Source organism: Centropristis striata, chromosome 24, assembly GCF_030273125.1.
Source record: "Centropristis striata isolate RG_2023a ecotype Rhode Island chromosome 24, C.striata_1.0, whole genome shotgun sequence".
NCBI lineage: Eukaryota > Metazoa > Chordata > Actinopteri > Perciformes > Serranidae > Centropristis > Centropristis striata.
The window spans coordinates 6189361-6333539 of NC_081540.1; the positions used below are offsets into that span (position 1 = coordinate 6189361).

The window sequence follows — 144179 nt, forward strand, 5'->3', positions numbered from 1 at the left end:
AAGTCGTGTCTCAAAGGGTTTACTCAGCCTGTTTGCTTGGAAAAAACATTACGGAGGCTCAGGAAAATATGTTTTTATTAAGTTGTCACAGTGAAGCTGAATACTGGAGATGGAAACCCGTAGATGGAGATCAGATTCCCACTGGGCTCTGGCCTTTCATTACACAACAGAAGTGCCTTTCAGACCAGCGTGGAGGGTCATGAGAAAAGGGTTTTCATGTTAATTCCTCAGAAACTTACACACACGCAGCTTTAACTTTTAACACCTCTGAGATTGTTGTTCACTTAGCACAAGTGTGAAAATGACCCAGTGAGCTTTCTGTAATATGGATTAAAGGTCTCAGTGGTAAATACCAACATGAATGCACTGAAAAATAATCAGTTTGGTAATGCACCTTTAGTGAAAAATGTACATAAATTGCAATATAATAAATATAATAATAATAATATCAACAATAGTAATAATAATATTTATTATTATTATTATTATTATTATTATTATTATTATTATTATTATTATTATCTAATTTCTTCACTATAAAAATATGTTTAAAAAATTCCTGATATTCTTTTGTACCTATTAGAGCAGCAGCAACACATTGTTCACACAAATATAGGCTAATTATTATAATCAGTAATTCTTCAAGGCTGTCATGTCTCATGTTTAAGCAGATAGTTATTTTTAGACGATACAACAGTGACCTCTTGTGGTAGATGACAGAAACTACAACTCCCAAGTCAAAATCATACGATTCCAAGTCAAATTAAATGTTTTTAATATACTTATATACTTATATCTAGTAAGTTAAAATTATGACATTTTGAGCTTGTAAATGAGACATTTTTTTAGATTATAGAAATAAAAATTTAGACTTATTATCTCATAATGTTTACTTATGTGTATTTTTATCGTTTAGTCATACATTTTTTTAAATTTAAATCGAGGAAAAGAAAGCTTTAAAGTAAAATAACACCCTAAAATATCTGCATAACTCCTGGGGAAAAAAAGAAAAAGAAAAGCCATCCCCTCGTTTTTAGATTAAAAAAAAATCACTGATACAAAACAGTTTTCCTCATCAAAAAATAAAATAAAATCAATCTATAGGCAGCTGGTTGAGTTTGCTGTGTCGCAGTTTATGAATGGGCCAAAAATAAACCTTTATTAGACGCCTTTCCGTTTCCGGTTTCAGCGTCAAGTTAGCCAACAATACGCAGAGTTATACTTTATTTAAAAAATAAAAGCATAACGAAAACACTTGTGCCGTTTCACAGAAGTAAAGGGGACAAACGAGGTAAAAAATGAACAACAAGAAAATAAAAAATAATAAAAACATATAACGGAATTTTTTAACGCGTTTTGTGCCCGTTATTTTTTGTTAAGCTTATACGAGACATTTTACTTTTTAACTTCCGGTCTAGTTCTTGCTACGCTAACCATAGTTAACTTCACGGAGCTCAGCCAAGAGACCGAACAATCTCCTTCCTTTGGGTTCCTGCTCACATAGGAGTAGATGGAAATGAGAATGAAGATATCTTGGCGAAACAATCACTAAAACAACAGATAATTGACATGAAAATACCGCTAAGTAGTAGAATATTTATCCAGAAATAACAAATGTCACCATACTTTGAGATGTTTTCTCTGCTCCACTCAGCTCTGACAGACAGTAGCTGTGTCCCAATGTCAAGGATCCTTCCTTGGTAGGATCCTTCCTTCAGAGTCGGGTCCTCCGAAGGCAAGGCAAGAGTCCTTCCTTTGACTGGTGTAATGCACAAATGGGACAGCCTTCAGAGTGTGCAGCTGTGCGTCATTGCGTAATTGGACGTCCTGCTTAACTTCAGCGCAGCTCTCTGCCCTTTGGCTAAGATCAAGTGTAGTATCTGTTCTTATCAGTTTAATAAAAAATAAATAAATAAATTCAGCGCCGCAATTTCAAAATCAGTTCACGACATGAATGTGTCTCTGGCATCAGCACTCTGACACATATTTGTGAAAATGGAAGAAGGTGCTTTAAGGTTGAATCTCCACGATTTATCAAGTAAAAACCATAAAGTGGATTAAACCTGAATATTTAACTGATCCTGGCTGAATTCGGCCGCTACTTAGTGCCATGAGTGCAGCGGCGCATAATTCATCATGGAAATATGTTCTGTGATTTTTTATTTTTTATTTTACAGTAGCCTACAGTACAATAACAGTTATTTATAAATAACAATAACGGATAATAGCGGACTTTCGGTCCCTGTAAACACAATAAAGAAATGTATAACTTTCTGAATGGCACAGTTGCACATAGTACATCATCATCGGACACATATAAATTAATAAACAATAACTTTAGCGACTGAGACGGCATTAATTAACTTAACCGGCAATATATCAAGATGACGTTTATTAGGCTATCTTTAGACAAATATTCTGGCATTTGTTTATGTTTATGTTTTTGCTTGACTTTGAACACATGTTTTGTAAGTTATGTGACAACATTCAGTGTAAACTGTAAATACTTATTTAAATGCATATTGCGCCGCTAGCGTCGCTGTTTCTACGCTCGCCATTTTTAAATCTCCCGGTAGACCGGTGTGCGCAATGCTTTATGGGTAATGGGAGCGCATGGAGGATACACACATGCATCCTTGGAATTTGGGCAGAAGAAGGACTCTGTCCTCCGGAGCATCCTGGACATTGGGACAGTCCTTCGGCGGATGTCGATGACGTGGCATCCTTCAAATCCAGCCGTTTGAGCATCCTTCCTTGACATTGGGACACAGCCAGTCTGACTCTCTGAGCTGCAGAGTTCCAGTCAGCTGCTGCTGATCAGCTGTTTCCGGTCTCTGCAGCACTACTGACCTTCTTCACTGATCATCAGAGGCTCTGTGTGTCCATCACACACTGGAAACACGCTGCACAACAACAACATCAACAACCTGTCTCCTCTGCTTCTTCTTCAGGTGTGTTGGAGGTTGGCAGGTGTCTCTGTGGTAAGGACTCAGCCTCAGTCACTTTTCTTCTTTAATATTATTGTGGTTTGTTCGGGTCTCTCCGAGCCTCTGAACTGATCCTGAACTGTTTGTTTAATTAACTAGAAAACTTGTAATTTGAAAAAGTCATACTTATAGCATGTCATCATTTTTCCTCAAAAAGTCATAACATTTTCAAACAACCCGAAACTCTCGAAATGTTCTTATTATAGTCTGTTGCTATGTGTAGTAGGGTGGCTTTTCCAGAAATAACTACAATAAACACCATATTTTGAGGTTGACACCATTTATTAAATGAACATCCTGCTTTAAATTAAAGAAGCCTGAAACTATTGATTGGGACCATAAACTCATGATGAGAATGTTTATTTGTATTAAATTAGCTTTGTCTCCCTCTGCTGGCCACGAGAGAGACTACACTTAAAGCACATTGGCTTCATTTATAAAGTGTTAGATGTTTGTTACAAATGTGAATGTGACAGTTAACCATTCTTTACACACACCAGTGAACACACCATGTTGGAGCAGTGGGGGGTCACTTCTCTCCTTCACCTGTCAGTCCTGAGACTCGAACCATCAACCCTCCAGTTATAAGCCCGGTTCTCTAACCTCTAGGCCACGGAAATAAACCTGTATTTCCCCTAAAAGCCACAAGAGGTCGCCACTACCACTGCTGCATGTCTCCAAACTAAACAGAGGTGCAGGTCGCTTTTTGTAAAAGTCTTCCTGCACTTGTGTGATACTCACAAAATATGTGTTTTTGTTGAGCGGTTACTGCCTTTTATTTCCCCAGATATATTAATAATAAAAAATAATTACATTACACTGTGATCTGCTGCAAGATGCTGGTTTATTTGATCCCAAAAGAGGAAGTCTTTCATTTATTCTGCTGGAGTTTTAGTGTCTCAGGTTCCCAAAGTTCAACACCACAAACACTGAACGGAAGCCAAAAACTTGAAATCCTACAAAAATATGGGACATATCTAAACAGAAACAGCCCGTATTTAAAAGGTTTAAGGCATCTTGGTCATTAGGCCACAGCATCAACACACACACACACACACACACATATATTTATATATATATATGGACAAATGAGTGAATCATGAAGACACCTACACATATAAACCGACACAAATGTTTTCTGCCTGTTAAAAGTCATTTTGTTCGAGATCTTGTCAAAAAAAGACAAAGAATCTGGACTGAAATCAATCAGTTCCAAGTAGTATTGTCCCTTTTGCAGTCAAATAATACCTGCATTGCATCATTTTTCTACCCAGATCTACATAAAAAATGACTATTTGTATATTTATTCTATTTCAATTTAATGTGCAAATGTTTGACCCACTGCAGCAGCGAAGTGAAGTCAAGTATAGTGTATTTAATGGACTTGGCAGTTGAAATACTCTACTGGTATTGGCAAAAGGCCTGTCATGATAATTACTATATCAACTTGTCGTTTGATATATAATATGGACTAGTAGTCTTTTTCTGGACTCAATACATTGACATTTTGTGCTTTTTTCTGTTGTCTTTAAAGTAATGCTGCAAATGTTTGAGAGGCGGCACAAATTGCTGGAAAAAAAACTATACTTCCCAAGCAAAATTCCAGCTGTTTATATGTTATTTTAATAATTAAATAATCTAAAACATAATGAATATCTCATTGTAATGTTTTGTTAACAGAGCCTGAAAGTCTATTTTATTTGTTTTGGTTGTAGTTTATTTATTCAAGTTTTATTTATCTAGGATATTTTAATATTTCTTTTCCACATTTCAATTCCAGTGTTTAGTATTCTCGAGATTTAAAAATTCATTGATGTGGAAAAGGATGAACTTATTGCTCTAATATTGTTATAAAAGTACAACAACATTGATACTACGTTACTATTGTTTATCTTTTTTAAGATTATTTTTTTTTGCCATTTTTGCTTTATTGTTTTTAAGTGATAGATAGAAAGGGGGAGACAGAGGGGAGGACATGCGGCAAAGGGACCTCAGGTGGGATTCGAACCCGGGTCCACCGCAGGAAGGACTCAGCCTTAATGGTACGCACTCTACCAGTGTGAGCTACCGGAACACCCCATATATCCCCGTTTATCTTGATACTTTCTGGGAAAATATATTGTGAAAATGTGTTATTGTGACAGGCCTAATTGGTAATTGTATTGCTATTGGCCCTAATTTTAAGCCATTTAAGTTTTTAAATACCTCAACACCTTAGGTCTTTTGTAATCAGTGAAATATTTGAAAAGAAAAGAAGAAAACCCAGACCTGCCAGGAGAAAAACATAATGCAAAACACCAGAAAATAGCTTAAAGAATTGGCACTGATATCACCAAAATCCTGCAATTTGCATCCAGTTTTCAGCTCATTATTAGACAATAATTATCATTATTTTCTGCAGCCATTCAAGTCAGGGACTGAGTGATGAACACAGTGTCTCTGGAAGCAGAAATCAACTTCAGACCAGGTGGGAACACATCAGTTAAAAACACAAAAAGTTGTCCTGCTGATGTAGAAATCTCTCCAACAATGTCTCACCGAACCAGACTTTGCTTCTCTAAAATGTGAAGTTGAAATGTTTGTTAATTCCTCTCTCTGACCCGACAGAAACAGGGTCAATTTGGGTGAAAATATGCTGCTTAAAAACAGAAAAAAATCAGCTCATGGTGGCTCCTGAAGGTGGACGAGGAGCTTCAGAGTTCATCGTCGTCGCTGCTGTCCCACGGCTCGATGCTGGCAGATCTCCGGGAGAGGAGCTTCTGCTTCTGTCAGGACTCCTCGCCCACCTCCTGGTTGATCACATGGTGGTAACCGCGGTTTCTGTTTGGCTCCTGCCGCCAGCAAATGACGCCGAGGAGGAGGAGGATGAGGAAGAGGAGCAGGCAGCCTGACACGGCCAGACTGATGATCACTTCTGCAGGAGAGCAGAGGAAATGCATCAACGGTTGCACAGTCTGGGTTTATTTAACCCTCAGGGCAGGCTCACATTTTATGCACACTTTACTGCTTAGCGCTCTTTAAAAGCAAGCTAGAAAAAAATATTATACATTATGATATTCTACTTTCATTGTACTAATTTTTTTCCCCTACATCTGCCCTCATTATTGATAAACACTAATTTAAAAAAAAAATATATATATTTTAACCCTTTAAATGCCATGTATTTGTCATAATACCACCATGTTTTTAGATGAAAAAAAAAATGAAAATAAGAATTATTTTCAATATAGTACATGCAAAATAAAAAAATAAATGTTAAATTATTTCAGCCTGGAACTTATTGCTATAACTTGTTGCTGATTAGCAGCAACACTGATTTTGTTGCATTATTATTTTTTGTGCAGTTTCAAATACTCCTATTTCTACTGCTTAGCAAATAAAATGCACTCTATAAAAGCAAGCTATAAAAATATTGCTTGTGTGTATGGATTGTGTGTATAAATTGCATGTTTTTTCTCTTTATGCTGAATATGGTGAATATGATGCAATCTGGTGAAAAGTAGTAAAAACGATTAATTCCAAGGCCAAAGCCCAGATTGACAAATGCATTCATTCATTCATTCATTGAGCAAATAAAAATACACAATCTGGCCAAAATTCATGCCAAATGCATGAACACAGCCAAAACTATTAACACATGAAGAATGAAAAGTGTGTAAAATGCGCTCAACCTGCCCTGAGGGGTTAAGCAGTTTGTACCGTGTGTGTGTGTGTGTGTGTGTGTGTTTGTTTACCTGTGTCTCTCCCCTCTGAAGGCACCTCACACTCTTTGTCCCGGTCCTCTGAAATGGAGAGCTTTGTAATTCTCACAAACTCCTCCAGGGGGCAGTCCAGAGAGCAGCCGGGCAGCAGCAGGGGGTACGCCTCCACGGTGCTGTCGTTACGGAAGAACAGCGACACCGAGAAATTGCTGCATGGACACAAAAAAAAAAAACAGAGGGCATTAAACATCTGTAAATGTGATATGAGATCATAAAACTCTAACAGCTGTTGGGACATTAAGAGGAAAGTTACTGGATTATTAGTATAAGAAAAGCAGTTTTAGTGCATGCATCCTCTAGTTCAGCTATTCTCAACCTTTTTGAGTCGCTACCCCCAATTTAACATGCATGTTGTTCGCGACTCACTGAACAGAATCTCACACGCACAGTTCAGATCACCCAAAAAAGAAACAAAATGACCAAAAAAGTCAACAAAATGACCAAAAAAAGACACAAATTGACCAAAAAAAGAAACAAAATAACCCAAAAAAGAAAAAAAATACCAAAAAAAGACACAAAATGACCAAAAAAGGAAAGAAAATGACCAAAAAAGACACAAATTGACCACAGAATGACCAGAAAATACACAAAACGACTAAAAAAAGATACAAAATGACCAAAAAAAGACATTAAGTGACCAAAAAGACTAAAACACATTAACACATGAATACTTTAACACAGTGGAGACAGAGCTGATTTCCAAGAAATCATCTCGCGACCCCAATTGGGGTCCTGACCCCAAGGTTGAGAACTGCTGCTCTAGTTCATGGGTCTCAAACTTGCGGCCCGCGGGCCAATTGCGGCCCTCGTGACGATATTTTGTGGCCCACAAAATGGTTATGAAAGTTTAAAGTGAGTTTTATATGAATGGCACTTTACCGTGTTGTGTGTGGAAGGTCCCTTTTATTACTTTTTTTTGTAATTTTGTGTCTTTTTTTGTAATTTTGTGGGTTTTTTTGGTCATTTTGTGTCTTTTTCTAATAATTTTGTGTCTTTTTTTGGTCATTTTGATTCTGCCTCCAGCAGCCCCCAGGTTATTTGAGTTTGAGACCCCTGCTCTAGTTTTTGAATCACATTTTTACTTTCTTCCCGCTGTCAGCTCCTCAGAGTCTTTGTGTGTCAGTGTTATGTTGGAGTAAGTGTCCACATGATACTTCTGTCTGTTTGTTCTACCTGTTCTCGTCCTCGTACAGCTCAATAATCTGGCAGGAGGCGTACGGCGGCTGTCTGCCGTTGAACACGTTCAGGCTGCTCTGCAGGGCGGCCACAGTGGTGTCATGCTGTGGAAAACACATGAAAAGGAACATTTTTAGGGAATATTTAGGAAAAAAATCACCACCAAGTAACTCAAGAAGTCATTCTTACCGCTGACAGCATCATCAGTTTCAGCCTCTCCTTCACTTTCGGGTCTGGGACGGACATCTTGGACAGATTCTTCACGATTTCACCCAGTAAGACACCTAAAAAACAGACTTTTTTATTCCTGTTTCCTTATATTCTATGATTATTAATATAAGCTCTATTGTTGTGCAGACGTGCTCATTCATCAACCTAAACACACACACACACGTCGTTTATTCTGTGACTTAATCCCACACACCCTCCTGCTGACAGAGGCACAAAATGTGGATTAATCCTCCGATGAAAATAGATCCCAACAAATAATAATAATAATTTATTTCATTTATGGGCGCCTTTGTGAACACTCAAGGTCACCTTACAAAATCAACAATAAAACACGCCAAACAAGCAGTTATAAAAGCAGGCTAAACTACATACAAATACTAGTAAAACCACATAATACTGACTGAAATGCACTGGTCACTCTTGTTTTGTGCAGTTTTCTAAAAGGAAATTATTCAAATTAAACTATACTTTTCTGAGCTGTTATAACAGATTAATGCTCTCTGCAGCACCAGATGTGGATTAATCTGCTGCTGAAAATAGTCCCAAGTGGAGCAGTTTTTATTTCTGTTTTAGTGTCTGTTTTAACACACACATACCTCCCTGCAGCCGGTTCTTTTCTTGTGGTTTGTAGACCCCGAATGCAATCTTTAAAAAAAACAAAACAGGAAATGAAACAAAATCACTACACACGACTTTCAACTACCAAAACAACATCACAGAGCATCATGAGACACTAAAACTTCCAAAATAATTGACTTCCTTTTATTCTAACATGATAAAAACTAACAATAATTATAGTAATAATAATACTACTACTACTACTACTACTAATAATAATAATAATAATAATGATTATTATAAATTATAGTAATAAAAAACAATTACAATAAAATAATAGAATAAAAATATTATAATAATTTGCAGCAATTGAGCAAAATGCCAATGAACAAAATAATATACTAAATATTTCATGCCAGAAAAGGAAGTGGAGACTTATTAGCAAGTCCAAACCGTTCTATTTTTCCTTTTTTCTAATATATATTATATATCAGAACACAATAAATCATAAACATCCTTCACATTTGTCTCAATATGTCATATTTTACATTTATTTAAATTAGTTAATTGTTTTAAATTATTTCAGTTCCATAACGTAACTCCTCTTTGTTTCTTTAATATACTTGTAGCTCTCACATTGTATTTACTTTTCCATATTTATAACATTTTTGATGTTTCGATTTTTTGCTTGGTTTATGATCTGAAGCGTTTGTGGTGTTAACCAGGTCTTTACATTTTAGCGCTTCTAACTTAACAACAAGTGGGTTTGTTGGTTCTCTAATATTGTCTAAATAAAAGCACAAATATTGCTTTAACTTTTACCCGAAATGCAAAATCCTTCAGCAGACGCAGCCTCTCAAAGACCTCCGGAGTCACCCAGTCAGGAGCAGTCTTGTTGTGACGGGACTGAAATTACACACACACAAACACACAGAATTATGAGCACCATGAAGAGAATATTTAACTAGAAGAAGGCTGTAAAACTTTAACCAATCTAGCTTTTAAAGCAGTGACTCGGCTGCCCCTGATTCCAGACTTGGTTCATGTTTAAGATCTTGCACTAGTCTGTGTATTTGACTCATAATAATGTGGATTTTATGCATAAAATGTAAACTTTAAATACAGATGTTAGTGTGTTGATTAGTAGCAGGTTATAATAGTTTGGGATTTTTCATTAGTTTTAGTTTTAATTTCGTTTTGAATTTATATTTTCAAATTCAGTTAGTTTTAATTTTTTTTCTTTCTATAGTGATTTTGCTAGTTTTAATTCGTTTTTATTTTTTTGAAAATGCTTGGTTTTCATTAGTTTTAGTTTTTTTGTAATGGGGTATTTGTTGGGTGCCAGATTAAAAAAAGTCACAATAAATGTTTCCTTTATTTCCTTTGTCTGATCCATCTCAGCCCCAATTAGTTTATTAAGTCATAAAACCAGATAGATGAAATACATTTCACATCAACCAAAAGATTTACGTATGAAAAAAGTTGACAAAGACGAAACTAAGGACATTTTCACTAAAATTTTAGTTAGTTTTGTAACCACAAAATACAGTTTCAGCTAGTTATCTCATATTTTTAAACTCTCGTTTTCATTTTTATTTCAGTTAACGAAAATGTTTTTGAATTCTAGTTTTCGTGATTTCGTCAGTTTTCTTTAACTATAGTAACCTTGACTCACGCTATAAATCTTGCACTATTCTGTGAGTATTTGACTCATAAAACTGTAAATACAGATGTCAGTATGTTGATTGGTAGCAGGTCATAATGCAAACTGTGAACTTTGGATAAAAAACAAACGAGGGAAGAGAAAACAGACGTGAAACTGTAACTATTTGCACAGTTCAGTTCCTCTCGCAGCTCGTTAGCCAAAATGTCCATGTGTTCCTGAAAACCACACGAGGTCAGCTCAGTCACAAGACTCACACAGACACATGTGAAACCTGGTCAGTTACAGTTAAAGTTACACAAGAACTGAGAGAAACTATCTGCTGAAATTCAAACAACTTTTAAAGACCAACAACTAAATCAAAAAGGTCTTTTCAAACTGCTCCTGCAGAGAAAAACCTGTTTTTTTGGACTCGTGCCTCAAGGAAAAGAGACAAATACTTATTAAATATACAGCTTGTAGCAGGTAAAAAGGTCCTGCTACTGCAGGAGAGCCTGACCTTAAATACCTGGATGGATATTAATAAAATGGAGAAGATCATAGCATAAATACATTATAAATAAAATTAAATTATAATTATACAGGTACATCTCAATTAGTTAGAATATGGTGGAAAAGTCCATTTCCATTAGTTCAAGTCAAACAGCCCAAACCAAGTATTGAGTCATATAGATGGACAGACTTTACAGAGGCCAACATTTCCATATTAAACATACTTTTTAAAATTGGCCTTTTGTAAAATTCAAACTTTGAGATAAAAGTCATAATTATGAGATAAAAAAGTCAAAATGATGAGAAAAAAAGATCATAATTTTGAGATAAAAGTTTAAAATGAATTATAAGATAAAAAGTCATAATCTTGAGATAAAAGTTGAAATTATGAGATAAAAAGTCATTATAAGATCAACATACTTTTCAGAGGCCAAGATTTCCATATTAAACATACTTTTTAAAATTGGTCGTTTGTAATATTAAAACATTTCTGAGACACTGAATTTTAGATCTTCATTAAATGTAAGCCATAATCCTTATAATTAGAATAAATTAAATACATTACGACATGAAATGTTTCATTCTGTGTGTAATGGATCTATATAATGTGTTATTTCCACTTTTTGAATTGAATTACTGACAAATAAACTTTTCTATGATATTATAATTTATTGAGATGCACCTGTATATGTGTGGAATGTGAACTTTAGACATAAAAAGACACAGATTAATGCAAGATTGTGTCTGATGTTAAACCGCAATAAACAGTAGATTTAAACAGCTTGTGTCAAGAAAAACACGATGCTCTTATTTTGAAATGAATGTGAACATAATAAACCAGTTAGTGATGATGTCGCCGGTTTTATTTTTTGGCTTGAGTTCCTCAAAAGAAAGCAGCTTAAGAAACTTATCAAAATCTATAAAAAAAAATACAGATTCATGTGCTTCCTCTCATACAAAATAACTGATTGAATGCAAGAGTCAAGACACAAATATGTTGTTCTGTATTTCAGTTTCTGGACTACAAAAATTGGAATAAATAGAATCTATATATACTTAGATATTTTTCCAAGTGTCTACAAATGCTACTATACATATTGAACTATATATATTTTTTAAAATCTATTTCTATATAGAATTAACAGCTTCCCAGTTGTGCTGAAGAGTGCAGAATTTAATGTTTTTTATAGGTTTTGGTTCATGCAAATGGTTTATTTTTGGCACAATTTTAATTGAGACGTGTGGGATAAAGTTATTTTGATGAAATACGACAGTTTTAAGCTTTAATTTGGATATTTTCCCTGATTTTTCTGAGCGTTTTTCACACATGATAAGCTCAAGAACAGCCAGAAATACCAAAAAAGTCAACAGAAATACACATGCATAATATTATTTGCAATTCCTCTCTAAACTTCTTGCGTTTGCTGTGTTCTTACCTCACAGAAGAGTGTGTCGTAAACACTCCAGACGGTTTCCACATTTGTGTTATTCAGGCCTGTTTTATTCCTCACCAGCTCTATAACGTCCTGAAGAGAGGAGGACAGTGTCTCACTACATTTATTATCATGTTTAAAAATATTTTAGTATGCGTTAATCAGATTAAACTTGTACGTTTATTACCTTGAATTCATTGGTGACGTTTAGAAACTCCGCCGTGTGTTCAGTTTCATTCATCAGCTGTTTGTAGCGGGGACAGTCGAAACGAGGATACGAGAGCAGCTAAAAAAAGAGACAGAGAGTTCAGACAGAGTGCACTGAATCACTCACACACTGTTATTTACTGTTATTTACATTATAAACTGACCTTTTCTTCGCTCTGTGGCACCGTGTGCACAGGGATGGGCTGCCACTGCAGAGTGGGACTGAAGACCTGCTGACCTCTGGGGGGGTAGAGACCTGAAGACAGCAGGAAAGGGTTAATGTGAGGAGGAAGAGGAGTAGAGGAGGAGGTGTTGGAGGAGGAAGAGGAGCGAGCAGACCTGCCAGGTTGGCCTCAGCGCTCATCAGGGTGCGATCGTAGTCTGTGCTGCGGACGGAGATCTGAGGAGAAAACAGAAAAATGATTCAGAATTTCTCCTAAATTGACTAAAAGTGATGATTTTATTGGAGCGTGTAGTCTGCACAATATCATGTGTTAAACATGTTCTATCTGAATTAGATTCAATATTTTGCCTTCAAATAGTAATTTCCATTTAGAATGTATAAAAACCTTTAAAGGCCGTTTTCTCAAAATGAGTTTTTTTCTCATAAATCTCAACTTCAGCTCCACTTTCTGTGCGTTCAGTGGTGGTTTGTGTCTGTTTCTGCTGCAGTGGAGAGGAACTTCTGCAGAGAAACCTTTTGTGTTATGATCCAGGTAACACTTTAATACATTAATATTCACGATTAGTTTAAACTGAGACCGTTTTTTTTTCATGCACTTTTTTCCCCACGTCTTCTTTCAGAATCGTGGAAAGAAAATATCCAAAACAAACATTTATGTGTATATTTGACTATACTTAGTAGATTTCTCCTGCACAATATTATGTGTTTAACATATATTATATATAACACATACTCTCTCATGTTGTTCTCTAATATTCATTGGCAAATCAATATATTTTTTGCAGTTTTTGCAGGCTTTCCCAAATAATAAACAAGTCTAGGTAGAAAACAAAAAATTGTGTTTTTAAGGCGAGACTACAGGCAAAAACATTGTTTTTTTCATGCATCAATTTTGAATTTTTGGGCAAATTTTCTCCCATAATGTTTCATCTTTCAGAATCGTGGAAAACATCCAAAACAAATGTTTCTGTATATGTTTGACTATATTTAGTAGATTGCTCCTCCCACTCTCCTGCACAATATTATGTGTTTTACATGTTCTATATTAATTACATTCAATATTTTGCCATTTCCATTAAGAATGTATAAAAGCCTTTAAAGGCCGTTTTCTCAAAATTAGTTTTTTCTCATAATCTGAATCAAAATAGATTAATAACACCTAAAGTGACTTTTCTAAGGCACGTAAACTTACAGAAATAATATGAAAACATCAGTGTTAGCCTTGAGATTTTCTGGCTTTATAGATAATTCATGTCATGTCTGATTTTTATGGCTTTTGACAGTACTTTCTATTTTATGAAATGATAAGAGATTTCCTTCTGTAAAAAACTTTGAATCTAATATAGCAACAACATAAAATAATAACTTTGAAATTTGCTTCATGCAATGTTTTCATGCAATTTATGTCATGCAAATACATGCAAATTAGTGCATATTTACACCCAATTTGCATATCATAACATTTCAGAAAACTTATAATGCAAAAAAATCTTGTCTTAATGTAAATAACAAACTGGGGAAGTTTCCTGGTGATATCTATACGTTTAAAAATGACCCCATTCACCTATAGAGCCTCTGTGTTAATCTAAGTGTGATAATAAACAACAAATAGACAGGGGGGGGCTCTTCTTGAAAAACTCTTCCATCACGCTTCAGGAATTCGAGCACCAGTGGGAACCCTTTCACACCAACATGTGGAGGGGCTCCTGCTGCAGAATATTACTATGAATCATCTTCCTGTCTGTCTGCTGACGTGTCATGTGGCGTTACCTCGTGTCTCTCATAGGTTTCGTTCAGGAATCCTTTGTAGCGAGTCCTGAGAAACTGGCCCAGGTTCAGGTGCTGCCTCATCCCTTCCTGGAAACACACAAAACCTTTCTATTTTTCTGTCCATATAACATGCATATAACAGAACAAACGTGTAAATCTTATCCCGCTGATACCTGTGAGAGCTGTCCGAAGCCCTGAGGCCAGGCGCTCTCCTGGTACGGGTCGGTGGGATAAGCTTTGACTGGAGACCTGTCGCCATGTCGAAACAGCTGAAAGAGACAGAGAAGAGACGTCAGGAAACACCAGACCAACAAAACACTGATTAGAGTGAAACTACAGCAACAAAAATAAAGTTCCTGTATTGCATAAGACTGCAATACAGGAACTTTCTGCATACTGTCTGCAGAATATGTGTAAATTCTGTTGACTGCTGTTTAGAAATTCCGACATTGCTGCACAACCACAACAGAAGGAACATGCTGCATAGATAAGATTTTTTAATGTAAAATTAAAAGTATAAGTACAGGTGCATCTGAATAAATTAGAATATGATGAAACGTCCATTTCCAGTAGTTCAAGTCAAATAGCTCCAACCAAGTATTGAGTCGTATAGATGGACATACTTTTCAGATGCCTACATTTCCATATTAAACTTTTTTTTTTTTTTATAAATTGGTCTTTTGTAATATTCTATTTTTTTGAGACAGTGAATTTTACTCTTATCAGCTGTTTTTGTTGTTATCTTTACAGTCTGAACATATAATATAATATAATATAATATAATATAATATAACCCATTACAGCAGGTTTTCCCACATCTGTTTTTTCTCTGTAATTCCTTCTGTAGCTGTTACATGTATACTCACTAAAAATGCATAAATACATAAAAAATAATAATAAAATAAACTGCTTCTCTGTGGTGCAACATAAAAACACAGAACATTAAATAAGAATTACAGAATAAATATATCTTAAAATAAAGTGCTTGGATCATAAAATACACTGCAGGTTTATGGTAGAATGAGAGCACTACTGACTGTTTATTTCTCATATTTTATACTCTTTTGGGAAAAAAAGCTTGTTATTCCGACTTACGTAACATTTGTGAACACCACACAGCTCCTCTGAAACAGAACCGAGCCAAAAGCTTCATCCTTCATAGTTTTATCTGTGCCTGTTATAAAATCATGTCAGCTGATTGTTCCGGTGCTGCCAAGTGTTTATCAGAAGCCATTATGTCATCCGAAGTGACGACAAACAGCTAAAATGTCAACTGAGGACTCCAAACATCACTGGACTAAAAAGGTCAATAATAAAAGGATGTGGAAGTCATTAAATAAGCGAGTAAAGAGGCCTACAGTACGTCGTTCATAATAAATACAGAGTTTATATTAACCCCAAAGCTGCTGCAGGCTCAAAGGTATATCCAGTCAATAAGGTCAATTTCAAACAGTTTTATCAGTTGTTTCTGCAGAGCGTGCATGACTGATGTGTCCAAAATAGCTAGAAAAGTGTGTAAACTCTATCTGGAGGTTGGATAATCCCTTTAGAGAACCTAATCTTATCTGCTCTGTGATCCATTAATGGCTATCTCGCAGACAACTGGGTGACCGTTTCTAAGAATGAGCGCAATAATAAGAACATGTAGCAGTCAACAGACAACAGACAACAAAACAGCATCCACAGCAGAAATATGAAATATGTCGACCCTCTGACCCGACCTTGCTCTGAGGGTCCGATGTCAACACTGAGACATGCAAAAAAGCTCGATGTAATGGCTTTAACACGGGAAAACACGAGTGTGTCAAATGCTGTTTCAATTCTCACAACTGTGACAGATTCCATGTCTGTAACGCTAAAAAAGGGGGAAACGAGGTGGGAAACAGAACTTACAAAGCCACATTTTAGATTTAGATAAATTAGAGATTATGGTTTAAAAGCAACTCATCTTTTCCTTTAGATTCAAAATGTACAAGATGCTTTTAAAAGCTTTGTCATTGTAAGATTTTCATCCTGAAACAGTCTCAAGGTTTGTGTTGAGGCAAGGACTTCACTGCAAACAGATAAAGTCACTGTCCCTCATTTAAAATTTACATAAATGCAATAAAAAGGAGGACATCCAAAGCTCCCACTGAATAGTTTTAGCACTTAAACAAAAACAAAGAAGTTACACTCCAAAGAGTTCAATAAATTCTTAGAGAAAACAAGCTGTGACACAAGAATTCAGAGCCTTGAAAGTCACATTTCACATAAATTAACTGCAGCATGATGTTTTTTTCTTCTCACTTCACATTCAGTTTTACTTGCACGCATCCTTACTGCATCATCTTTGGTTTGACGTCAGTTTGCAGTCCACTGTTGCTTTGCAGGAACAATAGCTTCTGTATCCTTGACTACACTGCAAATCATTGGATTGTGTCAAACTGGCTGTGAACAGGTTCAGGGCAGGGCAGCTGCAGATACTTTAACAAGTACTTCCTGAATATGTGCCTCTAGAAATTAGGCTTCAACAAATCATTAAGAATCTGATATGTGATTCTGGAGAAAGATCGACCTTGGAATGAACCCTCCAATCAACTATCTATCTCCAGAATAATGCACATTACTATTACCACAAAATGTCATGTAAAAACTAGTCACCTGACAGAATGAGTTCCTGACTACACATTTGAATCATGACTCATGTCATTCCTCTTCTCACATATTTTAATAAAAGGCAATAATAAAACAGGATCAAACAGGTTTGTAATACAGGGTAAGCAGAAATAACCTTAACATTTTCACACACAACAGCTCAGTAAATGTAAAAGTAAAAGCTTGTTTGACACTTGCTACAAGACTTCCTGTTGTCTTGTGTGTGAGACTGTCTTTGCGGTTTTTAGGCGTCTGAAGATGAATTCGGTTCAAATAATTTACTGTCAACTTCGACAAACAGTTGGCCTTTTCTAAAGCAATAGATTATTAGCAAGTGTTGTGAATCAAACACAAAATTAGCTTCTTCTTAAAAGAAAAAGTGTTGCTAGATAAATTATAATTATGCCGAATTCACTTAAAGATCGAATTTATTTCGAACAGACTTAATTCATGTTCATGAATTAAACACGTTTACAGAATTAGCAATGAAAACATAAAACCTCCTATATTTTGTTTTGCTGTGAACTAAACACACACAAGTAGATTCTTCTTGTTTTTCAATGTGCTGCTAGTTTAATTATTTATTTGCCGAACTCACTTAAAGACCCAATTCATTTCGAAAATATTTAATTCTTGTTTAGGGGGTTATACATGTTTACAGAATAGCAATGAAAACACAAAATTTGCTATATTTTCAATGTAGTTCAGCAAGTGTTGTGAACTAAACACACACAAGTGACTTCTTCTTGTTTTTTAAAGTGCTGCTAGATTAATTATTAACATGCCGAATTCACTAACATACCCAATTTATTTCGAAAAGATTGAATGTGTGTTCAGGGAGTAACACATGTTTACAGAATAACAATGAAAACACAAAACCTGCTATATTTTGAATGCAGTTCCGTGCGCGTCTATCTACGCCGAAGAAAGACACGGACAAGCGGTGCAGGTTTCAACACAGCTTCCATGACGTTATATTCAATATTGTTGTCATACTCACCACAGTCACATAAACTAGTTTTCTTTCAGCTGCAGCATTCCCACAAAGAGAACCGACCGCTAAAAGAAGGAGCACTGTAGCGGACACCATGTTTCCGTCCGTTCAACCGGAGCGCTAACCTACATATGCTAACCCCAGCTAGCTGTTCGGTCCGTTTGGTCTCTTCTTCTTCTACTGCTTCTTCTTCTTCTTCTTCTTCTTCTTCTTCTTTGAGTTTCATTGGCGATTGGCAGACCAACGTACAGGCGCATTACCGCCACCTACTGGACTTAAGTGGTGGAGCAGTAGATTGACAGGAAATTAAGGAGAGAAAATAATTATTACTGATAAATAAATAAATAAATAAATAAATAAATAAATAAATAAATAAATAAATAAATAAATAAATAATTTAGTAGATTGACAGGAAAATAAGGAGAGAAAATAATAATACTGATAAAAATTGCATACCAAGAACCTTCTGAACCATATACTGGAAAGTTCCCACTAGACCACAGAGGAACTCTGGACACCTTTTTCTCTTTTTGACACAGAATCATGCAGTTAGAAATATTAAACATTTGGTTGTTTGATTGAAAATGTTCATAAGTTTGTGTCACAAATAGTTTTCCTCCAGTTTATTTCCATCACAGAGATGATAGAAACTGATATTTATCAAAGATCAATGCTGGATTCAAACCTGTGACCTTTAGGTCCAGGACCCTCGACTCTTCCTCTCCACCAGAGGAGGCGGAGCTTGGAGTCAGAAAAGTTTGACTTCAGACTTTGACCCAGAAACTCTCAAAATGGTTTTATTATAGTCTGTTGATACATATTAGAGCATAATGTGGCCAGAAATAACAAAAAAACACCATATTCTGAGATGTCCAAAATTTGAAGAAAAAAAAAAAGTCATATTATAGCATGTTGTATTTTGTCAAAAATGGTCAAATTCTTAAATTGCTAAAAATGCCTAAAATGGTCTTATTATAGTCTGTTGATACATACTAGAGCATAATGTGGCCAGAAATAACAAAAAAAACACCATATTTTGAGATGTCCAAAATTTGAAGAAAAGAAAAAAAAGTCATACTATAGCATGTCGTATTTTTTCGTGAAAAAGTCATAAAAATTTTAAATGCCCCGAAACTTTCAAAATGTTCTTATTATAGTCTGTTGATACATGTAGTAGGGTGGCTTTTACAGAAATAACAAAAAACCATCATATTGTGAGATGTCCAAAATTTGAAAAAAGTCATACTATAGCATGTCGAAATTTTCAAATATGGCAAAATTTTAAATATGCTTAAAATGGTTTTATTATAGTCTGTTGATACATATTAGAGCATTTTGTGGCCAGAAATCACAAAAAAACACCATATTTTGAGGTGTCCAAAATTTGAAATGTGAAATATGTCGAAATTTTTTGTGAAAAAGTCATAAAAATGTAAATGCCCCTAACTTTCAAAATGGTCTTATTATAGTCTGTTGATACATGTAGTAGGGTGGCTTTTCCCAGAAATAACATAAAACACCATATTTTGAGACTTTGAGATGTGCAAAATTTGGGAAAAAAAGTCATAGCCTACTATAGCATGTCGATTTTTTGTCAAAAATGGGAAATTTTAAAATTGCTAAAAATGCACAAAAAATGTCCAATTATAGCCTCTTGATACATGTTAGAGCATAATTTGGCCAGAAATAAGAAAACATACCATATTTTGAGATGTCCAAAATTTGAAATTTGAAACAGATTCAGCATTTTAAATCTCATAAATCTACGCATTTTTTTCTCGTAGATTTGCCACTTTAATCTCGTAAACTTTGTTCTCAAAATGTTATTTTCGTATATTTTTTTTTTTTTTTTTTTTACACATTCTGGCTGTATGTAATATCCTCCAATATTCTCTAGGGTTGAAATTTGGAATTTGCAAGTATTTCAATGAGTGTCCTATTAAGGGTTAAAGTGGTGAATCTGGGAGAAAAAAAGTTGCTTTTTCCCCAATTTTTTTCTCGTAAATCTGCAACTTTTTTCGCACAGATTTGCAGCTTTAAATCTCTTAAATCTGCAACTTTTTTTCTCGTGGATTTGCCACTTCAATCTAGTAAATTTGCAACTTTTTTCTCGAAATATTACCTGAAGTTACCAAATATAGTTCTTTGCCTGATAAAGGGTTAAGGGTCGGGCCTCTGCAGAAATGATATGAAAATCAATGTGCAATATTAAATCAAGACAAACGACCAGCTGGAAGTCTTCTTGCTACATCGAGAGGCTTTGCATTGCATTCATCACTTCCATCATTCTGACCATTAGAAACAATACGGCACATAGAAAAATAACGGCAAATTAAACTTTTTATTTTATTTTATAAAAATAGGTCGAAGCGTAGATCTGAGGGTTAGCTTACAAACAGCTGGTTGCTGTAATTTCTGGATACCACTACGTGCAACAACAGACTATAATAACACCATTTTGAGAGTATCGGGCGGTTTTCTATGACATATTATATTTCATTCCTGTACCATCTTTCTCTCACCTTTCTAAAAGAGTCCCAGAGCACAAAGGAGACACAGGACTGCACGCCTTTTCATCTTTGTGTCACAGTGAACCAGAAAATAACAGGCAACATTAAAGATGTATTATTCTGAAATTGTCTATTCTGCAAAACGAGTACTTTTATTTTGTAGGATTTTGAATGCAGGATGTTCACTTGTAACCTATTTATTTATTTAATCACTTCACTACTTTTATTCATAACAGATCTGAGTTCTTCTTCCACCACCACATATGCTTAGTTATAGCCCACATTAAAAGGAGTCAGTTATTCATTCATTTATTTATTTTAAAAGGCAAGAAACATATTGCACACAAGTGAAAACACTTATCATATGTTTATGGGAATCAGAGAATAAATTATTGAAATTTACTTAAAGAGTAGATCATTGGAAATTATGTTGGAGTTGGAGTCTGCATTAATGCAGAACAGTATAACTAACCTACACACAGCAGGCACTTTAACACAACACAAGCACACAGTGCATCAGGTAGATGTCCATTGAACAATAAATAACATTAGTACACAAACATTGAACATTAAAGTGCAAAATTACAATCACTTATATATTATGTCTATAATGAAAATTAAATATTGCAGTAACATAAAGCCAGATGTGCTAATTCTGGTTTAAAAAAACAACTTATTTCTCTCACATCTCAATTTAATAGAACAGATAAATTAATAAACAGTGGTAATTTCCTGTGCAAATAATAGAATAAATTCCTGGTACTCATGTGATCTTCCACAAAAGCACATTAGAGGGCGCCATAGCTCCACCAGCATTTCTTATTTTCATCAAAACAGAAAGCAAGCCTGTACTATTGCACTGTGCTGAAATAACTCTAACTCTGCTCAATGTTTTACATATCAGATAAGCTCAGATGCGGACCAGTATAACCCACATGCTTGTCACTGTACACAGAAACTCTGGTAATACTCCTATGAAAAGTTGCGTCTTTACATTCTACAAAGCCTGACAAGTGCTTTGCGTTTAGCTCCATAAATAAAGTTAAAGTGCTGAGGATTGAAATTCACCAGTGGAAAATTTAGGTAGCAGCTTTTAGCTTAACTCGCTGTTATTTTAAAGTTGGAATGAAAAAGAAAACACAGATATTTATAATGCTTGCTTGTTGCCTGTGTGAAAGAGTCCAAAGCATTTTCATCAACGGCTCAGATTCAGACGCTTTTTCTCCTCCCTCTGCGTATCATATTGACCAACAAGGCACCAATTTTCTGCGGTTTTTGAGGTCAAGGGACGGTGTGTCAATTTCCGCTGGTTACATGCACAAAGGCTTTTCAAAATAAACTTCCGCTTTTACAGGAAACGCTTGACTAACATGAGGGTCAAAGATTAGGGTTGGGTTAATAAACATGAAGCTTGACTCCACATAACAAACATTGGGTCAAAGTCCAGAGTTTGTTTGTCTTTGTATTATTTCCGTTTACTCTAAGCGTCCAAGTTGCTAATCCTTTTTGACATACACTGCTTAACAAATTTATTCGACCACCGGTTTGTGCCACAGCCATCCTAAATTAATAGCATTAGTAAATACCAAAATAATTGTTTATGTAGAAGCTGCTTAACCAAAATTATATTTTTAATGCTAAAATAGAATTATTATTATTATCCTATATAAGAATTTTCAAATGTACTTTTTTTTTTTTTTACTAAAAAAGTGTGAAAATAGTAAAGCACATTATTATTTCTTGATTAAGATGTCAAATTATAGTTATTTACTTGCTTTTCTTAACAGAAAAGTTAGTTTTAGTGGTTGAATAATTAATTTCTGACTCCTCCGAGTCAACTGTTATGTTATTATATTATCAATAATGTTTTTTTGTTTTAAACAAGCTTTTGAAAGATTTTTGTTTTCTCGTTTTTATGACAAGTGGTCTAATAAATTTGTTAAGAATTGTATATTTCAATGAAAATACAAAGAAAATATATTTCACTATGTGTTATTATTTTTGCTCTTCTACATATGCACTCTTAATTCTTAATTTTATGCTTCCTGTTTTATTTACAGTGACCCAACTTTTTTGGAATGGGGGTTATAGTTTTGTCACCAGGTTTAAAGTAAATGTAAAGCGTGGTACGTTTCATACAGTAAAGCTGCCGTGTCGGTATCTGCTGAGTGAGACCATCAAACGGGCTCATCATTTCCCATGCAACTCTTTACCCTGCAAAGAAGACAGAAACATTTTTTTACCAATAAGAACAATTATGCATTTAAAAGCACATTGAAATATGTCTAACTGTGAAGTATCTCACCTTCTTCGCTTCGTTGCAGCAGCAATAACGATGAAGCAAACAAACACTACAGTGGTGATAACCAGTGCAATCCCTGAAGTAGACAGTTCTTCCCCTGGAGACAGACAGCACAGCAATGAAGTCAATTATATCATCATATAATCATCTTGTTCCCAGAAGAGGAAGAGGGATTTTTTGCAGGGTGATATTTCTACTTTTAAATGCTGAGAACTTCCCTGATCCATCAAGATGATCTCTCCCCAGACAGGGAATGACACAATTCATTGTACTGTTACAGGTTTTTCTTGAATATGAAAGTTAGTTGGAAGAGAAACTAAAACTACTGTAAATAAATGAGTCACTGCTGGCACTGAATCACACAGTGCAGCGTCACTAACTGGATTTTAAGAGTCCTTACTGTAATCCTGGCTCAGCTGACGGTGTGACAGGAAGTGAAACTATCTAAGACACAATAAATCATCTCATTATGATGATGTCATTGCTCAGAGTCACCGATTGACTATGTAAAGAACATAATATCATTTCCTCCTTTTGTACAACAGTGACGGTTGAGTTGATCGCCAGTACACAAGCCTGATTTACAGCTCATGATGCTACACACCCATTGAACAGCATTCAATTGAAACCAAACTAATCAGAAAAACTAATTGAACCCAAACTAATCAGAAAAAACCCAAATGAAAATATACAGTCATGGAAAAAAATATTAGACCACCCTTGTTTTCTTCAATGTCTTGTTCATTTTAATGTCTGGTACAACTAATATGAAGGTACATTTGTTTGGATAAATATAATAATAACACCAAAAATAGCTCATAATGGTTTAATTTAAGAGCTGATATCTAGCCATTTTCCATAGTTTTCTTGATCATGATTTTGGTTATTATTAAGAAAACCATGGAAAATGTCTAGATATCAGCTATTAAATTAAACTTTTATGAGCTTTTTCTGTTGTTATTATTATATTTATCCAAACAAATGTACCCTTACTTGTACCAGGCATTAAAATGAACAAGAAATAGAAGACAAAGGGTGGTCTAATAATTACTTCCATGGCTGTATATCAGCGTGAAGACAACCTAAAATGACAGAATCAAAAAATATTTGACGTGTATTTGATTTTTTAGCATGTCCCATCTACGATCATGGAGGTTACTGCAGCCAGCCACTAGGGGGCGATCAACATATTTGGCTGCACTACAATTCTCATTCAATCCATGTAATTGTGAGCCAAGAAGCAGCAGGATTTTATGCAATAAGATGCTTTTTTGGTATTAGGTAAGAGAAGAAAAAAGCGTTGTGGAAACAATATGAAAATGCTTTTTGAAAGTAATGGGAACAATTGGGTGGGAGATGTCTGCAGTGTCCCCAGTGTAAGTGGCACTTATGACACCACAAAGTACAAAATGCAATGTAATAAAATGACTAATGGGTACTTAGTGGGCAGATCTCTTCCAGTCAGTCAGGATGATTAAGCAAATTAGTGGGAATTTTTCCAAGAACCTGATCTTCCAGCACGCTAGAACAACATTTATTCTACTGGCAGGTGACTTTGAATGTTGACACACTAAAGCAACATTACTACAACTCGTTACAAGATGATTGACATGCTTACCCTTTTCCTTTTCCTTTTCCTTGTTCCTTTCAGGTAAAGAATAAAAGATCCTCTCCCGCCTTTGACCTGTCACTCCCTCGTTCAGCAGGCAGTCCACATGTCCCGTCCACTCTGCAGGTAGTTTCAGAGTGATGTTTCTGCTGCTGGTAAACGTGGGGTCACCATTTGTTACTGTAGTAGTCTGTGTTTGGTGCACCTGAGTGGCAGCAGGTGAGTAGTCCCACCGAATGGTTGGAGCTGGTTTACCTGTAGCAGAGCAGCTGAACACCACCTCCATGTCTTCGTCATCGTCATCCTCTTCGCTGCTCTGAGGGTGCACGCTTGTTTCCACCTTGGATATTCCTTCACAGAGAATTCAAATGAGTCTTTTTTGACGGCTGAAGCCATTTTCACAGTTTGATCACTTGAATGCTAATAATTAACAGCAGTGGTTCCCAACCAGCCCTGTCAGATTAACTCACACTCCCCCTTCATTAAGTCCCAATGCTCAAAATTTATCATAACATTCAATGTAAAAAATGTCTATATATATTTCAACTGTCTTTGTATGTATCAAATATCAATGTATGATTAGGCTAAACAGCTAAATAGTTTGCTGAAAGAAATGGATAAATGGCTAAAATAGTTGGCTTGAAGTAATGAATAACATTAAATTGTTGAAATAGTTTGCAGGAGTAATGGATAAACAGTTGAAATTATACTTTACTTTTTTTTAACTTCTTTTTACTTAACGTAATGTTAATCATTACTTTCAACTAACTAACTTTACCCCTTTATTCTTCTTTCTGCTCATCATTTATTATTTATTTCTACTTTTACTTTTAGCTCATCCATGAACTGTTAATTTATTACTTTTAGCTACATTTATAAACTTCTGTTCTTGGCCTTACATAACTGCAGCATGTAGCCTAGTTTTCAGGTCTTATAGCTGCTATAATATCAATATTTTTTTAATTAGTTGAGGTGTTCCACCATTTTTCCATGAACAGCTGAATAACCTTCCCCCTGGGGGGCTGGTAGGTTACCCCTGGTTGGGAATCACTGCTGCACAGAGTAAGAGCAATATAAAAAGCTACCAAATTAGCAACAAAACAAAAAAAATCTAAATTCTGGTCTTCAACTAGCAAAAATAATGCTGGTATTACTCTTTTATTATCCTGTTTTCCTAGAATTTTAACTTAATTACCTTGCACTGTGAGGCAAGTCTGCTTTCTTTTGGAGCCATCGGGGTAAACGTTGAAAGAGCAAATGTAACAGCTCTCATCCCCCCATGTGACGTTGGACAGAGTGATGGACGTTGAGCTCAGAGACGCCTCTGTGAAGATCACTTTTCCCCTGTAAGGATCATTTACTTGCTGTCCAAACCGCTTGCTGTAAGTTGCCAAATTCTCAATGGACTCGTCCTTGTAGAGCCTCTGCCAGGTGACCTGCAGCACTCCTGTTAATAAATGGCAATATTCCAATCAATACATTGACTCAAGTGCTAAAGTGCAAATTTGAGACACTTTACTTGAGTTTACTGTTATTTAAGATTTTTGCATAAAACACATAAAATATGATGCTGAAATGATCTGAAATGATGACTCAATTAATCAATTTGTGTAATGTGAACTGTTTTTATGATAATTTAGGTATTTTTTCATGTAAAAATATTTTATGGTTCCACCTTCTTTTTATTATGAAGTTAAGATGTCCCTTTGGCTGCTGGGTAATATGATGGCATTTCAATATTTTTGCCATTTTTACATGAAACAATTGAATAATAAAAAATAAAAAGATGAATGCACAATGAGAATGTAGTCCTGTAAAATAGTCACAAATGAGCTCCGATGAGTTAAAACAGCTAAAACTGTAAAACAAGGCTTTTACAATAATTAATGAGTTTAATTTAGCATTTTCTGCTTTGAGTACATGTTTCTTTTTCCTGCTGTCCTGTACAATATTTATTTATATAATTACTTTTTATTTTATTTTTTTATTTCTTGCCCAAAGGTGCACACCCTATGTGCTTTAAACTTATAGGGGATCATGTGCAATTATGGGTATAAAGCTATTTTATTACATTTTCTAATTTTGTTCTGTCTTTTCTTTACTGTTCTCTTTGAGCTACTGTAACAAAAATAATATCATAAAGTTCTTATCTTTACTTTCATTTCAGCAACATTTTCAGTGCAGATGGTTTAGCTGTGAGTGTATTTTTCACACTTCTGAATATTTGAATATGCTTAAAAAACAAACATCCACACCTGCTGGGTTGGCGACTGCACAGCGGTAATATGCATCACCTCCATAGTTAGCTGTCGCATTTCCATAACCAGTGATCTGTGACGTGGCCACTGGAAAAATAAACACAGCTGAGTGTCAAAAAAAGAAAAAAAGAAGTACCAGCTTTGACCATGAAAACCCCCCAACACAGAACATAAATTCAGTATTGCATTCGGAAGTATTTAGACTTTTTCCACATTTTATGTTAAAATCATTTAAATTAGGTTTTCCCCTTATTAATCTGCACTCAATACACCATAATGACAAAGCAGGAACATCATTTTAGACATCTTTGCTAGTTTATTTAAAGGAATCAACTGAAATATCACACTGACATATTCAACAACTGGACTTTATTCTATCATATAATAATAAAATCAACTACAGTAGATATAGAAGCTCCTCCTGTGAGAGTCTCTTACCTTTAAACAGCATAACAGTGATTAGCAGCATGGAGAACATCTTCTCCTCCTGGTGTACAGACAACACTTTCAGTTTAGCCTCTCAGCTGTGGCTTTAAAGGCTTCTCACAAAAGGAAACTGAACGAATCAGAGAGAGAGAGACAGGGACAGAAGGGAGGAAGAGGAATTCCCCCTATGTCTCAAACGTGCAGCATGTGATCTGGAAGTATTCTGACCAACCTTTCCCCAGAACCACACCTGAAGTGTTTTGGGAAATCAAAATGCAAGACAATTCTGAATGGCTTAATATATTCTCCAGTTTAACCAGTGGTGGGAGAAGCATTCAGATCCTTTACTAAAGTAAAAGTACTAATTTCACACTGCAGAATTACTCCACTGCATTCAAAACGTACTTAAAAGTACAAAAGTATCAGCATTAAATTGTAATTAAAGTATAAAAAGTAAAATAACTTGTTGTGCAGAATGTCCCCACTCAACTTTTTTTGGAATTAAGGCTGCAATGAAGTAAAAGTATTCTACTAATTTAAAAATTTAAAAATGCTTATTTCAGCAAAAGTATACTCCAAAAAGTACAAAAGTGAAAGTATTCAATATGCAGGCAAACAGGCTTTTCGTTATTACGTATTATTAGATTATTATTATTGATTCAGCACTGTTTCTGCCTGCATTAGAGCTAATTTTATTTATGATGCTATTGGGAGCTATTTACTGTATACATATTTAATGGATTTCATATACTGATACTGATAAATTGGCAGAAAATAAATGCACAAAGTACAATATTTCCCTCTGAAACATTCAATAAAAACAATAAAGTGAAGGAAAAGTAGCTCAAAACTGTTAAGTTACAATAATGGAGTAAATATATGTAGTTCACTTTCAACTATTTACTGTTTACATGATATGAAAACAGACTATAATGCTGGACTATTAGGGAATACATATTGAATATTGATAAGAAATAGTTTATGAATGAAATCATTTATTAGCTGGGTGCAACAATGCAATAAAAGGTCATCTTAATTTATCATTGGGACTTTTTCAACCTGATTTGAAACCAGGTTTCTACATTTGTTATGACTACAACTGTGAAGTCCAGTTAGTTGTATATTTACTGTACAATTGCACAAGTCCAGGAAGCGGTTAAAAAAAAAAGCCCAAATGAGAAGCAGAAGTCCCCCTGCTGCGCATGCTGTGGCCTCTGGTGTTTCGAGGTTTGAATATTTCCCCATGAAGTATGTTATCAAATTCTCAAAAGTGCGATAAAACACATGTGCTACTTGACATTTGTCGCTTCAAGTGACATGGAGGGAAAATCCACCGCGATTAGAAGACAGATTATATATTACACTTCTGTAAAACAAGTGAGGAAAACTATACTGCATCATGCAAGCAAGTTCATGTTCCAGTCAGGTCGTGAAAGTGTCCGATAATGGCTCTATTACCATTTCCTTCACTAATCGGCCACTCTGCCCCTGCTCAGCTTTACCACATTAGTTTGAGAGTAATTCGCGGTCAATAATTGCAAATGTTCCACATGCATATTTTGATGTGGTATTACAGGCAAACAGGAAACTCTTTTGGTTTAATGTAAAGGATGCATCATCATGGCTGTGTGTTGGGCCACTTATGTTGCATGTAAAGCAGGGGTGTCAAACTCTGGCCCGCGGGCCAAATTTGGCCCGCAGTGTAATTTTATTTGGCCCGCGAGCCAATATCAAATTATTATATTATTATTGTACTATAAAAGCTGACAAGCCAGTATTATGCGGCGCATTTACCGCTAATACTAGATTTATTATTGTTATTTTATTTTTTAATGTATTAACCTGTTGAAAAACTTTATTTTGATATTTAAATCAGAAGGATGCAAATAGAAAAGAGTTAAAAAAAAAAAATTATTTAATTTTTTTTTAATAAATTAATGACATTGATGTGTTTTTTATATGAAATTTGATTTTGCATGTCTGGACTATTAGTTATATATTGTATGTTTATAAGCGTTGCTGGTTCCATATTTAATGTTAAAGCAAAATATATATTATATATATATATATTAAAAGGTTTATTTGTTCAATGTTGGCCCGCGATTTTATTCAAGTTTTAAATTTTGGCCCATTGTGTATTTGAGTTTGACACCACTGATGTAAAGGGTGGATTCACTCATTCATTATCCTCAAACGCTGGTCCAAGTCGGGTCACGGGAGGCTGGAGCTGATCCCATTGGGCGGGTTCACTGGACAAGTCGCCAGACAAAACATTCACGCTCTCATTAACTACTATGGGCAATTTAGAGTCACCACTAACCCCCGTGTCAACCTGGTCTCACAGGAATCCGTGAAATAGCCACGGAATCACTCAAATTTCCGTGAAACTGTCACGGATTTCGCTACAATGCAAGTTAATGACAGTCATATCCCGTGGCTATTCCAACATACAAAGTGATTATGTACATTCACTGAGTGAAGAATTAGAAAATAAAACATATACTTCTCACTAGAAATGCGATCAAAATCCATTTTTATGCAGAAACTAAGTCAAAATATTTTTTTTTTTCACTAAAAATGAGAGAACTGCCATGTTTTTTGTTCTGACCGCCGGGACCTTAAAAGTCACGTGATTTGGAACAAACCAATAGGAAAAAATATCCATGGAATAGCCACGGGATATGACTGTCATTAACTTGCATTGTAGCGAAATCCGTGTCAGTTTCACGGAAATTTGAGTGATTCCGTGGCTATTCCACGGATTTTGAGTTAAGCAAATCCGTGGCTGTTTCACGGATTCCTGTGAGACCAGGTTCCCCGTGTAGCCATGGGTGGATTCAGTTCTTTCTCAATCATATTTCATTTTCATTTCTTTTTAAAATGACACAATCTTATTCCATTTATTTGTAAGATGTCTGTCTCAGTATTCCTCATAATGTGCCCAATGACACATACCTGCTGAGCAGGAATCTCTGTCACAATGAAACTGATATTTTATCTCCAGGAAACCCAACAAAGAACACAATCTCGAGGACATTCTGGTTGCATACTTTGATAAGAATCAGGATACAGGCACATCAAAGGAAAGATAAGAGTACGGTCAAGTTTAGTTCATCGTCAGTGTATTATGTGGAGTAGATGGCGGTCAGCACGCCTCCAGTTGGTAGAAGCATGCCAACAATGTGCTGTGGTGGATGCAAAACACTTTTTTAAACACCTTAAAACAAAGCAATATCCGTCCAAGTCTATGTTATTTTTAAAAGATTCTTAGTAATCTATGCTTTCGTCAAAGCCACCAGACTCCATTGACAAAAACCTAAATTTCACCTCTTTAAACACTGGAGTTGCTGGTTTTCTGCCGCCTCAATCAGTTAGTCAGTTTGTGTTATTGTGTGACTTTGTTGTTTTAAAAAAAAGTTTTCTATTGCTTCTCCAAAGTCACATAATAACACATACAAACAATCGCAATAGTCTGGTGGCTTTCAACCTAGGGTTAGGTTAGCACATGATGCTTCCGCATATTTCTCATAACTGAATTATTATGTAATCTGTTTACAAAATTCATGCCAAGTCACTAATTCCTGTTAAGTACTCTTATATACTTGGAAAGAACCTAACTCCTTCCTGTTTGGAAGGTTAATTCCGTTCATTATGACAATGTCACGCTCTGGGAATAATGTTAAGCAATGGCAAAAAAAATTAATTAAACAGACTGAAATCCAATACTCTTTTAAAGTAATGAACTGCCAGCGAACTCTCCTCAATAAATTCGTTTTATTTACTGTATTATATTTATTCATGCTATAAAACCCTGGGAAGTGATTAAGATTACACAGCTCCAAGGTTTTTATCTAGATAGTAAGAAGAGCATTACAAATTAATTACATCTAAATACATAATGTCATGTAAGGTTTCCTGGTAATTGACAAGTTCCTCTCTAGCAGCAAGTTGTAGTTATTAGAGGTGGGAGTCTAGCTTTCTTAAAATAAAGCTCCAATAGGCTGAGGAGGAGGATGTACTGTGATATTTTGCATGGCAATATATCGATGCATGGTGGCCAAGTATCAATATGTTATGTTCCGACAGCCTTCAGTATTTTAGTCGTTTTTGTTTTTTTCCGGAGGCTGTAGCGGGCTCACTTTATAGGAATATACTGGAGATACTGGTATCATATGAAACTAGAAGATCAATTGTTGCCACCCATACATGTTTGATATCAGTTAAGTTCAATTTGACTGAATACTTTGTTGGTCAGTCTGTGGGTTTGACTCTCATGGTGGAGAAATAAAAAGACTGAGGTGAGATGAATCGCAAATTGCTTAAAATCTACACAATATTGTATCGTGACACAGGTATCAGGATAAAATAAAAGTAAACATGGGGCCTCTGGTGATTCCCAACTCTAGCACTTATGGTCTATTCCAAATTTATTATAGCTGGGAAGTACCTGTGCTACCTTACCTGACAGCTGGGACATCTGTAATCATAAACCATGTGACATCAAAGCAGAGCTGGTGGCTTGTGGTTTACCAGCAAGCATGACAGTGTGCCACTATTACAGCTCCAGCCCTGTGATCTAGATCTAACCAGAGTGTGTCTATTATTATTTTTGTTTAGTTCCACTTCTCTGCTTATGAAACTTATCTCTGTGCACCATTTGTAGATGGTCACAGCCTGTCAGCCAGCTGCAAAACAACTTCAGGATTTGACACATTGTGTCTTTCTGTGGAAGCCTTGAATTCAAGTTAAATGATGTTTGACCCAGCCATCTCTGTGATTAACATCAGGATGTCTCTGAAGCCCTCTGGTATGACAAACATTTAATTTGTTTCTTGTGTAAAGTCCAAGGAAATAACATGACAGGAAGCTACACCTTTAGCCTATACCCCGAGGTTTTGTTATCAGTGACAAAGCAATGTGATGTTAAGGTGTTCCCCACTGGCCGCTGATAAGGAAGTGAAAGTCTCCAGCCAACGCAACACTTTATACTTGAAGAACAGTGGTCACGTCCTGCTGTTGAAAGGCATGCAAGGAAGCAGCCAAGTGGTTTTAAAGTGTTTTGTTTTGACAAATGCTTATATGAGTTCTTATGGATGGTATTGACAAATGACCTATTCTGTCATTTGGGATGGATATCTTGTTGTGAAAACAAAACAAGCTGTTTCAGAGAGGGAAAAAGATGGTATCATTGCTATACTCAAGTCATATTTAAGGGGGTCGGTGCAACTCCATGCCCTGGTGTCCAAGGGGGAAACATGTCTACAGAAAACACAATCAGGCCAAACGCTGAACCTTGGGGAACACCACAAAACAGGTTTTCAAATGAGGAGGTGAGATTCTGTTCATGCATCATTCATAGATTAGCTTGCTTTGCCTCAGTGTTGTTGGAACTTGTCTCAATTCTGTTTTGATGCTTAAAGACTGATATGTGGTTGAAAAACGCAGACCTTGTCACATGTAGATGCTGAATTTGCGGTTCCAATCAGAACAGCTGACTACATTCCCTCAACAGTGCTGATACACTTTGTTTTCACGAACCTTAATAATACCTACAGTAAGTGAACTGTCTTGAACATGAGCACAAACAACTTCCAAAGAAGAATTGCAGAATATATAGAGCAGATGTTCATGACCAACCAGTTTTACTTCCTCTTTGATTCTCACGAATGCTATAGGGGAAGACCAGAGACAACAACAATAACAACAACAGAGTGTTTTTAAGTGAAAATGAAAGAAATTCTCCTAATCCTTCATCATGTTTTGGATTTATGTAAAAACAACTGGTGCTTTTTGGTTGTTAATGTTGATTTATGAAGCATTTTTATAGGCACAATTTGGATAGGCTAAAAAAAACCAGCATCTGTGATGGTATGGGGGGTGTCAGAGGGTAACGTGCACATCTGTGAAGGCAGCATTAATGCTGAAAGGGGCGTACAGGTTTTGGACCGACAAGGTCTTTTCAAGGGACGTTCCTGCTTATTTCAGCAAGACAATGCCACATTCTGCACGTGTTACAACAGCATGGCTTCAGAGGAAAAAGGGAAGGTACAAGACTGGCGTGCCAACAGTCCAGACCTGTCTACCAATGAAATTGTGCGGCCAATTATGAATCTCGAAATACAACAACAAAGACCTGAGACTGCTGAGCAGCTGAAGTCATACATCAAGCAAATAGTGTCTGCAGTTCCTAAATACTGACTGTTGTTAAAGATAAGGTACAGTGGTCCTGAGAGCTCAGCCTGCTGCAAACACAAGCAAATAAAGAAACATCCTCACCACCTTATCAACACAGGCAGCATTTAGAAACCGTAAGCAGTTAGACGACGCACACATCAACTTCACAAAGCACTAAAACATCAACTCGACATTAGAGATGCTGTCTCAGATAACAAGCTGCCATGTGCATCCCTGATTAGCGTCCCCTGGGAACACTTTCTGTTGTGTTGTGAGCTTCTTGCAGCGCTTTTTCCGTTATGCTGCACAAAGGTTGTCAAGTTGTTTTTTAAAATTTGCACATTTTCTCTCAGCTCCACTGCAAAAAAAGTGATGTAACACATTGATGAACATGCCCCTATCTCATTAAATGTATTGCTTTGTACAGAGAATAAATTGAATACATGTCAAAAAAAGATTTACAATTGATCAGTTTTATTTCCATTTCAGACCATATCACATGTTACTTTTTTTCACACCACATGTTACTTTTTTGGAATCAGGGTTATAAAATTATAACCTGCATTAAAAATAAGTAATCTATAATATTTTTAATTAAAAAGCATCCCAATCACTGTCTCCTAAAGTACACTTTAATTATTCTAATTAGAAATGTTCATATTTAAAATCTGATTGAGAGATATTAAAAAAGAAGAGCACAAAAACTTGGTTTAAACTGTTTATTAATACATAATATAATACCAGATTTTAACATGTATAATTTACATAAAGGACTGGAGGGAAAGACAGAAGCTGTTACAAAAGAAAACAGTGCCACCTTGTGGACAACATGACTCTTTTCACTTGTAATATACTGAATGTGGCTCTTTCGTGGAAACGTGTGAATTATTAGTGTGAGAGACATTTAGTCTGACAGTTGAGTAAAGCCCGCCCTCCGTCTGTATGAAGGTCCCGTATGGCTCGATGACCTCTGGCTCCTGCAGACAGATATGCAATTAAAAAATATAAAATAAATCACATAAATGAAGAAGATATAAGATGTTTCAGTAAATTACCGTGTTTGGATGAATGCTCAGTGGCTCTGGTTGTTTTCTGTTGGGTCAAACAACAATATATTAGTAATGAATCTTAACATTGTTTCTGTTTTTATAGACAGGAGGAGAATTTAAAAGCTGTAGTCTCTTACCTGTGACGCAGACTTCTGTAGATAAACCCCAAGATAACTGCAGTTATAGTGATGACTATAGTTATACCAATCAATGAAAAAAATGAAATATCTATTTGTGGTGAACTGTGTCCGTCTTTGTTCTCCGAAACATCTTCCACTGTGATATTCAGATGGAGAATCTCTGTTCCCTCATGACCTGCACACTGACAGGTGTAGAGTCCACTGTCCTCTGGTGTTAAACTGGTCAGGTGGAGAAACACAGTCTGATTCTCTTCCATAAAGGTGAAACTGGAGTTACATTTGTCCTCAAAGCCCCTTTCATATATATACAGCAGATGACACTCTTCTCCTCTGTTCCTCTCTGTTCTGATCTTACATATTATAAGTTCGAAGTCACTCAGAGTTGCATTCTTGCAAATTGGAGTGAAATCTGGTTCTCTCCTGATGGTTTTCACAAGAGTCACTGCAAAAAACACAATCTAAGTTAGTGATAGCTGTAATTTTGCATTTTTGCATTTCCATAGTCATTGTAAAGGCATTCAGTGAATAATAATACATTTTTACTGCCTCATAACTACACTCAAGAACACACAATACTTTCTGATGAATTATATCAACAGTAAAACAAAAATATTATACATGTGTCTTAGTAAAAGTTGACTGAGGCATATAATACATTATGACGAGAAATAAAAAACGCAACTATCAAATGCAAACAGCGATTACTCCCAAAAGCCAATGTTTGAAAAAATTAAAATGCAAATGCAACAAAAGTGGCCTCTGGGATACATGAAACATGACCTCCAGAGGCCCTCCCAGTTGAGACAAAGAGACACAGTGCCCTCTAGAGGATAGTTCCAGTAGGGAAAACATGATAAGGTACCCTTAAATTATAAAAAAAAAAAAAAAAAAAAACATTATAAAGTGTCCCTTTGGGTGCCCTTACCTGGAGAAACCGTGACAAAGTGACCTCTTGGGTACCCTAAAATAAAAACAGAATTTTATTAGAATGCCTTTAAAATTTGAGAAATCAATGCAAATTTGTGCTGCAGCATTTTTGCATGAATATGTATCACACCTTACTTCTTACTAACAATGAACCACTATAATAAACCATGCATTTTTATAGATAGATCATTATGTCGGCCTAATTTATTGCATGGATTATTATAGCCTACTATGAATTGTGCATAAATCATCATAGCGTATTTTAAGCCCAACAAAGTAGCGTTCATAAGACATTTAAACTTTTTAAATGTTTTATGAGAAAGCATCATAAGAGCAAAAAAAAAAAAAAGTATAATGTTATAAAAGTATGAAGTACTTAAGTTGTTCTGCTGCACTTTTTATATATCATATTATTATAGTAAAGACATTGACAAGGGCAGAAATAATAATTTTAACCTGTACAAATCTCCAACTTTACCTCTAGATACTCAACCAGCCTGAGGAAGGATCATTTTACTGCTTCTCAAATCAGCACAAACAGTTTTTAGCTGTGCTAACATAATGCTCAGGTGTTTTAATGATCAATGAGCCTTTCAACACTATAAACTTATAAATAAATTGTGGATTTACACAATGTGCCACTGGAACACAGGACAATATATCATAGATATTTCATAAGAAAATCAGCTGTTTCCAGATTCAATAGTCATTTACCACATTAACAATGTCTAGACTGTGACAGACAATGTCTTATTTTAATTGAAAAAAATTTGTGCTTTTTATTTTTATTTTATTTTTAAAAGAGACATTTCTATGTCTGTTCAATGTGAAGCACTCGGTGCCTGTAATTTCTTTTTTGCATAGCACTTTTTTGATGCATTTAAAGTATCGAAATAGTTTATTAAGTTTATTAAAGTTTAGTATCATTATTATTGTGTTTGAGTGTCGTCATGAAGCAGTAAAATTTTCTATTAATGCCCTCATTACCTTTCCAGAAAATGTTTAGTTTTACACTTTGAAACAAAACAGGAATACAAGCGAAACAAACAGCATACATTTCTTGTTATATAAATAAGTTTCCTACATTACCTCCACTGTCGAAACACACAGTCAGCGGTAGAAGCAGAACAAAACATTTCCATTTTGCCAAACCGGTGAAGAAGCAACGGCTCCGAGCATTTCCCAACATCTTGTACTGAAGTCTGTTCAGTGTGCTCTGCTCTCTGGCTACCTACAGCTCCGACTGGTACATAGCTCTGAGCTGACAGATAAAGGAAGTGCTGCTACTGGAGCTTCTGCTTTCACACTAAGACACAAAAACTTGTTTTCTACATATCTAAGTGGCACAGCCACACTTTGAGGTCGATAAAGTCTATATGTGCTACTTAACGTGTCAACAATGCATACAGGTTGAGAGTTTTACGTCACACAGCATCCTGAAAGTGACGGGTTTGCTTTTGTGGTCAACACATATTTAGAGGCCTGAGCTCGAGCTGAGAATAGAAAGCTGCAGGGTCTCAGTGGCTCGTTGGAATTTATGTCCCTCGCATCTTTTAGTGTGTAGGTGACAAAAACACCTCTATGTTCACATGAAGACACAATGTAGCCTAGTTGTCATCACAATAAAATATTCTGCATGCATGCAAAATGTAATTATAATCATTTGGGAAATTAATTCTTCAGTTCGTAGCACTTATACAGTTCTAATGGCTGAGTTCTAATAATAAATCACTTAGAATCAACATTGCACTAATCATAGCCATTGTTGGCCATTGTTTGGCCTCATGCATGAATTGTCTGTACTCACAAATATAATCTTAAATTTAAGAACTTTACTTTCGTACGTCCTGTTTGTTCTTGGGTAAGATCAAAATTTAACAGTGCCCTGGACACGTAAGCAGACATGCACAAAAGTCAACTTGCATATTAATAATGATGATAACGCAATTTAAAAAAAAAACCCACAGAGACATTATTATTCAGGCCTATTCTTTTAATAATTTGGAAATTTTACACATAATAAAGATGATGCCTGAAAAATGAAGCAGACGAGGATGTCCTTATGCTTATTTTATCTATCTTTTTTTCCTCTAACACACCATTGTACTGTGAGAACTGTATTTCAATCTCTTGTACATATGGAAAATTGACAATAAAGTTGACTTTGACTTGACTTTGAAGTGCCTTAAACCTGTATTCTTTCTAATGGCCACCAGGGGGCGACTCTGCTGGCTACAAAAAGAAGTCCAATTGGGTGGAAGTCAATTAAATGAGCCAACTTTTGACTTGTTTCATTGCCTCAAAAACATTTTCCGAATGAGTTTAATGGTCTCAATTGTTGGTTTAGCATCTTATTCAATACAGCATGATGTTCATTTAGCAAATTGTGGTCCAATTTACAGTAAAATTTGTAAATTAAGCAGGGTATGCTTTAGTGCACTGCTAGTGATTGGCACAGTGGACTGTGTGATTTTGTCTATGAACTCTTTCCCAGTTTGTTTTCACTTCAACAAAGTCAATTTAAAGGCCTTATTTCAGCTGCTTGCTAACCAAGCCAGCGCTAGCATTAGCTGGCGTGGAGCCATTCTGGCTCCTGATCCGTTCTATGCATGAACTGGTTGCAAAAAAAACATTATGGCAGCTAAACTGAAGTGGCAGATCCCAAACTAAAGACGACGTTATGGCAAGTGGACATTTTCTTTCTTTTTCTTTCCCTAACCTTTCTTTCCTCTTTTCCCCTAACCCTAAAGATCACAGCCTCATTATATATATATGACATGGCATTTGCTTTATTTGTGAAGAAATACATCATAATCTATTCAAAATATAATTAACAAGATCACACATGTTATACCTGTGCTACACTATATCAGAGTGCTGTGTGCTTTTTATTAAATAAAAAACAAAACAAGAAATAGGCCTAATTTCACAATTAAGTGCATGCATCATATACCCTTATTTTTACCTTTAAAACTTTCTCTCAAGTCAAACACAAAAGCAAGAAGAAAGGATGGGCATTTACCTTCCACAGTGATTTTCAGATGGAGAATCTCTGTTCCCTCAGCACCTGAACACTGACAGGTGTAGAGTCCACTGTCCTCTGGTGTTAAACTGGTCAGGTGGAGAAACACAGTCTGATTCTCTTCCATAAAAGTGAAACTTGAAATACATTTGTCCTCAAAGCCCCTTTCATATGAATACAGCAGATTACACTCTTCTCCTCTGTTCCTCTCTGTTCTGATCTTACACACTATCAGTTCGATGTCACTCAGAGTTGCATTGTTGCAAATTGGAGTGACATCTGATTTTCTCCTGATGGTTTTCACAAGAGTCACTGCAAAAAAAATGGAAAGTTAAGAAACTACTTGTCATTGTAACAAACTGAATAACTCAAATAAAACTGTGTAATCAAAAAAAAATGCTCCTGTACCTTCAGGGTCAAAACACAAACACAGTGAGAGAAGCAGAACATGAACAAGAGTCAGTTTATCCATAATGATAATAACAGAGAGGTCTGAGTAACCGTCTCACTGTAGAAAGGGTGAGGGCAACAGTGACCTCAAACCTAAAATACCTTAAAAGTATGTGAGCTCTTAAAAAAGGAAGTACCAAACATGGCTGCTTATACTTTGAGGTTAAGACACTCAATTTTTTTTATTTTCTGCAACATTTGTTATTAACAAACAAGCTTCATATAATGTCCATTTAATACAACCTTGACGTTAAAGATCAGGTACAGAAAGGTAGCTTACCTGGTTTCAGCATTGTGGAATACAAAAAAAGAACGAGCTAAAACATCTATTTCCCTCTGTAGTTTGATGTGGTTAAAAAAATAAATAAATAAATAAAAAAGTAAACAAGTTTTAGCACAGCCAGCAGCTCACCTCATGGTATTAGATATGACTAGCACAGGCTCACAGTGAGGATATGCAGTATATTTTATTGTGAAATGTTTAAATTAACTCCCCAATGGGCAATTACAATACAAGCCTCATTCAATTGTGGAAAATCCTGCAGAAAGTTCCAAGACAAGAAGCAAGTTGTTGGAGCAAAAACAGATTGTGCTTTTGTGCATTTTTATTGAATAATAAATGATTGATTTACAAAATAACAGTACAAAATTAACCCCCCCTTAACTTTTTTAAAAATTCCTTTAACAATGATACATTTATTAATACTTGTGAGATTAACAAAAAGCCACAACTTCCTTGATGACAGTTCTGTGAATGATACATGTCAGGGTATGTGTGTTAAAAAATAAAAGGCTACTTGAAACCCCTGAGAAAACACGATGTGATGCAGCATTTACATACAAGCTAACTCAGTCTTTTAATAAACACGTCTAAAGGATGACTGTTGCGTCTACATCTACATGAATAAAACAAAAGATTATTGCAGGAATATTATTGTCCCAATTTAATAAATTATACATCTTTACTTCCTGCTATTTGGTTTGTTTGGTTTCATGTTTTCATAATCTCTTGCATCTACTTCCTGGTAATCAAAGCGGCCCGTCACTATGTTATTTGCTGAATTTGAGATAGTTTGGTAGAGATCACTCGCTCGGTGCTGGAGGCTTGTGTAGGGCTCATCTGGATCATCTTCAACCTATAAAAGGTAAATTATCTTGATGCATTATGTTAATCATGTGGAACATAAATTAATAATATTAAACTGGCTACTTCCTGAGTTTAAAAGGTACAGAACAAAAGAAAACATTACTTACCAAAGAGCCGGGAGTTGCAGGTAATCCAGATGGGGGTGACCTTGAACTGGTTCTATAAGAAGAGATATTATAGTAAGTGAAACAACAAATACACACACATAAAAAATATGACCATTATAATATTCACTCACCCATGACGTATTCTCCAGCAGATAAAGCCAAGGACAACTCCCGTTATAATGATGACTATACTTCCACCAATGAAAAAACTCAGTTGTGTTGAATGGCCGGCCTCTTCAACCTCCAATGTACCTTATGCAAAATATAATTTATATAATCACATATTTTATATCTGTACGACACTCTTGCTGTGTGCTTTTTATTCTATGAATTAAAACTATATGAATAAGACTTATTTCACATTTAAGTGCAAGAATCATTTTAACATTTAACTCCAAACATTTAGCCAAAGTATGGGAGAAAAGCTTGAAAACAAAAGCAAGAAAAAATTATATTTACCTTCCACAGTGATTTTCAGATGGAGAATGTAGGTTCCCTCAGCACCTGAACACCCACAGGTGTAGAGTCCACTGTCCTCTGGTGTTAAACTGGTCAGGTGGAGAAACACAGTCTGATTCTCTTCCTTAAAAGTGAAACTGGAGTTACATTTGTCCTCAAAGCCCCTTTCATATGTATACAGCAGACGACACTCTTCTCCTCTGTTCCTCTCTGTTCTGATCTTACATATTATAAGTTCCAAGTCACTCAGAGTTGCATTCTTGCAAATCGGAGTGACATCTGATTCTCCCGTGATGGTTTTCACAAGAGTCACTGCAAAAAAATAGAAAGTTAAGAAACCACTTGTCATTGTAACAAACTGAATAACTCAAATAAAACTGTGTAATCAAAAGAATGAAATGCTCCTGTACCTTCAGAGTCAAAACACAAACACAGTGGCAGAAGCAGAACATGAACAAGAGTCAGTTTATCCATAATGATAATAACAGAGAGGTCTGAGTAACCGTCTCACTGTAGAAAGGCCGAAGGCAACAGTGACCTATAGCTTCCTGAAATACCATAAATGTATGTGACCTCTTCAAAAGGAAGTACAAGACGTGACTGCTTATACTTTGAGGTTTAGACACTCAATTTCTTTTTTTTATTTTCTGCAACATTTCTGATTAAAAACTGATGGCATGTTTAATATTATGTCCATATAATACAAACCGTGACATTAAAGATCAGGTACAGAAAGGGAGCTTACTTAGTTTCAGCATTGTGGAATACAACAATCGAACTAGTCAGGGCTAAAACACATCTATTTCCCTCTGTAGTTTGATGTGGTTAAAAAAAAAAAAAGTAAACCAGTTTTAGCACAGCCAGTAGCTCACATACCTCATGATATTAGATGTGACTAGCACAGGCTCAGTGAGGATACGCAGTATATTTTATTTTGAAATGTTTAAATTAACTCCCCAATGAGAACAACACTGAGAACAAAACTTACTGCCCATTAACTCTTTGAAATTCATGAAACAGTGATACATTTCTTAATACTTATGAGATTAATAAAAAGCCACAACTTCCTTGATGACAATGCTGTGAATGATACATGTCAGGGTATGTGTGTTAAAAAATAAAAGGCTACTTGAAACCCCTGAGAAGGCCTGAAACAACCAACCAGAGTGCAGCAAAACACTTACAATGACTTTAAATTGATTCTATAACAGGAGGAAAACACAATATGATGCAGCATTTACATACAAGCTAACTCTTTTAATAAACACGTCTAAAGGATGACTGTTGCTTTTACATCTACACGAATAAATCAAGATATTATTGCAGGAATATTTTTGTCCCAATAAGTCAGAAATGTCAAATTAAACATTTTTCCATCCTGCTATTTGGTTTGTGGTTTCATGTTTTCATAGTCTCTTGCATCAACTTCCTGGTTATCAAAATGGACCGTCACTATGTTATTTGCTGAATAGAGATAGTTTGGTAGAGATCACTCGCTGGTTGCTGGAGGCTTGTGTAGGTCTCATCTGGATCTTCTTCATCCTATGAAAAATAAATTATCTTAATGTATCGTGTCTTTAAAGTCTTGCAATAAGTACTTTAAGTGATTGTCTCTTCACTGCTCCTCAAATATAAGAATAAATAAACATTCGAAATACAATAGGGACCTCGCAGGTCGTTGCCTGCTCGGGCCCTAAATATGAAGTGTATACATTTATGTATACAAAATGAAAACATTACTCACCAAAGAGCCAGGAGTTTGACGTACAGATACTCCAGATGTGGTAGAAAAGCTTTAAATTAGAAAAGTTGTCAGAGTTAGAACAACATATGCACACAGATAGAAAACCGAACAAGAAAACTAAATTAGAATTATAAATGTCTCTCACCTGTCACATATGCTCCTGCAGAAAAACCCAAAAATAACTCCAATAACAAAAATGGCTCCAGCTCCCCCGATCAAAACAGCCAGATAGAGATCTTATAAAGTAAAAATGTTATATTATGTTAATGTCAGAAAAACAGAACTGGCATTTCCAGCTTTTGTAGAGAAAAATCATGATTCAGGCAAATGCAGGAAATATACTGGGTACTTTTAAAAGTACTATTTTAAGCTGATGTATTAAAGAAAGGCAAAAAATGTGAATTAAAATCAAATCTAATATTTACCTTCCATAGTGATGCTAAAATGAGTCCCTTTTGTGTCCATAGTCCTTTCTATATTGACACAGCAGACAACACTCAAAGTCAGGAAACTTGTTCTGGTTATTCTAATTTCTTGCAGATGCTCCAATTTGCACAAAAGATCAAGCTCCTGTACCTTCAAGATGAAAGAAAAGTGGTAGAAAAAGAACACAACAAAATCTATAAATAATGGTAGAGAGCGACAGTGTTGCAGTGAAAAAATATACTGAAGTTGAGCGGACAAACCTCAAACTGCCCTTGAAGCGGAAGTTTATATTAACTTGAAAGGAAGTACAACTTTGAGGTCAAGATATTGGCCTTAGGGTTGTGTAGCAGGAAGGCAGATTATCAAGGTAGCGAATGTCTGTTGTAGTCATAGTTTCTAGTTTCATGGTTCTTTTTACAGACTTTAAAGCAATTAGAAAGCAGAGTTCAATTTACTTTGAAAACATTTTCCTGAACAAAGACATTTTTGGCATTGTTGAACAGAGAAATAACCCCAAATAAAACAAAGTATGCATGACTTCTCCAACAGTTTACACTCGAACCAGCCAGGGCTAAAATACATCTATTTCCCTCTGTAGTTTGGTGTGGTTAAGATTTCCTGAGTGATAAATAACCGCCAAACTGTCTTGGCACAGCCAGCAACTAACCTCATGGTATTAGATGTGACTAGCACAGGCTCACAGTGAGGACACGCAGTATATTTTACTTTTAAATGTTTAAATTAACTCCCAAATGAGCAATTACAATACAAGCCTGATCCAATTGTGGAAAATCCTGCAGAAAGTTCCAGCATTGGCAACAGCTGCCTGAACTGCAAAGCAACCCAAAAATGGAATACAGATGTCATATTAACAATCTCAAAGAGAGTCACAATAAACTCATAAGAAAAAAAACAAGTATCAATATCAGTAAAGCGTTTCAGAGACAATGTTGCTAATAGTTTAGCCCTGTGCTAACAGCAGCCAAAGGCTTGCAACTAATTCAAGTTCATTTTATGTAGCGAGCTCGAGCCTCGAATTACAGAGCGTCATCTGCAAAGAAAAGATTGCACAGAAAACAGAACGGTAATTCTCTTCGAATTGTCGCTATAATTATCTTGCATTTGGATCCCAGGACAGAGAGGGAGGGCTGCAGGAGGAAGGCCGTGCTTTCAAATTGTGGATTCAAAAAAAATAAAATTTGGCCTATCCCAGCTTTAATGTAACAAGAAGCATGTTTTTGGAGCAAAAACAGATTGTGTTTTTGTGCATTTTTATTGAATAATAAAGGATTGATTTACAGAACAACAGTACAAAATTAATTCCGCATTAACTTTTTTTTAAATTCCTGTAACAATGATACATTTATTAATACTTATGAGATTAACAAAAAGCCACAACTTCATTGATGACAATGCTGTGAATGATACATGTCAGGGTATGTGTGTTAAAAAATAAAAGGCTACTTGACACCCCTGAGAAGGCCTGAAACAACCAACCAGAGTGCAGCAAAACAAACATAATTACTTAAAATGATTCTACAAGAGGAGTAAAACACAATGTGATGCAGCATTTACATACAAGCTAACTCTTTTAATAAGCACGTCTAAAGGATGACTGTTGCTTTTACATCTACACGAATAAAACAAGGTATTATTGCAGGAATATTATTGTCCCAATAAGTCAGAAATGTCAAATTAAACATCTTTCCGTCCTGCTATTTTGTTTGTGGTTTCATGATTTCATAGTCTCTTGCATCGACTTCCCGGTTATCAAAACGGACCGTCAAGTTATTTGCTGAATTGGGATAGTTTGGTAGAGATCACTCGCTGGGTGCTGGAGGCTTGTGTAGGGCTCATCTGGATAACCGAAGTTGTTTGAGTTTATAACTAGAAGTATTTTTATTTCATAAAACTCCGTCGCTGCGTATTTCTGTAATATGTCTATATCGCTACTGTTGTTATTTGTAACTGCACTTTGCTAATAAAGCTGACTTTAGGGGGAAAAATCCTCTTTTTGGCCATATTGCGTCCTTCGATGACGTTAACTCTCAAGGCGAGCCATCTGAATCAGGTATATATTATATATATATCATATATATTAGGGCGTGGTATTTAAATGCTTGTTTCGAGCCGCCACATTTATCAACAGCCGATCATTCTCACGCTGTGATTGGCGAGATATGATTGTTTGATAAATCACACGTGAACCCTGTCGTAAGAAGAAATATACGCTCAGATCTGCGCTCGTTTCTACGCTCGTTTCTACGCTCGTTTGATAAATGAGCAACAATGTGATGCAGCATTTACACACAAGCTAACTCTTCTGTCTTTACCAAAAATCCATCAACAACTTCTGTTTTTCTAATAAACATGTTTAAATGATGACTGTTCATCTACATGAATAAAACAAGAGATTATTACGGGAATATCATTGTCCCAGTAAATCAGAAATTGCAACAAATTATACATTTTTCTGTCCTGCTACTTGGTTTGTGGTTTGATGTTTTCATAGTCTCTTGCATCTACTTCCTGGTTAACAAAGCGGACCGTCCCTGCGTTATTTGCTGAATATGAGATAGTTTGGTAGAGATCACTCGTTGGTTGCTGGAGGCTTGTGTAGGTCTCATCTGGATCTTCTTCATCCTATGAAAAATAAATTATCTTAATGGATCGTGTCTTTAAAGTCTAGCTGCATTATGTCACTTCTCAGTGACTACATTTCCTGAAAAATTTCTAAATAAGTAGTTCAAGTGATTGTTTCTAAATATTAATGTCTACATTTATGTATTCAAAATGAAAACATTACTCACCATAGAGCCAGGAGTTTGACATACAGATCCTCCAAATGTGGTTGAAAAGCTTTAAATTAGAAAAGTTGTCAGATTAAGAACAACATATGGACACAGATAGAATATAAACAAAAACAATTCAAATTATTATAATTATAAATGTCTCTCACCCATGACGTATGCTCCCGCAGAAAAAGCAACAGACAATAATAAAGACGGCTACAGTTGCCACTCCAGCTGCCCCGATCGAACCAAGAAGAAGCAAGTTTTTGTATGTTGTATCGGCAGTGATATCCGAATGATCTAAAGTAAAAATGTTTGTCAGATGAACAAAATTGGGATTAACTGTTTTTGTCGAGGGACATTAGGATTCAGGCAAGTACAGGCAATATATTGGGTCAGTTGAAAATTACCATCCTAAGCCAATCTATTAGAGGAAGGCATAAATGAGAATTACAAGAGCAAGAAAAATAATCAAATATTTACCATCCATAGCGATGCTGAGATGGAGAATATACTTATTGCCAGGATACGAACTCACAGATGTACTTCCCACGATCGTCTGGTATTAAACTGATCAGGTGGAGAAACAGATTCACAGTCAAAAGTGTGAATCTAGAGTCACATTTGTGTACATAATCCTCTCTATATCGATACGGCAGACAACACTCGAAGTCAAGAAACTTGTACTGGTTATTCTAACTTCTTGCAGACGCTCCAATTTGCATAAAAGATAAAGCTCCTGTACTTTCAAGATGAAAGCAAAGTGTCAGAAAATGAACATAACAAAGGCATATCCACAATGATAGAGAGTAACAGTGTTGCAGTGAGAAAATATACTGAAGAGGGGCGGACAAACCTCAAACTGCCCTTGAAACGGATGTCTATAGTGTCTAGAAAGGAAGTACAACTTTGAGGTCAAGATATTGGCTTTAGGGTTGTGTAGCAGAAAGGCAGATTATCAAGGTAGCGAATGTCTGTTGTCATAGTTTCTAGTTTCATGGTTCTTTTTACAGACTTTAAAGCAATGAGAAAAGAGAGTCCAATTTACTTTGAAAGCATTTTTCTGAACAAAGACTTTTTTTTTGGCATTCTTGAACAGAGAAATAACCCCAAATAAAACAAAGCATGCATGACTTCTCCAACAGTTTACACTCGAACCAGCCAGGGCTAAAATACATCTATTTCCCTCTGTAGTTTGGTGTGGTTAAGATTTCCTGAGTGATAAAAAAAAAATTCCAAACTGTTTTAGCACAGCCAGCAGCTAACCTCATGGTATTAGATGTGACTAGCACAGGTTCACAGTGAGGACATGCAGTATATTTTACTTTGAAATGTATAAGTTAACTCCCAAATTAGCAATTAGAATACAAGCCTCATTCAATTGTGGAAAATCCTGCAGAAAGTTCCAGCATTGGCAACAGCTGCCTAAACAGCAAAGCAACCTAAAAATGGAGGACGGATTGTCATAAAAACAATCATAAAGAGAGTCAATGAACTCATTAAAAAACCAAGTATCAGTATCAGTAAAGCGTTTCAGAGACAATGTTGCTAATAGTTTAGCCCTGTGCTAACAGCAGTCAAAGGCTTGCAACTAATTCAAGTTAATTTTATGTAGCGAGCTCGAGCCTCGAATTACAGAGCGTCATCTGCAAAGAAAAGATTGCACAGAAAACAGAACGGTAATTCTTTTGTAATTGTCGCTATAATTATCTCGCCTTTGGATCCCAGGACAGAGAGGGAGGGCTGCAGGAGGAAGGCCGTGCTTTCAAATTGTGGATTAAAAAAAAAAAAAAAAAATTGGCCTATCCCAGCTTTAATGTAACAAGAAGCATGTTTTTGGAGCAAAAACAGATTGTGTTTTTGTGCATTTTTATTGAATAATAAAGGATTGATTTACAGAACAACAGTACAAAATTAATTCCACATTAACTTTTTTTAAAATTCCTGTAACAATGATACATTTATTAATACTTATGAGATAGACAAAAAGCCACAACTTCCTTGATGACAATTCTGTGAACGATACATGTCAGGGTATGTGTGTTAAAAAATAAAAGGCTACTTATTTCATGTTTTCATAGTCTCTTGCATCTACTTCCCGGTTTTCAAAGCGGACCGTCACTGCGTTATTTGCTGAATTTGAGATAGTTTGGTAGAGATCACTCGTTGGTTGCTGGAGGCTTGTGTAGGTCTCATCTGGATCTTCTTCATCCTATGAAAAATAAATTATCTTAATGTATCGCGTCTTTAAAGTCTAACTGCATTATGTCACTTCTCAGTGACTACATTTCCTGAAAAATTTCTAAATAAGTAGTTCAAGTGATTGTTTCTAAATATTAATGTCTACATTTATGCATTCAAGTGTTGCAGCAAAACACTTACATGACTTTAAAATGATTCTAAAAGAGGAATAAAACACAATGTGATGCAGCATTTACATACAAGCTAACTCAGTCTTTTAATAAACACGTCTAAAGGATGACTGTTGCTTCTACATCTACATGAATAAAACAAAAGATTATTGCAGGAATATTATTGTCCTAATTCAATAAATTATACATCTTTCTGTCCTGCTATTTGGTTTGTGGTTTCATGTTTTCATAGTCTCTTGCATCTACTTCCTGGTTATCAAGGCGGACTGTCACTATGTTATTTGCTGAATTTGAGATAGTTTGGTAGAGATCACTCGCTGGGTGCTGGAGGCTTGTGTAGGATCTGGATATTCTTCATCCTATGAAAAATAAATCATCTTCATGTATCGTGTCTGAAAATGAGTCCACTTTTTGACTTTCCTAACAAGTTTTTGGTCTTAATGGTTAGTTTAGCATCTTCGTCAATACAGCATGATGTTCATTTAGTAAATTAGGGTCAGATTTAAAGTCAAATAGACGATTCAGCAGGGTATGCTTTAGGGCACGGCTGATTGGCACAGTGGACTGTGTGATTTTGTCTATGAACTTTTATGTGTTTTCACTTTAACAAAGTCAATTTTAAAGGCCTTGTTCAGTTTTCAGTAGCTTGCAAACCAAGCTCGCGCTAGCACTTCCCCTCAAATGTTTTCATAGTCTTCACAGCTTGGATCTCTTCCATCTACTTCCTGGTTATCAAAGCGAGCCATCATTACCTTATTGGCTGAATTTGGGATAGTTTGGTAGAGATCACTCGCTGGGTGCTGGAGGCTTGTGTAGAGCTCATCTGGATCATCTTCAACCTATAAAAATAAATTATCTTGATGCATCATGTGAAATATAAATTAATAACATTAAACTGGCTACTTCCTGAGTTTAAAAGGTACAGAACAAAAGAAAACATTACTGCCTATGTGGCAGCGGCCTCCTTAAAAACACACTTTTCTCCCTGGCTTTTAATCAAGTTTAAGTGGACATCTTGCAAAAACTAAATTTTACAAAATTTTAAAATTTAAAATTTATTTTATTTTATTTTATTTTATTTTTATTTATTTCATTCTATTGTTGCACTGTGTTTATGTATCTTAGCATTTTACTGTATTTCCTGCAACTGTGATATCTGTACAGCACTGTGGTCAACCCCGGTTGTTTTAAATGTGCTCTATAAATAAAGTTTGACTCGACTTGACTTACCAAAGAGCCGGGAGTTGCAGGTAATCCAGATGGGGGTGACCTTGAACTGTTTCTATAAGAAGAGATATTAGAGTAAGTTAAACAACAAATACAGACACAGAAAAATTAATATGACCATTATATTATTCTCTCACCCATGACGTATTCTCCAGCAGATAAACCCAACGACAACTCCCATTATGATGCCTGTAGCTCCACCAATGAAAAAACCCAGAAAGTGCGGCTGTGCTGAATGGATCAACCGTTTAACATCTACAATATTGTAAAATAAATAAATTAATTAATTAATTAATTAAATGACATGGCATCTGCTTTATTTCTGAAGAAATACATCATAATCTATTCAAAATATAATTAACATCACACATTTTATACCTGTGCTACACTATATCAGACTGCTGTGTGCTTATAAAAAAAAAGAAAGAAATAGGCCTAATTTAACAAATAAGTGCATGCATCATATACCCTTATTTTTTTACCTTTAAAACTTTTCTCTCAAGTTAAACACAAAAGCAAGAAGCAAAGATCCACATTTACCTTCCACAGTGATTTTCAGATGGAGAATCTCTGTTCCCTCAACACCTGAACACTCACAGGTGTAGAGTCCACTGTCCTCTGGTGTTAAACTGGTCAGGTGGAGAAACACAGTCTGATTCTCTTCCATGAAAGTGAAACTGGAGTAACATTCGTCCACAAAGCCCTCTCCATATATATACATCAGATTACACTCTTCTCCTCTGTTCCTCTCTGTTTTGATCTTACACACTATCAGTACGATGTCACTCAGATTTGCATTCTTGCAAATCGGAGTGACATCTGATTCTCTTCTGATGGTTTTCACAAGAAACACTGCAAAAAAAAGAAGAAAAGTTAAGAAACCACTTGTCATTGTAACAAACTGTGTAATCAAAAGAAAGAAAAGCTACTGTACCTTCAGGGTCAAAACACAAACACAGTGGCAGAAGCAGAACATGAAAAATATTCAGTTTATCCATAATGATAATAACAGAGAGGTCTGAGTAACCTTCTCACTATAGAAAGGGCGAGGGCAACAGTGAACTAAAGCTTCCTGAAATGTCCTAAAAATAGGTGAGCTCTTCAAAAGGAAGTACCAAACATATGCTGTTACTTTGAGGTTAAGACACTCAATTTTTTTTTTTTCTGCAACATTTCTAATTAAAAAAACAGATGGCATGTTTGATACTATGTCCATATAACACAAACCTTGACATTAAAGGTACAGAAAGGTAGCTTACTTAGTTTCAGCATCGTGGAATACAAAAATCAAACTAGTCAGGGCTAAAAACCATCTATTTCCCTCTGTAGTTTGATGTGGTTAAAAAAAAAAGAAAAGTAAATTTTAGCACAGCCAGTAGCTCACATACCTCATGATATTAGATGTGACTAGCACAGGCTCACAGTGAGGACACGCAGTATATTTTATTTTGAAATGTTTAAATTAACTCCCCAATGAGCAATTAGAATACAAGCCTGATCCAATTGTGGAAAATCCTGCAGAAAGTTCCAGCATTGGCAACAACTGCCTAAACGGCACAGCAACCCAAAAATGGAGGATGGATTGTCATAAACAATCTTAAAGAAAGTCAATAAACTCATTAAAAAACCAAGAATCAGTATCAGTAAAGCGTTTCAGAGACAATGTTGCTAATAGTTTAGCCCTGTGCTAACAGCAGCCAAAGGCTTGCAACTAATTCAAGTTAATTTTATGTAGCGAGCTCGAGCCTCGAATTACAGAGCGTCATCTGCAAAGAAAAGATTGCACAGAAAACAGGATAATACTCTTGAATTGTCGCTATTTTTTATCTGGCATTTGGATCCCAGGACAGAGAGGGAGGGCTGCAGGAGGAAGGCTGTGCTTTCAAATTTTTTATTTTTTATTTTTTTTGCCTATCCCAGCTTTAATGTAACAAGAAGCAGGTACAAAATTAACTCTCTATAAACCATTTTATTTTTTAAATTCCCATAACAGTGTTACATTTATTAATACTTATGATATTAACAAAAAGCCACAACTTCCTTGATGACAATTCTGTGAATGATACATGACATGGTATGTGTGTAAAAAAATAAAAGGCTACTTGAAACCCCTGAGAAGGCCTAAACAAACAACCAGAGTGCAACAAAATAATTATAATGACTTTAAAATGATTTTACAACGGGAGTAAAACACGATGTGATGCAGCATTTATATACAAGCTAACTCTTTTAATAAACACGTCTAAAGGATGACTGTTGCTTTTACATCTACATGAATAAAACAAGATATTATTGCAGGAATGTTTTTGTCCCAATAAGTCAGAAATTGCAATACATGATACATTTTTCTGTCTTGCTATTTGGTTTGTGGTTTCATGATTTCATAGTCTCTTGCATCTACTTCTCGATTATCAAGGCGGACCGCCACTGCGTTATTTGCTGAATTTGAGATCGTTTGGTAGAGATCACTCGCTGGTTGCTGGAGGCTTGTGTAGGTCTCATCTGGAGCTTCTTCATCCTATGAAAGATAAATTATCTTAATGTATCGTGTCTGTAAAGTGTAGCTGCATTATGTCACTTCTGAACTTTTCAAATAAGTACTTCAAGTGATTGTTTCTAAATATTAATGTCTACATTTATGTATTCAAAATGAAAACATTACTCACCAAAGAGCCAGGAGTTTGACGTACAGATCCTCCAGATGTGGTTGAAAAGCTTTAAATTAGAAAAGTTGTCAGAGTTAGAACAACATATGGACATAAATGGAAATTTGAACAATTTTTTAAAATTAAAATTATAAATGTCTCTCACCCGTCACATATGCTCCTGCAGAAAACCCCAAAGAAAACTCCAATAATAAAGACGGCTACAGCTCCTCCGACCAAAACAGCCAGATAGAGCATTTGTGTGTGTGTTGAATGGCTGTCATCCGTGTCAGAATTGGTAACAAAATTGGCATTTGCTGTTTTTGTAGAGAAACATTGAGATTCAGGCAAGCGAAGGCAATACACTGAGTCAGTTGAAAATGACCATTTTAAGACAAAGTATCAGAGAAAGGCATTAATGTGAATTACAAGTAAATCTAATATTACCTTCCATAGTGATGCTGAAGGGAAGAGTCGAATTTGTGTAAAAAGTTGTCTCCATATCGACACAGCAGACAATACTCACAGTCAGGAAACTTGTTCTGGTTATTCTAATTACTTGCAAACACTAATTTGCATATATTATATGTAAAGTAAAGCTCCTGTATCTACAAGACGCAAGCAAAGTGGCAGAAAAAGTATACAAAGTCTATAAATACTGATAGAGAGCAACAGTGTTGCAGTGAGTAAATATACTTAATGGGGGCGGACGAACCTCAAACTAGTCTTGAGGCAGATGTCTATAGTGTCTAGAAAGGAAGTGCAACTTTGAGGTCAAGATACTTTATTGGCAATAGAATTATGTAGCAGAAAAGTAGATTGACAAGGTAGCAAATGCCTGTTATAGTCCGTTTCTTTGTTAAAACCAAAGCACCAATTGAGTTCTTTTTACAGACTTTAAAGCAATCAGATCCTAGCAGAGCTCGATTTACTTTAAAAACATTATTTTCCTGAACAAAGACATTTTTTTTGGCATTGCTAAACAGAGAAATAACCCAAAATAACCCCCAAAAGGCTGCACTTGAAGCAGCCAGCCAGGCCTAAAAAAACATCCATCTCCCTCTGCAATTTGGTGCAATTAAGATTTCTTAAATTGTAAAAAATACAGTTTTAGCACAGCCAGTTAATATTTTTTTTTGCTTTTGCGCATTTTTAAATTGGAATATAAACTACCCAATTATAACATTTAACGAAGTGGATTTTATTTGATAAATTCCAGTAAGCAATTGTATGATTAAAGAGACACATGCATGAATAATTATAAGAATTAAAAAGAAAAATAAGGTCTCAGCTGTCAATAAAAAAATCTGTTTGTGATCCTACAAGAGTATTAAGACATTATGTGATGCAGCATTTACACAAGTTAGTAAAGTCATATTATACATTTATACAGTCATGCTATCTGGATTGTTGGTTAAACGTTTTCATAGATATCATGCTCACATGCATCCATCCCCTGATCATCCAGATGTGCAATAGGTTTATTTCTACTGGCTAAATTTCTCTTGTTGTCGTGTTGATGGTGCACTGAGGACATAGTTTCGTAGAAATCGCCGACAGGCTGCTGAAGGCCGGTGTACGTGTCATCTGGGTCCTGTGGAAACACCAAAAACTTAACTATCATGTTTGAAAAAACAATACCTCGGTTAAGTCATGGTCACCTAACATATATATTTAAAAAAATATTCTTCTCTTCTTCTTCTTCTTCTTTTCTATTCTTTTCTTCTTTAACGCTATAACACTGTAGCGATGACAGTTAGCTCTTAAAGTTCTGTACTTACTTGATTCCTGTGGTCTATGTCTAGTACCTTCAGGTTGAATGCACTTATTGTAAGTCGCATTGGACAAAAGCGTCTGCTAAATGACATGTAATGTAATGTAATGTAAAAAAAAAGTCGGACTAAATTTAATCTCATGGGTGAAAGTCTGGGTTTGTCCTTCTGTCCGCCCAAAGAGTGTTTTTTTGTGTGTGTTGTACTCTGTTTCCCTTGCTTCCTCATTCTCTAACTTTAGTTTTGCTTCATTCCTGAATACTTACACTACTAAACAACATGTAACTGCCCGATAACGACCTACCGGCAGGCTGAGCAGGCCTTTACTTCTTCCACCTCTGCATGTGCGTCTTTTCAAATCAATGGTTACAAAAGCCATCCCATAATATAACTCTCATCACCTAAGAGGCATTGTGGTGGCCCAGTGGTTAAGACACACACCAAACTCTACACTGCAAACATAACATTCGAGTCTGACCACAGACACACTCTCTCTCTCTGCCTCTTGTTTTTTCTCAGCTACTTGTCTTGAATGTGAAAACATGTTTGCCGTAAATACATCAGAATAGCCGCTTTATACATTTAAAGAACATGTGCTCACCAAAGAGAAGTTTGTTTCACAGGCAGCTGCTCCTGTTCTTGTGTCGTCTCTGTAATGAAGATGTCAGAGTTAGAAGTGAAACATGCAAATAAAAGACTAAACAAAATTATGGAGTAAATACAGAGTGTAATCAAATTACAGCAAAAAAGGGCTTTATTGAACAATTTAAACTTGTTAGTTAGGAAGATTTTTGGTAACGCTTTATATTAAGGTCCTTGTAATAACCATTAATTAACAAGTAATAAGGCATTGTTCTCACTTTAGATCCCTTTAGCTGCAAAAAACATAGTTAACTGTTAACAAGTGCTTAGTTAACTTATAATAGATTAGCAATAAAGTATATTTTAATATCAATAAGCAAACAAAAGATTAATAAAGGCATGGCAAAGACATAATGGGTGGGTTATGGGTGTTTGTAATGCTATTATGAAGAATTATAAGATACTCATGAGGCTTTTATTAATGTTCTTATTATACATCTCTTATAGCCTGCTACTAGCTGTATTCTAATGCCATTATTAACACTTATAAAGGCTTATAAACACACAGTAATGTTAATAAGCATCTTGTAAGGGCTTACAAGGGCCTTATTACTTGTTAATTAATGGTTATTACAAGGACCTTAATATAAAGCGTTACCAGATTTTTTTCTTACCTGCACTGTTTTTTTCTCAGAAAACGTCCGAGGAAAACTCCAGCTATAGTGATAAATGCACAGCCAAACACAGTGGTGACTGTTACCCATGGAGAACTGCTGGGCTCTGCAAGACAAAAAAAAAGTAATTTTTTGAACACATTTACCGTTCACACACTCTAAAAATACTGGGTCATGTTTCTAACTAACGCTGCAGGTTATGCAAGCTTTGTGTCTTTGACCTTGTTGACCCCATAGTCAGGTGGTAAATTTGTTTTTAACCACAACTGGGTTAAGATTTGGGTCATGGCAGGTGTAAAAAAAAACAATATGGTAAAAAGAACTACCCTGTTTAAAATGTAGATGAGACATAATTACTGGGTCAAAATAAGCACAGATTGGCACAACTGAATAACAGCCCAACGGAAATAATATACATTTTAGTAAAAATAACCTATTTTTTGGGTATGATTTTTTTTATTTTTTATACTGGAGACTTTTCTGGTTTGACCCACTACTGGGTACGACAAATGATCCAAACTGGGTTAACCCTCCTGTTATGTTCATTTTTTCACGAACAGTAATAACCCGAGGCATGTTTAATTATCCAAAAGTGTCAGAAACTAAAAAATCCCACTAAATAACTGTTTATACTTCATTATTAACTCATTTACTAACCATTTCAATCAATATTTAGTGCAATGGTGTTCTTATATTTCTCTTTTTTTCCATAAAAAAACGCATGTTAAAACTTTTTTCATGTACATTGGAAAAACATTTTTTTAATAAAAAAAACCAAACATTTTTATGATTTTTAAACTTTGAAATGGGTCAGTTTGACCCGCAACAAAAGAGGGTTAAAATTGAGCTAAAGAGGCAAATTTTTACATCTACAGACATTTATTTTTAACCTCAGCATGTATTACAGTAATTTATTTCTTTTCAGTAAGTTCCAAACACAAAAGCAAGAAAATAAACATACCTTCCACAATGATACTAAAGAGAAAATTCTTTCCATCGGGATATGGACAGCGACAGGTGTAGCTCCCACTATCTACTGGTGTTAAACCAGTCATGTGGAGAAAAACGGTGTGATTTGCCGCCATAATAGTGAACCTGGAGCCACAGCCTGGCTCAAAGTCTTTCCCATGTTGATATCCCAACAAACAGTCGTTTGTCTTTTCTCTGCTGATCTTGCAAAGTACATATGAGTTCTTACGCAGTGACTCTGTGCTGCATATTGTTAAATTTGACTCTTTCCCAGAGATTTTTACATGAGTAACTGCAAAAAATAAGCAAAAGAGCATGCATTTGTTTTATTTACAGATACATTGCATGACAAATAAAAAATACATTTTCTGACTGCCCTAGAATAAGAATGGAAATGTGGGATACACTTTAAATAATAGTAATGAAAAGCTCCTGTACTGTACCTTCTTGCTCAAAACACAAACACAGTGGCAGAAGGAGAGAAAGACAGAGTTTCCACTGATCCATAATCACAGAAAGCAGTCAGCAGACAGTAAACTACACTGAAGACAGGAAGATAAACGGCGTGCACCCCAGTTGTCACCTAAACCTCAGAAAATGTCTGATTAGCCTGTGGTGGGGTGGTGACGACGTGACCTACTGAGGAAGTATGAAGTAAGCCTTTCCCTCCAATCAAGCAAAGACTCATTGTGGGCGAATCTTTAAGTGTAAAAGTTGCACTGAAAGCAGCGATTTATGCTAAAAGGTTTGTTAAAAGATCAACCTAAGCAATATATCTTAACACACTTACCAAGGCTGAGAGTTTGGATTTTCAGCTTTTATTATGCAGGTAAGTTAAGTCAAGTAAAGTTAAGGTAACTTTAGTTTAGTTAAGTCTAGTTGAAGCAAGTTTAGTGTAGTAGAATTCAGCCGAATTTAGTTAAGTAGAATCAAGGCAAGTTTAGTTAAGTCTAGATAAGGCAAGTTTAGTTAAGTCTAGTTAAGGCAAGTTAAGGCAAGTTAAGTAAAGTTTAGTTAAGTTTAGTTAAGTCTAGTTAAGGCAAGTTAAGTAAAGTTTAGTTAAGTTTAGTTAAGTCTAGTTAAGGCAAGTTAAGGCAAGTTAAGGCAAGTTAAGTTAAGTCTAGTTAAGGCAAGTTAAGTCTAGTTAAGGCAAGTTAAGTCTAGTTAAGGCAAGTTAAGGCAAGTTAAGTTAAGTCTAGTTAAGGCAAGTTAAGGCTAGTTAAGGCTAGTTAAGGCAAGTTTAGTTAAGTCTAGTTAAGGCAAGTTAAGGCAAGTTAAGTAAAGTTTAGTTAAGGCAAGTTAAGGCTAGCTACGTTTAGTTAAGGCTAGTTAAGGCAAGTTAAGGCTAGTTAAGGCTAGTTAAGGCAAGTTTAGTTAGGTCTAGTTAAGGCAAGTTAAGGCAAGTTTAGTTAAGTCTAGCTAAGGCAAGATAAGTTAAGTCTAGATAAGGCAAGTTCAGTTAAGGCAAGTTTATTCAAGGCAAGTTAAGGCAAGTTCGGTTAAGGCAAGTTTAGTTAAGTCAAGTTAATTTAAGTCTAGTTTAGTTAAGTCTAGTTAAGGCAAGTTTCGTTAAGTAGAATCAAGGCAAATTTAGTTAAGGCTAGATAAGGGAAGTTCAGTTAAGGCAAGTTTAGTTAAGGCAAGTTAAGGCAAGTTCATTTAAGTCTAGTTAAATCTAATTAAGGCAAGTTTCATTAAGTAGAATCAAGGCAAATTTAGTTAAGGCTAGAAAAGGCAGGTTTAGTTCAGTTCAGTCAAGCTGCATTTATATAGTTACGTCTAGTTAAGGCAAATTTTATTAAGTAAATTCAAGGAAAGTTTAGTTAAGTCTAGTTTAGTAAAATTAAATTAAAGAGAGTTTAGCCAGACACAGAATTATTTATTCTTACTTGCATCTCACAGGCTTTTGTAAAGAAGCTTTCACATGTAAAACAGCAATCAATGTATAATAAATAACATTTTGTTTAAGCACAGCGTCTCTCCAACTCCTTTAAATACTTTGTATTAGAGTCTTGTGCAGGGCTGAATATAAAAGGGGTCTTCTGCTGAGGCTGAATAAACTGCCGTCTGTGTGCATGAGAGAGCTGCAGAGAAAACACAGCTTCCTGCTCGCACTCTGTCTTTATCGGAATCTACCTCTGAGCGGCTGTAGGTGTCAGATTAAAGTGACACCTTTTTTAAAAGCCTTAAAATAAACTTTGCTCACATCATTGATGATGTGTTCAAGAAAAAAAAGCATGGTCAAATACAAAATACAAAATACAGTATGTTTACAATTCAGAATAACATTCAGAGGATACAAAGGGGCTGTTTTCTTCTTCTTTTTTTTTAAATAAAACCTAAAGCATACATTTAAATATTTAATTATGGCTTTACATGTAACTGAATAAAAACCACACATCATGTTTGTATTTAAGTCTAATTTATTAGCCAATTTTTGGTAACACAATTTAAAAAAAACAATGCACCCTACATGTTCCTTAAAAAAACAATATTTTTTACATGTAAAAATACACATTTAAATATGTAAATTTAAATGTGTTGTATTGGTACTTGAGTCTTTTCTTTTCATGCTACTTTCCACTTATACTCCACTACATTTTAGAGGCAAATACTGTACTTTTTACTCCAATAAAATTATGTGACAGCATTAGCAACTACTGTACAAATTCAGATTTTTGTTTAAACAAAGAGCTTATAAAATGTCATGCTTCATCATAAATTAAACTACCCGGCAAAACACCAAAGTACAGCTGAAATGATTAATTAATTAGTCAATAGACAGAAAATGAATTGCAAGTTGCCATTGTTCTACATTGAGTAATTTCCCTTTAAATACTGTAATTTAATTCTGCTAATTATATGTCAATAATTTAACTTAAGTGGGATTTTCAATCAGGAGTATTTTCAGAGTGAGATATTAGTACTTTTAAAATTATTCCAAAGAATATGCATCACTTTGGAGTAAGTTATATAATAAAATCTCTACAAAAACATCCTGAAATTGTGTCACATCTGATTAAAAATGGTTAAATTAGTGCATTCTGACTGTTGAATAAAGGCTGTTCTCTCTCTGTATGTAGGTGCTGTACGGCTCAATTTCTTCTGGCTCCTGCAGAAGAACATATAACATTAAAAATATTAACATTAAAAAATATTTAAAGTAAAATTAGATTTGAAAAGTACAGTCGGTACAAGATTTATTGCACTGTACCGTGTTCGCCTGACTTGTCAGCGGTTCGGATTGTCTTCTGTCGGGTAAATGAACAAATAAAAAAGTAATTAAAACTTTACTTAAAGCTATTTTATTTCTTGTGTGTTCCTAAGTGTTTATTGTCTCTTACCTGTGGTGAACTTTTCGGCAGATAAATCCAAGGATAACTCCAGTTATTGTGATGAATATAGATGCACCAATAATTGCAGCAAGAAAGTGAGGATTTTCTGAACCTCTGGCGTCTGCACCCTCTTCATCTTCATTCTCATCCTCTTAATTATAGTAAAGAAAAAAAATGCATGTCAGAAAAGTAGCACATAATACATTACTATCTATTATTAACAGGGTAATGTAATATAACATTAGTGGCATATTAGGAGGGAATGAGGTCATGACCTTTTAACCTGTTTTAACCTCCGTTAACTGTCTTTTATTTCCTTAAAATCAGGTTTCTATTCTTCCTGCAATATATTGTTTTTATAAACCATTGTTTTTATTTATTTTCTTTCTTAGAATTAAAGAATTTATAATTTGTCTATTTTATTTAGCTGCTCTGTAGCGTAGATTTTGAAAACTGCCCTACAAATAAATGTTATATTTAATATATTGTATTATAAAGTCATGGTTTTTGTAGCTTTATTGCACTTATTTACCCCGTGAAATGATGCACATAGTGGAAAATAATCAGTGATGCAGTTTCAACCATGAAAGCAAGAATAGAAGTCAATATTTACCTTCCACAGTGAGATTAAGGTGGAGAATATACGTTCCTCCATGACGTGAGCACTCACAGGTGTAGTTCCCACTGTCCTCTTGTGTTAAATTGATCAGATGCAGAAATACGGTCTGATTTTCATTCAGAAGAGTGAATCTGGAGTCACATTGATGCTCAAAGTCGCCTCCTAATCTATACAGCAGACGACACTCTTCCCCGCTCTTTTCTTTTCTGATCGTGCACACTATCAGCGTGATGATGCTCTCTGTTGAATTGGTGCATATTGGCGTGACATCTCGTTCTTTACCTATTGTTTTCTCCACAGTTTCTGCAATTAAAGAAAGAAAAATCAATGCATTAAGATAAAATTAAAGCTGATGTCGTATAAAAAGTAGTTCCTGTACATTACCTTTGCTGTAGACATTAAACGTGAGCTGCAGGAGCAGAACAAACCACGGTTTCCATCTACCCATAGTGGTCAACACGTTTGTGCAACAGTGCAGCTGCTGCTGGCAGCGTACAGTGTGATGTACTGTAGGGAGGGAGGGCTCTGTCTGGCTACCTCAACCTCAAGTCTCAGTTCTCTCAGAGGTACGAGCTGGTGCGGGGTCTTCTGCAGAGGAAGTGCAACACATAAAGGCTTCTGCTTTTATGTTAGGATACAAACATCAAAGTGTAACAAAGTAACATTGACTATAATAAGTGTTAATGCATGCACGACCTAATCACAGGCCTTAACTCTGATACAGAGCGTCCACAAACTGAGGTTAAAAGACATCTGTGCATTGATATAGACAGAAGTGTTACCCAGGAAAATTTCTTACTTTTTTTTAATATACTTTACAAATTAAGATGTTTCATGCATAACAAATTTATGAAATAGGTTTTGTTATAAATAAAACTGCCCCACAGTGCATGAACTATAGAAAAGTACAGCTGAGATCATTAGTATCTGAGTTATTTTAATAATCATTGAAGCCATTTTTACATGCAAAATAATCTGATGACTTCATTTTCACAAATGTGATAATTCACTTTCAAATTTTTTTAATCATAATATTTAACTTGAGGTTTGTACTGTTGTACAAACACATGCATTTTGAAATTGTAGGGTAGTTTTTTTTCAGTATTTTAACAATAGATTAATGCAGTAATCTGCATATTGATCCATAATAAAAGTAATAACTTGTGATAGTCATTTAAAATTAATAATCATTTGCAAGGTTCATGTTCTCGAAAAAAACAAACCAAAAAAAGAAGCAAAAGCCCCCTCTTAGAGGCCCTCAAATGGTGATAAAAAGGTGTCTTTCCCCATTATAGAAGTATATATTATCCACATCAGTGTAATAATAATAAAACAATCTTACCTAAAATGTACAAATTTATTTATTTTTCCAGCTTTGATACTAAAGGGGTCTTTTGTTTTTCCAACCCAGGGATGTATTTTTTCTTTTCTTCCAGGAAACCGCCTACCCCAGCTTTAATATGACTAGCAGCATGCTCATTTTTACAGTTGATTAAATGATTATTAATAATTATTAATAGTATTTCTTCCAAGAATATAGGCATACAGTAAGTAGAAAATTAACTCCATATTATCCAATTTATTTTTTATTTTTTAAATTGCAATAACAGTGATACATTTATGAATAATTATGAGATTAAAATAGGTCACAACTTCCTCAATTACATTTTTTTAATTATATACAAGGTATGTGTATTTAAAGAAATAAAGGCTACTTGACAGCCCTGAGAAGGCCTGAAACAACCAACCAGGGGACAGAAAAACACAGCTTTGACTTTATGTTGACTTACTTTATAATTTGATTCTACAAGAGGAACATGACACGATGTGATGCAGCATTTACAGACAAGCTAACTCAGTCTTTATCAAAAATCCATCAAGAACTATTGTTCTTCTATACACAAAACCAGATATTTTTTGCAGTAATATTTAACAAATAATACTTTAAAACAGTCATGCTATTATGATTGTTTGTTATATTTCACAGCTTGGATCTCATCTACTTCCTGCTCATCACAGCGGGCGGTCAGTGTGTTAACGGCTGAATACCAGACAGTTTGGTAGAGATCACTTGCTGGGTACTGGAGGCTTGCGTAGGGCTCATTTGGGTCTTCGTCCTATAAAAATACAAATTATCTTGATGAATGATGATGTTTTGAAATACTAATTATGTCACTGCTGAGTCACTACATTTACTGGATCGTTTGGGATAAGTGGTTCAAATCATTGTCTCCACACTGATCTTTATTTTTTATATATACATATATACATATATATATATATATATACATATATATATACATATACATATATATATATATACATATATATATATATATATACATATATACATATATATACATATATACATATATATATACATATACATATATATATATATATATATATATATATATATATAAAAACATACATTAATTAAAATACAAGGTGTCCATAAAGTGTCAAGTGTAAGTGTATAAATTATTAAAAATGCAATATGTGAGATATCTTTATCAGATTTGTTGTATGTAGTCAGTGGTTATCAAAGTTTTTAATCACATTGAATATTTGTATTACAGGTACCCAGTTGATGAAATAGATAGTGGTAAATGAAGATAGTTTCTCTCCATCCACGTGCCTCAGTTTGTTTCACGGGGAGCAAAAAAAACTTCAGTATCTACTATCTGCATTTTGTAATAATTTCCACATATTTGCCTGTTAATGTGCTTTTGTTATATTTTTTTTAAGTTGTAAAGAGACTTTATGGACACTGTGTACATTAAAGCATTTGAGAAATGATTACTCGGAGTCCAAAATATAAAAATACATGACTCACCAAAGAACTGGGAGATCCACATACAGATAATCCAGATGTGGTTGACCTTCTCTCACAGATAAACCAGAAGAAAACTCCCGTCATAACGAGGACCATAGCTCCACCGAACAAAACATTTGGAATGTGCAGTTGTGTTGAATTGCTGGCGTCTTCATCTTCGTCTTCATCTTCATCTTCTAAAACATAAAAAAATGACACTGTTATTTACTTTTTATAACATTATAAAACATTTTATATTTCATCATCTGCAAATTGAATACATATATTCAAAATATAAATTATATAATCACATATTTTATATTTACTCAACACTATCTCACCTGCTTCATGTATTCGGCCTTTTCACATCTACAGACATTACACTACACCCAAATAAATGTAAAAACAGATCGCTTTGTGCTTTTTATACTATAAAGTGAAAGAGGCCAGGTGCATGAATTCTACTGTCACTGAAATTTTTCTTAATATTAATTCCAGTTAAAATGACCACCTTTAAATGTACCAAAGTGTGGGAGAATGCAACATTTACCTTCCACAGTGAGATTAAGGCGGAGAATATACGTTCCTCCATGACGTGAGCACTCACAGATGTAGTTCCCACCATCTTCTGGTGTTAGACTGATCAGCTGCAGAAATACGGTCTGATTTTCCTTCATAAGAGTGAATCTGGAGTCACATTGATGCTCAAAGTCTTCTCCATATCGATACAGCAGACGACACTCTTCCCCGCTCTTTTCTTTTCTAATCTTGCACACTATAAGCACGATGATGCCCTCTGTTGAATTAGTGCATATTGGCGTGACATCTCGTTCTTTACCTATTGTTTTCACAACTATCTCCCCATTCCCTGCAATTAAAGAAGTACAAATTAATGCATTAAGACATAATATTAGAGCTGAAGTAGTATAAAAAGGTAGTTTCTGTACATTACCTTTGCTGCAGACATGAAACGTGACCTGCAGGAGCAGAACAAACCACAGTTTCCATCTACCCATAGTGGTCAACACGTTTGTACAACAGTGCAGCTGCTGCTGGCAGTGTACAGTGTGATGTACTCACAGAGGTACGTGCTGATGTGGGGTCCTCTGCAGAGGAAGTGCACATGAAGGCTTCTTGACGCCCCCACGATATTAAAAAAAATTAATAACAGTAAACATGGCCACTTTATATATACACATTTAATTAAAATTCTTATATACATGAAGACATGTTTCATGAGTTTTCAGTTTTCCGTTATTTCCTGCTTCAAATGTGACGTCGTGTTGTGTTTAAAGTGCAACAGAAGTTATTCTGAGATCATTCTCTGGCTGCTGGAGGCTTGAGTCATCTGGAACATCTTTGTCCTATAAAACACATCAGAACTTCTGATGAGGCATCCTTTAAATATCATTAATTGCCAATTAATAAGCAATCATGTACAGGCCTGTCTAAGAAGCCAATAGATAAATAACAAATTAATATTATTTAGAAATAAAAATCTGCAACAAAAAAAAATTAACATACTGATCTGCAATAACACATACTTGCAATAAAGTGTTTTGTGATGCAAAGTGGAAAATTCTGCTTTCAACCCTAATGTGTTTGATTGCATATTGAAAACAAAGTATTTTTAGGATAGTAAAGATTTTTTACCTGCAATAACATTTTTCAGGATGAGCCCGAGGAGAACTCCAGTCATGATGAGGACCGCAGCAGCTCGACCAATCACAGCGTGGCTCACAGGGAAAGAGCCGGCTGCTTCTTCTCCTAAAAATAAAAACAAAAAACGGCTCAAATAACCAAGAACAACAATAATCAATTTTTAGCAATAAATACAATTAGAGTGCTCCTACTGTTCCCTATAATATTTCATTTAACATATATAGACCTCCAATTCTACATCTTTAGACATTAAGCATTATATGCGTTACCATTGATTATATTTTATTCCTGGTTTTAGGTTATAAAATGACACAAAAATTTATTTTGCAGCTTTTTCTCTCTCGTGCACAATATTTTGTGTTTTACATGTTCTATTTTGTTGTTGGAATTAGATTCACCATTTTGTTTTCTTGTATATGAAATCTCTAAAGGCGGTTTTCCCAAAATTAGTTTCTTTTTTATGGCTCATGCTCTGAGCCATAAATCTCAACTTCAGCTCCACTTACAGACACCAAACTTAGCAGTTTCACCCCTAACAATTATCTGAAGGTTTTTACAGAGGGCTTTGTCTATAAATCATTCATATCCTGATTTATAGAACACTTTGTTCCTAAAACATCATGAAAATAGATTATTTTCATGGCTTTTGACAGTATTTTGTGATTTATGAAATGATAAAAGATGATATCCCAATTTCCTTCTGTAAAAAAACAACAACTTTGAATCTAATATAACAAAATAGCTTTGAAATTTGCTTTATCCAATTCATGCCCTTGAAGTATATGCAAATGAGTGCATATTTAATGAGCGCACACCTCATTTGCATATCAAAACATAATATTTCAGAAAACTTCTAATGCAAAAAATGTAATAACAAAGTTGGGAGTTTTTTGGTGATATCTAGAAGTTAAAAAAAAACACCCTATTCACCTGTCGAGTCTCTCCTTAATAGAAAAACCATTTACCTTCCACGGTGATAACGAGATGGAGAGTCTCTGTTCCGTGAGCATGTGAACACTCACAGGTGTAGTCCCCAGTGTCCTCAGGTGTTAACCTGGTCAGGTTGAGAAACACAGTCCGGTTCTTTTCCATAAGAGCGTACCTGGAGTCACACTCGTGCACAAAGTCCTCTCCGTACCGATAGAGCAGCCGGCACTCCTCTCCCCCGCTCCTCTCTGTTCTGATCTTACACACAATCAGCACGATGGTGCTCAGTGTTGCAGCGGCACATATTGGAGTTATATCTGGCTCTCTGCTGATGGTTTTCACAAGAGTCCCTGCAATTATAAGATAGAGTGACTGCACTGGAACGACCAAGAAAGAAAGAAAATTAATTAAACTTTAGGAACTGTACTGTACCTTTAACGTCAAAACACAGACACAGGTGAAGCAGCAGGAGTTTCCGTTGGTCCATGATGGTAGAGAGGTCTGAACAACAGTGTGATCAGCAGGAACATTAACATGGAGCTGAAGAGGAAGTGCAACAAGACACATCTTCTTCTTTCCAGTCAGTCTGTGTGGGGGAATACTGGTTTCACTAAGAAACGCATCATTTCAATGGTATTTATAGAACCATTACAGAGCATGTTTGGAAAGTCAAACTGAAAGAGACTTTGGAATTTATGAACAAGATGACTTTATTATTGTTCCAGTCAAACCTCCAGGAGTTTACGTAGCAGGTTACATTTAAAGATATGAGACGCCTCACAAGCAGAAGAACATTCAAACTGCATCAGTTTTTAGTTTTTAGCCGTGGTCCACTTAGAATATCCAGTGGAGAAGTGGATGTACAGAGTGAAGCCCCACAAAGCGGTCAAGCCGATCACCAGGACAATAAAAACCTTCTGGGTCCAAATGCACTGGTCCAGCTTCTGCTCCAGGCGACGGCTGCTGGCCAGCACCTGCAGGAGCTGAAGGCAGCAGACGAGACGGGGAAATAAATCAAGAAATACATATTTTTCAAATTGGGTTCAAAAATGACATTTATCACATCGTTATTACAGAAAAACAGAATCATGAATTCAATATGCAAGTTTTTCAAAATAAAAGTGGCAACCTCTTCACTGTTGGCAAAAGGAAGTATGATTGTATAGAAGTCTATGAGAAAATAAGCCTACTTTTTACTTTATTTATTGCCTCAGTAAACAATTACCGACTGGGTTTATGGTCTCAACTAGGCTGTCTCCATCTGATACTAAAGACTAGCATTTTTAAACTGATCTGTATCAGCTATTGAGCCACACTGAGCCCATTTGACCCTCTGTCAGCAATCACACAGGTGTTTTTACCAACTGAGCTTTGATGCTGCACAACGAGTGCAGTTGCAGCAAGCTCCCTGTAAGAGCAGGAGCTGGAGAGACAGATGACCACATGCAAAAACAGCAAAACACAGCAGGATACCATTTTGTTATGTTATTTACCTAATTTATGTGCACTCGTTTCACAACCCCATTGGTAGAAAGTGTAAAAGAAGTACAGACAATGAAAATAAACCCTCATTGGAATAAAGTTTCCTCAGGTTTCTTTTACCGAAGCAACAAATGTTGAAGGGCAGTAGAGGCCAAAAAGAGGGGTTTTCTTGTATGGTTTGTTAAAAAAAGAATGAGATTGTTAAGAAATAAAGAATAAAATGGGGAAAAAAACATTAAGGATACTTAATATTAAATTACTTTAATCAGAATCAAGGGGGAAAAAATGATCAGGACATCAACTTTAGTCTTCTTCAATACAGCAAGATTAATTTCGTAAATTATGGTCATATTTAGAGTAAAATAGACAATAAAGAAGGGTATGATTGAGGGTATGGCCACCTTGTGATTGACAGGTCGTTTGTGTGTTTTCAGGTCCTAAACTGAATTTGGGTCGCCTAAAAATATATTTTTCAGCATTCGTACACAGAGGTAGGATGATGTTAATTGTCATGCAGGGCTAGCAGACGTATTGTTATCATTCAGTGAGAAAAACATTTAATATTACAACCTTTAGTTTTGTAAGATATTGCTACTAAAGCTTCTTTCGACATAGGAATTTGTCTTTGCGTGTAAACAAACATTACGATTATGTACATAACTTAACTTCGGAACACAACTCCATCCAGTTCATGTTATTACAAGGTGTTGCTTAAAATATCTTTTGTAAAAAACATCTTTGTGCACAACTTACCGTTGCATTAATCCTTCCACGATCGCTGGTCCCTGGTGAGCCACTGAGTGTCTGTCTGAGGAACGGCTCGACATCCTGCAGGATCGGACAACTGAGTCTAAAACATAAAAAAATGAAAAATGAATTTCATGCCTTTGTGTTCCTTTAAAATCTTCTAAATGCCACTGACATATTCAAGATTTTGTACATGTTAGGAAGGAGTAAACAGGAAGTTCTAGAAACCGAACATGCACAATTTGAAAAAATATAAATGATCAGTTATGTTTCTGACCTTTGCAGTGGGCGGATCTTCTCCCAGATCTGCTCCAGGTCCTGGTTGCCTTCATTGGTACTGAGCTCCATTTCAACAGTCATGATGAGTTTGACAGTTTGACTGAAATCAAGCATCAGTTTTAAATATAAAAAGCAACATCAACAGATGTAAGTAGAGTGTTGAGGATGGTGCAGACCTACCTTCACACAGGAACACCACAGAGCTCACAGCTGCTGCGTCCAGGCTGAAGCTGGTTCTCTCCTGAGAAAACAGAGAACACCAGAGTCTGCTAGACAACAAACACAGGTACGGGTCAAAGTACAGCATTGTGTTGAATAATTTAATCAAGTGGTACCCCACCCATTACCCTCAGTGTTTGAAGTCCTCTCTGCAGCAGGACAGGTCCTAGTCCAGCCCAGGTCCCACTGCTGCAGGTCTTCATCTGTCCCTTTAAAAAAAAAGAAATGGCCAGGAAGTCCATGATTTCTCAATAATATTTGAAATGTCGGTTTGTCAGACCAGAGCACATTTTTCCACTTTGCACCAGTCAGTCTTGGATGAATCTTGAGCCCAGAGAAGTTGGCAAAGTTTCTGGATGTTGTTGATATATGGCTTTGTGAGTGTTATTGGACAGAAATGATCATATTATGTTTGTAAAACACAAAATGCCTGATTTCACAGACATCTATTACAATGGATGTTCATGTTAAAAAAAAAAAAAAAAAAAAAGTTATTTTGGGATGGTGGGAAGACATGACTGAGCCTGTAAATTCCACCATTTGGCCACTATTTAAAATGCTTCATAGGGTCTTGATTAAGATTAAAACCATAGACTGCATATTAAATAGTTGACATCCACAATAGTAGTCACCGTGAGGTCACACATCTGTTTGTGGACTGTCTGTTTGAAGCATCGAGTTCACCACTATAGTTTTTTGAAACCAGAAGAGGCCATATTTGGACTTGGGAGGATCGAGGGGCGGATCGGCTGTTTTAGTGACCTGTCAATCACAAGATAGTCACACCCCAAATCATACCTCATCTATTTTCTTCTGAATAGGTCCATTACTTATACAATTAACATCATATTGTCTTGAAGACTTGAAACTAGAGATTGAGACCTTAATCCTACCACGAGCAATTTTACTGAGGTAATAAATCAAGTAAGATCTCATTTTCTTATTCAGATAGATCGGACCGGAATGATTTTGCAACCAACGTTGTCGAACCCTGCTGGAATATTTAATAACTGCAGGCTTAAGACTCTTCAGCATTTGCTTCACTGCTCAGACTGGGAGGTTACCGCCTGCATATAGAGAACATTGCAATATTATGCTGTAGAGATTTTCTCCCCCAACCCTTGGAAACGACAAAATATACCTAAATATCAGCATCAATAGATCATAGTCTTTAAAACTTTGATTCTCCCGGTTGGTTAAAGTATGCTAAGTAAACAGAAATGCATGCGACTTTGCAACATATACAAGTAAACAGCCACTGGTACACACACAACAACTTTAAATGTCTGTTAAAGTGGGTTTGTTCCTCAGCTGAAGCGGAAACAGAGCTCGAGCAGCTTACACTAACTGAAACTACATCGAGAGACAGACAGGGATATGGAACCAGCTAGAGTAGGTTGACAAAGACCAACGTTGACTTTTCAAGAGGGGATCATGAGAGTTTCCGGACTGTGGTTGAAGTGCTGCAACACATTAAAGTGACTGGAGCTGAAACTAGGTCAAGTCCTCCAACACTACGGTCACGAGACGAGCCGGAAAATGTTTGTGAAGCAGAATCCTCGATGCTACGTGTTGTCGTTTCATCTTTGTGGTCAGCTAAACATATTTCTTATTTAATTAAATACAGAGCATGCAGCAAGAAGACACTGTCCCCACCACCTGGCACAGATAAATAAAAAGGTCTCAAACGTGAGAAATGAGACCTAAATGTAACAATCAAGTACTCTGACAAGAAAACAAAAGGAAGATGAGGACAGAACAGCTTGACCACAATGATATTCTGAAAAACAAAACTGGTCCCAACCATAGAATGAATAAAAATAGTGCATGTAGTGACCGTGACTTCACCCATTAGTTTGTGGACTTTGGGATTTTTGGTAGTTGCCATATTGGTTATGGGACCATAATTTTAAAAAAATAAACATCATGCCACACTGAAGATGACTTGAATCTTACAATAATCTCAGTATGAGAATGTTTGCTGAGGTAATAAAGTGACAAATAGGGTCATTTTTCCATTGACTTACATAGGAACAGACTTCCTTTTTAACCGGTGTAGCTGCCCCCTGGTGGCCATTAGAGAGAATGCAGGTTTAAGGCACTTCTACATGGCTTCACTCATCAGGCCCGGAGGTCCAGATCCTAAAAAGCTTCACTGTAATAAAAAAAACAGACAGTTCATTCATTTTTTTGTGAAGAAATCCACTTTGAGAGAAGTAATCACTGTGAAAAATAAGCCTATTGATTTGTAAAGAAAACTGTCATCTGATACATTAACTAAAGGAAATAATCTGCTTAAAATTCATCCAAATGTACACAAACATCCTGCAGTAATTCAGTTCACAATTTAGGTTAGATGAAGAGTTTTTCATTTTTTTCTGTACTGTTATTGTATTCCATTGAATAGAATATAATTAAATATGTCACTTAGTTGAGGGTCGTCAGTTTACCCAACAATAGTAAAAGACAAAAAAGGTTGGGAACTAATATTGTTGTTGGCATGAACACTAGAAAAACAGTTATATTTATGATCCACCAGCAGAGGGCGTAGTTGACACAATTGTACCATTTTTTTCTTTTGAGCATATTGATTCATCGATAGTGATACTCCAGTAAACAATACATGCACCACTAATCAATCTGACATTTTTGTAAGTTTGATGGAAATAAGAGATTTAAATGCAATATATATAGTATTTTCTTTTATTAATGTTTGTGCAGGAAATTGGTGAAATTGAGACAAATATGCTTACTCAAGATTATTCCAGAAGTTATCTTGCACAGTCGCACTACTATTAAAATAAATAAATATAGAAATAAAGTTGAATGAAATGTGCTTTATTGTAATGTGTAAATTTACGTCATGGGCATGCATCTCTAAGAGCACAAACAGAAGGAAATCTGCAATGTTTATCAATATATTGTATCCATAATATTGCCTCTTCTTGATGATTATGTTTTTGTAATGCAACTAAATACAGATATATGGTGTTTGGGGCTTTAATATTACAGTAATCAACATATTAAACAGTTTTATTTAAAGATATGCATTAAAAACATGACAAACGTCAACATATGGGCCCAATATAAGAACGAGAAGCTGATGTAAATGTGAAACTAGCCATCATGCAATAGCAGATCTTAAAGAAATTACCTTTTATGATCCATGGTATTTCATATGTGTCAAGTTTAGCTGTGAATGAAAGAAGAAAATACAACATAAGGTCATTGTATTGGTATGCATGGTAATTACTGACACAGCAATCTGAGGTCATATTGAACAAAGTAATACATGATAAACTTGAGTAAATCCATGTTCTAAAGAGATAAAAAACACTTATTTTATTGTGTTAAGTCATCCATTCAAACATGAGAGGAGGAAATGTGTTTTGAAAAGGCACATCTGTCTTTTTGCATTTCCTCTGAAAGCTTTGAAGCCTGGAGCCAAAGCATGACCCAGATATACAGTCAAACATGTCTCACAGCACTCAAACACTCGCTCAACTATTCTGTCCTCCTGAAAATATCACAATGTCCTTGCTCACAGAACGGGAGATTTCATTCAGAGCTCCAAACCAGAAACACAAATATCTGAAATATTCACTAATGTTCAGCTACAGAACAGAGATGTGTGGCCTGCATTGTAATATCTGGACTTGTGCATATGAAGCCAAATTACATACAGAAAATAACTTAATTTAGACATGTCAAGTCCAAACAGACTATAATGAAAGTACTGTTGGTTTTGGTAGATTACAGAGCGTGATGTACCTTTGGAATATCATAGGAAAAATTATATTTAAAAAAAAGAAAAAAGGGGGTAGGACTTGATTATTTGGGCTTTATTATTTTGTTTGTTGTGATTTTGCTAAGTATATGCAGAAAATTGCATTGTCATTCTTGTGGTTTTATCATATTTTATAATTATTTGTTTTACTTTCATAAATATTTAGTTTATTTTTAACATGTTCAAATAGAAAGAAGTTCAAAGACAAATAAATTAATCAATGTGGATTGTGCAGTGACTTTTCACTGATTTAAGGTCAAAAGCTCCTTAAAACATCATTTATAAAATTATTATAAAAGATTATATATTATCATTCAAAGTCAATTTCAGACCATTGAAATATATATTAAAAAAAATAAAACAAGTAGCTCATATTCATTTATTTGCTAAATTTCATGATTTTATATGCTGCATGTGCGCTCAGTGTCCACCAGGCGGCGCCACTCAGCCACAATATATCACGCTGTGGCTCAAAGGCTGCTGGGTAATTTTCTCTGAGGAAGCATCATGAGCTGCTAACAAGTTGACATCCCACCGGTAAATATTTATTAATACATGTAAACACACTTTATATGCTGTAAATATTGATATATATATAACTGTATGTTTAGTCGCTCCATGTTTCTGGTGGTCCGGCGAACATTGTTTATCTCCAACATGTCGTGTCATGTTCGTGTCTTTCCTCTTTAAACTTTATAGTTAGTTTAACTGTGAGAGTCTTGATTTAACTCACCAGGATTACTCTTCATTTCCCCGCTAGTTGTTGAAGTTTTTCCTTTCTCTTTCAGCATTAGCAGGTTGGAAAACGTTTGGCGAAGCTTGAGCTCCACTGCAGACAGATTCAGCCATGGTAAGGCAGCCGAGAAGGCCCAATCTACCCTTTTTATCACAACCCTTAATGATGCAGCATGAAACAGCTGCGGTTTAAAGTTTGGCCATTGCCTCACACATATATTATTACTAATACAAACTATGCATAATGTTTTACCCTGCAGAGCATTTTATTTTCACGAAATTTAAGGATTAAATCGCACTTTATGCGCAGCAAATATATTAGTTATGTTACGCAAGATTTTGTTTTATTCTGTGCATTGTGTTTCTTTACCTACGATATTGGATTTAAGGCAATAAAATCTCTATTATAAATTCTATTTGATCAGCTTGGCTATAACTAAGTGTACATTTACAAACCAAAGGCCCACTTTGTTTGTTTTTTAACTAACTTTGAACAGTATATAAGAATTATTCATATTTTACTAATAAAAGGGTTTAGTGCATGTGCTGCCTGTAGAGTGTGCTGAAAATTTTGCGGTGTTTCTTACTGTCAAAACGCAAGTGTGTGACATGCAAAATAGAGATCTTAAAGGATCTTTTGTTCACAGGAAGTGACACAACCAAAGAGGAGACATGCGTGAAAACGTCCACAATGACACTGAGCTTTTGTTGACATTCTGACACATTTGTCTTATTTTGGAAGAATGTGTTTGGTCTTTTGCTAAATAATACACAGTAAAACACGTGTGTGTACCCGAGTCTTCTCATTATTATCAAGGGCCAAATTTGGTATCTATAAATGTAGATTCACAGGAAAGAAGCCATGCTTTTCAGTCAAGTTATACTTTCTTTTGTCATACATGCTATAAAAATGGAAGATGTCTTTATTATATGAAATCAAGGGCAAAAAAACAATTCCTTTGAGTATATTTACTGCCATTTGGAGGAATCATTAATCTAAAACCAGCTGATTATTGATATAAAAATACTTGTGAATAATATGAAACTAAGCATAAAAACTGTACTGATCCCTCTCATTAGCAGGAGGACATCGGCACTGTGATGTCCTGGTTTTCCAGCCCTGTGTACAGCCGCTACTGGCAGCACTACCAGCAGGCCATGGCCTGGCACCAGAGACACAGGCGGGCCTACCGCAAGGCCTTGGAGGCGGCCTACGGCCACGCGTACAGCCAGGAGCGCCATCCCGGCAGCCAGGAGCGCCATCCCGGCAGCCAGGAGCGCCATCCCGGCGGCCATCGGCACCGCTACGCTGACTGGAACGCAGGAGAGGACGGAGACGGGGACGAGGAGAGCAGCTCGGACAGCGAGATCGAGTGCGACGTGAGCAACATGGAGATCAGCGAGGAGCTGCGGCAGTACTTCGCCCAGACGGAGAAACACCGAGAGGAGCTGAGTAAGTGAACAGAAGCTTGAGGAAACTGTTTTTATCTTCTCCGACCTGCCCGACTGACTGACACAACCTTGTCCCTGCAGAGAAGCAGCAGCAGTTGGAGGCCGAGCAGCACGAGAGCTACGTGGCGGACGACCAGGACCTGCGCGCCGCCTCCTGGAGAAACAACACGGCGCCGCCCTCGGAGCGACCCGGCGAGAGACGCGGCGCCGAGATGAAGAAGCTCTACGGCGAGGACGCTGCAAAGATCATGGCCATGGAGGCAGCGATGCAGCTCAGTTTTGACAGGAACTGCGACATGAAGCAGCCCAAGTACTGGCCCGTCATCCCGCTGAAGCTGTGACGCCTGCAAAGTGTTTGATTGTGGAGGAAATCCCTCCTCTGATCTCTCGCCGTGACAGCAGCTTTGTCATGTAATGGATTGCGGCCTCGGACGCTGCTGATGTAGAACTAATGGTGCGGGTTATCTGAGGGTCACAAGTTATTTTAAGCACAAAAAAAGTTGCATGAATTAGCCGAGCTTCTGCTCCACCAGACGTGAATGTCACTGACCTGTCAGCTGCTGCTCTGAATGAAAACTTATGATTTTGATGCGACACATATTTTTTAATTTTGAGTCAGGATCAGCATCGTTTGTCCCAGAGACTGCGTTATACTTCAGGACAAAGACTGAAAAGAAAAAGTGTCAGCTGAGGTTCAGTTACAGTAAAACCGCTCCTGTGTGTGATGTAAATATATTCAAACATGTGCCTGCGTGTTTCCTCCTAATCTCTTTCTGTTTACCCTTCTAGCTTGGTGATGTTACATGCTGCAGTAGCTCCTCTTATGCCTGTCAACTTAGTTTAACCACAAAAAAACATTTTCAGCCCCCTCCTCTCCTCTCTGCTCAAATTTAGAATCGCTCCCGCATGGCTGCGTCTGATATTCCACTTTCCAACACACACGAAGAGTGATTTGTTGTTGTTGCTTCTAAACTGTGTCTCTCTGATTCTGACTTTTCATCGGTTCAAAGCAGCTCGTGTGCTTCCTCAGGAGGGACGTCGACTATTCTCTTTTATCCTGTGCTCGCACCCTTTTTATACACTGAAGATGTGTTATTTTATATAAATTCTGTTTATAATAAAGTGTTTTCTGTCTGAGTAAAACCTGCGTTGTCAGTGCTGATTTCTTATTTACCTGTTTCTGTAACGGGAGTCTGACTCTTGATTATATTACATTTCTACATCCAGAATATTGTTTTCATTATTTTTTGCACCACAATCTGGTTTCTTCTTTAATTATTCATTTTTTTGTATTCATAAGACTATCATTTTTTTTATTTAGAATCTTAAATCCGTAAAAGTAGCCGTCAAATTTAGTGGAGTCAAAAGCATATTTGAAAAATATTTTCCTCTGAAAGATTAAAAAACTAATATCAGGAAACAGGTAGTAACATAATCAAGAAAATGTAAAAAATAAAATAGATAAAACTTTTTTATAAATAGGCAATCAATGAGAAAACTTACAAATTAAGAATTAAATAATGACAATAATCAAAAATAAACTGAGTAATGACAATAGAAAATGACTAATAATAAAAAATGAGGGGAAAAAAATTAAAGTGCCTCAAAATTTTGACTTAAGTTAATCTCAACGACTTCATGGAAGTATTTATAGCTCTGTTATGGTATTGCTATAGAAATATATTAAAGTGTTTTATGAAATTAATAGTTAATACTTATTAGTGTTATGGCAGTTTGATTATCACATGGAAATTAAAAAAATGTATTACACTGTTTCTCACTGTAGTTTTAATAATAATACCTCTAAATAATATCAGTAGTGAGTCCTGCATGCAAAATTTTACAGTAAAAGTACAAAAGTTTATCATAAAAATAAACTTAAAGTACCAAAAACACTCATTTTGCAGAATGAGCCATTTCTGAGTAATATATGTATTGTATTGCTGGATTATAATTATTGATGCATTAATGTCAGCAAACATGGAACTGATTCAGGCTTCTAAAATACAACAATAAATAATTATTTATTATTTGAAATATTCCTACTAGCACAATACTCGAGTAAATGTACTTAGTTACTTTCCACCTCGGTTTATTTCATAACGCCTGGAGAACCAATAAGGACACTTGCAGCGGATTAATGAAGTCTGATCCATTTCAGGACCCAGCAGTGACGTCATCACGCCCCCTCCCCCCCTGATCCCGAAACGGGACGTCCAGTTGTTTGCATGCAGCCCCCCTCCGATCCAAACAACCTGTGGACATCATCTGGGACTTTCTGCCACTTCTGCTTATTTGTCTCGGGGGCAGCAGGAAAATGGGTAGGTGAACTCTCTATACTCTCTCTGTTCTGCTTTTTAGAAGAAATCGGGTCACTTCTGTTGTTTTCTTGATGTTTGGATGCTGCAGGGACTTTTTTTTTTCTGCGTGTGTGCGCTGCGCGTGATGCAGCGTTTCACTCTAATTTGCTTGTCTGTGCGTTAATCAGTTTAAAGGCTCAAACAGAGAGAGACCATATGACCTCATCAGTCTGTTTACTTTCACTTTAAACTGAAATTTTGGACGTTATTGATCCGTTTTTACCTATGCTCGTGCACGATTATCTGCAGCTGTAACTTGTGTGTGTGTGTGTGTGTGTGTGTGTGTGTGTGTGTTGTTGGCGTCTTTATCATTGATTCAGGTCAAATTTTGCAAGAAGCATAAAGTTATTTTAGTTTCTCTGTGTGGAAAAGAAAATGCATGTAACACTGTGACGTGCGCGTGCGTGCATGTGTGTGTGTGTGTTGCATGTCACTGCACACAGCAAGGTTTAAAGCTTTTAAAGATTAGGCCAGAAAAAAAAGCCATAAAGACTCCACAATTAAGTCATTTACTTTCCATTACTCCATATTTTCCCCTTTTTTTATGTTTTAACCAGAATGTCAACAAAAGCCTTTGTGGGTCTCTGTGGATGATTTTTGAGGTAAAAATGTGAGCTCTCCTGACTGTGTCTTCCCACGTCAACTCCTCATGTGAGAGTTGATGTTGATTGGATTAAGAGGGAGTGAGCTGCTCCCTCACTGTGGATTAAAGCGGCTGGACGAGAGCTGCAACACGGAAGACAATGTCTGTTGTGTGCAGTCGGTGTGGAGGTGCGGGTTTGCTCACATTTCTTTATTTTCTATAAGCTGTTTTCGAGGAGATAATCTCATTGAGATCTCTTTTGCAAGAAAGTACATCAGGGGAAATAACACACTGTAGCACATATTGTCAGACAGCAGAAGCAATCTATTTATAAGGTGCTAAACACTGGAAGTCTGCAGGGTACACTCATAAGCATCAAGTGATTTTCAAAGGGACGTATTATGCATTTTTTTACTTGTATTTTTGGTTTCTACTAGAACATCTTTACATGCTTCAAAATATTATTTTTCTCAGACTGCCTGTCTGGACCAATGACTGTATAATGATATTAGAAATAGATGTTATCCATTGATTTGTTGACTGCAACTTTGAAGCCTCAAGTTCCACCATTTTCGCCATCGTCATCTTGGTTTTTGACCGTCGCCTTATTGTTTTTTTTGTCAACACAGATACATGTGCAGAAAAACCTGCCAATTATACAGTAGCCCTCCCTATAGTATACTCTGCCATATTGTCCATTTTACCCTAAATGGAACAATAATTTACAAAATCAACATAATGCTGCATTTAGGAAGACTTCAGGGATTGAGACCATAAAGTCAATGTATCAGAATGTTTACTGAGGTAATAAATCAAGTGACAAAAGGCCAACTTTCCAGTTGAATTTCAGACAAATAGGCTGCTTTTTGCAACCAGTGGAGTCGCCCCCTGCTGGCCATTAAAAAGAATGCAGGCTTAAGGCACGATGACAGCCATGTGGCGCCTATAACAATGTGTTTTTTGTTTTGATGATTATATTTATGCTTTAAATATAAACACTTCAACCAGTTCAGGAAAGGACATAAAACCTGAAGGTTGCATGTAGACATTCATGTATAGTACACAGCTTTAAGGACAGAGAGATGTTGACATGATAACACCAGCTCCTCGTGCATGAAAATGCCAAGCAGAACAAACCAAAAGCAGAAAGAAAAAGGCACGTATCATGTTTGTGATCATAGAAAACAGACTGTGGATGTGACCGTTTGCTTTGGCTCGGACCACAATGTCCTGGCAGATATTCAGCTCTGAAACCAGTAGCATTCCGATTAATCTCATTAGGCCTCAACACAAGCAACTTCTCCAAGCATTTCTCTCCCAGGCCTCTCTCTTTCTCTTTGTCTCTCCTTCCCATTCACAACATCTGTTTCCAATAAGTCGGCGAGGCTGTTTATCGCCTTCAGGCCGGTGAGAAGTTGAGAACAGACAGGATGTAGCCAAGTGACATGATTTACTGCGATGGGGAAGTGGAGCAGTTTTTCTGCAGGAATCCATCGTAAACTTCTCTTCTTTCAGCTCCCCTTTTTTTCTTGTTACTCCCCCCAAACTGCTACTTTAGTCTCATCATCGTCAGCATCATCATCCCGTCTTTCATCTGCATCTGCTCCTCTCGTTGTCTTCATCATTATTCTTTCCATTCCCTCCCTCCTTTCGCTCCTCTCCTCCCCCTCCCGCGCGTCCTCCTTCGTGAATTCGCTCTTTGTGCTCGCTGCAGTTTTTCGTCTCTGCGGATATGTGCAAACTCATATCCTCTTGCATCCTCTCCTGTGGATTCGCTATGCGCTGATGTGCAGAATGGATGCTGAATGGAGCGGCAGACAGACTTCAAAGGGCTGCACATTTTTTAAGGGACTGTTTTATTCTGAAGGAATAAATGATCACTCAGCTGGAAAAAAAGGAGAAAGTGGAACGATCCACTGACCTGATTAGAATAACAGCGTACCAACACTTAAACCGCAGCTATGGTGTTAAAATGATAGTCTGGGGAGAGCTGAATACAAACCATATTTAAACAGCGTTTTTATCTGTATAGCCTACATATTGAGTTTGCAAGTTGCTGAAAGCAGATACCAAATTTTTGCACCAAGAGTACTTTTATAAATCTTATATTTCACTTCTAATGCTCAGAAAACTGCATGAATGAACATGTCTGGTGGTCTGTTATGTAATGCAGTATATCTATTATAAAATATATGAAAATAGCGCACTTCATCAAACACAAATTCTCCATCAAAAGCCTCCAAGCTCAGAAGTGCACTGCAGATTTTCCAGCATTAACAAGTGTTGATTTTTCAGTGTTAATTATCTGCAGTTGACAAGTGTTGATGTAAGACTTTGTTCACAGCTGATATGACTCAGAGGCAGCTTTTCAAAAACTAAAAGTGGTAAATTAACCCTGATAGTCGTGGACTTTTATCAGAACTGGCAGAACTGTTGATCTCTGCACCCCGAGAGTCAAATAAAGACTGACAATTTGCTAATTTGGAATTGGCTGCCTTGAATGTCTTGTAATTTTTGACTGAACTCCAAAGAAAGAGAAGCATGTGTTACAGGATAGATATAGATAAGAGGAAAGATTAGGTTCGGTAAATAGGATAACAGATGCATAAAAACCATAACATTAGAGCTTGTTTATAAAGAAAGAGATCCTTCCAGAGGTTACAAAATGAACAATGCATTGAAGGAGACTTCTCAATAAAACCAAGATAAATCAAGAGAAGTAGTGCCAATACCTTACAGACTTCTATAGGATCTTGCTTCTTTTTGCAGCGATGTAGTCGCCCCCTGCTGGCCAGTAGAGAGAATGCAGGTTTGCAGTACTTTGGCACTGACTTCACATTTCAGGGCCTGGAGGTTGCTGCTTGGTTGCCACTTCTCTTTACAGAGGAGAGCTAAATAAAAATGGGTGTTGCAGGAAGCTATTTGGCTATTATAACTACTATTTTAGACTCTCAGTTCCCCCAAAAGCACGTACTGAGATTTTCCTTCAAATGCTGGTGTGACCAGGCCTTTCAGATCAGTTTCACCAAAGACAATCTGTGCAAAAGTGAGGGAAAAGGAGCAGGTTTATATGCTGAGGTGTTGATTTGGGGATTGGCAGCAGGTGTGCAGGTTGGTGTGGAGCTCAGGTGAGGATGAGAGGTGGAAAATGCTGAGGACGCCTGCAGGACGGGAGGGGAATAGCAGGCTGTGGAGTCACATTAAAAGTTACACAAAAGTGATGAACTCCTGCATCTGAGCTTCATCTTCCTGTCAGTCTCAGAGTTTATTTATTTGTTTTATTGATCACTTTCAGGTTGATCTAATATCAAACTATATCACAGACTTCTTCAACCTGATATCCAGGCAGTTTTCTCTTTCTCTAAAAATGTTTTTTTGTCTTTCTTCTGTATTGATTTTGCTATTGATTTTATGTCCTCTGCTCTTTTTATGGAGTTTTTTTTAATGCTTTGAAAGGTGTTTTGTAGTTTCAGTACCACACATTTGTGTTGTGGAAGCTGCAGCAGAGCCAAAACTTATTTTTTTCCCAATATTTCAGTATACACCCACCTGCCAGCCCTCATATTTGCTTTCATATTTAGTCTGCTTGTCTTTTTTCCCTTGTCCTGCATGTGAGCATTTTAAGCTCGGCCCCGACGGCTACTCTGATGTGTCAGAATCAGTCGCCGTCCAGAGGACCTGTTGTCATGGCAACGCGGCGATGCAACAAAAGCTCCGAGGCGAGCGTCATCTCGAATCCACACATGCACATGAGAACAGTCATATATCTGATCGCACGAGCCCAGGCAGAAGATAATTATATATATTTTTAACACACAGACAGCAGAGGAGTGATGATGATGATGATGATGATGAAGATGATGAACCCTGCTTTGCATTTCCTCCACACAGTGACTCACCGTGTGCTTGCATACTGTAGATGGAAGCAGCTCTTATCCCACATTGCTGCTGGCGTGTGCTGCAGCTCAGTACAGTAGGTCACAGGTGCAACAGCTCCTGAGTCACATGACGGGTCACATGACGCAGGCCTTGGGAGGGTGTGTGTGTGTGTGTGTGTGTGTGTGTGTGTTTGTGTTTGTGTGGCATTGGGTGGGGTGCAGTTGTTTAGATGACAACATAACATCATGTGGAGCAGACTGTGGACCAAATCTGGGCCAGCAGGATTAGCAGCTCGTCGGATAAATTGCTGGACGGAGGGGGCGGAGGGGGGATGGGTGTGTGGGCGTGTGTGTGTGTGTGTGTGTGGAGGTGAGTGTAGGTTAAGCCATCCGTACTGACAGGAGTCATAAATCGTAAATAAAGCGAGATATATCAGAGATGCTCTCTCACTTTGATTTTATTTCTGTAGGTGGTTCCAGTTTGTGTGTGTGTGTGTGTGTGTGTGTGTGTGTGTGTGTGTGTGTCAGTGTACTTGTATGTCCAGCATTGTGAGGCCAAAACAGTGTTATTTTAGTCTGCTATCACAGATTTAGTCTAAAATGAAAATACTTGTAGTCACATTTTAGTCTTCATAGTCCACAACAACTGAAAAGTCAACAAAAATGCTTTCTCTTTTTCTCTTTAGTTTTAGTCCTGTGTCAAATGTTCTTGTTAGTTTTATAGTATATAATAAACATTTTAGTCAATCTTGTAATTTTTACTTTTTTTTTAACTTATTTCATATACGTTTTTATCTCATAATCTAATCGAGAACACAGGTTGCATGATTAACTCACTCAAAAATGTGTTTAATGATGTTTATGTGACTAACCTGACTTGTATCTGTGCAAAGCTTGTCACCAGAGAGGTGTTTTCACATTCCTCTTCTGAAGAAAGAGATGTCAGCACTGCCCAAAATTTAAATTAGATTCAAATATATGCCAGGCGAGCTAAATTAGGTACGTCACTACTTTGGGAGAGAGCAGAAACATGCTGGAACATAGCAGATATTACTGTATGTTTCACAACCATTAACACAGTCAGCCATATGATGTGCACTGCTCTCTTGATGGTCAACCTATCATGAGCAGCACTGCTCTGCTTACTGTGGTGTTAGGCACTACAAGAGTGTCAGATGCAGAATTTCTCAATGAGGGTGGAAGAGTAGATGTGCTTTCAGGTCCTTTAGAGGGGTTTTGCTTTACTTTTTGATGTGGGAAATGATAATCAAAGCAGAATATTTTACATACTTTTAAATGTGTCTGAAGGGGGTCTTTAAAAGTGCAGCTTTGAACCAGATGTGTTGGACCTAAAACATGCAGGACAAATTGGACTCCAGGAGAAAATTGTGGAAAAGTGTTGAAATACAGGCATGTGTTTGTGCTTGTGTGTTCAGTGATCACCAAAATAGCTTCACATCATTGTGAAACAAATTCAGTGCACACAGAGATGCAGGTGTTTCAGGCAGCACAGATGATGACGAAGCATGATGGGATTAGTTTGCATGAATTTGCATTTAAGTTGCTCATGTGCCTGCTTTCTGTTTCCACCGTCGGCTGCAGAAAGACAACAGCACAGACAGAGAAAAAATGTATTTGTGTGAAACATTTCTTCAAAATGCAAAACAAGATGAATGCATTTTCATTAAAAGTGTTTGTTTTCGTGCGGACATCTTTAGATTAAGTATGTTTGTGTGTGTGTGTGTTCGACCTTTGTCAGCATCTGGCGGTTCCGTTCAGGGATGAGAGGGAAGCGTCTCCTTGGCGACCGACGACTGAGGGTGGGGTGGGAGGCAGGCGGGCGGGCGGGGGGCGAAACTGGGTCATCACCACCACAGATTAAAGGCCCGGATCTGAACACACACGGGCGACACACCGAGAACACACACACACACACACACACACATATAGACATGAAGACACCGTCTCTGCAGAGGAAATAGACTTTGCAGGTGAGACACAATGTAAGGTGCATCGCTTCCATGTGGCTCTACGCCAAAGGTTTCCCTTTTAGAGGAAGCCAGAAGCCCATTAAAATAACAGGGATTAGACTAAAGCGACAGCGGGAGGCTCATAAAGCCGTCGCTGAGACACTGTCTGTTTCTGTGTGTGTGTGTGTGTGTGCATCGTCTCTGTATGTTCATGTTTGCTCAAGTGATGCCCTGTTTCCAGCTTTACTGATAAAACTCTTCTATTTGACTGCTGGAGGCAGATAAATCAATATGTACACAGATAAAAACATGCAGGGGGAGAGGAGGACAGTGGGGAAAGAAACTGTTGCATGTAGGAGAATATTTGACTCGTTTCCAATAAGAAAACATGCAAAATAGACGCATAATGAAAAAAATGGCTGTATTTTTTCAAGCCTGAAAGGACCTTTGTTGATTTAAACATATATTTTTCATGCTGCATGATGGATAAGAGGCTGCTTCTGTGCAGGAAGTGCAACAGAGTACAACTTATTTTTATGCACATACACAAGTATCACATAAGAAAGCTGGAACTGTGCAAAAAAGTTATGATGGTTTTGCTCAATAATGTCTGATAGCAATCATTAACTCACATGACTGATCAGCTGTTTCAGCGGCCAGTTTCTTCCAGATATTATATAATCTGTCTTCATCTCCGAACAGCATGTTCAATACTTGCTGACATAAAAGATCAATTAAAACTTGCACAGTTGACCTCTCTCCATCTGTTTTGATTCCAGATTGCAACCTCCATTTCTTCTTCTCTAGTCGTGTTTCTAACATTTCTGTGCACATTTTGAAGAATTTTGCATGAGAAAAGCTTGATGGAAATTCCAAAATTTGAATTTTTTTTTGAAAATGCACCTCATGGTTTGCATGACTGAAAACCCACAAGAAGAAGAGGAAGAAGCGGTTTCCGCTGTTGGCATCTGCTCTCAGTTTTCCCTCGGGTTGGCTGGTTAGCAACCTCTTTTTTATTGTTTTATATTCTGACCAAAGTACATTGATGCAGCTTTGTTTATTGCAGTTGATGGAAACGTCCTTAATTCACATTTTCTTTAATGCAACATTTCAAAATATCGCTTCATAAACTGATTCACCTGGTCCTGGTCCAAGCTGCACACCTTCAAACTCTTCTAAGGCCCTGTTTACACGAGGCTCACGGGTAAAAACGACAAAATATTTCATCGGAAGTGCCTTTCGTTTAGACCGTGACGGCGTTTTTGGGGCTTAAAGACGCAAAAATCTGAAACCACCTTCCAAAGTGGAAAAGTTAAATACGCTTCTCCGTAGCGTGTCCGTCTACACACAAAAAACAGGAAAATAAACAAACGTGGGATTATTTCCATGCGTCGGACCTTCAAGCTGCTCTGGCAGCTCTAATAAACTTACAGGAGTCTTTCCTCCAAATGTACAGGATATGTACAGATAGTATTAGTGAACAGAGAAGGATCTGGAATTACCTCTATCACATTTTGGATGCAGCAATTCATCGGAGGTGAGCCAGACGGCTGTGAACGAGACCTGGGAGATCTAGTGGATGGTGGAGAACTTTGTGGTAGGAGTAGCTGATGAAAATGTGTGGCGTGAAAACTTCTGCATGCCCAAAGATGCTCTTATCGCTTTAAGTGATGCCGCCTGGCATGCATACAATCCAATTTCACACACTTTTGCGTCACCGTATGCAGCAGATTTCCTCCCGAAAATGCTCGTCTAAACGAGGAATAAAAAGTGAAGACGCGACGCCACTTTTGCGTCTTCTGTTCAGACCGTCCTCGTGTAAACGTAGCCTAAAACTGCAGTATTTCAACCCAAACTCTCCACTCACTCCTCACCTGATTAACATTGTCAATGTACAGTAAAGCCTGATAGCATTTAGCTCAAAGCACCACTCTACTTAACTCCATCCTCGGAGGAAGATCCTCGTGGTAAAAGGTGAAAGCTCACAGAGTACAGGAGGGATGTAGAGCATCAAAGAGCACTAATGATGTTTATGCTGATAACTGTCTCCTTTGTCTCCTGGGTGAGGCTCAGCCTGACTACAGGCATCACATTGACCTTTTAACCCACTTCCTGACACGCTGCTCCACACCATTATGCATCTCTTTTGTCGGCCGCTGACACTGACTGTCAGGCTCTGAGCTGTGATCCCAAAGGGTTGACCTCACCGTGACCTACAGTATCTGTTGTCTCCAGCCTGCTGCCTGCTCACAGCTAGAAGTGTCTGTCTGTGTCTGCTACGAGGCTGTAGGTCGAGGAGGGGATGACACTGCTCCAGAGTCATGGGACTTGGAGAACTAATGCTGCGATCAGGCCGAATGTTTTCTGTTTTTTCGAACCTGGTCTCACAGGAATCCGTGAAATAGCCACGGATTTGCTTAACTCAAAATCCGTGGAATAGCCACGGAATCACTCAAATTTTAGTGAAACTGACACGGATTTCGCTACAATGCAAGTTAATGACAGTCATATCCCGTGGCTATTCCATGGATATTTTTTCCTATTGGTTTGTGTCCAAGTCACGTGACTTTCAAGGTCCTGGCGGTCAGAACAAAAAACATGGCGGACAGTTCTCTCATTTTTAGTGAAAAAAATCAATATTTTGACTTAGTTTCTGCATAAAAATGGATTTTGATCACATTTCTAGCGAGAAATATATGTTTTATTTTATAAATATTCACTAAGTGAATGTACATAATCACTTTGTATGTTGGAATAGCCACGGGATATGACTGTCATTAACTTGCATTGTAGCGAAATCCGTGTCAGTTTCATGGAAATTTGAGTGATTCCGTGGCTATTCCACGGATTTTGAGTGAAGCAAATCCGTGGCTATTTCACGGATTCCTGTGAGACCATGTTGGTTTTTTCTGTTATTTTCAACTGAAAATGGCATGCCAGCATTTTCTAGGTAAAACTAGTGTTAGATATATTTTAACTTTGGCTTTGCAAATTTACTGTTTTGCTTTTGCGTGCTACCATTTAATTGTGAGGTGAATTTGAGTAACCAAAAAGTGGAAAAATACGATTTTTCTTTTTGTTGAAGGAACCAATGCTACAGTCATGGAAAAAAATATTAGACCACCCTTGTTTTCTCTAATATCTTGTTAATTTGAATGCCTGGTACAACTAAATGTACATTTCTTTGGACAAATATAATGATAACAACAAAAATAGCTCAAGAGTTTAATTTAAGAACTGATATCTAGACATTTCCCATGGTTTTCTTGATAATAACCAAAATCATTATCAAGAAAAAAACATGGAAACTGTGTAGATATCAGCCATTAAATTAAACTCTTATCAGCTTTTTTTTGTTGTTATTATGATGTTTGTCCAAACAAATGTACATTAAGTTGTACCAGGCATTAAAATGAACAAGAAATTGAAGAAAACAATGCTCTAAAAAATATTTTCATGACTGTATATTGGAAAAATTAGCAATTTAACCTAAAGATGCACTACATTAAAAGTCAGAGGATCATCAAATTCAGTAGGAGTCTTTTGGGTACCATAAAAAAAAATCAATGGCAATCCGTCAAACAGTTGTTGAGATATTTCTGTCTGAAGTGGTTAAAAATAATCCTGCCTAAAACAGACATGATGCATCTTGTTTCTGTCTTCACACAGGAAGACTTTCTGACTGATTCACACCCTGGTTTATGTGTCCACCAGATGATTCTCCCTGTGATGCTCCCAGGCAGCAGCACAGAAAGCTGTAACCGCGCTGGCTGCATGTCGGCGGCTGTGGCCTTCAGCCGAGCCGCTCGTAGGAGGAGAAATCATTTTACTGCTATCAGTTCTTTCAGTCAGCCCCTTTTTATGGCTATCTTATAAATTTAGTTCCTGCCTCTTGGCGGATTCAAGCTGACCACATGAGAAGTTTTCTAGGAACTGATAGCATCGCTCTGATGGTGTTGCACGTCTCCATGGCAACAGCGGAGCCAGTATCACTCTGAGATCAGAGCGCTCTGATGTCGAGGCCATCATGAGAGCTTGTTGTGGGAATCTTTTAAACTGGAGTTTGAAATCAATTTGAAGCCCGTCTTTGCAGAAGTGTCCAGAGACTGCTGTGTCCTCCTTTTCCTTCTTCTTCTTCTTCTTCTTCTTCTCTCATTAACTCTACATCTGATGACATGAAGGAGCCGCGGTGTCCTCATTACTTTGGGACGACCCCATTCGAGCTCCACTTTCCCTCTTCTCCGTCGCACCGTAATGAGGGAGGACAGCCGTACGACAGGCACTCATGGCGTTCCCCTTTAATGGATGCCAAGAGTTGTGGAGGCAGATAAAGTCTGTGCAGCTGAGCAGGAGCTCCCTCTGAAGCCCAGGAATCAGTTAAAATGGCTCAACGTGAAACATGATTCAGCAAAGTCAGCGCTGCACGGGTCGACACCGAATCTGACATTTACACACACGTTCACACAAACAAACACGCTGTTTAAGGTTGAAACTGCACGCCGGATTTGTCTTTGGTGAACTGTGTCTTTCATGTGCCGGCTCTAAACCGCACTTTATTGTTTTCTCATAGAGTCATACAGCTGAAGGGGATTATAAGAGAATCCTGACTCCCACACACAAACACATGAGGAGCTGCACAAAGCAAAAACACTTTCTCTGTTGCAATATCACTCCAGAGTTTGGAAATGTAGCCTTGTTTTAACAGAATTGACCACTTGTTTTAGATAACTATTAGCAACAGTAACTCCAAAAGTGCCATAACACATTGTAAGATAATAATGCATTATAGACATGGTGTTTGCATGCATTTATTTGCTGAATTCCATTTAAAACCTTCGATGCTGAGTGTCTCTGTGATGCTGCACAGCATCATTTGTTAGACCAAAAGTTAAGCGACCACTGTGATGTGTTTTAATGACATTATTCATATAATATGAGCACCAAACACACAGATTATGTAACATGAGGAGTAGAAACGATTGAGATTTTTTCAACTTTCTTACGTCTCTAAATGCCACAGCAGTTAGAGGTTTGGGCCCAAGCATGTGTGTGTGTGTGTGTGTGTGTGTGTGTGTGTGTGTGACAGGGTGATGGTGGAGACTGCCAGGGAGCACTGTATCTCATCTTCTGGACAAGTCCTTAATCTGTGTGACCCAGCAAGGGATTATGGGGGTTCTGGGACAAAAGTGGGACTTGAAACTCACCCTTCAGGCCTAATAACTGACAGTTTAGTGTGTTGGTTTGTTTGTGTGTGTTTATGCGTATGTGTTTGAATCATTCTTACTTCAAAGGAAGGTTTTTCCTTCCTGCAGATCGTATTAACTAAAAAAGTAACTATTGCAACATTATTCCTTTTCAGTCTTAAAGGTATAATATGTAACTTTTCTACAATAAAATGTATATAAAAGACTATTTTTGTATATATAGGTGTGTCAAGTTGTGTACTTACATTATACCAAATATTTCTGTCAATTTTAAACCAAGAGAAATCTGTTATTTTAAGCAAGGTAACGACCTGTTACATTTGGTAGCTCGTCAATGGCGTTTAAGTTTAAGCTTTGAGTCAGACTTTTTAGATCTTGGTCATTTTTAATTGTATATTTTTAACTGGATAAAAGACTTCATCTGGCTTTTCAGTTTTCAGAGAAACAAGCTGAGTTAATGTGAGCAACATGGTTGGCCAAACAGCATAAGAGAAACACACATTTATAACATAAAAAGTCATTAGTCAGTGTTTTTACTATGTTTTCATCACCGGGACTGTTTGTTTGGAGAGGAGGAGACCTCTGTGGATAATTCAGCTGTTGTTAAAAAATCTCCTGAACATCTGGATCTTAAGTTATAAGAGAAACAAGCTCAGCAATCTTTAGCAGCAGCTCAACTGGCAGGCACTCTGGAATGTCCCGTTTCTGCTAAACATCATTGGAAAAAACCCTGATTTTTAACATTTCAGCACTAATACCAGTTTTAGTCACTGGGTCAGTTTGTTTTGGAGAGGAAGAGACATCTGTGGATAATTCAGCTGCTGGTAAAAACCTCCTGAAGGTCTGGATTTTTAGCAGCAGCTTGGCTCGCAGGGTCCTGTTTCTGCTGAACCTCATCAAAGAAACACTGATATTTAAAATGAAACTGCTTTTTCAGTGTTTCTACCAGTTTTAGTCACTGGGTTAGTTTGTTTTAGAGAGGAGGAGACCTCTGTGAATTATTCGGCTTTGGATAAAAACCTCCCGAACACTGAAGGAATCAGAACAGGGAGAAGCAGCAGCAGAAAATTACACATTGTGCCTTTAATACCCTGACTCTTTATGTACAGTACAGGCCAAAAAGTTTGGACACACCTTCTCATTCAATGTGTTTCCTTTATTTTCATGACTATTGACATTGTAGATTCATCAAAACTATAAATGAACACATGTGGAATTATGTACTTAACAAAAAAGTGTGAAATAACTGAAAACATGTCTTATATTCTAGTAAGCAAAGGGTGGTTACTTTGAGGAATCTAAAATACAAGACATGTTTTCAGTTATTTCACACTATTTTGTTAAGTACATAATTCCATATGTGTTCATTCATAGTTTTGATGCCTTCAGTGAGAATCTACAATGTAAATAGTCATGAAAATAAAGAAAACGCATTGAATGAGAAGGTGTGTGTCCAAACTTTTGGCCTGTACTGTATGTATGTAAATCAGTTAATGAAGAAAAACTGATTAACCAATAACTAAAGTAATCACTAGTTGCAGCCCTAATCCTCATGATAACACGCTAAAACACTTTGTGGTAGCAGCTTTTATGACTTTTATGACTCAAAGTCTGCTGGAAACAATCATTCTTTAAGTCTGTTTTTGCTTCGGGAGCATCACTCAACATGTTCTCAGTAAAGCTTCACAGACACAGGCCTTAATTCATTTATGCAGCTGATCAGGTTTCCTCGTGGCTCAATATCAGAGAGCCATTCAAATGTCAGAAAGTCAGTGTGATGGGTGACCAGCGGCATATGGTGCAGACTGGGTGTTAATTTCAGCCCTCGGGGTAAACCGGTTCACTAAATGTCATAGATGTCATGTCGGCTGTTCTGGTGTCTCTGTGTTTAGCTGGATGGATGAAACATCAGGGGCTGCTGGGGTCACCTTTGTCTGCACTGTGTGTGTGTGTGTGTGTGTGTGTGTGTGAGGGTGAGGGTGGGGGCTCCTGGACTCTTGTGTGGGCTGAGCTTTGTCTGAATCAGGGCCACGTGGATCCTGAATTAAAACCTTATTTAAGAGGATTCGGGACAGATGGCGGCCCATTGTTTCAGGATATTATTAGAAAATGGGGTGAATAATGAAAACCCCTCTTCTCTGAATAAACACACCCCACCAACCCTTTCTCTGGGATGTGGGGACTCACCTTGCTTGATTTTTCATTGGATTGTGGCGTCCTGCACTCAGCCAATCAGCATCCTCAGAGGCAAACAAAGGGTCCCTCTTAAATAAAGCCAGACACATGGCTTCATGGTGAAAGGTGATCCAATCACAGGCAAATCAGTTTAAGTGAAGCTGTTGGGACACAATGGGAAAACAGGGAAAGTACGAAGAATTCATCTGAAAAGAAAAAAAAATCATCCTTAAACCAGATACACCAATAGAAATGTGATATTTTGTCAAGTGTACAGTAAAAAGCAGAACTTGTGAATAATCAAATAACAATATTATGTAAAAAATGGTTCCTGGATGGCACAGAAAATTCATGATTTAGCAAAAATAAAATGTATATTTCCGTTTTTGTAAATGAACCATTTGGATTATAACAAAAACTAAGAAAAAACAGAGGATGTTATTGATTTTAGAAAGGAAAAAATTGTCCATATGGTCGATCATTTTGAGCTGGAATGTGGATTATGCAACAATTTTGCACCAATATGTTTCTGCAAAGGTACTCAGAAGGCTGCTTTCTTAACAAATTACTAAATTAATTCATATTTAAAATCACTATACATTATAGAAACCTTAGTTAACCTAATAAATAAATAAAAATATCTGACACTTTTTCTAAATCACCCTTAGTATTGCTTTGTCCATTATATGTTCTGTAAAATAAAAAATAAAAAATGCTATTTGGGACCAAACCACTAGGGGGCGCCTATGGGGGACAGAAAAAAAAAAACTATGTTAATATTTGACGCAAGCAATGGTGACCAAAATTTTGTTTTTGAATCATCATTACTTATGAAAACAACAAATATAAACATTTTATTTATTGTTGAAATTTACTGATTTTAACTATTAGCTAATTTGCAAGTTCATTTCTTTACCAGGCAAGGTGTAAAGTACAACTCTGATTAAAAAAAAAAGTTGGAACGCTGCGTAAAATGTAAATAAAAATATATCGTAAACTGTTCTTTATTGCAATTGGCATAACACCTTAATAATAATAAAAATAAAGAATAATTTCTATGGAAATCAATGCAATAATTCAATCGTTCACTTACGTTACTGTATATACATTTCCCTATTATGTTTTTTAAATATTTCTATCTGTACATATCTCTTTTTACTTGTTGCATTTGTATTTTATGTTGTTGTATATTTGGTACAGCACTTTAATATTATTTTATCTTTATTTACATACTTTCTATTTTCATTTCTTAAACAGCAGCAACTGTAACAAAAGCAATTTCAATATCAAAGGATCAATAAAGTATTTCTCATTATCATATATTGATGCAGACGACTTATTTAGTCTGTGATTTATTTATCACAATACGCAACCACACTTCACCTCTTTGCTGATTGGAAGCTTAAAAAACATCTAAAAGGTGTTAAATTAATTATATCAAGTGTTGCCCGGGTCATTTTGTGAGGGAGACAAAACTAAAAACCACAATGAGTCCTTCCCCCGCCTCTCCATTTTATCTTACACTCTCCATCTCCTCCTTCTCTTCCTCTCCATCCTCCTCTCCCTCACTCTCTGTTTCTCAACTCACCAGATGGAGAGGGGGCGGTGAGTGTGTGCTTGTGTGTATGTGTGTGTTCATGCATGCATGGTTACCCATGAGTTTGCATATTTACAGTGAATTTCCTGTACATTTTTTCGTCCTTATATCCTGCTCTGCTTCACTGGAGCAAAGAGTATAAAATAAGATTTTCCACCTGCAGATGAGGAAAAACTATTGATGGAACAAGATTATATTAAGTTAAGAAATAAAGTGAATTTTCTCCACAGTGGAGGGAGGTTTAAGGGGCGTAATCGGACATCATTTAGGGGCAAAATAAATCCAATCTGACAGCGCCTTTGCATCTTGAGACTGGATAGTTAATATACATAGAGACACAGTGCTAAGCTTTATCAGGGAGAGAGGGAGGGTGTGTGCGAGGGAGAGAGAGAGCGAGAGCGAGAGAGAGAGAGAGAGAGAGCGAGAGAGAGAGAGAGCATCAAGTCACCAGGACAGCTCCACCATCCACAGACTGTGAGGTACAAGTGCCACAAGGAGACTATATTCCCGTGAAATAATGGATGGGACAAAGCCGGCCATGGAGTCCAACGCGGAGGAGACCCAGGACGAGGGACAAGAGAGCAAAGGTACGCTCAATCAGCCGCTGACATTTGCGCGTTTTTGCGTATTTTTCTCTGGAGACATTTGCGTCTGCGCCAGCCTGAGCGGTTTAACCTACTTGCAATGGCTTCTCGCTTCGAGACAATAGCGATGCTTTTTTTTTCTCCTCTTCTCCCTTTGGCCTCTCACCTACAGTATTTGAGGGCGATTTGGAAAGCAATAACAGCCTCTGTGCTGCAGATTATTCCCACAATCCCGTGCGCAGTTTGATGTTTTTCTGTTATTTTGGCGCCTTCAAAGGGATTTGGAGGCTGATGAGGGGGGAGAAGAGGGGAGAGAGGGGTGGGCGGGTTGCTGGAAGGTGCACGGTGTGGGTTTTATGGTGCATATATTAACGCCAATTTGCTTTTGCGTTGCCGCACAATCATGAGCCATTTTCTGCTAAACGAGCGGCTGATGGAGAGGCTGTGGAGGCGGCGCGCTGCGCTCCGTGCACGGCTGCATTGTTTCCCCCGTCAGGTGTGGAGCAGCAGCTCCATGATCTCGCCGTCGCAGCCGCTTCGATTATTATCAGCGACCCCCTCCTCCCTCCAACAGGGGCTCGGTGTCTGATCTGTCAGCAGTCTGATTAGTCGACTGCAACATATGAAGCGCGTGTGTTGTGTGACCGCAGTGTGGAGCAGCAGGCTCAGACATGTTAATGCAGGGTGCACACATGCAATACAAAAAAGACGTGGCTCCAATCATTCTGAGCCCACAAATGTGCCTGTGTTTTTTTGCAATGTGCATGCATAATAAATTAACATGCAAAATGTCTTACACCAAAGTCCAGCCAGAAAATAGTCGATTTTAGCCAACCAAACTGTTGCTGTTATTGAATCTGTGTGTTGGAAGGCGTGTCTTTGTGCATCTTGAGGACTCGACGCCCATACTGTGTGATTTGTTTTCATTGTGGCTTGGTAGTAAAATCACCCCTCAGTGTTGTTGGTGAGGTCACTCTGACAGCAGGCTGTTTGAATATAAATGCACGGATTATAGATTGTGGTTTTGGTATGAATCAGGAGGATGTGAATATTAATGATGAGCTGCCTTTTTATTTATCTACAAATGAGTGCAGAGTCAGCTGTTGTGTTGCAGCTGATGCCTTTTCGCCCTCTTGGCTGTTAGAGAGCAGGATAGTTGATACACAGTGAGAGTGCACACGCCTGAAGGCTTTACACACTCACCTCACAGCAACACCCAGTGTTCCCCCGCTTTATGGCTTCTTGTGCTGCAGTTTGCCTCTGCTTTCATGTGTGCAGATGTGTTCAAATGCAGGGTTTGTGTGCAAAGATACACATTTTTAAGTGATTTTGCTTCTGTATTCTCACTACAATATCAGATTTTAAGGTCAAGTGCAACAGGATGGTAAAAAAGTATTATTTTGAAAGGCAATCATAAGCAAAATGGCATTTAATGCTTCAATTTGCAAAGGTAATCTCCAGATTTCTATCTGCAATGTTACAAATTGTTATTATTTGGGAAACAAAAATTCAGATCTTTATCTTAGGCATTGCAAAATGACACGAACTGTCAATATTTTTGGAATAAAATACTATTATTAGCTTCAGTATTACAAATTTTCACTTTTTTGCAAGAAATGATCCAGATTTTTAACCCCAGCGTTGGAAAAAATTGCATAAAATGTCACTTTTTTTCCAGAAAATTCTTAAGATTTTCAGCTCCAACATCATACATTCTTTCTTTTGGTAAGATGATATTCAGATTTGTAGTTCAAATATTACAAAATGGCATGAAATTACATCATTTTGCAAGCAGTTTCCATGTTTTTTTTAGCTCCTGCATCACAAATTGTCACTGTTCAAGAATAAATTATTGAGATTTTTTTAACAGTGTTGCAAAAGGGCGTGAGATTTTACTATTTGGAAGAACATGACAAACTGGTTTTGAAATGTTTCTACTTTCATGCAAATTATTCAGGTTGTTAGCTCCAGTATTAGAAATTGTCACTACTTTGGATGAATATATTCAGATTTTTAGCTCCAGCATTACAGACTTGCATGAATTGTCACAATTTTGGAATTGTTTTTTCCAATTTTTCTACTCTGGGGTTGCAAAATGGCATAAAATTTTACCATTTTGCAAGCAAATATGCAGATTTGTAGCTCCAGCATCACTAATTGTTACAATTTAGGAAGGAAATATTCAGATTTTTTGCTTTAACATTGCAAACTGACCATGGATGTTTTTATTTTGAAAGCAAATATTCAGATTTTTTGCATTTAGCATTTCAGATTGGCATGAAACGACAATTTTGGGAGCAAGAATTCAGAGTTTTAGCTCCAGTATAACAGATGGAAGAAATTATTAAGATTTTTAGTTCCAGCATTACAAACTTCTGTGAAGTGTTGCAATTTTAGAAGCAAATATTTATAGCGTTAGCTCCAGTATTAGATATTGCTTCTACTTTGGAAGAATTTATTCAGATTTTTTTACTCTGGTGTTGCACAAACACTTGAGTCAGACTGGCCTGAGCTCCAGCAATAGAAATTGTTGCTATTTTATTCCTCTATTAAGAGATTTTTTTGATTTTCTACTCGCATGACATCAGATTTTACCATTTTGCATGAACATATTCTTATTATTTTTCTCCAGCATCACAAATTGTTCCAATTTATGAAGAAAATATTCAGTTTTTTAACTGCAGTGTTGCACAATGGCATAAAATGTTACTAATTGGCAAGAAAACGTACAGGTTTTTAGCTCCAGTATTACAGATTTGCATGAAATTACACTAGTTTGGAAGCAAATATTTAGACATTTTGCTCCAGAATTAGAAATGTTACTATTTGGCAAGACAGTTTGTAGCAAATGGCCTGAAATGTTTTCTATTTTGCCAGAAAATATTCATATTGTTTGGCTACAGCATTACAAATTCTTACAATTTATGAAGAAAATATTCAGATTTTCAACTCCAGCATTGCAAAATGTCATAAAGTGTTGCTAATAGTTACTAATAATCGCTCCAGTATTAGAAATTGTCACTATTTGGGAAGAAAATTTAATGCAAACAGCCTGAAATGTTGCTATTTTGCATGTTTAGCATTACACAACAATCACGGTAATTAAGAGTTCTGTATATTATACACTGTAAAAAATAATCAGTTAAATTTACGGTAAATTACCGGCAGCTGTGGTTGACAGAACTTCACCGTAAAAAATACAGTGGGTAGGTTTTCTACCGTAAATTTAAGTGTAAATATCAGCAAAAAATGTAATTTAGACTGAATAATCCCGTTATTTTTAGGGTAATTGTGTCATTGTGACATCATGGTTTTTATCCATTAACTTCACATGAAAATGTTATATTTTTACAGCAAAACTGTGTGTTTCCTACAGTTTATGACAGTAAAAGTAAAAGTTTTGTGCTATTCTTTGATTTACGGTAATTAAAAGTGTCTACTACGGCTGTGCCCAATTTTTCAATTTACGCACTATTTCTGAAGCAATTTGACAGTGTTTTACTGTAATTTATACAAAAAAATTTTTACAGTGTATTTCTGTGACTTCAGAAAAACTGCTAATCTTGAGGTCCTGCAGCACTTGTTGGACCCGGCCGCAGTGATTGTGCTGGGTCACAGTGTCTCTGTGACGTCAGGTGAAGAAGAGCGGGGTGTCCCTCAACAGTGAGGTTTTAAGAGCCATTACATCATCGTCTCCTGAGGGACGCTGCTACGCACACGCCAGCGCCCAATCAGAGCCTTTGTCATGCAACTTTAGAGTGTTTGAAGACCCTGAGGAGAGCTGAAGGGGGGCGGCCATATTTATAGTGAGCAGTTAACCCTCTGAATGACTTAATTTTATGTTGAAGCAGTGAAACTATCACCCGGTTCAACCTCTCGACTGTTGTGCTCCAGGTGTGATGTTGCGCAACCGAGTCCACCCACACCAGAGGACGGAAATAGACTGGATTGGAGGATGGCCTATTTGTCGGTGTAATCATTTGTGCGCCTTTGACATCTGGAATGTGACCATAAGCTTATAGCATGCGTTAAGAAGCTGCAGATTTACAGTGGGGGCAAGAAGGCGAGCGCTGTCATGTAAGGAGCTTGAGCTGATGTTTGCCAGCGCTGCTGCCTCTTCTGCTGCGCTTCCACACGTTCCTGATCCAGACGGCAGATGGAGGAAGTTTGGGAATAAATGCTTTTCATTTTTACCGAAGATGCATGATGTAACAATACAACACTTTGTGTGAAATGATTCAATAGGGAATCATCTTGGATTTCTTGCAGCATCTGACGAGTCCGGAGTATTTAAAGCTCCAAAACCAAGTGTGGTTATCATCATTGATTCATCTGATGATTCTTTTTTTTGATCAATCTGACAAAAAAAGTCAATCCCAGATTCTCTGATGTCTTTAGACGTCTGGCTGTGTCACTCGAAAACCCAAATATATTCAGCTAGCATGATATAAAACTCTGATTCTAAAACAGTTTGGTCGCTGTGAAAAACGTCATGAAACCAAGATATTATTGATGTTTTACAAAGTGTCTGAACTTTTTTGAAATCAGGGATGTAAAACAGAAAAAGCTGAAAATCTCCATATTTAAGATTTGGCCATTTTTGTACGAAAAAAATATTGTTTTTTTGCTTTCTTTTTTCTCCCATTGATCAACTAATTGATAAGTTGACTTATCCCTTCAGCACTATATTTAAAAAGTGTATAATATTATGTTGATGTCAGTTCAGTATATTTGAAACAAAACTGTGATTTGAGTCCACCTCAAACAATTATTGGGTATCGTTATAGAATATCGCCCCTTAAAAAGTCCTAAATCAATCAGGCAATATTGTAATTACATTGATATCCAATAAATGTTTGGTTTCCATGAGGCTTAAACCAAAAGATGGTTATCTTAGTTTGCATTATAAGAGCTGTTCATAGACCCAAAGATGTTCAATTAGAGTTTTTTGCGAAAAAAGTTAATAGTTTGCTTTACTTCCATGTCGTGTGTCCCACTGAATCTACAAACTCTTCTCAGCTGGAGGAAAGTTTTACAAAGAGCCTGACCAGTTTGGGATCTTTGAGACTGATATTAGAAGGTCCAGATTACCATTATGGCTGCTGATATAGTGAAAATAGACATTTTCTATGTGGATTGTTGACTGATTTTGCACTGAAACGACTCTTCAAAGGTCGTCAGATGGCTGCTTTCTGCTGCATCTGGTTTGTTTAAGCCACAATTATTACTTAAGTCAAAAATCTATTAAATAGAGTATAAAATAGAGAAATGGAGACTGAGCCCTTTTTAGTATGATTTAGGTGCATTAGCATCAGGTACTATGTTCACAGTTTTGCTGTTGGAGCACGTTGATTAGCTGCGACTACCTTAATTATAGTAAACAGTCCGTGCTCCTGATTGCTCCGTCGTCGTGTCTCTCTACAGGACACCGAGCTGAGAGTAATTAGAAACTGGAAAATGAGCACAGAACACAGGCAGGGTTTATAATCTGCTGCTGTTTGTGAGTATGGATGGATCTTTTTGCTTGATTGCGTCCTATAATCTCTAATCTGTACGTCTGTGGAGGTACGCCGTGCTCAGGACTCGGATAACGAGACATCAGCGACGCTCTCTGAGGTACGATTATATCTGATTTCATTAGTATGAGACGGTTTGATTACAGAAAGCACCTCCCATGTGACGCTTTTATTCCTGCCTTTAATGTGGCTCCTAAAGCGGCTTTCAGAGTGCATTTTGAGTTCCCCGTCGTCTCTCCGTCCTCCCTTTTATTTGCAAATGATTGGCCTGTTCACACACACCTTGCTTCCTTCCTTCCTGTGTGTGTGTGTGTGTCTGCTCTTGCATAACGCGACGCTGGCTCGCCGCCGTTGGTTATGATGTTCAGATGAGAACCATAAGAGATTACATCATCGTCTGGAGGGGTGCAGGTTTTGTTGAATTTTCTGCATGGCAGGGCAGAGCTCTGCTGCAGCCTCTGAAGCACAAAGAGACTTGCTCTCAATCAGCCTTTCATGGGCTTTTTCACTGGAATATTCTGGGATGTTTGACCTCAGCAGAGGAGGATAGTAAGAGTCTGTCCTCGAGAGGTAACGCAACATGCTTTCAGACTCTAAAATCAAGGAAAGATGGTCAACATTTAAAGGAACAGTGCAACATTTTGGGAAATACGCCTATCAGAAACCTTTCAGTTTTTAAACAGTTTAATCAGGGAACGTGTTATTAATAGTTGGGTTTTGTTTCATTCAGGCTAACTTTTCCCCCCTGTTTCCATTCTTCATGCTAAGCTAAGCTAACCGACTGTAGTAGCTCTAAGTAAAGAAAGCAAATAAATGTCAAACTATTCCTTTAACTGAGTCAAACTTCTCACCTACTACTTCTCGTTTTTTAAGCAGCATGTGACTCTAAAATAGCCTCAGATCACACAGTTAATTTTACATTTACTTTTTGGCAGTGAGTAGCCGTGTTTCCATTGAAGTGGGAGTGCATTTTGAGGCAAATGTTCGTAATGTTGCATTAAAATAAAATGTGAATTAGGGACGTTTCCATTAGCTGGTTTAGAGCAAATAAACTAAGCTGCAGCATACTTTGCTTACCAACATACTTTGGTCAGAAGATGGAAGTGCAATGTATTGCTTTAGAATAATCCGTCAGTAAACAGGAGAAGAAGTAGAGAGAAAACAACAAAAAGAGATTTGAGAGAAAATGGAGAGAAATCTTCAGGAATTGGATTTAATTGGGCAACTTCTAATTGTTCTTTCATGCCAGAGGAAACAGGTGATCAGTCATGTGAGATAAATGTTCACTACATCAGAACTTTTTCAGAAAAAGAGTTTCCATCTCCCGTTTAGCGCATTTTTAGAAAAAGTCAAAAACCATCTCCACTGAGCCTAAAAACGTATCTAATTTTGATGTTTCCATCAAGCTTTTCTCATGCAAATCATCAATATGTGCAGAGAAATGTGGACTACAGGCCCATTCATGCTGTCATTCATTTCTACTCCACACATAAGCGCAGCGAGCCGGATTCGAACCTGCAACCCTCTAGCTGTGAGACGAAAGTGCTCCACAATTTCATGAAATGTTCAAAAAACAGTGGATGACATGCTGTTTCCTCGCCTTAAATCACCTTCTGTGTTTTCCTTGGATTAGACAAGCATGCCAGTCAATAAATGTGTGTAGGCTAAATGATGAATTTTTAACCGTTTTCTGCCCCGAGGTTATCACACACACACATAATTCAGCTCTGCGTGTGTAACTCTCGCTCCTTACAGAGTGTGGAGAAGAAGCTTCTTAGGATTTGTGTGTGTGGCAGCAGTGATTTGCTCTGGCCAGTAAAGTGGATTACAAGACATAATAACTCTGAACGCAGGCAACAAGTTCATTCAACAAAAAGAAAAAACACCAGGTCCCTGTATTTACTGTACACTTGAATATTGTCCCGGTACATAATATCTGTGGGTCACTGAATGTGAAAATAACTCCACATGTTGTCACTTTGGATGAATCCATTGATCCGTGAAGGATTAAAATGTTTTGTGTAACATAAAACAAGTTGTGCTTGTAAGGTCAAGAATACAAGGAAGGGAACCTGTCCATTATTTATCAGCAACACAAGCTAAATGTCAGCAGCAGCAGGAGGACGGTCCCGCTCGTCCCCATCATCAAACACAGGCTGGCCTTTAGACTGCAGGCCCGGACTCCACTCCACTGCTGGAAATCACCCTCAGACCTTCCTGGCTTGATAACAGAAAGACACCCTGGTTCATTTCCTGTAATAGTTGTCACTGGAGGTTTTGGTTTGGTCAATAAAATATAAGGAAATACTAAAAAATGTTCACAACAGTTTCACCAAACTGTCTAAAACCATTCAATATGGTTGCAAAAGTCCGGGAATTTTCAAAGTTGGAAACTTTTTGGGAATTTACAAAATTGAAGGCTGGTCCTTCAAACAGGGAACTTAAATATAGTTGGGGAAATGCATTTTTTAGCATAATCTTGACTAAAACAACCAGATTTCATGCAAGTACACTTGAATATCTGCTAATCCTCAATCACATGCACAAAGCACACGTGTGAGTTTCACAGTGATATAATTTAGTTTGACCCTATTCACCTGTAGTGGCTCCCTTTAACCCATAGTAAAACTCATAATAAAAGTAAATATACAAAAACTGATTTAAGACGCAAAACTAATCACTGATATGGAAATTAACTATTTTTAATTAAGATTGTGCGCTAATTTTGCACCAATATGTCTCTGCAAAGTCACTCAGAAGGCTGCTTTGTCAGACAAATAAATGTATTAAATATTTAATATTATGATACATTATACAGACAATTTAAACAAATACTAGGGATGAAAACTGAGGGGCAAAAATAATAAATAGAAATAAAATGAATAGCTAAATAATAGCAATAATGTATCTTCAATGGCTGACCATTCAAATAAAGAAAAAATAATAAAAATAAATACATTTCTAAATCACCCAAAGCATTGTTTTCTACATTACATATTGTGAGAAAAAAGGTTTTATATTGGCACATATGGCAACATATACGCCAATAATAAGAAAAACACATATTTACAGAAAAATGATAAATACTTGAACATATTTTAGAGGCGAAATAAATCACTTTTGTACATTTTTAGGCAGGAAAGAAAATAAACTTTTATGTAGATTTGCAGAGACATATTGGTGCAAAATTGATGCACAAATTGCTTTCTCAAACAAAAAAGTATATTAAAAATGTGACGATACAATATACATGCAAAGTCAACAAATTCTAGAAATTATAACTTGGGGACAAAGATAATAAATATAAATAGCTAAATGTTATATCATCAGCATCAGTCAATGGCTGACAAAATAATAAAAATAAATACATCTCTAAATCACCCGAAGCATTGTTTTCTGCATTACATACTGTGAAAAAAAGTTTTTATATTGGCACATATGGCAACATATACACCAATAATAATAATAAATAAAGATATTTGATCAAATCGGCCAAAAATCTATAAACCGATACATCTGATTGGTTCTAAAACAGATATATGATCTTTTGTGACTTTTTAAAGCACAATGCTTTTTTTTATAGCCATGCTAAAAAGCATAATTTGCTGTATATTTCACAACTTAAGTCTGAAAATGTTCCCTTCGCTCTCTGGCAGCAGGTTGTTACTACGTGCCAGTTCGCATGTTAATCCAGGACGATGAGTTGAAGCACCAGTGGGAAAACTGACTATAATAGTAGCTGATTTGGACAAACTACCACACTGCTGCTGCTGCTTCTCTCTCACACACACCCACACACTCTCTAAAGCGTACACTTGCTGTTACTGGCATCCGTCTCCTACTTGTCTTTGTTACACACAACCACCTCTCACTGAGCCTCTCTCCAGTTTTTATCTCTTTGTGCCACTTCTTCAATGACAATATCATGAAGAGAAAACCTCCCACACACGACTGGGGCGTCACCAAGAGGGTGTATGTATAGACTTCACCTGATTAAACGCAGGTGGGACTCCCAGGTGGGATCAGTTAGCTCAATTAGCGTTGGATTGACACAAATATTGTGCAAATTGGAGCACTAATCAAATTCAAATGTAAGCACACATAAATCCTGACTGTTTTCAGATTATTCGAGGCATAAAAAGATGTTTTTCTGACTCTCTAGCCATCTTCTCCTCCCTGCCTTGTCCTGATTCTCCTACTTATCTCCCTCCGACACACACACACACACACACTCATGCACACACCCTTCACCCATTCTCCTCTCACCCTGGAGGTGTGTGAGGTTGCAGGAGCATGTGAAAGCCGTCACACAGGGGGAGGCTCATGTGTTCCTCATTTGAAGCCATTTGCCCAAAGCATGCTGTCAGCCTCCATCTGGATATATGTGTGTGTGTGTGTGTGTGTGTGTGTGTCGGTGTCAGTGTATGTGCTTGTATTTGTTTACGTGTCAATGACCAGCAGTGGTTCAGGGGAATGTCTGTGTCAGTGCTTTGCTTGCACTAAAGGAAAAGCTCTATTTTAGTGTGTGTATATGTGGCCCTCTCCGTCCCCACACTGTGGTCACATTTATATTTAAATGTACTTTCTCTGCTCGCGTGTTCATAAAACAAGCAGGGTTAAGTACGGAGGGGTCTCGTTGCCATTTTTTTCTGCACGAATGCTGGCAGAGTTGGGGGAAATCCCATAAAAATAGATGTTTTATTTCCTACCAACTATTTATTGTGAGCTGAAATAAGTCAATTGTTGACAAAAGGTTAATGAGTCGTGCAGGCTGGTGTTCCCTATAGCCACAAGTTACATTTACAGAAAAAATATAAATACTGGAACATTTTTTTAGAGGCCAAATAAATCACTGTACATTTTGGGGAAAGAAAATAAACTTTTTTATGTAGATTGTGCACCAATATGTACCAATAAAAGCGTATATTAAAATTGTAACGATATGAATCATTATACATACAAATTCAACCACTTCTAGGAATGATAACTTAGGGACGAAATAATAAATAGCAATAGAAATAAAAATGAATAGCTAATAGCAATGATTAGCACTATTAGCACACAACCAACAAATCAATAGCACAATTAGTGTCATAAGTCGATAAAGTGGCTCAGTAATGTCAGAAACATCAATATTTAATTTGATCTAAACTGTGTTAACATTAGCCACATTTCTAACATTTTGCTCCCATATGTGAATAATGTTTGCAACATTAGTGAGCTAATGTTATCTAAGGTTTGGTAGCATTAATGCTCCACATACATGGATGTATAAAGAGAACTGGATACAGTGTAGGAGGCATGGCCCCATTCATTCCTATGAAAGCTGCTCAGTGGTGCATGAAGCCCAAAAAAAATTGACTTCCGTGCAGAAGAAATACTTTCTAGGCCTCCTCTGCATCTGTTGGGCCCATACATAGACTGTATATTAAGATGGACTGCCCAAAAGTGAAGCTAAATCACCTTGATCGCCCCCTGGTGGCTGGCTGCAGTATAGATCTATGACAGTGGATGGGACACGAGCACGTCAACTAATTTTTTTTCCCAAAGCAGTTCCTATCAGTCTGATGTTAGATTTTGTTCAAGCATTAATTTTTCTAATAAGTCTTTCGTTTTTAAGGCAATAAAACCAAGGTGTAACATCATGACTGACAGCTCGACTTGCTCTCTGATTGGCTCGTTTGGTTGTTTGGGGCGGGATCTCGATATCGTGGCTCACTGCTGACTCTACATGACATCACCTTCACCTCGGGCTCCAGGATATTATTGCATGCTCTTTTGCACTATTATCTGACGTTTTATACAGCAAATAATTAAAGAGGGAAAGATGAATTGATACTGAAAATAGCCTAACTGTGTAGAAGTAGAAAGAAGCAACAGATTAGCAGATTCTGGAAACAAATAGACCCTCCAACACTGCATCTATGTTTGAACCCCAGTCTGCAGTGGGTATATGAATAGCAGCAAGTGGCAGGTTGGCGCAGCATGCCTTGTTCCTGAGTGATGCCAACCTCCTCTGGCCTTCCTCCATCACCCACTGATGCCCAATCTGCTCCTCTCATCCATAGCCCACAAAGTGCCTGGTGCCGATTAAGCACTCGTCATCGTTAGCCGTGGCTGACATCGATAAGTGACTGGGCCTGTACGGCGTGTAGGTCATCCTGTGTCTCGGTCTCAGGCCTTCTGTGGTCTGTGGTCTCGCTTTAACTGCCAAATTATACACATCAGTTAGACTCTAGAGCAGACCTGGGCAATAGGAGGCCAGTTGGAGGTCCCTGTCCGGCTCGCGGGAGGTTACCCGGAAATTAGAAATCAATACAACCGCAGTGCTTTTATTTTGAAGGCGATTTACATATGTGCATGCATGCATATGTATTACCTTGTTGCTTAAATGGCATCTCATGGTTAAAAAAGAAAAGTTGACATGGAATTTAGAGTTTTTGACAAGAAGTTTAAGCACAAGACAGACTGGACCTTTCTCACTAAGTAAGAAAAATAACTGAAAACACTAATAAATTGCTGGTTTACTGCAAAACATACACACCTATATTGTTTTTGTGGTGTGAATGTATGTTGTGTTTAAAATAAATGGAAATTGGGAGATTGGATGATTTTTACGGTTATATTTGACTTACTCTAAACATACATAGTCTAATCATAACATGGAGCAGCTCAATCCATATAATTTACTGCTTTTTATATAGCGATTAAATCAATATTAAACAGAATCAAGTTCAGAGTTTTGGTCTGGCCCTACGCAACCTTTGCAGTATCTCATGTGGCCACTTGGGAAAATAATTGCTCACCCCTGCTCTAGAGTTTGCTTTCTTTTAATATTTGATGAATAATCATGACGAAGAACTAACAATGTGTATCTGTGTTACAGTAAATGAGACTCTTCAGTAATGTAGTGTATGCTCAGTTGGGCCAACCACACACACACACACACACACACACACACACACACACACACACGTAGCACCGTGTAACCCCGAGGCTGCTGGAAAGTGAATCTCCATAATCACATCAGGAGGAGGGGCGGGGGGGGGGGGGGGGGGGCACCGACTTCTTTGACATCTCAGGCAAAGTGACATTAGCCAAGTTGGTTGCGTAACCGCTGAGCCATTCTCTTCTGATGGCACGACACTTCTGGCCAGAGGGGCCATTTTATATTTTTGGTGGAACAAAAAGTCAAACTAATAGCGCTCCCTTCTGCTCCGCTGAGCCGCCACACGGCAGCCTGGGACAGGTGATCGTGCTTCTGACCAGCAGCAGATCACAGAGCTGTTAGGAGAGTTTCACAGTGTGGAGGCGGTCAGTGGGCTATCAGCCGTCTCTGTTCAGGTCTACTGTCACTGCTCCCTGCAGCCACACACTTTTAAATAAACCCTTTTAATCATCTGCTGCTGATTGTACTTGCCTCATTATACAAAATAGCCCCAAAGCACACAAACACAGCTTTCTGCATCATATTGTGTGATTATACACTCCAAATTATGAGATTGCCTGAAGATAAACCAGGATTCCTAAACTTTCTTAATAACATGAGCAGCTTTTTTTTAACATGCAAACTAATAGGATCAAAGAATAGATAATAATAATAATTCTTAGTAATTTTCTCATTATTTTGACCTAGTAAGTCGAACGTTTGGACTCCTCATTTCTAATTTATCTTATGAGCAAGTTAAAGGGATAGTTCAGATTTTTTGAAGTGGGGTTGAATGAGGTGTTTATCTATAGTGAGTGTATTATATATGATAGCGGTCTGCACAACCCCTGTTTGGAGAAACAGGCAATAGTATCGGCTTGGAAGCTGATCAAGTACTGCTTTACAAGTACATTTTTAACCACCGGAAAAATCAATTTTAGAGTATGCAAGATTCTTAAAATAAGAATATTTTGACCACTTCACCCTGTGGTCAGACAGTTATGTTTGAGTATATGCAGGAGGAACTGAAGCTGGCCCGGACTGACTAGTTTGTTTGTATTATTATGTGACTTTGGTTTAGTTCGGATTCACCAAAACGCACAATTTTAGGCCAAACTTGCTAACAGATGTAGGCAGCGGTAGACCACAAAACATGTGATCTGCAAGCTAAATGTACTGGTTTTGTCAATAGAGTCTGGTGGTTTTGACAAAAGCATAGATTTTTATAAGCATTTAATTCTGATCTATCCCTTTAAGTCATCTTACTATCTGATTGTTTTAACTGACATGTAATCATGATTACCTTCTTTTTTGTTGGCCCCTTTTTTTAAATGGACTGCTATGTTTCCTATCTTGTTGAACATCACAGTGTTCTCACATCCATTTTGGTTACACCACTCCTTTTTGAGCTTCTGCTTGTTCCAATTTTCTCCCACATGGTTCTGTTCTTGCCTCAAGTGTCACATTAAAAAACAGCGATAGAATTACCTAAATAACTACTCAATTAAAACGTTTGATACCTCCATTTAACAGTATTAGCGGTGGAATTAAACATTTAAACACTCTACAGTACGTGTTATGATCTGTGGGTGTGAAATGACCTTTCCTCTGATACTTTACGGATTAATTCCCATGTTTTCTAATATGTACTTGCATGGTAATTTAGTTTTTGGCACGCTAAGGTTGGAAGTGTCAGTGCGAAACATGCTTCTTAAACAAGATGATTGTAATTTGCACCAGATGAACAGTTTGTGTGCATCTGTGTGCATCCGCCCCATCTGTGTTTTAACTTTCTTTATATATATTTTGTCCATTCAGCATGGGTGTGTTTGTTGTGTGTCTTGGGAGCCGATCCTTCTCCCAGCTGCCAGAGTTTAGTCCAGATTGACCACAGAAAGAGAGAAAAAGAGGGAAGCAGCATCCAGCAGATCCAGCAGGATAAAAGTATTGATCAAGCAGCAGAGAATTGGATAGTTGAGAGTCCATCGTGCTCAATTACACCCGGCCAGATGCTGACCTTGTGCCATTCATAATGCCGGCATAACCAGCCAAGGTTTTCTCACAAACAGACGATTAGGGTCAGTTATGCACCGTGGGAAAAAAATAAAAGAAGAAGAATAGGTTTGGTAGATGATGACGGCAGCTGGCGTCATCCTCTTACCTGGCTGGGAGCATATTGTCTCCGCCGCAGAACAAGCCGATTACTGGAAACATTTGCTCTGAGAATGTGTCGGTTATGAGATGAAAGTGAGGGGATTTCCAAGTATTTTCTGTTCAGGAATACTTTCTGGACATAAATTAAAAGTGCGAAAACTACTAGCTTTTGAAGGATAATTACAATTCATCACAAAATCTTATTGGTAATAATCGATGAGTCATTTTCCAAGCAAAAATGTACATTTTTGGTTGGTTCAGATGCTCCATTTTGAGAATTTACTACTTTTCTGCATATCTATATGTAGAGGCATGTCTACATGGTGACAAAAAGTGATTGCAATTTTTCCTATCGGACTGTAAACATGTTTATTTCTGCTGTAAAGTTGGTAATTTTAACATTGTGTTCTATTGGGATTGACTTGATTTTGGAGCCAGCCTCAAGTGGCCATCCGAGGAACTGCAGTTTCTAGCACTAAAAAAAATCCTAGATACGCTCTATGACAGTATATTAATAAACTTTAGATTAAAGACTTTACACAGGAAGCGTTTAGGCCACCAAGTCTTTGTTTCATTCTTTACTTGTGATTTACATACACAACCACAAAGCTACTTTACAAAGATGTCCTACTGCATCCAGGCTCATTTTCCCCTACACCAGCATGATTTTCTGACTACTATGTATATAGTGTATAAGCAAGAAGGTCAAAGTTCAAAGCACAATGTTATGCATTAAATATTGATTGGTAGTATGTCGTAGTAAGTCCCAATTGTATGCATACTGCATGCAACTCTATGTACTTTGTAAGGGCAGCTGCACAAACATGATGTGATTTGGAACGCAGCTGCTACATTCCCATTCATTAGTTACTCCTGCAACTCTCTGCAGAGAGGGATAATTACCAACTTCTTCAGCCTTGAGTCTTGAGATATTTAAGCATTTCCATACAATGACAACGACAAAAATAAGACCAATAAAGTGGAACTATCCAGCTTTGTGTTTAACTTCGTGACGATGCGGTTTTGATGTTCTCTCATGGTTTTCAAAAGTGTTTCATCAAAGCTCAGAGGAGCATTTTATTCTTCAACTCAAGTGGAAAGACGGAAATCTCCCAAGCTGAAGTTATGAGGTTACAAGCTTGTGTGTGTGTGTGTGTGTGTGTGTGTGTGTGTGTGTGTGTGTGTGTGTTGTTGTGGCTGAAGTCTGCTGCCATCAAACAGATGGGGCTCCTTTTTCATCTCAACCAGAGGAGACGCAGCCAGACACTCCTCTCCCATCTCTCTCTGCTTTCCTTTCCCACACCTTTTCTTTCTTTCTCTCTCTTTTTCTCTCTGTCTATGAGGTCCTCCTCTACTCTTGTGGGAATCTACCCATAATGCACTGTGAGGAAATTGCCCCATAATGAATACAGCACTTCTAAATTGGAGTACAGCCGCAGGCAGGGACCAGACCGGCCGCTGAAATATTCACAAAGCTTTATTAACGCTGTTATTCCTGGCAGATGCACTGCGCGTACTAACAGTTGGCGATAATCATGCAGTGCCACTGGGTTGTACAGTTTATGGCAAATTATTAGGACTGTCGATGTAATCTTCTCTTAGTTTGCATTTAAATCTGCTTCATAGGCATCGCAGCAAGCGTGGACACATAAATTCACGCTATATTACTCAGAGATGGCAGATGAAAGCTGCTAGATTGTTTATTTTTTTCAATGCAAATGCCACAAATTCAAACCTAGTGACGTTGAAATGTGTTAGGCAGCATGTATATTTAGGGATTATTTCTCTTTTCATGCCGTGGGTGTCAGGTGATTGACAGGAAGCGGAGCGTAATCACAAAGGACGTCAGCAGTCTGTGACAACTTCTGTCTCCGACCACGTCTCCTCTGTGCCGCGCCTCGTTCATCCAATCAAAGAGCCCGAAACAATCCCTTTGTCCAATAAGAAGGACAAAACTAAATGGAGGTTTTGTTCTGACTGTGTGGATTATTACAAGCAAAACTGACGGGTAAGCTTGAGGGGACCCTGGACAGTTGTGTAATGTTGCATAATGTTACTGCAACTGTGTAATCACTCTGGAAATGTGATAAGTAGAGTAAAAGATAAAAAACAAAAAAAACAAGTGTGACTTTGTGATTGTAATCTGAATTTAAAGCTGCTATAAACAGTGTTTTTATATTAGGTGATGATCTCATTTTAGGATTATTATCAGGCAGTTACCTTCACCTTTACTGAGATTTTTTAGCATCTTTCAGCTTGTTGTTTTGGTTTGGTGGCCTGCAATCTTCCTGTTGGTTCACTTTTCAAAAACTCATCAGGCAGCTGTTTAAAGCAAGAATGAAAGCGAATTTTGAAGCAAAAATTTTAAATGTTGCATTAAAGAAAATGCAGATTAGGGAAGTTTCCATTAACTGGTTTAGAACGAATAAACAAAGCTGCAGTAACGTACTTTGGTCAGAAGATGGCAGTGTAATGTATCTCTGTGGGCTAATTCCTCAGTAAACAGGAGAAGAAGAAGAGAAAAACAACATAAAAAGAGCTAGTCATAAAAAGAGCTAATCGGAGAGAAAAGAGAAGTCCTTAAGGAATTAGATTCAACTGGACAACTTAGAAATTTTCTTTCATGTCAGAGGAAACAGCTGATCAGTCATATGAGTAATATGTTTGCTACATCAGAACTAATTCGGAGAAAGAGTTTCCATCAACCGCATTAACTATTTTTCGACAAAAAGCACCTCAAGCGAGCGTAAAAACGGTCACTGTCTCTGTTCATTTTTTCTCTCTCCGCCCTTAAAACTGCCTGTAAAGCCTGTAAGATTTTTCTTTATATTCGTTATAAAAAATAAAACCTGTCCGTCAGAAGTCTCTGTTGGCTGCGTGTCAGCGGTTTGTTGTAACATGAATTCTCTGATAAAATAATCTTCTCTCTCGCACATCTTCCTCTCAGTACAATATCTGTTTGACCCACTTCCTAAAATCCTGAGTGGAGCAGAATATGGATAAAGATGCTTTACATCTCCCTCCGTCTTCTCTTCTTCTGCGTGTTATCACTTCCTGTGTTGCTTTCTGTTTTGTTACTTTGGGCTTAAAGTTCCACACCTTTGCCACCATTTAGCGCCAATCTTCAGCTATTGAGGTTACATCACTCTACATCGGTGCATGAGTGAAGCGGCGGTGAAGGACTACGCTGCCGCTGAACTGGGTCGTGGGTAACACGTTGCTATGGCAACTGCTATTTGCCGGCCCTGGGGCCAAGAACTGCTTTTTCGCTTACACTTTCTCTCGCTCTGTTCTTCTCTCTCTTCTCTCTGCCTCCTTCTCTCGTCTTTCCTCTTCCCTTTGTTGCTCTTGCTCGCTCTCTATCGATCTGCAGCTTAGTCTTTCCTCTCCATTCACCTCTGCTTTCCTTTTTTTTCCCTCCCTCTCTCTCTCTCTCATACTCCTCGCTCATCCTTTCCTTTTGTCTTTGGATGTGGAACATGCAAAGAGCAATCGTTTATCTGTCTATCTGACTCCGCTGCAAATTGAAATCCTAATTCAAGCAAGGGGACGTTTTCTCGTTGTCCTGCAGGCCGCAGCGGAGGAAGAACAAGCTTTAACAGCAGGGGGTGTTAATCCTTAATTGCAGCTCTTGTCTGTCAAATTATTTTCTGTTCGGTCGCGTCACAAAATGAGCAGAAATTCCAATTTATTGCATGTCGGCGAGCCGGTTTCACAGGCGGCCCGTCCCACAGAGCGGTGCATCGTCCTTGGTCTGAGATTGTTGAGATGATATATGATACAGCATCCTAACGGGAGCGTAACATATTGTCGAAGCGATTAACTCCAGCTGGCTCGCTGTAAGTACAGCGTGGGCACGCAGCCATATTTCATAGAGAGAGCAGAGAAGAAGACAAGCGGGGCAAAAGGCAGAGAGCAGAGGTAGCGAGATGCAGCGAGGTATAAAACGAGAGCGATGGGCCGGCCTCGGTGTGTCACCTAAATTCTACCCTAATGAATAGTCCATTGATTTCCATTAGGGCCGGCTGCAGCTGACCACTCCGGCCTGTCTGTTTCCCATTAGCGCACTTTAAAACTGAGGCTGACAAACAGTCGTAGCCACAGGCGCACCGGATGAGGAGGCCGCTCGGTGTTTAAAAGAAACCTGTGAATTCATCCGTGAAGCCGCATGGGGCCAGGGAGAAGGTAGAGTTAACAGCAGGAGTTATATGAGCCTTAAATACCAGGGAGTTTCTTCTTAAAACAAATTAGCTAAATCTGCTCTTTCCCCCACCTTTAAGAGTCTGTGAATATCAAGATAATGTCTTGATTTGCATTTTTAAAAAGCAGGATTACCTCATCTCACTGGCAGATTTTAAATAAAGGAGACAGGAAGACTAACACGCTGAATTACCTGTTGAGATTGACCTTTCCTAGAGGATGGGGTGTCGGTGCGGAGCCTCCAGGTCGTCACTGTATCGACCAGCGAGTCCACCGTGCCCCCCTCCCCCCCTCGAGACCTGCCCTGTTTCTGGGCTCAGGATTTTTTCGAGCCATCTAGCCTTATCAGCTCCACCTCTCCATCAGCCCGCTTCCTTCATTAACATTAATAGGATTTGGATCTATTATGCAACGGGCCTCCGCTTTGGTTACGCAACACACAGTCTTCAGTAGCGGCAGCAGCAGCAGCAGCACACTTCGGAGGGGAGCAGTTGCATCTTAGATTTATAGCTCTGATTTTTCATTCACTCAGACATTGAGTGGAGAGGTTTTCAATATGTGTCGGCACATGACCCCACACTGAGGTCAGGAGAGAGTCCCAACAGAGGGGAACCACCACGAAACAGTTTTCTATATTAAGACTGATAAAAAAAAAGTAATATCAGTAGAAACAAAGTTAAATGCAGACTAAAATAGTTTTTTAAGTTAAGTTTATCCACATTGTTGATAATCACAAGATAAAAAAATCACCATTAGATCATAAAATCTGAACTGTAAATGAGTTGGATTTACTAAAATAACCCTAAACTCTCTTTACAGAACAGGCCCATGCTGCTCTGTAGTATGTTAGCATGCATATATTTGCTAATTAGCATTAAAACCAAGCAGCAACATTCAGGTGTGAAATGAAGCCGATGCCAAATTATCTAAAATCTGCATTCTTTCTAATGGTCAGCAGGAGGCGACTACACTGGTTTCTAAAAGACGTCTATGAGACGTAAAAATGAACCTACTTTTCACTTGATCTCAATGTAAATGAGTTGAGCATGATTTTCATTGTGTTAATTTAGACTAAAACAATTTAATAATGTAGTAATCTATTTAGTAAAATAAACACTGCTTTATGATGGGACCCTTTCACAGTGTGTTTCTAGCTATTGAAAGTTAATAGGAGAACTTTGGACACCTAAATAAGTCTTGGTCAGTGTTCTGTTAAAATTAACTCTAAGGAGTCGGCTGTTCTGCGCTCTTTCATCTAAATATGGTCACTTTTGGTTCTGAGATTGCGTCCCGCCAAAATGCCAACCTTTTCAAATGGTTGTCCAAAAAATAAACTGGTGATGTCACCACTCCTTTTTATACAGTCTATGCACTGAACACAATGCGCCGCTGAGGTTGTTCCAGATCAACTGGAGGAGAAAGGATTTGTGTGCATGATCGATCAGTGCAGAGTCAAGGTACGAAAAGCTTCAACAGCAATATTAAATAGTGCATTCTGCTCCATTTTGCTATGCTTCACCACCAACTTTCCAACCAATAAGAAATGATACTGCAAGTATATTTTCCGCTTACATTTATGCACAGTGAAAGCAAACTAGACTAAATACAAACCAAACCAAAAGTTTCAATTTCACTCTGATTCAGACTACAATTCTGATCTGATTCGGACTTAGTGAAATTTCATTCTGGACCGAAGTGGTGAGCCAACCAACTCAGCAGGGCTGAAATCCATCTGCTCTTCTAAAACCCATCAGTAACAGCTTGTACCACTACCTGGCTGGTTCGGTGCAGGTTTGACACAAATGTAACACGGTCAGTCACATATTCAACAAATAGAGACGTTTAGATTCAACAAACTCCCGAACATGAAACAATGATGCTTCACAGTTGCCAATTGGAGCAGGTTGTCATGGAAACAGCAAAGTGGCACACACAAGACAGTTCATTTTGTCTCTTTTTTTTTTTTTTTTTTTCCTCTTTCCCAGAGTAACTTCCTGCTTTGCCGGAGGAGCTATTTTTAACGGGTGTTATATAAGATGCGACTCTTGTGCTCAATACAATGTGTTATATTGCCTTCTTTTATTCCTCTTCATCCTCCTGACTGTGATGGGAGCAGAAAGCACCGTGCTTCCCCGTACCCGTTATCCCGAGTGAGTTATGAGCTTCACGCGCTGCCACCGTTAATGGAAAACAAATTTACTAATTTATCATCATCATTTTGTAGAAACTGCTCGCGCACAAGGGATAATTGTCCATCATCTATCATCATTTTGCAGTTGTGAAAAATGAGAAAATGCTGCAGAAAGATATTTAAAAAAAAAAAAAAACCCACACAGGCAGGTTATGCAGGAAAATTTTTGTTTCTCATGCCATCAAATGCACTTCTCTGATGCCCTAGAAAATGGCTTTTATTTTGAAATTATTTATTTAGGTCATGAGTTACTCATTCATGAGAAAGAAAAAAATACTTTTGAAATGTTTCTTTAAAGACAAAAGGGAGATGGGGCCGTTTTTTTTTTTTTTTTGGAGCAGTGTAGGATGTGAGCATGTAGCGCAGCTTGCATGTAATATTCAGCGCTCCCAGCTGAGCTCAAAGGGAACGCACACAAACGGTGGAAGATGCTATGATTAGCCGCCCAACATGCCTGACAGGGAGAGATGCTGTTCCTCTTCTTGTGAAGCTCTTGCAGCACATGCATGCTTGATTCAGCTCCTACAGCGCGAGCAGCTTTCTGCTCATGTAATAGCTAAACAGCGGCGGACAAAAGGCCGTCGAGTGTTGCAGCGAGTGTCATCACTGAGCCTCTTTATGATGCAGCAGTCTGCACGGTTTAAAGAATACTTTTCCACTTTTAAATCTGACAGAATGAAGCATCTTCAAGCGAATTATCCGACAGCTAACGCCAAAGGAAAGTTTTATACTAGTGCATTAATCCTGCTCTCTGTCTCCCCCTGCAGGATGCTTCGAGTGCTGCATCAAGTGTCTGGGCGGCGTGCCCTACGCCTCGCTGGTGGCCACCATCCTCTGCTTCTCGGGCGTGGCTCTGTTCTGCGGCTGCGGCCACGTGGCGCTGAGCGGCACCCTGACCATGCTGGAGAACCACTTCTCCACGGTCACCACGGACCACGCCACCCTCGCCATGGTGTAAGTCCTCGGTGTGGCTGTCAGCACGCCACCCAAAGTCTTTAAGCAAAATAACATAATGGAATAAGGGGCTCCGCTAACAGGCTTCACACTAAGTCTGATGAATCATTGATGAGCTCTTGGCAACATGAATGGTTCCAGTAGAAAGGCATCAAACAACAGTAAATATACAGGTACTTCTACTATAAATCTGTCAATGAGAGCCACCCACATTATCTGACATGATTCTGAATACCAAAAAAGGAGTCCCCTAGCTCCAGGGAGTGAGCATTTACAGAAAACCCTTTGTCACCTGAAAAAGTACATTTAGCAAGACACAGTTCAAGCTACTGTAAGTTTTTCTGGATAAAAAATTGGAGATTATCATGTTAAAGCAAAGCTACGTATGAACACAAGTGGTGATGATGGAATAAAAAGCGAGAAAATACATGTTGAGTTTGGCAGGAAAACAATATTATATCTATGATATCAACAGAAGTCATGATGTGAGATTTTGGAGATCTTAATATGGCAAAAATGTTTTTGAAAGCTATGTCTTTACTTTGCCGTTACACACTTAAGCAGGACACACACTGTATGATTTGAGCCCGTTACTGACCCATTTATTGAGCCAAAAAATTATTGTTGCTTGATTAGCATGTTAGCATTGTTATTATGAGCAACTTGGACCATTAGGAAAACATTTACTACATATCGTGCGAAGTCCATTAATTTTACCATAGATAATAGATATAATTTGGCTTCTTTTTGCAACCAGTGGAGTCGCCCCCTGCTGGCCATTAGAAAGAATGCAGATTAAAGGCACTTCTGCAATGGCTTCACTTTTATATCCCTCTTTAGTTAATTACACATTAACCCTTATATGCAGTAAAACACTAAGTGTGTTGAAATGAGCACTTGATCTTCTTTTTAATTCATGTGAAAAAATATGACAATTTTTTTACCGTAACCACAAAATACGGCTGCTAATAAAATACTTGGTTGTCGTTTTTGAACATCAGTTTTGAGTGATATTAATTATTATTATTATTATGTCTTTCTGCTTGTCCAGGATTCAGATCTTTCAGTACATCATCTACGGCATCGCCTCCTTCTTCTTCGTCTACGCCATCATCCTGCTGGCTGAGGGCTTCTACACCACCAGCGCCATCAAGAAGGAGCTGCAGAGCGACTTCAAGACCACCGTGTGCGGACGCTGCATCACTGCCTTCGTATGTCGAACACGCCCACTCACACACACACACACACACACACACACACACACACACACACACACACAAGCATCTGCTGCAGAATCATCACTCCCACTGACCCAGATACACTCCACATGAAAACCTCCAAATGAGATTTAATTACTTTGATGTGTATTTTATCATGTTCTCGCTTTAGTGTGTACGGCTTATAAAAATTAACACAATTCATAATGCATTACAAGGCAGGCAAGGACAACGGCCATTGTGAAAGTGTTGCAGAGGCACAAACACACCTCTACTACAAAATTAAACACACACACACACACACATAAGGAAGACAGATGTATGCAAACACTTGTGCAAACACACACAAACACTTGAGCCCTTGAGGGTAACTCTGGCACAGTTTGTCCTTTCTAGCCTGATTACTCTAATTGCTGCAGATGTCCAGTATGATTAGTTTAAACCCGGCTCTGAATGTGTGCGTGGAGGTCTTTAAAGAATAATATTAACCTATTTTAACTTTTAGGGGGTGAAAAAATAACAAAATACAACCTTTCTTTTCCTCAGTTCATGTTCCTGACCTACATCCTCGCTCTGGCCTTCCTCGCCATCTTCGGCTTCACGGCGATACCCGTGTTCCTCTTCTTCAACATGTGGAATACCTGCGCTGCCATGAGGTCTCCTGACTCCAACATCACCGCGCCCGACTCCATCTGTGTGGACGTCAGGCAGTACGGTGAGTTGTCCCGCCTTAGCATGTTCCGGCAAATGTGTCATTAACTTTCTCTGTGCACCATGTTTCCTCAGTCCTGTCTCGTCTACTAGTTTCAACAAGATCTCAAACCTAAAAGGCAGAATAGGTCGTTCATCAATGATATCCATAACGACCCATATGAGCTTTCCATGACCAGAGCGCACAAATCATTATACATACACATATGGTTCGTGGTTGTACTAAAAAAGCTGTAGGTTCGTTGAATTTAGGCTACAAAAACCACTGATCTAGGTTTAGTGTAGGGGTGCACCGATTGCAATTTTCTGGCCGATCAACAATCACCGATTTTTAAAAAGCCTAAATAAAATATTGAAATGAAAATAAAAAGCAACAATTTACAGGACAAACTAACAAAAGAACTGCAGCCATAAATAAAGTGTCCTGAGTTTATGGTTTCGTTATAGTACAACAAGAACAAATGCCTAAATGGAGCAGCTTTGTGGCTATTCAAATGTTACAATAAATAGCAAATAGACCTTTGCGGAGGTAGATAAGATCGGTTTGACGTAAAAGAATCGGCCAATCGCTGATCCCACAAAATTAAGGAAATCTGTGCACCCCTAGTTAAGTGCAAAAAAAGCAAATAAATGTACATATAGTACCGCTCAAAAGTTTGGGGTCACTTAGAAAAGTCCTTATTTTTGAAAGAAAAATGTAAAATTAAAATAACATTAAATTGGTCAGACATACAGTCTAGACATTATTAATGTGGTAAATGACTATTAAAACTGGAAACAGCTGATTTTCTCATGAAATATCTATTATATATTGTCCTGTGTTCCAGTGGCACATTGTGTTAATCCACGTTTACAGTGTTGAAAGGCTGATTGATCATTAAAACACCTGAGCATCATGTTAGCACAGCTGAAACTCTTTCGTGCTGATTTGAGGAGCAACACAATGATCCTTCCTCAGGCTGGTTGAGTATCTAAAGGTGAAGTTGGAGATTTGTACAGGTTAAAATTATTATTTCTACCCTTGTCAATGTCTTTACTATAATTTCGATTCATTTTGGGTTTTTTGTGTGTGTTTTTTCCCCTCTTTTTATAGTCATTGTGAGTCTCTTTGTGTTTCTTTGCTGCTGTTTCATGTTTTTTGTGTCTCCATTTTGCATCTCTTTGTCGTCAGTTTGTGTCGGGTGACATTTTTGAGTGACATTTTGTAGGTAAATGCCACAGGGGCCCAGTGTGTCTGTCCATGAGCTGCTGCTTATTTACATTTAGTCTCTCTGCTTCTAATACGACTGGTTTTTCTGGTATAAATCCAGAAAACTATCATCCAGGTTGCATTTCTTCTGCTGTCACCATTAATTGAATCAGGAGCAGAAATCACGAGCTGTTTCTGAAACACTGGTGCAGCATTAAAGGCTGGATTTCCCCCTTCAGCACTATTATTATTATAATCTAATAAAAACTACAAACTTGTATTATGAAGACTGGCAGCCCCGAGCTGTGTTTCTCCGCTCATCCTCCAGTCATCGAGGCCAGCCTGTCCTTTATAGTTTTCCTGCTCTCTTTCTGAACACCTGATCTAATTAAGGGTGACACCTTTTCATTGCAGTTAATTGGATCAGGTGTGCAGGAGCAGAACTTGTAGGACAGGTGGGCCTTGAGAAGTTTGACTATAAAAATACATTTTTGCCTCTCAGTGTCCTCCTTCTCCTCACATTTTTACTTGTTTAGTTGTGACACATCATCAGTTAATATATATGTGTCATTATCAGGTGAATTTAGGTGATTTTCACATCTCAAATTGTGTCATTTGACTCATTATTTGACTCCTGAAGTGCTAAAATTATTTAACACTAGCTGCTTTTAAAAACTGGCTGCCAAAACATAATTATAGAAGCAATCCCCCCCGGTATTTTGATTTGGAGCTGAAGTAAAAAGGATCGGATTGCACGCTGTGTTACATGTCTTCAAAGTTTAAGAGAAATTCCCCTGATCAAGGCGAGTGAGCTCAAAACACGCCGGCTAGCCTCGCCAATAAAACCTTTCAACTGCACATAAGAGAACATCCTGGTGCTTCTCTCTCACACATATATCCCCCCAGGCTTTACCTGCAGCAAAATATAGAAACATGTCTCAAAATAATCCGCTTTCCATCCATATACGATAAACATTACATATCCAGGTTCTGCTTTAAATGTCATTTTCTATACAGGAAGAGGTCAAAAAACACATTTAGATTATTGAGAGCCTGATTGGATCTCTATGAAAATCCACCTCCCCGGAGTATTACAGCACAGTACGTTCTCCTATGATTGCTTATCTGGTTATCTGTTTGGTGGCCTAATGTACAGTATGTGACCCACATTTGAAGGACAGCTGGCACGCTTACAAAGTAGGATGAGGATCACATATGCTTCATTGGCAGTCGTACTGTACTGCACTGTATGAAATATTAACCCCAATTACTGGCAGTCATCAAATTATTATCAGAGAGAGAGGTTTTGATCTGGTTTTATCACATTTATAATGATAATGGAAAAAGGGGAAAAGTCAAAAATGTTTTTCAGCCGTTCCATCAACTATTTAAAAGGAAGAATAAGGCTGTTTATAACCGTCAGTGTTGTTTTCAATGGCAGCAGACACTCATTCAAGTCAACTCATGAGCATAAAGTGCAGTTTTTTATACTTTTAACTGGCCATTCTGGCCATTTCTTACATTCTTTTAATGTAACACTCAATACATGTTGTATTAGTAGCTGACTTTTTTTGTTTTTAGCAACATAAATGCTTGTATAATTTTGTAAGTTTTTTATAAGTTTGTCCAGAAGTTTAATGTTCCACCTGGTCAGCACAATGTTTTTCTGTCCCAAAATACTGTACTGTTCCTTAAAACGACATGATGTAGAGGAAATGAGAAGAGCGTTTGGGCCAAATGGTGGAATTACAATGTAAATTGACGCCATGGAGCCCAAATAGACTCTCATAGTGCTTATTGGGAAAGAGACCTCTGAGACCTCACAGAATGACTCAGAATTAGATTTTTTTTTTAGTCCCATAACGATTGGAAAGTCCAAAAGAGTTGCACAATAAATATATTTTTATTCCTGTTCAAGTTAGCAGCTATATCAGAAGTTAGTCTGCTTGGCTGGCATTAGTCTGTGGGCCCAGAGATGCTGAATATCCGGATTATTTATACATGGAAATTGACTGAATGCACTTCTGAGCAATATTCATAGGAATTATTAGGGCCACATGTCCAAAGGTGACAGCTCACTGTCCAGTTGTTTCTTGTATCATCACATTATTTGTGGTTTCCCAAATAAAGTACTCGATTTCAGGTTCATCCCTGCAACATGGCTGGTGCCAGTTGTGCTTTATATTTGGAATTAGTAACAAAAATAAACATGTTAATTTCAACATTATAATTGATGATATATTAGGTATTTTATTCCCATTCACGTTAGCAGACCGCTAAAACTAGAAGTTTTCCGGCTCGGCTTGCAGAAGTTTCTAGTGCGTTTGCTTTTTGGACCCAGAGATGCAGGAATATCCGGATAATTTATACATGGAAGTTGACCTAATGCGCCACTTTCATAGGAATGAATGGGGCCACGCATCCAACACTCATTTTATTTGTCCATAACGGAGATAGCTCACCGTGAATTTGTTTCTTGTATCTGTGTGTTTTCATCACATTATTTGTGGTTTCCTGCATAATGTACTCAATTTCAGGTACATCCCATTTCAAATTAATAACAGAAATGAACATGTCCAACCTTCTTTTTATTCATCCATAACCGTCAAGTCGTTTCTTGTATCTGTTTCCATAATATTGCACTTGATTCCGGGCACATCCCTAAAAAGTGACCTTTAGAAATGGCCCTGCCAGTTTCTCCTTGACAAGGTTTTGCCTACTTTTAAAGCATTATTTAGACTCCTTCCCTATATATATTGAGAGTATGATAATTGTAAAATATGTTTTATTGCTAACAAATTCTACATATTCTAGTCTCTAGTTATGATCGTGATCTTAAAATCCAACTTCCAGTCTGTTTCATGGAGCGAGCCCTTTACAGTAAAGAAGTAAATCGGAATAATGACCCACATTTTTTCCAGTAGGAGCGGCTCAGGGGACGGCATCAGCCCTGTTTCCTTTAATCTTTATCCCAGCCTGATTCATAATGCCTTCAATCACACAGTCTCGGGGGAGGAAAAAGCTTCTTGTCTCAGTCCTGTGACGTTTCATCTCTCTGATCCTGCAGGTATTATTCCCTGGAACGCCACTCCGGGCAAAGCTTGTGGATCCACACTGGGAGACATCTGTAACACCAACGAGGTGAGAGGACGCCGACCTGACCTTTTCATTTCCTGTTTTATCTTCCCTCCGTCTAACTCTCTGCTTCCTCCACAGTTCTACCTGTCCTACCACCTCTACATTGTTGCGTTCGCCGGCGCCGGAGCCACCGTCATCGCATTGGTAAGCCGCTCATGATCCCACTGATAATGTGCCTCTCAAAATATGCACGTTGCCATGGCGTTGCTTATCTGTTGCCTTAGCAACCCCGCCTCTCACACGTTTTGTCAGTGTGTCATCCGATGGGTTGAAATCCAGCCCTGCAGCCTGCCTCTGCTGCGTAGACGGGTCAGTGTTTTACTCCAGCGTGGAGGCGGACTGCTTTGTTTTATGTCCAGGGAAATGAAGGAGATGCTAAAAAAAAAGTAATAAGCAGATGTTGGATCATCTGAAAGCCCTCTCTCTCTGCTGTGAGGCTTCCAGCTAACTTATTTAACAGTTAGGAAGAGATACAGAGCAGCATTATAAGGCATCCGAGCAAAAGAGAGCCAGGAGTGCCATTAAATTAACCTTTAGTTTGAGATAATTTCCTACATTTGTTCTAAATAGAGCTGGGCGATATGGCCAAAATCTTCTATACCGATATAAATAATTTTATATCTCATATATATCACGATAAAAAATGTTTTCTGGTTATTCAGTTCATAAATTGCCTTATTTTTGTCTTTTGTAATTTTTCGAAATAACAAAAATCTTGCATTAACACAATTCGGCCGCTGGTTTTTGACATTAGACAATAAATTATAGAAAATTATATACGGCAAGCATTTCATATAGTTTTTTGTCATTTTTGTCTCCATTCTAAAACTATTTAGCTACATTTCAATGCAGGTTTTCAACTCAAGAAACGATTACCACTAATGAGTCAAAAAACACCTGGAATCATACTGCATACTGAGCAGGTTTTGGAGTTTTAATTATACTTGTGGATAGTAGGAAAACAGCTTCAAAAAGTGTTATATTTTCCCCAAAATATGAATTTGATAGTTATTTTTAAGTTCCTGGACTATTTCTTGGTTTGTTTCACTACTATAGAGCTGGTGGTGGTAAAATAGAAAAATGTCAAGCATGTCTGAGTATATTTTGTCTGAACATAACTCAAAACCTGCTTAAAATTAATGCGTAGTACCAGTCCTCTACTGCAAATTATTTTCTTTTTTTTAAGGGTAGTTTGGGTATGGTGGTATGAGAGGCAGTCAGTGTTTTTAGCTTCAGTAGATGATGGTCGACATGGCCCCAGTTTGGAGAAGCAGACAGGAAAAGTTCTCCAGAACAAAACAAAACCAACCCTTTTAAAAATCAAACTTAAGAGACATGTTGGTCTTCCTTCAGATCCACTACCTGATGATTCTGGGGGCCAACTGGGCCTACCTGAAGAGCGCCGTCTCCACGCACGAGTACCAGGACATCAAGACCAAGGACGACCAGGATCTGGAGGCTGAGGCGCGCTCCAAGGAGGGCCAGAACTCCTCCTCCTACTCATAAGGACAAGCGATCCTCTCCCACCACCTCCACCACCTCCACCCATCTCCTCTCCACACCTCCGACCCCCCACCCTGCTACCCCCGGCGCCCACCCCTCCCTCCGTTAAAACAAACCACCTCGGTCATGTTTGATAGTCCCCCATCCTCCTGATTCTCCATCCTCTTCCCTTCCACGATGTTTATTCAGAGTTGTGGGCTCACACCAGAAGGGAAGAGAATAGAGGATCGGGAGAAGCGGCAGGCCCAGACGGAGGCGGATGCTTCGGAACGGGAGAGCTCGCCCGCCCGCCGGGTTCGAGCTCAGGTACGTTACATCGGTTCAGAAGCGTCTCCTCCCCCGTGCTTTTTGGGCGGCGGCTCGTGAACGTGGCCCGGCTGTGATGGCCTCGCGCCCTGAGCCAGCACAGCCTCTCGACACACACGCTCCTAAAAAAAAAAAAAAAAACATTGTTCACTGTCTGCTTCAGCCACAGGGAAGCCAGGCAGCGACCACCTTCCTCCGTTTTTTGGTGTTTTATATGCATATATATATGAATATGAATATATTGTGCGAATGTGTACGAATGTTGTTGTTTTTTTTAATACTCTCTGAAAAGTATGCCAGGTACTATTACGACCTTTCTTCTTTATGGTTTTTGCGCTCATTAGGTTTTTTCTCCTTTACTTTCTTCTCCATTTTAGACTTTTTATTGCTAATGCTCGATACGTTGTTGCACTATTGCGAAACAAAAAAAAAATGGAGGATGAGAATCCCTTAAAAAAACACGAAGCACCCCAGCCCCCCCTCTCTCATAGAAAACACCTAAAAAGACTCAAATCATGTGGTATCTCAAGGATTTTTTGTGCATTTACATGATCAGAGTTTATTTACTGCCAAGGTATTAACCGTTTATTTAGGACCAGAGGTGTAGCAGACTTTTACTGAACGAATAGTTTGGGGAAATACGCTTATTTACTTTCTTGTCAGGGGTTTAATTAGAATCTTGAGACTAAAGTTACGGTGCTTCTGAGTTGGGAAGTTTTTCCGACCCTGCAAAAAACACTTCAGAGCGTTTTAACAGCACATTCACTGCCCAAAACTACTAAATATCACTTTACCTGACTTCTTATCAGGGTTATTTGCTAATAAATAACTCTACGTTGGCATTCATTGTAAAAATTAAATGTGAGCACCACATTGCAGTATGTGAATTGATAAAAATTCTTTGTATTTTTCTGTCAGGATGGGAGACAAATCAGCTACTGAGTGCACCTTTTAACACCACGAACGACAAGAACGCTGCATTTTCTTAGCACTGACTCATAGAACTTGAAAGTTATAAAGTTCTTATTGCAACTGTGGTGAAAACCAGGAAAATGTGGGTACTGAAAGTTGAAAACCAGGATGTTTCAATGTTTTACAGATATTTGTCGGTTTGGAAAACTTTGAAGTCTTGTCATCGTAGGCTTACCATAGTGCCTCTCTGAACACCGAGGTTTATTTTGAAAAGCCACTGTGCATGCAACAAGTAAAACTTGACACACAGGTGTCCAAACCCAAAGATATTTAGTTTAATATTATATGAAATAGAGAAAAGCAGGAAATCTCAATATATGAGAGAATGGCAATCATTTCTGCTAATTGCTAGTTGCAGCTTTATTGTGAAAAAAAGAGTAATGCAACAATTCCTAACATCCAAGAGGAAAACTGACAACAAGTATGTGCTGTAATCAAGCTTGAACTCTAGCAAGTCGAAAACCAGTATGTTTCGATATTTTACAGATATTTTTCGGAAAATATCGTAACGGAGACGAATACGTTTTTATATTGTAGACTATCATAACCACCACGTGACATCACAACTTGTGTTTTACAGATTAATAAGCTTTGTAGGCTGATTTTTTCCCTGCTTGCATTAGCTTTTTTCCCGTATTTACGGTACAAACTCGGAAGGTGAAGGTGGGATAAATCTGCTCGTCTCACTCTTTCTAAGAAAGCAAACAAGCGTGTTTCCCTCTACTATTGTTGCTACACTCATCACCAGCGGCAGCAGAAATCAAAGATAAATCTATCCGGGTCTTTTCACACAAAAAAGACACACACCTCAGGTATCAAACCAAATCGGATTTTAACCAGTTGTGTTCTTTCCAAAGCTTTACCATCGAAACACTTCTCCTTACCAGATTGGTTCGCTGTCCTGTGTGCATTTACATAAAAAAAAAAACGGTTCTTTCTTTCTAAAACTCCTCCTTTTGTGAATGAAGTCCACCTGTAAATAGCCGAACCACCCTAAAAAGATCTCGACTTACACCTCAAAACAATGACAACACAATCAGTGTTTTGCCATGCTCTTCTATTATTATTTTTTTTCCACAGATATATGTAAATGTACCCTTTGAGATATGTGTTTAGCACTCAAATACTAGTTCTGCATTTGATATAATAATTGTAATGTAACATCTTTAAATGATATGTCGTGAGAGGGATACAGTGCAGTTATGATATGATACGATGGATTGAGGTGCTTGTGACGTATACATTTTAAAATGTGAATAAAAAAAATATGGAAATTGATTTTTAATGTTTTATCAGTTTTAGGCAGCTGAGTTCTTCTTGTGATTCAGTAATATTAATTTTATGGAGCTTCTTTGTGCTTTTTTTTCTCTCTTTTTTTCTTTTCTTCTCTCCGCCAAACAAGTGACTCATCAACATGTGAGTTGAGGAAAAAAAAGTCACTTTTTTTTTCTTGTTTTTTTATTTTTATTTTCATGCCTCTCACATATGAGCCACAGAGACTGTTTTGGATGTTTACACTCTGAATAAAACAAGTCAGGAATTTTCATACATTAATTTTATAATCAGATATTGTTTAATAATCATGAACTATATTCTATATCGATCACCACTGGTTACCCTAATAAGAAAAAAAAAGATTAAAAAATCTTTGGAAAAAAAAAAAATCGAAGACAAATATTTGATGAGATGAAGCATGTCAGTATCGTCCATGTGTGCAGCTGTCTATTCTGTATAAAAAAGGACTATATTGCCATGTGTGTTATGTTTGATAAATATACGTGCTTTGCCACCAGGTTGATGTAAAGGCAAACTTCAATTTCCTATAAGACGATGCGTGTCAGGGTGTTGTTGTTTCCTCGTTATTTGCATGAAGGAGACATGACTGTGTCTTTGCAGTTTTTCAGGTGATGTGTAGTCAAATGTACTGACAACTATGGTAGGCGGTGTTTGCCCCCCTCCTCCACACCCCCCTCCCTCTACACCCACTCTTTTCTAAAGAAAACTCCATTGTACTTTGATGGCATTGTAGTCCCTGTAGGTGTTTCATTATGGTTTTATTTTTTAAGTTGGAAATAGTTCTATGACTCCTATATAGTGATGATTTTTGTAACCTTCTCTAGTAAAACCGATATTTTTTATTATCGTGACACCGCTGTCGCCTGTCTCGTTCTTGTGTGTCTCAAGTCATTTGGATTCTTGTTAAACACATTTTAAAGGCAAATTTGGGTATTTTCTAATCTTATTCAAGTGTTTTAGTGCCTCTGTGATCTACTTAAACATTGCTTTACCTGACTTCTCATCAGGGTTAATGCTAATAAATAACTCCACGTGGGCAGCAATTAATGGTTACAACTTCATTTCATTGTACATACAACACTGAAATGCATCTATGTGAATTGATAGAAATTCTTAGGATTTTTCTCTCAGGATGGGAGACAATTCAGCTACTGAGTACAACACTTTTAACACCACCGACAACAAGAACGCAGCACCGACTCGCAGAACTTTAAAATAAATTATACGTCCTAAAACATTAAGTACAATGATTTATTTTAACTGTGGTGAAACCAGGATAATGTGGGAACTGAAAGTTGAAAACTGGGATGTTTCGGTATTTTACAGACATTTGTCAGTTTGGGAAAATTAGCTTGAAAGGGGGACAAACCGGAAAAGTCTTTACATTTAGGCTTACCATAGTGCCTCTGTGAACCCAGAGGTTTATTTTGAAAAGCCACTATGCATGCAACAAGTAAAACTTGAAACACGAGTGTAGTTTAATATGATATAAAATAGAGAAAAGCAGGAAATATCAATATATGAGAGAATGACAATCATTTCTGCCAATTGCTTCATCAACTTATGGTTGCAGCTTTATTGTGAAAAAATTGTGCAGCATGCAAGAGGAAAACTGACACAAAATTCCATCACTGGTTCTAACAAAACGCTGGATTTTCAAATCACTTTGGAAAAACTATTAAATCTAGTTGGTCTTGTGCTTAACTGTACAAAATATGCACCAAAGTACTCAATCTTATTAATTTACTTACCACAAAGACAGTTTTCTACCTCTACTTACATATATGCTGTATGTCTGTGAACAACAAGGTTTATTTTGAAAAGCCACTGTGCATGCAACAAGTAAAACTTGACACACAGGTGTCTTTAAATATTTTTGTCAGTCCAAAATCCAAAGATATTTAGTTTAATATTATAAAAAAAAATAGAGAAAAGCAGGAAATCTTAATATTTGAGAGAATGGCAATCATTTCTGCCAATTGAAATCAACTTATGGTTGCAGCTTTATTGTGAAAAAACAACAACAGAGAAACACAGCAGTTCCTCACATGCAAGTAATTTTCTTCTTAATGCATCAGTCGGCATATAGAGTAGTTGGCAGATGTTTTTTATAGTAACACTAGTAAATAATAAAGAAAAAATCCTACCTTTCCATGGCTGACGTGTGTGTGCTGTAATCAAGCATGAACCCCCACAACAGGTGAAGCTAATTGACCTAATTGCCTCCTTTGTCACACACACACACACACACACACACACACACACACACACACACACACACACAGGTGATTTCACTTCTGTTGGCTGATTAGCTCTCTGCTCACAAGTGTGTTTGCAGGCTGCATTTGATTTGACTTTTATCTTCATTCACCCATCATTTTTGTTGGAAATCAAACATAATTTATATTCAAAATATGATTTCATGAGCCCACATTATTCACAGAAAAGCTCTGTCACGATTTAATGCTGGGTTTCAACACCACTGTGTCTCTGTAGCACACAAATTACACTTGAAATGGAGATAACAGCTCACCAATGTTCCTGTGAAGTCTGAATTTATGGTGCATTGGCGCCCTCTTGTGGACACACAGCATAGTGCACTTAATTTAGAGAAAAAAAGTGAATTACACACACAAGACAGGTTTTTTTTTTGCTGGCTGCTGTTTTATTGCCATTGTAAAAACAGGTGGGAGTCATTTCTAAAAGAAGGCATTGCTAATGCAGATTTTCCACAGTGTAATTACATCTGAGTCTTACACAGGTTTCAGATTTCATGCTGAGAGGAGTAATGATCAATAAATACAGGAAAATAATAACTAACCACAACTACAAGTAGCTTCTTTTCTTTCTTATGCTACCTATACATCAGAAGACTTTGAAAAGATTTGGAAAGACTCCTGGAAAACTCTAGGCTCACACCTGCTCATATCTAAAGACAACTGTTGAGAGTTTTTAGTCCCAGCCTAGTCTCAGACTGAGATTCTACAAAGACTGTGAATCTTGCAGGATCACTATTTACAAGACTACAACTAGATTTCCTTTAGCATTTTTTACCTACCATGCAATTTTTGTGTGTGCAGTGGTTTGTGTTGAAAAAAAAACAACAAAAAGAAGAGGAGAAGATGCCACAAAATGCCCCTCACAAAGCTGAAAAGGGGTTTCTGTTTTTCTGACATGAAAAGTTGACTATTTTACAGTAAAATAGATATAAGGAAGAATAAAGGAAAGGAAACTGTAGAAAAGAATTCATGATATACATTTATGTCCTATTTAATTATTTGTTTAATTGAATAATTATACTTATCAGCTCTATCAACTTTCATTTAGTTAATCACACATTCATCATCAATTATTTATTACTTATTTATGTATACATTTATTTATACATTTTAACTGGGTCTGCTTACTGTTCTTTTTACTAAGAAACAGCGCCCCCAAAATCCCGCTTGTGGCCATAAATATATTACATCTCTATATTTGTATTTAGGATTGAGTTTTCTGACATTATTGTGATGTTACTTTTTCCTGTCGAAGTGGTTTTACTGCCGGTCTGGACCCGCTCATCTATTGGTTGTTGATTGTGTTACGTCACTGCGACTTGCGATAATATCAAACACGTTTGATATGATCGCAAACCCAAGATTAGGAAAAGACTGATAAGAAACAGCGCCGATTACTACCTTACACTTAACGATCGGGATGACGGGAGCGCGCTGTGACTCCAGTAAGACTCCTAGATTTACTAAAGACTTTCAGTTTTTAGTCTGGGACTGTGAAAATCGTTTGGTGTAAGCCCAGCCTTAGAGAGACACTAAATTCCATCACTGGTTCTAACAAAACGCTGGATTTTTAAATAATTTTTTAAATTATAAAAAAAAACCCCTATTAATTCTAGTTGATCTGGTGCTTTAACTGTATAAAATATGCACCAAATTACTCAATCTTATTAATTTACTTACCATAAAGACAGTGTTTTCTACCTATATGTCAAGAGGAGTTATAGATGGAAACAATAGTGATATAAATATCTTTAACAGCAATTTAAATATTGAAAACTTTGTTGTTATCTGATGGCAGTTTGTGGAACTAAATCACATTTTATCTGCATCTAGAGGCAGACAACAATCTCAGGACTTCTCTTTTTGTGGTGCAACACTTGTAGCCACAGCTCCATCAGAGGAAGTCTTTTTAAAAGCTTTTGCAGTTTGTATTTAGAGAACTTTTTGTACAGAGAAAAGCAGGAAATCCCCGTATTTGAGACGCTCAGAAACCAACTAAATTACTCCTGAAGGACCTTTAAATGCAGCTATCAGCAACTACATCTGTAAAACATGCATCAGAAATATCCATTAACTGTCCATCAGTGTTTTGTACACGTTAATAATCCTAAACCTTAAAAAAGGCCTGAGTGACATGTAGGAAATCAAATAGATCACAATATTTTTGAGATTTTTATAAATAATCATCAGCAATACAAGGTTAAAAGATGGGTATTTCAAGCAAAAACAGTTTTTTTCACCAACTATTCGTCGATTCTTTGAAGATCGGGGACATGAAAAATAAACAGGATGTTTAATGAAATGTTATTTAAAAAATAAACAGCTTACAGGAGCGATGAGACATAATGTACGAACACATAAAGATCTTTTTTGGAGACTTTGTAAAATAAATCCATAATTTAAATGAATAGCTTAGGTCACAATTATTCATGTTTTCATGTACGACATCTTGTGTTGAGTCTGTTGACCAATCAGAGGCTACGTTTCTGACTGGGTGGCGTCATGGTAAGTGGGTCAGTAAGTTTGGCTAACAGGCTAATTTTCAAGCATTTTCATCTTCTCACAACGCTGTAGCAAACCTCAACACTGCCCTCGTGTGGACAAGAGCTGAACTGAACACGCCACACAGACATTAGTCACATAAAACTATTAGATTTAGTCACTTAATTCCTATTTACGGAAGAGGATGAGGGCCACACAGGAAAATATTATTTGAGTTCTGACTTTTTTCTCAGAATTTTCACTTTAAAGTCAGAATTCTGAGAATAAAGTCAGAAGTCTGACTTTTTTCTCAGAATTTTCACTCTAAAGTCAGAATTCTGATGTTTTTCTCAGAATTATGACTTTTTTCTCAGAATTTTCACTTTAAAGTCAGAATTCTGAGAATAATGTCAGAATTCTGACTTTTTTCTCAGAATTTTCACTTTAAAGTCAGAATTCTGAATTTTTTCTCAGAATTTTCACTTTAAAGTCAGAACTCTGAGAATAACGTCAGAATTCTGACTTTTTTCTCAGAATTTTTACTTTAAAGTCAGAATTCTGACGTTTTTCTCAGAATTTTCACTTTAAAGTCAGAATTCTGAGAATAACGTCAGAATTCTGACTTTTTTCTCAGAATTTTCACTTTAAAGTCAGAATTCTGACGTTTTTCTCAGAATTTTCACTTTCGGAACTCAAATATTTTTTTCTTGTGTGGCCCTCATCCTCTTCCATACCTATAACTGTGTCATATTGATAAAATGACTAACTATGTGACTTTGCAAATGCTGAATATTGGCACAAAATATTCAGCTTAGATCTGAAAAATATTTGCTTACAAAAACAGATTATGGTCATTAAGAGTTTATCTGAGTCCATCACACCGGGTCCTCTTCCTGCAGGGTCTCGATGCTCAGCAGCAGGTGGGCTCTTGGGGACTCTTCTTCTTCTGCAGGTCCACCGTGTTGGTGTGGATCAGGTGATCTGCTCTGTCGTCCAACGCCAGAATGCGGCGCACCGCCTCCTCGAAGGCCGCCGCTACATTTATAGCATCCTTGGCGCTCGTTTCAAAGTACGGGTGGTTGCCGTTGTCGCGGCACCACTGGCGAGCGTCCTCCCCCGACACCTGCCGCTCGGGGACGTCCAGTTTGTTGCCGAGCACCACGAAGGGGAAGTTATCGGGGTCCTTGACGTCGGCGTAGTAAGTGAACTCCTTCTTCCAGTTGGACAGGTTCCTGAAGCTCTGGCCGTCCTCCACGCTGAAGGTCAGCAGGCAGCAGTCGGAGCCGCGGTAGAACGGCGTGCGGAGGCTGCGGAATCGCTCCTGACCCGCCGTGTCCCAGATCTGCAGGGTGACGTGGTGGCCGTCCACCTCCAACTCCTTGTTGAGGAACTCCACGCCGATGGTGTGGAAGAGGTGCGAGTCGAACTTGTTGGTGACGTAGCGGTTCATGAGCGAAGACTTGCCGACGCCGCCGTCGCCCACTAGGATCACCTTCAGGAGGGCCGCCTTGGACATCATGGCTGCAGGGAGACAAACAGGACTCAGGACTCAACACGGGACGTTTGGAGACGCCAGCAGCAGAAAGAAGAGGTTCAACCTGAGGAGAACAAAAACAACTCGACTTAGGAAGCAAAGAGCAAAAGTAAAAATCTGCTTCTGCTTCTTCTTATAGAGTCACACTCTGCAGATGTGTCCAAAAATGCATCATTTATTACCTTGATTAACATTTTTTTTTTTTTTTCAAACTTTTTTTATTGGGTTTTGCAGATGAGTACAACAGTATTAAAACATACAAAGAATAAATTTGTCATTTTTTTCTTATAGAAAAAACAAACAACAAAAAACAAGAGTGATCCTGGAAGTATTGCTGCATACCCGAACAACCCACAGAACCAGAACAGCCACAAAAAACAAAAACAAAAAATAAATAAAATAAAAACAAACACAGGCACATCAGTCAGGTAATACTAAACTGTAATTGAAATAGCAACAGACATCCTAAATCAGAGTAGTGGCACCCTCAACACACCAGAAGCAACACATCCACCCCTCTAAGTTGCCTCTGTCATGTCAGTCAGGGGTAAGTGGGAGATCTGTCGTCTTAACAACTTGTAGGAATGGGCCCCATAGTTTCCCAAATTTACTGGAGCAGCCAGATAAAGATAGTCTAATTTTCTCCAACTTACCTTGATTAACATTTTAATAGGGGTAGGCACCGATTCCCTTAATTTTGCAGGATCGGCAATCGGCCGATTCTTTTACGTCAAACCGATCTTATCTACCTCCGCAAAGGTCTATTTGCTATTTATTTTAACATTTGAATAGCCACAAAGCTGCTGCATTTGGGCATATGGTTGTAGTTCTTTTGTTAGTTTGTCCTGTAAATTGTTGCTATTTATTTTAAGTTAAATATTTTATTAACTACCTCAGACATTGTGATTTCCTTTATTTGTTAGAGAAAAAAGCTGCTGTGTTATTGTTTTTCAATAAAATAAGATTCAAACATTGAAGGTGTATGCTGTGAGTTATAAAAAAATCGGAATCAGCAGGTCAGGCTTTTTAAAAATCGGTGATCGGCCAGAAAATTGCAGGTGCACCCCTACATTTTAATTAATCGGCTAGTAAATGTACCAAAAATAATATTTGAATAATAAATAATAAGAATACATTTAATCATTATTTAATAATGAAGGCATTAATTACCAATCAAATTGGACTTAACAGTCTATTTTGTTCTAATTTGTTTCTTTATTTTTTAATTAAGGTCCCTTTAATTACTTTTTTTGGTAATTTTGTGTCTTTTTTCAATCATTTTGTGTCTCTTTTTGGTCATTTTGTGTCTTTTTTAAGTAATCTTATGTCTTTTTTTGGTCATTTTGATACTGCCTCCAGCGGCCCCCAGGTAATTTGAGTTTGAGACCCCTGCTTTAAATTCTTAAAAGATTAACCAGAATAGTTTAAATAGACAATCTGACTGCCTGCGAACGTGACAGTACGACATAATAATAACTTGGGTTGATTTTTACCTTTGGCCTCACAGATAAAGTTGAGATAAGAACAAACTGTTTTCTTATCAGCTTTCACTTTTTAACACAGTGCCTGCGAGGTCATAAAACTGTTTACATGTTTCCACACACACACACACACACACACACACACACACAGTAAGAACAGATTAAAGTCAGTCAACTAGATAATCATATTAAAACAGCCACAGCCCACTCATTAAACTACACAACTGATGAACCTCCTACAGTGTGTGTCAAGTTATGAAATAATCTGTCCTTCACATCACATGGACGCTGATCACAAGGCCAGTGAGTGGTCCACCAGTGACTCAACAACAGGAAAAAATGGCTAAACTGTTTTATCAGCCCATTTTGTCAACAATGTGACAGAATTTAGCTCCACAGATCACCAAGAGGCCGAAGGAGTCACCCACACAGCGGCTCAGCAGCAAAGAGGAGCGACTAATGAGGGTTTATTAAGCTCAAATTTAATCACATACCACACACTCGCATGCTTAACATACCAGTTTAAGCTGAATGGCAATCATTCCACCCACATACCAGAACAAATCTGTGAGATGAAGGTGGGGAAATCTCAGCAAGAGCAGGGCGGAGCTTTGTGACATTAAGATCACCTCATCCGTCAGTTAAGATGGAGCGCCGATTAATCTCGCCACAGTGGACTGCAGCTGTGTTCCCATTAAAGTAGATGCTAATTTTTTTAAATGTCGCATTAAAGAAAATCGTAATTAGGAACTAAGCTGCATAAATGTACATTGGTCAGCAGATGGCAGTGTAATGTATCGCTGCAGGCTAATCAGTCAGTAAACTAGAGAATAAAGAAGAAGAAAAACTACAAGAATTTTGCGAAAAATATAAAACAACCCTCAAGCTAGCATAAAAACTTGTATGCACATTTTCTAAAAGTTTTATCTAATTTTGGTGTTCGGGCATGGTACTTTTTAAACAGAAATAAAACCCATTTATTATTTTTCCGCATATCTGCAACTGTGGTCAGTTCAGGACTGCTCTGAGCACCAGTGTTGCTGTTTACACCACTGGCAGTGAAGCTTTGGACCGCTAGGAGTAGAAGGTTTCAGGTTAGGGGACTATTATAATAATGTAATAATAATAATTTGGTCAGGTTTACAGTCACCAGTGTACAGATAAAATAACCTTTAAAGTTATACTACACCAAAATCTATCTATTTTGTACAAAATATCGAGTTTACTACCATAAACTACAAAGAAAAGCATGAAATTGTCACATTGGAAATATTGGAACCAGTCAACATTAGACTCATTTTCTACTAATTAATAATATTAAGCAATTTATTTTGTACTATGATTTCATGGAAGTTCAACAGGAGTATAGACATATATATAGAGTCAAGTCTGCAGTCTCCAATTAGGCCAAAATTCTCTGCTTGTTAGGAAAAGTTCAGCTACTTTGCAGAGTTTAAACACATGAGTGATGGACTGTGATGTCACATGAACTGGCAGCAACGAGCACGTTCAGCCCAGGGACTTGAATCGGGTAAATGATGTCTTTGTCCTGGGACCTTTAAATACAGACTGCAGTGCTGCTCCTGTCATTCCTGAAGAAACATTAATATTGTTTCAAAGAGAAGCGATTCAATAGTCGTAGGAATGAATGGGCACACAGTCACACACACAGGAGTCATGTGCTTCATTCAGCTGAGGAGAAAAGGCTTCAATAAAGTCATGAACCAACCAAACACATGATCTAATCTAAACCTATGAGATATAAAATTTCCATTAACAGACAATGTATCAAACTAGTGAACAAGTTGCTTATTCAGAAACATGCCAAGAGTGATCCAATAACAGTTTTACTATCCATAAAAAAAAGATTTATGACTAACAAAAGGGGAACAACAACCATCTGCATTTTACAGCACAGTTAACTTCCAGTCATAAGTACAGAACATGTTTACACTTTAAAAAACTATTAAATAATCATTCCATCGTTATTTGCAGTGTAATATTGTCATTTTTGCAGTTTTAAGCGAGCAAACCCTCCTTAGCTCCATTATCGGACATACAGCCCAGCCCTGCAAAGGTTAATATTATTGCTAGTTTTTCTACTTCACCAGCACTTTCGTGTCGTTTAACACTTTTATCACAATATCGAGAGAATCTCTATCACTTTAAAACTAGCATACACTTTCACTAACGTGGTTGAATATTGAAAACTGCTCACTTGCGTTTAGTAGGCGTCAATATTGCGATACAATTATTGAAAGAGGTAAGGAAAATAACGATTTGTCCGATAATGGAAGCTTGGCTATAAACTGTAGCTGTCCGATAATGGGTGCGCTAACACTCACGACTTCACAGACCGATTAAAACGACAGAAAGTGGACATTTTCGACACTGAAATGTAAAGTTTTAGCATGTCGGTTACTGCACCTGTCGGTGTGGCGCTCACTGCCCGGCTCCTGCGTCTAAAGCCGCCTTCTCCATCCCGCCAGCTGGGTGCTGTCAGCCGGTGACATGGCGCTCCGGTGTCCCCGCTGCTCTCCGGCCCCGCAGCCGCTGATGACGCTCACATGACCGGCAGACACGCCTCCTCATCATGCGCTCCGCTGGATGTCACAGCATCCACGTTTTATTGTGCTGCACATCTTTTTGTCTTTCTCTGGTGCATGTGAAATCAATTATCTGCAATATATCCAATTTTAAACATGCACTCAGAAAGGGTTAGCGGTGTTTTCTAACATCCGAAGGGTTGCTTTCACCACTTCAGAGCATAGACTTTATATAAAGTTTATGGTTCAAATATTCACATAGACACTCATTTATCTAATAGGGTCTCAGGTTGTAAAAAAAAATCCCTACTTTAATGATTTTTCAGTACCATGTGTTTATAATGATACTGATAATATATATATATTTTTTTTAAAAAGGGCCAACAATCAGATTTCAGCTCAAGGCTGCAATACTACTACTACTACTAATAGTAATCATAATAATGTTAATTACTATTGTACAGCAGTGTATTGCATTTGCTTGAAAAAAAAATACAAAAAATTATTCTGATTTAATGTGATACTTATCTAGAAAAAAAATCTGCTCACTTTACTAAATTAATGAGATGAATGACAAAAAACTATATATATATATAAGATATAAAAATTAAATTTTGCAATTCATTCAGAACAGAGCAAAAAAAATGTAACTTTCTTCTTGCACTACTCCAGAAAAACAATAACTTGTTTTTAATTCCATGAAAACTTTTGTCTGAATTCTGAGATGTTTTCCCAATAATACAGAAAAAACAAAAAGCTAATCATGTTTTTATTGACTGAAATTTTTTTCAGGGACTTTTTCTGAACCAGTAAAGGCTGTTATGATGTTACTTTGTGTGCTTATTGACGTCATTTTATACCATTATTGTATCAAAGTTTATACAAACTTTGACTTTTGTGAAACATGTTGGAAACCACTGGGTTAAAAATCACTTCTGCACTGTCACTGCTCTTGCACTGCTTAAATAAGCAAAAAATAATCAGAAATTTCTACTTTCGGCAGGTTTGCAGATTTACTCAAGGAGCCCAAAACTTCTTCCTATCTGTAGTGTGACTCGTCTGTTTGTATCTGTGTGTGTGTGAGGGAGAGAAAGTATAAAAAGCAACAGATTTGACAGGCCACCCGATACTTCACGGGTGGAATCTGGAGATAAGGAGCATCTGAGAGGAAACACAAGACAGAAACCAAACAGCCACACTCCTGCTGCTGTATCGAGATGTTTCAGTTCCATATCTGATGAGAACCATGAGAAAGGGATTTTATCTCCCCTGATAAGTCCTTTTAAAAGCTGCAGAGGACAGAGAAGTTGACAGAAAATGTACGTCTCGTCCACTATCATGTCAGAAAATTTAGATATTTTAAAAAGTTTTCTGAAACTCCTCAGCCTGCAGAGTAAAGGTCTAAGATGTGATGTCACAATGACGTGTAACGGAGTCATTGTGCCACGTCGACTGAGTGAAGGACCATGGGATATCCACCCCGAGGCCGCTCCAGAGGCCAGATTACTGACTCACATGCTCGCCGTTTTCTAAAGTCACATGTCTGATCCACTGAAATAAACGGGATATTGTAGGAAGCTCGGGGGGGTTTCTTCTTCTCAAGGAATTTAAGTGTGACTTACGATCAATGCAAACAGAATTATTGAGGTCAAAGGTCAAGACTGCGGTTGCTCTGCATCATTCTTCCGAGCGGCAAATAGCCACATTAGAAAGAGAAGCCAGGAAAAGCATTTAAATGATCCACAGTAAGTGTAGATTAACTGCAGGAGGCAGGAAATGATTCAGCGGAAAGACGATGACGACAGCTACTTCTTTAAAAGTTGTGGTTTCAGTCGGGAGCTGCAACAGACGGCGACTCGGCTATTTCAGCCTGTAGCTGAATGGTAATCACACAATTTCCTGGTGAATGCACATACAAAATAAAGGATGCATGCTCAAAATGTATAAACCACAAGTATGACCTCCGTCCTGGGAGGAATGCTCTGTGCTTTGTTTCCTCTCTGCATTCCAGTCTCAGTTTAAGAGAAAATACTTTTTCATAGGCTGCAGGAAAATGTTTTGTCTCATTTTGTCTTTTCAACTTTTCAGGAGTCTAAAAAAAAGCCTCAAATGCAATGTTTTTCCAACTTTATAAAAAGTTGGAAAAGCTATAGAAAAAAAAGCTATTAAGCTATAAAAAGTTTCTCAATCCAAACCAGACAGAATCATGAAATCTGAGGTTAAACACAATGACATTAGAGCCAAAATAGTAAAATCGGCATAAAGTGACATTTTATTCAGTCAAAATGCGAGAAAACTAATTGATTTGTGCTCCTCAAAAGTGAAATCTTGCATTTGCTTTTTTAAATTTAGCAACATTTTTGTGATTTTTGTACCTTTGGCCAAATAAAACCAGTTACATTAATATGCCACCAAAGCTCTGAGAAGGCATTTTTCAACAAACAAAAAATATCGGTATCATAATATTATGTTTTGTGATGATGTATCGATTTTCGGAAATTTTTCATGCAATGCAAATATAAATAGTGCACATATTAAAAAGTCTTTGATAAATGCAGATACCACTGCTCTGATTGCATAAAAAGTCCACTTTTATGCAGATGATGGTATATTCTTCGGACTATTGCATTCATTCATTCTCCTTAAACGATTATCCACATTCAGGTCGCGGGGGGCTGGAGCCGATCCCAGCTGACATTGGGCGAAAGGCGGGGTACACCCTGGACAGATCGCCAGACTTTTGCAGGGCTGACACATAGAGACAGACAACCACACTCTCATTCACTCCTACGGGCAATTTAGAGTCACCAATTAAACCTAAGTGCATGTTTTTGGACTGTGGGAGGAAATTTTCCTAAAATTCATTATAAAAAATGCAAAGTTTTTGATGCACAACAAGTAAATTTTTGTCATTCTTGGTTCTAAGATGATTAATTGACAGTTAGAGTTGTAGTGAATGATGCTCTGGTGTTCAGAGGCAGACCCAGGCGCTGTGGTACCACTGCTGCCCACAGCCGCTGCAGGTCACAAAGGTCATGGCGTCGTCGTCAGCGCCGCTCTGTCTCACCCACGCCGGCAGGAACAGCGCCCCCCTGGACACCTGCGTCACCTTACAGTCCGACCCCCCACACTTTTTACATCTTATCTTCTGCGTCTGTGTCCCCTCCACCCCTTGTGGCAGCTGCCTTTCGCTCACACCTCGGGACGAGTACTCCTCCCTCAGCTGCCGGAGCTCGGCGCTCGCCATCTCCTCTGCTGACATCCGGGCGAAGGCGTCAGGTGACAGCGAGCCGCTCAGGAGGCCCTCACGGAGATGCCCGTTTTTAGGATTCCTCAGGTTGGCCACCTTGCTCCTCACACAGGCTTTGTACTTGGCCTGGCTGGATTTGTGGAGCTCGTGGAGGTGCAGCTCGATGTCTGTAGCCAGCTCTGCGGCCTTGTCGTGAGCAGGAGGTTCGGGGCAGAGGGCAGCGAGGAGGAGCTGGACACATTTAGCTCTTATCTCTGCAGCTTTAATGTCACATGTCTGTTCTGAGGCAGCGTGGGAATCCCCCCGGCTGGAAACTCCTCCAGCCTCTGCATCATGTAGTGGAGAAACCCTACGAGAGAGCTCCGTGCATTTCACACCTCGGGTGTCGCTGCTGTACTGTCTCTTCCACTTGGACAACAAACTCTTCACCGTCTTCTTCACGCTGTCATCAGAGCAGCTCTTCAGCAGCCTGTAGAGGACTTTACCGATGTCTGTCGTCTCCAGCTGATCTGCTGTGATGTGAACCTTATCAAGGTCACCGAGGAGGGTCATGATGTTCCCATAGCTTCTGTCTGCACTGGACCTCTCGATCTGCAGAGCACAGCGCACTAGTTCTCTTGTATCCATGCTGGCTGCAGAGAGAGAAACACTTAAATAGTAAAATAACACTTACTGTAAAAGTATTAATAGAAATGATTAACTAAAAGCAACCACAAGGACCTTTTAACTGGTAATTAAACACTCCTAACTGTAGCTTGCAAACAACTGGGAGAGTCTTCTTCATCATATGACTTCTTGAACTTTGACCATATTGCTAATATACATGCTGCACAGAGGCTTGTGTGTCAGGAAGCCAGAGAAGCATGCTGGCTGGCATTTTGCAGACTGCAAGCGGATTTTGAACACAATTCTTTACTCCATCGTATACTCACTAAAACTAACTCTATATGCATACATCAAATAGAATCTCCTAGAAATATCTTCATCATCAGACTTGTATAACAGATTCTTATCTGACTATTTAAAATCAGTATTTTTAACCCTTGTGTCATCTAAGGGGTCAAAAATGACCCGCCACGGCAGAGAAAACCCCCTTAACGATCTTTTCTCAACTTGAAATTCAATTACTTTTACTAGAATGACCCAACATGAGAAAAAGTTATTCATTGCCTTTGTTCATATATCCATGAAAGCTGCACACCAACAGGGGGCAAGTCTTGTCTTAGGGGTCACAAAAACCATAAAAAGTATGCATGTATGCACGCATGCATGCTTGCAAAAAAAATATGTCTAAACCTATGCAGTATCTTTAGCGATAAAAATGAAAATAAATCCCAACTTCAGTAAAACAGTAAACAATTCATGAGTACATTCCACTGATTAAATCCCGTTATTCCTTACTACAAAGAGGGAACCCCTCTATATTCACCAAGTTTGTGATGAGTGACAGGTCGTTTCTTCATGCAAAATAGATTTGTGGTTTACCATTCAACCAAGCTGCTTTATTTAAGGGGTTTAGTGAAGGTGGTTCATTTTTTGTACCCTTAGGACAAGTGGTATGTACAGTAAGTTAAGACATTTGTCCTCTTACTGGTTTTAATGTGGTATAATTCTCCACAGAAGGAGCTGGAGCTGCTGGGGATCATAGCTGCATGGATTAAGGACCAAAGGAACATAATGCATACATAATACAGTTCACTAGAGTAAAACCATGCACCCAGTATTGCAGACTTTCAATTTATTTGATAAATTATCAATATGAACCTAAAACAAAACTCAGGACTAATTTCCTACAAGCAAATTAGGCTAAATTGTCCCATTTAACTTGCACAGTCTGGTGGTGTTGCAGCATGCTCCAATCTACATATAAACTATTCCTACATGTGTCTGTTTGTGTTTGTTTACCTGAAATCCCTCATTGTTTGCAGCTTCCGTCTGAAAACGTCTGCAGGGAAGCAGCCATGTTGGATCCTTCTTCAAAACAGGAAATTGCTTGAACTCACCTCTAGATGGAGCTGTAGCCTCATATTAGACCCTCATGCCGAGTTGTTTGAACTAAGTTTGCATGAAGGAACAGTGAATACTGAGAGCTGAGCATGGAAAACACCTAATTCTGTTATTAGACGTTAAGGTTATTTTGATCATTTTTCTAAAGATTGTAAATAAATACACCTTTTCAATTGTGAGCCTGAGTGAAGAGAGTGCCATGCTGGATCCTATAATCCTCCTTATAGTACTTTGTGGTGTGTTAAATCTGTTATTGTATCACAGTAATAGGGTGTTGCAGTAACGCTGTGATTAGTCTAAAATGCACTGCAGGATTAGCTCTTTATATTATGGGATTTAGCTGTGTGCATGTGGCTTTTCAGATTATTTCCAATGCAGAAACCAGGTTAGATGTCTGTGTATTTGCACAGCTCCTTTCTACGTTCTGACAATAACAACAAAGCTGAACTAATGCCCGTGGCGAATCATAGAAGGAGGTGAGGGTGTAAATATTTTTTATGAATGAATCTGTATGAAAAGCACATATTGTGATGCTGTTGGAGGACTTGCACAAGCTACAACTTTGCATGTTTGGACTCTGCCTGCAGAAACAAGCACACAAACAGCCTCCAGACAGGTCAAGAGTGGATGGTATCTCACAACAAGATGGAGCAAGCCTTTCCAGCTGTTGTGCAATTACATGTTATGCAGGAGGAAGATGAATGAGTGTGTTGGGTAATTTATGGTTGTGGGGCAAATACAAGAAATGCTTCCGTGTGTCAAAACCACTACAGACTAGTTTGGAGGTAGTTGTTATTATGTCCGATGTTGCTGTAATGACACACTTGAGAGTGACGTGTGTGAGTGAAAATATAGAAACCGTGGCTGGTTGAAGAGGTATTAATCTAAACATTGTTCAAATGGGGAAAGTAGCACACTGAATATGACATCAATATCTAAGTGCAATTTGGGGACTGTGTGAAAAGTATTAAGATGAGGAGAGACCTTCTTTCATTAATTATTTGTAACAATTTGATCCTAAAACATCTTGAAAGGGAAGGCTGAAATTAAATATGAATTAGTTGTTAAAATTATTTGATCTATATATTTTTTTTAAAAAGTCCCTCCAAGCATCATTCAATCTTCTGTTTTTTCTGACCATCAGTCCAAACCAAAATATTTGTAATTTCTTTTCATATTAGATTTATAAAAGCACCAAATATTTACGCTGGAAAACCTGGAATCACTGTTTTGCTTTTTGTTTTATATAACCCCCTTTGCTTTGCTGTCAGCCCTTGATAATTGTGAATTGAAGCTGGTATCTATCCTTTCTTTAAAGCCACCAGACTTTATTGGCAAAATCAGCAATTTTACCTTGCAGAACATTGGTTGGCTAGCACTCAAAGCTTCTTGTGGACAATCATTTCAGTGCTTTTTTTTTTGCTAAAACTGAGTTGGTGTTTCCCTTTAAAAACATGGAAAAAGAACACCAATTGAGTCAGCTTTTAATTCCCTCCTCCCAGCTCCACCCTGTTGTCAAAATATGGTCACATCTAGTTCCAAACAAACAAATGGCAACAGTCAAAATGCCAAACAGTGACTGGACATTTGCATACAGTCCCTTAGCAGAGATTCCACTCTAAAAGACACTTTAATTTAATTATTCTGCCTTTCTAGGATGTATTATCTTCACGTCAATCATGAAGTACAAATGCCACTTTGGCGTGTCTCCACTGAGCATAAATTGCACATAAACTGGACCAGAATTTGAGTTTTTATTTCAAAATTGCCTTTTAATTCGCATTTAATAGGAGCACCATAAATCAAAGTACACTCCAGTCAAATTACATATGCCATTATTCACACAAAAATAGCTCCATGACATAAAAATAGATCAGAGCAGGGTGCCATTATGTAACCTGGGGTATGACATCACCCTCTTAATCCCACATTAAAAATTTGGTGCAGCTGGGGCCAATAGCAGCAGAGGCCTCGAGGGAAAATTGATACGTGATAAGGTTTTCGCATAATAGCTTCTGGCTCTCCAGTCTTCAGTCTGCGGCTTTTAAAATCCTGCAGGAGGCTTTTAGCAGCGTTAATGTTTAACTTTCATTCTCAAACACAAAGTGTGCTGGTTTAAGGAGTTTTCTGCTGGAACTTTTAGACTGAGGGTCCTTCTTCTGAAACAGTTCCTCCAGCATTAGAGATGTGGCAGCCTGGTGACAAACTTTCTCAAATACGGCTAAATTGTCAATATAACGTGAGATTAGGAAACAGACTGTGTTTGATTTGGCAGCAAATTATTAAATCCTGAATCCAGCTTGGGGAAGATACATTATCCAGCTGATCCAAAAGGGTTTTAAAGAGCTAATTTAGCTTAAATACGACATATTATGCACATTTTCAGCAGGTTCACATGCTTTAAAATTAAGAAAACACATTATTTTTCTCATACTGTCTCTCTGAATAAAATTGTTTTCACTCTGTGTCTGAAAACGCTCCGTTTTAGCGCCTGTGTCTTTAAGACCCATTCCTGGAGAAGCCCAGTCTCTTCTGATTGGTCAGTTTTTCCGAGTCTCTGCACCATCATTGAAGCCGGGGAATAACTATAACGACACTGTCGTGGCACTTTCTGCCTTTATAAAGTATAATTATAACATCAGAAGTCCTGAAGGGCTCCTTGGGTTTATTTTTTTTAATATACTTTCACAGCATTAATAAAGGACCTAGACCTGCTTTATAATCATAAAGACATAGAAATCTCACTTTTTACAATGTGGGACCTATAAATCAGAGAAATCAATCTAGAGATGCATGGTTTTCACTGGACAGGAAGAGGATAAAAAAAACTGTAATTTGAAAGATAAAGCTGTCAGACAGATGGCCTCACTTTTGTATATAAGTAGCTACATTCCAGCACTGCTTCCCTGTGTGTGTGTTGAGATGGGTGGGGTCCAGCTGGGCCTTCAGTGAACACATGTAAGAGACCAAAAAAAGAAAAAAAGAATCCTCCGTCAGCCGTCGACAAGCTGCAGGCCCCCTGCCTTTGTGTCTCCAACCACACATGACTGGAATTCCCGAAAACACACACAAGACCCCTCGGATCTTATCAAGTCATTTCACTGCGGCCTGTCTGGTCTCGTCGGCCCTTATCTGCAGGAATGGAATTTTACCAGCTGTGGCGTCCATCGGTCAACAGGTGGCGCTCTCTGCACTGTGCTGGTTTCACTGGAGCTGCATGAGGAAGTGGAGTCCTGCTGTATCACATCCTGCTTTTGTTGTCTCCGCCTCTTGAGCAGACCACGCCACACTTAGTACGCATGAGCACACACACACACACATATAGACACACACACACACACACTACCCCGCCCTGAGCTTGAGAACTCCTGAGGAGGAGGGAGGCCTTTCTTGTTAAAGTGATCAGTTTCTTCATGGGCAGACATTCATGACAACATGCTAAGCCCCCCCACAGCCTGAAAACACCCCCAACACACACATTCTTACAGCACAAGTGTGTGTCATCCTGAATGAGTGTGTGCATTAAACAATACAACAAAATAAAAGGTGAATCATGAAGCGTTTTTGTCTTCTCTGGATGAATTTTGCTGAAGGTGCATCCAGGAGACACCTCCCCGCTCTCCTCCTGGCAGAGTCGTCTCCTCGTGGCGTGGAGGAGGGCAGGAGGACCGCGGGGTGCTAGCTCGCTAATTCTTGTCTCATTTACGGTTCACCCCATGACACAGTTTGAATAACAGCACGCATATTTGCATACACAACAAGAAATGCATAAAGATATGTGTAAAGAAATGAAAATATAAATCAGTGAGTCTGGAGGAATACATTAAAAGAGAAAATAAGACATGAATAAATTCAAAAACACAAATTAAAATGAGAAACAAAAGAGAAATAAAAGAAAATAAATAGGAAAGTAAATAAATAGTAATATTTAATCAGGTAAATAAATAAGCAAATAAATTGGAATAGCACTTTATGTAACATTTTATCAATTAAAGGAAAAATAAGAAAATAAACAAAAAATAAAAGGAATAAATATAAAAAAT

General features: G+C 37.6%; 7 protein-coding genes, 5 long non-coding RNA genes and 1 other non-coding gene across 19 annotated transcripts; 3 read left to right on the forward strand and 10 right to left on the reverse strand.

Annotated features, from left to right (window-relative positions):
- Positions 1-1844: 1844 nt before the first annotated feature.
- On the forward strand, positions 1845-2026 carry LOC131967586 (U2 spliceosomal RNA). The gene has a single exon (XR_009393728.1). It is a non-coding gene; the product is annotated as a U2 spliceosomal RNA (small nuclear RNA).
- A 2864-nt stretch (positions 2027-4890) lies between these two features.
- Positions 4891-18272, reverse strand: acp2 (acid phosphatase 2, lysosomal). The gene is made up of 13 exons (XM_059328032.1): positions 18097-18272; positions 14636-14731; positions 14463-14549; positions 12848-12908; positions 12673-12764; positions 12489-12587; positions 12305-12394; positions 9536-9619; positions 8752-8800; positions 8114-8208; positions 7922-8028; positions 6722-6897; positions 4891-5901 (listed from the first exon to the last, which is right to left on the reverse strand). The coding sequence occupies exons 1-13, from the start codon at positions 18184-18186 to the stop codon at positions 5756-5758; spliced, it is 1272 nt and encodes a 423-aa protein (XP_059184015.1). The 5' UTR covers positions 18187-18272; the 3' UTR covers positions 4891-5755.
- A 2659-nt stretch (positions 18273-20931) lies between these two features.
- On the reverse strand, positions 20932-31672 carry LOC131963174 (OX-2 membrane glycoprotein-like). The gene is made up of 6 exons (XM_059328327.1): positions 31657-31672; positions 26767-26874; positions 25707-25958; positions 24521-24862; positions 22906-22999; positions 20932-22814 (listed from the first exon to the last, which is right to left on the reverse strand). Exons 1-6 carry the CDS (start codon positions 31670-31672, stop codon positions 22778-22780), a joined length of 849 nt encoding a protein of 282 aa, XP_059184310.1. The 3' UTR covers positions 20932-22777.
- A 2402-nt stretch (positions 31673-34074) lies between these two features.
- Positions 34075-34623, reverse strand: LOC131963161 (uncharacterized). Its single transcript, XR_009390015.1, has 2 exons — positions 34425-34623; positions 34075-34346 (listed from the first exon to the last, which is right to left on the reverse strand). It is a non-coding gene; the product is annotated as an uncharacterized LOC131963161 (long non-coding RNA).
- A 314-nt stretch (positions 34624-34937) lies between these two features.
- LOC131963110 (uncharacterized) lies at positions 34938-37414 on the reverse strand. Its single transcript, XR_009390004.1, has 3 exons — positions 36575-37414; positions 35484-35519; positions 34938-35000 (listed from the first exon to the last, which is right to left on the reverse strand). It is a non-coding gene; the product is annotated as an uncharacterized LOC131963110 (long non-coding RNA).
- Positions 37415-51238: 13824 nt separating this feature from the next.
- LOC131962666 (uncharacterized) lies at positions 51239-54775 on the reverse strand. Its single transcript, XR_009389950.1, has 3 exons — positions 54250-54775; positions 51898-53470; positions 51239-51749 (listed from the first exon to the last, which is right to left on the reverse strand). It is a non-coding gene; the product is annotated as an uncharacterized LOC131962666 (long non-coding RNA).
- Positions 54776-58421: 3646 nt separating this feature from the next.
- On the reverse strand, positions 58422-59348 carry LOC131963136 (uncharacterized). The gene is made up of 3 exons (XR_009390011.1): positions 59218-59348; positions 59088-59124; positions 58422-58985 (listed from the first exon to the last, which is right to left on the reverse strand). It is a non-coding gene; the product is annotated as an uncharacterized LOC131963136 (long non-coding RNA).
- A 2025-nt stretch (positions 59349-61373) lies between these two features.
- Positions 61374-63318, reverse strand: LOC131962663 (uncharacterized). Its single transcript, XR_009389949.1, has 3 exons — positions 63193-63318; positions 62664-62839; positions 61374-61944 (listed from the first exon to the last, which is right to left on the reverse strand). It is a non-coding gene; the product is annotated as an uncharacterized LOC131962663 (long non-coding RNA).
- Positions 63319-63342: 24 nt separating this feature from the next.
- Positions 63343-68312, reverse strand: LOC131962664 (motile sperm domain-containing protein 2-like). Of its 6 annotated transcripts, XM_059327649.1 has the most exons (8): positions 68087-68312; positions 67920-68005; positions 67738-67839; positions 67467-67563; positions 65664-66214; positions 65270-65581; positions 64296-64409; positions 63343-64006 (listed from the first exon to the last, which is right to left on the reverse strand). In XM_059327649.1, exons 5-8 carry the CDS (start codon positions 65716-65718, stop codon positions 63987-63989), a joined length of 501 nt encoding a protein of 166 aa, XP_059183632.1. In that variant the 5' UTR covers positions 65719-66214; positions 67467-67563; positions 67738-67839; positions 67920-68005; positions 68087-68312; the 3' UTR covers positions 63343-63986. The 6 variants fall into 6 exon arrangements, with proteins under 6 accessions (XP_059183632.1, XP_059183630.1, XP_059183629.1 ...); XM_059327647.1 differs by lacking the exon at positions 63343-64006 and having other exon boundaries at positions 64171-64409; XM_059327646.1 differs by lacking the exon at positions 63343-64006 and having other exon boundaries at positions 64171-64409; positions 67920-67980; positions 68087-68311.
- Positions 68313-72200: 3888 nt separating this feature from the next.
- Positions 72201-75075, forward strand: gemin8 (gem (nuclear organelle) associated protein 8). Of its 2 annotated transcripts, none has more exons than XM_059327964.1 (4): positions 72201-72282; positions 72534-72595; positions 73561-73933; positions 74014-75075. In XM_059327964.1, the coding sequence occupies exons 2-4, from the start codon at positions 72593-72595 to the stop codon at positions 74271-74273; spliced, it is 636 nt and encodes a 211-aa protein (XP_059183947.1). In that variant the 5' UTR covers positions 72201-72282; positions 72534-72592; the 3' UTR covers positions 74274-75075. The 2 variants fall into 2 exon arrangements, with proteins under 2 accessions (XP_059183947.1, XP_059183948.1); XM_059327965.1 differs by having other exon boundaries at positions 72234-72282; positions 73564-73933.
- Positions 75076-92131: 17056 nt separating this feature from the next.
- On the forward strand, positions 92132-123010 carry gpm6ba (glycoprotein M6Ba). The gene is made up of 7 exons (XM_059327974.1): positions 92132-92286; positions 114040-114226; positions 115278-115437; positions 115990-116158; positions 120411-120484; positions 120560-120625; positions 121835-123010. The coding sequence occupies exons 1-7, from the start codon at positions 92217-92219 to the stop codon at positions 121985-121987; spliced, it is 879 nt and encodes a 292-aa protein (XP_059183957.1). The 5' UTR covers positions 92132-92216; the 3' UTR covers positions 121988-123010.
- A 6918-nt stretch (positions 123011-129928) lies between these two features.
- Positions 129929-130895, reverse strand: LOC131962941 (ras-related protein Rab-9A-like). The gene has a single exon (XM_059328056.1). It carries the CDS (start codon positions 130835-130837, stop codon positions 130229-130231), a length of 609 nt encoding a protein of 202 aa, XP_059184039.1. The 5' UTR covers positions 130838-130895; the 3' UTR covers positions 129929-130228.
- Positions 130896-135584: 4689 nt separating this feature from the next.
- Positions 135585-140113, reverse strand: LOC131962960 (transcription elongation factor A N-terminal and central domain-containing protein). Its single transcript, XM_059328076.1, has 2 exons — positions 140035-140113; positions 135585-138761 (listed from the first exon to the last, which is right to left on the reverse strand). Exon 2 carries the CDS (start codon positions 138754-138756, stop codon positions 137851-137853), a length of 906 nt encoding a protein of 301 aa, XP_059184059.1. The 5' UTR covers positions 138757-138761; positions 140035-140113; the 3' UTR covers positions 135585-137850.
- Positions 140114-144179: the final 4066 nt, after the last annotated feature.

Bases quoted from the DNA above. Each gene is read 5' to 3' on its own strand.
- LOC131962960 (XM_059328076.1), bottom strand. From the start codon at position 138,756: ATGGATACAAGAGAACTAGTGCGCTGTGCTCTGCAGATCGAGAGGTCC.
- gpm6ba (XM_059327974.1), top strand. From the start codon at position 92,217: ATGGATGGGACAAAGCCGGCCATGGAGTCCAACGCGGAGGAGACCCAG. The intron at 114,227-115,277 runs GTAAGTCCTCGG...CTGCTTGTCCAG, and splicing joins CACGCCACCCTCGCCATGGT to GATTCAGATCTTTCAGTACA. The intron at 115,438-115,989 runs GTATGTCGAACA...TCTTTTCCTCAG, and splicing joins GACGCTGCATCACTGCCTTC to TTCATGTTCCTGACCTACAT.
- gemin8 (XM_059327964.1), top strand. The intron at 73,934-74,013 runs GTAAGTGAACAG...TTGTCCCTGCAG, and splicing joins GAAACACCGAGAGGAGCTGA to AGAAGCAGCAGCAGTTGGAG.
- LOC131962941 (XM_059328056.1), bottom strand. From the start codon at position 130,837: ATGATGTCCAAGGCGGCCCTCCTGAAGGTGATCCTAGTGGGCGACGGC.
- acp2 (XM_059328032.1), bottom strand. From the start codon at position 18,186: ATGGTGTCCGCTACAGTGCTCCTTCTTTTAGCGGTCGGTTCTCTTTGT. The intron at 14,550-14,635 runs GTATCAGCGGGA...GTGTGTTTCCAG, and splicing joins GCTTCGGACAGCTCTCACAG to GAAGGGATGAGGCAGCACCT. The intron at 8,209-8,751 runs GTATGTGTGTGT...TCTGTTTTTTAG, and splicing joins AAAGAACCGGCTGCAGGGAG to GTGTCTTACTGGGTGAAATC.
- LOC131962664 (XM_059327647.1), bottom strand. From the start codon at position 65,718: ATGGACCAACGGAAACTCCTGCTGCTTCACCTGTGTCTGTGTTTTGAC. The intron at 65,582-65,663 runs GTACAGTACAGT...TTATAATTGCAG, and splicing joins TCTGTGTTTTGACGTTAAAG to GGACTCTTGTGAAAACCATC. The intron at 64,410-65,269 runs GTAAATGGTTTT...TTTTATTTTTAG, and splicing joins TCTCGTTATCACCGTGGAAG to GAGAAGAAGCAGCCGGCTCT.
- LOC131963174 (XM_059328327.1), bottom strand. The intron at 24,863-25,706 runs GTAATTAAGTTA...TTCTCTGTGAAG, and splicing joins GACTTGCCTCACAGTGCAAG to GAATATCCAAGGTGGAAACA. The intron at 22,815-22,905 runs GTGAGATACTTC...TCTTCTTTGCAG, and splicing joins GCTGCAACGAAGCGAAGAAG to GGTAAAGAGTTGCATGGGAA.